The following is a 144,179-nucleotide window of genomic DNA, read 5'->3' as shown; positions in this document are numbered from 1 at the left end:
AGTGTGAAAGGAAAAGAACCTTTGTCAGACAAATCAAACCCCAGATTTCAATGAGATACCAACACTGGTGTACATCATTCTGACAAAATCAAGAGAAGTAGTGATACGAACACCTGTTGAAGAAAATGTGCCTGTAGCCCTCCAAGCCCATAGGCATTTACAGACCTGTCAGGCAGGGAAAGACACAGATCTGTTTTCAAATATGTTGTAGAACTGAATTGCAAATTCAGCCAGGTACTAAGCAGCAGATTTGGTGCCTGCCACCTATTTTAAGGTGGATGCAAGAAGTTTAGCAGAATTGACTCTGGCAGTGACAGAGGGAAGGGAAGGGAAGGGAAGGGAAGGGAAGGGAAGGGAAGGGAAGGGAAGGGAAGGGAAGGGAAGGGAAGGGAAGGGAAGGGAAGGGAAGGGAAGGGAAGGGAAGGGAAGGGAAGGGAAGGGAAGGGAAGGGAAGGGAAGGGAAGGGAAGGGAAGGGAAGGGAAGGGAAGGGAAGGGAAGGGAAGGGAAGGGAAGGGAAGGGAAGGGAAGGGAAGGGAAGGGAAGGGAAGGGAAGGGAAGGGAAGGGAAGGGAAGGGAAATAGATTGAAATTGCAAATTAACATTTACTCCAGGAATTTGTTCGTCAATAGGAAGTGAACTGTGTGAAAGTTTTACAAATTGTCAAATTTTTATCAGCTTCATAAATCCTCTCCATTTGACTAAAAATCTTGGCTAGTGAACAAAAATTTTATTGGTGTGTGCACAGCTGGGAAATGAACTTTTCCCTGCACAAGCAGTCAAAGCCCTGGGGGGGAATGGCCCTGCATGGGACTTGGACAGGGAAACAGGGGGACACATGAGACCTTATGGTGCTCCCTACAGGTGGGAATCTGAAAAACCCAAGCCAAAGCAGATCTGCAGCTGCCAACTGAATTTGAAAGAGATTTGCTGCAGATAAGATTTGAAGTGCTCTCACTTTTCCAGGGGAAAGACATCTGACCTGACTGCAGCAGACCCAGAGGGAACTGACAACATTTGTGAAGCTGAGTTCATAGCTAGGTTCAGACGTTTTTGTAATGCAGCAGTCATGGGGACTTTCTACATATCCCAGAGGAGAATTTACCTAGATTTTGAGACTTATAATTTTAAAAATGCCTAATGCTATTTTGCCTTTATAGCCAACTGTGAAAGGATGTGATTTCTCCCAGCACTGATTTGTGAAATATGTATGATATATATCTATATATGAAATATATATAGCTATTGATTATGGGACAAAAAAGTAACCTTCAGTTTCCATTTAAAGTACAGATCTGCCACTGTGATCAATAAAGGCCTGTTAAATATTAGTGAAGAGGGAACAAATGGGGGAAATAGCACACCGGAAAAATCCTGCTTAGGTTTCAATTAGCTGCCAAAAAGAAATCTCTTTTTAACCCATGGTCTGCAGGAACTCAGCATGCTGTTTGGCATTGGCATTTTTCTCTATTATTTAAACACCGGCTTTTTGAATGCCTGCAGCAGGCTCATGGGATACATTAGTGACAAAAGAGTTTTCTGAAAAGACCTTGCCATGTTTGGAAGATCCCAATTCAATAGAGCTATGCAGAAAATGTGATTCAAGAGGGCCACATACATGCTTACATTTTCATTTGTAATCACAAGCGCAGTGGGAGAAGACAAAAAGGTTATTTTCCAAACGGAATTTTAGTGGCGAAGTGGTGAAAACTGACTGAAACCAGTAAAAAACAGTAATTCTGACCAGTATTGTCTTCTTGTTACCTCGGGTTCCCTCTTCGGTCTCTATTCTTCCAGCTGTTATTCCTAAATATAACACATGCCCAGACTGCAGAACACAGGGCCGCAGCAAGTACCTCCAGGCTGGCGTTAACAAGGCTTTCCCAAGCTGCAGGCTAAGCAGGTTTTGGAGAGGTCCATGCCCCCCCCCAGCCCCCATCAGCCTCTCCAGCAGAACACACTGCAAGTACTAGTTCAGTGACTGCACACAGGACTCCCTGGTGTGCGACTGAAGCAGACACAGCAATGCTACATGGCTGGCAGTCTGCAGGACACAGGTCCTGTCCCTGTGTCACTCTAGGAAAGGAGACACACTGCTACCGTCCCTTCAAAATTCAAAACCTGTTGAAAATTCGAACCATTGGTCCAATATGCCTCCTTTCTCACCCAGTTCCTCTAGTTTAGCCTTCTACAGCCTGTTTATAGAGGAGAGAGCAGTATTTTGATGGGGAATGTCCTCCATTCTCTGGGCTTCTGTGATATAACCATTTACATGACTGGGAGATCAAACCCCAGAGGATGGTGCAGCCACATACCATTGCTCATTAACTACCAACAGCAACACAGGAAGCAAACCAAAGCCCTACTGGTAGGTTTTTTAATCTCGATAATTTGACATTTAATGGCTAGGAAATGCGCTTTCAGGAAAAGGAATTTTGCTAGTCATCAGTGTGCTTGCTGGAGAGCAGGATATTAAAAAGGGAAAACAAACTCACATTTCATAAATTCCTGCAGCGCCACTGAATTTAGCAGAAAGCTCTACCAGTCCACATAAGCTAAGGGTCTGTCTGCCAGGGCCAGACTTGTCAAGGTCCCACGTCTAACCAGTGAGCCACACTGCCCACTCTCTAATTCCTCATGCTGTCCCACAGGTTTCCCAGTCTAGCCATCCGTGGGCAGCCCTCTGCAGTGTAAATGTTGAAATGAAATAGCACTCACTGCTGATAAGGGAGCACATCGTCATTTTTACTCAGAACTGGTGATACAGTACTTCTGGGTCTAAGTGGGGAAGTGAGGTGTGCTTCAAAGAAGAGAAAATATGGGCAGCGAATTGCAGATATTTAGAAGTCTCCTTAAAGAATCATCTGAACTGACTGTGTGAGCCGCTGTGCGTATCTGATGCTGGGTACACTCTGAAAAGCTGGGCTAATTAGGAAAGAAGGCTGGATCTGACAAATCCACGTGACTAACAAACACATGTCTTGACGAGGCTGTCCCTGCTCCAGCACAAGAAAGCTCATTGTGAAACCCCAGGGGGTGGGTGGCAGAACAAAATTCCTGAATTGCTCAGGGAATACAGCCACGCATTGATTGCTCCCCAACAGGACCGCATAAGCTCTGCTTGTGCAGGTTGTTCAAAGGAGACATCAAGCAGAGAAGGAAGCTCTTTTATGACAGGTGAACAGTTCTTCTAAACGGTCAGTTTCATCTCCTGCATGAAATTGTCCATTGTGGTTAGAGTAGCTTAGTTCCTTCAAAAATTATCTGTATTCCTGAGCTTCAAAATTATGGGAACAGTGAAAAGGACTTTCCAAATCAACTGTTAAACTGTAATATATTTACTTTAGTTCATTACATACAAGCATGAACCCTGCTTTTATAATAACGTGGACTCTTGTTTTTCTAAAGCACTATGCAAGCTTTTAGCTATGTAACACCAAACTTGGGAATATTTGACCTTGTTCTACATAACAAAAACATACAGTAGGGAGCCATCCCTGCGATCCGAGGCCTATAGTTAAACTTTTGCATCAGATTCAGCTGTAACAACAGTCATCACGCTCCTCTGGAGAGTTAGGGAGCAGGTTTGCTAGTAGCTTTTCTCAAGAGGGATTGCCTTCATGGCCCACAGTGCCCACAGATGTGTATTGGCTCATGTTGGGGAGAAACCCACAACGTACTCCATTAAAAGGCCATCACACACCAGGTAGGCAGAGATGGGAGCAGAGATGGGAGCAGGTTCAAGTGCAAATATTCTGCTCCTTGTGGCTCTGAGATTTCTGCTCACATTGCAGGCTTTGCTTGGTACAAATCTCTCAGACTCAGGCACTCACCATTCACAACCTGAGTTCAAACACCCAAGATATGGCAGAATCCCCTGCCTCCAATAAGGCAATTTTTATCTGGAGATGTTTGTTGTGCCCTCTGGGAGACTTGTGGTGAGACCAGGTCCTGCCTGTGTTTGATTCACCCAGCCTGCCTAAAAGAGCAGGCTCAGTCTGTTAAACAGTCTGAAGGAAACCTTCAATATTTTTGGTGTTCTGGACCTCCTGATCCTCAAATAAGTGTGGAGTTGTGCACATATAGTGCCTGGATCTAGTCCCTGGGCACACACCCAGGCATTAGCATAAAGATCTTCGTCTTGCCATGTCTTGTCTTACTTGCTTGCTTGGTGGCCTTCAGAGTCCCCTGAAGTAAAGTAACAGCATTTCCTATCACTCCTTACACACATTTGCAGATAGTGACAGCAAAATGTTCTTGTTAATCCATATAAGAAATAGGTTTCACTGGAGTCACTCTTCTCACTGAAATGTGTGACAAAAGTTGGCTGGGAACTACAGGGGTGGTGCTGCTAAAAGCCAGAACTTGGACTGCTCAGTGCTGCAGCAAAGCAGAACTACTGGTGAAGGATCATCCCCAGCTCAAAGGAAATGCACCGATCTTGTCAGTGCCAACCAAAATGCAGCCTCTCACCCAAGCTCAATGACAAGCAGGCAGAAATACTATTCTTCTGCTTCTATATGGATCAAGCAAAAAAACATGAAACAAAGCCATTTCACTTTGGAAAAGATAATTTGGAAAACCAACTATTCTACAGCAGTAGAGATGATTTTTCATATCAATATATCAGTACGTACAGGTACCCTGACAAATTTAGTAAGGATGACAAGTTAAGCTTTGTGATAGTCCATAGGTATTAGGCAATAGGTACAGCTGACATCATTATCAGCTGCTTTTTAACATGGGCACCTCAGAATCTGGGTGCGAAAATTAGGGCATATTCATTTAGATTTTCAGATTTCAAGTACCAGGCTGTGGCAATGTGGTGTCAAACCTGGGGGTAACACAAGCTCTCCACACCTCAGAAAGCCCACCAATCTCTTTATGCTCACTCCACTACAAACAATCACAAAAATACAAGTAAGGCTGTAAGGAGAGGCAGTATGCATTTTACACCAGATGATACAGATAGGGACAAAAGATCAGACGATCATTCAGGCTCACAAAGTTTTTGAATGGAAAGGAAGTCCATTCTGTGTGCCTGCTGCTGAGCACCTGCAACCTGAGCCACATCACAGTGCTGAGCATTGTTTTACAGAACGGCTCAAGGAACTTGAAAAAGCTGTTTGCCAGTTTTACGTGGCAGCTACTGATGCGCTATTAAGAAAGAGAACCACAGTCTATTAACCTCCTTTCTTTGCTTTAATCACTGAATCATGCTTGGAACCACTCAATGAAGAGTGTTCACACCAAATGTTAGGATACTAGCTCCAATAGTTCCTTACCAGTGTACAAAGTGGTGGTGATTTGACCCAGAGAAAAAAATACACAGAAACACAAGTGTCCTAAATTGCTAGAGCAGTGAGGAACTAAAAGGAGGCAATCAAGTGTTATGTCTGCTCAGAATGCAATCACAGCCAGGCACAGACGCACTCATAGGGCAGGGCAAACTTTTGCTACTGTCATGAGCATAGGATCTCATAGCTTTAGCACATACTGTGATCACCTCAAGTACTTCTGATGATGAGTACTGAAAATTTCTATGGTCCAAATTTAATTATTAGGCACTAGATATATTTTTGTTTGTTTGTTTTTATTTAATAGTAGAAAAAAATCCTCTCAAATTTGGGTCTAGAGTCTCCTAAATTGTTCCAGTACTAATTTAACACATTCCTGTCTAGACGGCACAGTTCAGAATAGCTCACTGAAATACAGATGATCATATTATCCCTTGCAACTTCATTACACACACAGTGTTTATTACATCAAAAGCTTTTCATTCAGGCACTAAAAACAGTTATAGGTGTCACAACATGTCCCAGAGCATTATGGGCTCAGTGGGGATAGAAAACTACTAGGTAATTGCTTCCCACACAGTGCAGCAGTACCCTGGCTGCTCTGGGAAGCAAGAAGTATTGTTCACAGATTGAAATACACAGAGGAGAAAGCAGCTCTGTGCTGTCAAAGAACTTCTTATGTATGGCTTTCACTGGAGATCTGCGAGCTGTGAAATGTGCAGTCTGGCTATTCTTCCTTCATATATAATAAACATAAGTGCTTTCTTGCAGAAATCAATGAGTCAAGAAAAGGTTTATTTGCTCTCCAAGCAATTTGGGAAGCCGGAGAAGAATGCTGTTGGGGAGTTCTTGGCATGAGCTTGCAGCATGAAGACAACAGCCTGCAATGGAAGTCGGGAAATATTTAGAAAATCTGAAAACAGATTGTCTTATATTGTTCCTGTCTCAAATGATCCGTGGATGGTTTTCACCTCTCATCAGGAGGGAGCGCGGTGCGTGGCTGAGGAAGAAGGCACTGGAATTCGCACACTCCAGCCCTGCTGGTCTTTGCTTCATTGTGGTACAGGGGGAGGACAGAGGGCAAGGAAAGGACACCCAAAAAACAGAGAGTTGTTTTAACTAACAGGAATATATTGTCTTCTATTATATTGTCTTGTATTAGTAGCTCGTGGGAGGTGGGGGTGGTACTTTTTGCCCTGGTGCTAGGCAGCACAGGAAAGCACAGATTTAGAGACAATTTTTTTTTACCACATTAAATTTTGCTAAAATCAAAAGTTGCCCATTTTGCGAAACAGAAGCGGTCACTGTTTTGACAGGAAGGAGGGAAGAGGGTGGGGTAGGGAAAAATGTAAAGGAGAGAGGAAGAGAAAGCACATGAGAACAGACACATGCAACACTTCCCAAACAGTTCAGATTTTGATGAAAAGAGACATGTTGATACAACTCAGTTTGGTGAACATGTTTGAAAGAGCTTGGTTGTGTTTCAGCACAGAAGCACAGGATGTTTCAAAACCTCAGTAGGTGCCACAAAAAAAAAAAAAAAAAAAAAAAAAAGGGGACACTCACTCTCCAAGAGTGAGATAATAATTTACAGACTGGTTTATACTGCACAAAACCCTAAGTCATTATGCTACTCATGGACAACCTATTGGCCTATACCTTCGTGTACAACTATCTGGATGCAAAGGAATCATTACAAACCAATTTTCTTAATTGGGTCTTGAAACAACTACTTAGAGACACTGTAGTAACCCACCATTTTGGGTTTCTGAAAGGCACTGAGCAGCACAAGCAACCAAAAAACCCACTAGACTTAGAGGAGAGAGAAGCAAAAAGCCCACCAAGTTCCCAGGTGCATAGAAACAGTTGGAAAGGAGCTTTTCACCAGTAAATGTTGTCTTAATCTTCTGACTGCCCAGTGCATTGGCTATAGTAATCTCTGGGTGCAATGGATCATTTTCCCCATTACTGATAGAGCTCCATGCCTTTACAGAACAGTTTTGCTCATCCACCTCTTTTCCTTTGTGACTGACACTGGTGCAGCAAGAACAGGGGCCTGAGACCATAATCTTGAAGTGTGATCTTCACAAGTCCTTGTGGAGCAGAAGAGCATGCAATTTATTCCCACAGATTCATTTCCAGATTACAAATGATGCAAGAAGTCAGTGCAAATGAAATCTTATTGAGATCAATTTCTACTTTAATTAAAAAAAAAAAAAAAAGCAATGCTAACTTTGCAGCATCATATATTTAGTTTGACTCAAAACTCTTATTATGCAGAATATTTTTATCTCTGTTGCTTAAGACACAGTGGAAATCATAGGAGAATGAGAACTTTGGTTCAAAGGGCTATTTTTTTTCCTGAATATACTGGAAATATTCTTTAAAATATATTGAAATCAGCTAATCTTTTTTTTTTTTTTGTAAATTTTATTCAAAATGCTATGAATTTTTCAATTCCACTTACAGACATTTAGAAGAAAAAATATGCATAGACATAAGAAGAAAGTTTTGGTTACAGTTAGGATCACCAGTCAGTTTAGCCAGAGCAGCAAGTTCACAGTGACCCCTCATAAACCACCACAGGCTGATGCAATATGACAAGAGGCCATTTTCAACGTGGCTGTTTGCCTTCCGTAACTGCTATACCCAATGTTACCTTGGTTCTAGCAAGTTACCCTGTTGTAACTTTTAGTTGTAAAGCAGATCAAGGTCTTCAAAAATCAAAGGTCAGTTGGCTTTTATTTAAAAGCAGAAATCCTGCATTTTGGGATCATTTCAGTTCAGCCATCCACGGCAGCTCAGCTCAGAGCACATGGGGACAACAGTGGCTGTGGAAAGGAGTCACATTTTTACCCTCCTTGCTCGCTGCCAGCCGAACAGTCACAGGCAGGAGCTAGAAGGAGAACTCGAAGTGCCACACAGGGGAGTTCAGAGCAGATTGTCTTTGCATGCTTCTTGGCATCTCAGTATACTACTGCAAAAAGGGAAAGACTCTGGTAAATTCTAGATGTCTAAAAGTCAGAGGGAGTCAGATTCACTACCTTATCACTGACCTGTGCCACACAGCACTGCTGTGTGAGCCTACCTCCTACAGGCTGAGTGGAAGCAGAGGTGTATGTAACCAATGCACGTGCAAGTGCTCATCGTGTCCTGCACATCAGAGGGGCCCTGTGCCAGACACTGGTTACTGCTACTTCCAGCAGCCTATTTCACTCCAATTGCATGATGTGTGGGAGTCATGAGGGGTATGTTTGCACAAGGTAATCTGAAAAAGGCGGCCAACCAATGCTTATCTACTGAGAGACTGGAAGCCCTATGAGCTCATCAGCACTGGGACACATTTATTCTCAAAATCAACACTGCTAGCAGCAAGCTGGATCAGGTCAGTAACCTTCAGTCCAGTGCCAGTCTGCATCACGGTCAGACCAGAATGGGCAGTCTTGCTAAATTTGATAAAGTCCTTTGTCATGTCTACTCTGGCATCTAATTTCCATGTTAACCCATTGCTTAACACAGTTAAATGATGCCTGAAATACTCACTCATTTGACTGAATTCTGTATCCTCCATCCCTTGTCTGTCGTAATGACTTGTTATTAAATATGCGAAGTCAGACCTAATGTAGTTATGGAGACAGGGATGTTTCCAAGGAGTACAGCTATCTGTTAACTGCACATTTTTTGGTCACTAATATACTAGCAATCAGTCTCTAATGTATATAATGAACTGGTTGATATTTTCCAATGCATAATAAACCTACAGTCACATTAGGTAGATCTGCTACTATGCTCAAAAAGAGCTGTGCAAATGCTGGGGTGAAAGGTCTGAGTGTCCTTAAAAAAATTACAAGAGATATTCTCTTTAGCTATGTTCATACCTTTTCATGCACTTTTCCTTGAAACTTTCAACCTCTTGTTTGATCAGGTCAAAAGACCTGCAGAAGATGGAGTTTATGCTTACACATGCACAGATTTTATGTTCTCAGTTTTCACGTTTGTGTTATCACCATGTATTTACAGCAGAGATTTGGTTGAAATTATACTTGTATACTTAAATACAAAGGAGCAGTACCTCTTACCTGATCCAAACTTTCAGCCCTGAGCTACAGAGCTGCATTCTCAGCTCTGAAAATGTAGGGTTAATGAAAGTCAGGAACAAGTCTGTGAAATCTTTTTGATTGATGATTGTGAGGTTTTTTTTTGTAGTCCATTGCCTCACTGAGCACATGAAGTACCAGTGGAAGGTGTTTCTACAGGCATGAGTCAGTGCCCATAACTGGAACTGGATGCCTAACAGTGGGTTAATACAAAATCTATCACAAAGGGATCACCAAAGACTGAAAATCACACTAATACTTTCAACAATAAAAAGTAGCCACTGACAAACGGCACAGATATCATTAACAATGTTCTTGCCACATAATCCACAGAAACATTTATCCAGGCTAGCATTATGTAGTCACTGGCAAATGAATTTCTAAAGAACCTGTCGGCAAACAGGAATCCCAGTTGTTTGATAGCACTGGATGTACAGAACTTTCTGAGGAACCTGTTGGCAATCAGAAATCCCAGATATTTATTTGTGACTTAGGATTATAGGGTTCAGCCCTAGGGTTCATTCTCTGAAGTGAACAGGAACACACAGAGAGCACCAGTCACCTTGAACTCTTCCCATGCAAACGGACATATTGACACTAGATGCATCTGAAAGCAAACCTGCATCATCGTGAGAAATTAGATGACTAGATGTCCATCAGATTCTGTTTCAAGTGTGTTAGTAAGCTTTAAGCAACAAATATTAAGTTTCTGCTCAGATGTTGTACTTCTTGGAAAAATAAATAAATAAATAAATCAGTAAAGCAAAATGATCTACTGCAATGCCTGTGCTTTCTTCCAGCGATTTTTTTTTTTTTTTTGTAATGACCTGCATTTTTGGCACAGTTCTCTTGGCAAAATTCAGTGTTTTCAAATACTTAAACAGACGCACAGTCACAACATTTTCCATCATGTTCACATTTGGATATAGATCCTTTTGATCCCTTTCATTTTCTCTTAAGGATAGACTGTAGGAGTTATTTTAATTTACGGTTTAAAACTTGAAAGACAGTCACCTGCAACATTTGTCCAGAGGGAATCCTCAGCTAAATAAATACACAACTTTGAATGAAGCACTGGGAATTATCACACAATTTACTTGTATGTGCCTGCTCAGGACTTCTGTCTTCAGCATGGAATATCCTGTGGTTCACTTACCTTCAGTCCAGTTTAGAAAATAATTCTACACATAGAAACCTGCCCCCTTCACAGTGAAGACTGAGTGATTGACATTGGTTGGATGGTTCCTGAAGTATCCAGCTTGAGAATATTCTCATCTTTCCAAGTTTTGCACTGAGATTGTCAGATTAAACAAAGTAGATACTGTAATAGCTCTACATCAGAGCAGTGCTTTGTGTTGAAATATGATGACAAAAAGACTAATCTGAAAAAAATATATATAAAATAAAATAAAAAATAATAATAAAAAAACAGTCCATCTGGAATGGTGTATCATCTAGTTCTAGTCTGCTAGTGCCCACCCATATGAAATGTATGCGTCCTTCGCACAATCCTTCGGATTTACTGAAAGTGGATTTAACACAGCTGTTTATAATGAATACACTAAATGAAAAGCCCATTCATTAAAGTATAGACATAACTCATTTCAGGCTCTTTCATGCCCTGTCATGTTACGGATATTCCTATTTCACAATCCGAGCAAGCAAAACAGAATAATCCATCCTTTGGTCCGCCAGAACATTCACATGAGCTGATGACAAATATCCATCATGGAAGAAATAAGAGCTTTCACATGGTGCCTAAAAAAGAAATATTTGAATGGAGTCATGTTAATAAACAATTTAAGTTATTTTGGACAAATATTTGCGCTCATCAGGAATAAAACACCCATTTTGTTTTTCAGCTACTCATTAGAAGCAACAAAATAGAAGAGCTTATGGGAATTCAAAAACACCAACTCCCTTCTTTCCCCTGATGTTTGTAAATTGTCTGCGGCAAGTGTCCCACATACACTGAACAAGAATGCTGATTGCTGCCAAAACTAAGACAAACTACACAACAGAGAAAGACTTATACTGAAGAGGAGGAGATTGACCCTTCCTTCATGCATCATCTGAAAGAGGACTGCTAACAATTCCTGAAGAGGCAGGACAGGACAAAAGAATGGCTTTCTTTGATTCTTGGGGCAAAGGGCTTCCAGTGTTGCTTGTATCACTGCATCTCACTCAGAATGAATGGCAAGAGGGTGCCAAGCTTGTCACTCCTTGCTGCTCCCAGAGCCACACATTAGATTCATATCTCCCCATGTCAAGTGACTCAGAAATGCAAGATTATGAATTGTTAACAGAATACTGATGAAAACCAAAGGTGTTTTTAGTGTCTTTTTAAGAGATGCTTCCTCTGATCATGCATGTTCTTTTCCCTTTCTAATTTCCAGATTGAATGTTCCTTGCTAACAGCTTTTGGGCTTGGCTTTTTAAACCCCACACAGGATGTTTTAAGCTCTCCTACATAAACACACTAGATCTCTTAAGGGGCTCAGCCATGAGGACATCTCCCTATTCATGCAGAGTAAAAATCCACCTGTTGAGAGGTAATCTCTGTATTGCAAAGCTGTACACAAAAAACTTTGGTTTCATATATATTCTACTGCTGAGCTCCCACCATTTTCTAGAAAAATATTTTTTCTTTCCTTTAATTTAGTCTATGTTTTGCTCATTTTTATTTAAAAGCTGTTGGCAGAAAAGGAAACCAGAGCAGAAGTACAATAAACAAATACAAGAACAGCACAAGTGTCAGTACATTTTTTGGTTCTTATCTTGAAGAAGTTTTGAGGTCAGCAGAAGGGTATTTATTAAACAGATTGGACAGTGCTACTTAAGCAAAACAACTGATCTTATACTCATTTTTACTTTGATTCATGATAATTAGTATGGAACCTTTAAAATAAATTCCATTTGGCCAGATTCACTCTTTAAGTTGACTTAAAAACAGAGCAAAGGACTGCTCTACTGCAAGGCAATGCAAAAGTCAGATTAGAACCATTTTAGAATCCAGTAAGAACCATTTTAGAGCCAGTAAAATTACCCACTGTAATTTTTCCTCTTTGAGGGCATGCCCAAAATGCTCCCCACTGCAATCATTTCTGTTGTTCTCACTGCAGAAGATGTTGCAGAAGATGCCTGTCTGTTGTCCTCTCGTCATGTATCCATCCTGCAACTTGACACTCTTCACTCACCGATCACCTAAAAGTTACAGAGTGGGAAAATGACCTCACAGTGCAGGAAAAGGGACTGTGCAGTAAAAGTGGGAGGGAGCAAGGTGCCTAGCAGACTTGAGCCCAGTGAGGGAGGTGGTCTCAGTTTCTTGGTCCAGCTCACCAGGGAAAAGAAGCAAATTACTTCAACCACTTTGTTGGGTCAGGACTGCATTAATAGCCTGAGGTGGGAAGCATCAGGCCCCAGGGAGCCTAGATCTGTTAAGAGATGCAAGAGGAAGACAGGAAGAAAAGTACACGGGAGTGAATGAAGGCTTTACAGCAACAGCACCACTCTTTCTCTCTCAATTCCCCTGCTCTCCCTCTGCTTTTTTCTCCTTGATATTAGATCTCTTAGAGGTGGAGGCAAAGCAAGGCTTATGACACTCCAGAAGCCTGTACTGCTGCTGCCAGCAATGAGGTAGGAAGAAAAATGCAGTTATGTAACTTTATGAACACTTTGCTTACACAGGAAATTTAATCAGTAAAGACATCATGTACTTTAGGACTTCCTAAATAGCAGTATTCTCTATAAAAGGAATGAATGCTATTACATTAATTCCTCTTCTGAAGGTAGAAGTACATTTCATCTCTTTCACACACACCCCCCCCCCCCCCCCAGCATGCCTATAAACACTGCAGTACTTATCAGTAATGAGCTCCAGGGCTACTGGACAGTGAATATTTTATTTGGGTAGCTCTTAAACTTTTAAGCTCTTCTGAGCACCATATGTTGAATAACTCAAGAGGTGAGTTTTAAAACCTCCTTAACAGGTTCTTTTGCACCAGCAGCTCTTCGAAGTCACCAGTTGTGCTGTAGTTGTGCCTAACACCTCTGCTGACTTGATTTCTACCTCTTGGAAAGTTCATTTGACACCTGCAATACCCTGAAATCTCTCCTCTTTCGGAGCTATACAACTGAAAATCGCATTACAGGTCTGAAATAACAGATTCTTCTGCTTTAAATTGCAGCATCTCTGAAAATTGCCCAGTCCCAAACTCCATTTGGTGCAGAGGAGGGAGGAGGAAAAGCTGTGGCCATCTTCTCCTTGGAAAGATACAAGTCTAGTCAGAGTTTAAGCTCATGCTTCTTTCTAAGTCCTCTATGTACCCAGGGCAGTCACCAGGAAAAATTATTATTATTATTATTATTATTAACCCACTCAAAAAACAAACAAACAAACAAACAAAAATACTAAAGCAAAAGCTGTAAAAAGCCAATATCTCCCATATTAGATTCTTTTCTGATATTTTTACACAGCCAATCTAATTGAGAGTTCCTTAGGTAGCTCCAGGTTTCTGCCATGCAGGAAATAAGGAGCTGCTTGGCATGTCTTAATAAGACTCTATAAGTCCCAGGTGCCTTATTATGAGAATTAAGATGATATGGCAAAGATAGGTTATGTCACCTGATCTTTACACATCCTTTTAACATCCCTTAAACTAGCACTTCTTACTTTCTGCCTGGTCAGGGGAGGAAGAACCTAGAAATAAATGATCTGATGATTAAATTCTTTGAATCTCTTTCTTTTTAACAATCAGTCTCTACTAACAGTACCTATAATGTTTGAACTTCTGATAAATACATACTTATATACCATACATATATATGAGGACACATGTCAAATGTCACTTCAGTTAAAAAGCAGATTCTGTAGTGGAACTGCAGCACTCTTCCACCCTGTCTGATCCAGAGAAGACAAATGAAAGACATTCTGATCCCAGTGGGTGACAGCTGAAATGAGGAACACAATGATGTCTCAGGGGACTAGCAGTTCAGCCAGTGACCAAAAAGAGAAGCAGATGAGCTCATGGGCAAAACCCATTCTATCTTCATGAAAATTAAATGTGTAATTAATGTGTAATTAAAAACAAAGGGAAAGCAACAGGAAAGATAATGAAGACATTTGGGCAGGATCATTCAACAGAGCTACATTCAATTCAAGTCAGCAAGTCTTTAATAATAACATTGATATTCTTCAGGCCATACATCAAATGAACAATGGAGTTCAGTGGAGCCTTTTCTGGATGTTCTCTGTCCTTTCATCCTTTTCAGCACATGTTATTACTGGCTCATATATTATCCTCTATACAATTAAATATGGATTTTATTACACTCACTGGGGAATTTCCAAATAAAACAGAATTTCATTGGAAGCTATTAACTGGCCAAAACCAAGATTTTTTGACCAAGTTGTAGTTAAAGACAGGAAATTGTCAGGAACTCGACTGCTGTCCTGTCACTTCTCCTGCTGGGCATCTAAAGATGTTAAAGATTCCAGCATCTGTTTCTAGGGCATTCTACCATAATAAACACCAACTCATCCATCAGATCTCAAGATCTCAGTCTCCTTGCCATTGATTTGGAAGCCTAAGCTCCCAGTTCCCTCTCAATTTTTCCTTCTCTATCCATTTCCCCATACACTACTCTACAGAGGTAGCCCCAATGACCAGCTCAACTTATTTTATACTACACGTCACTTTTTCAGGTCTGCTTTTCATTTTTAAGAACAAACTATGTTGATAAACTATCAGAGACACCACAATATGCATCAAGCAGGAACCTTTCTACTTGGGAGCAAGTTGCCTCCCAAGACAGCACAGCACAAACATTGAGCACACTTTTCATTTTGCCTTATGCCAGTGTAATCGCTACAAAGATCTGCAGAGACAAGTTCTGCTTCTCTAGATAGAAATTAAAATGTGATGTGCAATATGCTGGGTGAAATAAAACCACACAGCCATGTCATGTACTCTTAAGACAAACAAGCTCTATTTGTTAGACATGCTGTTAAAAACAAACAAACAAACAAACAAAAAAAACAGAATGAGAATTAGTTAGAAGCATTTGAAGATATCACCTCAGGGTTAAAAAGAACAAATTAAATTGAATTTGACTTGTACCATGAAAAGTAAACTACCGAGTGCCCTACCAGCAGAGAGCCAGTAAATGCAAGTGGTACCATGCTTGGGCACCACAGATGAAACAGAGCAAACACAGAGCATATAAATGACGTCTGTGTAATTGATCATTAATCTGAAAAGAAAAGAGTAATGTTCATCATCCATCTCCTTCAACGTATGCCATTAAAATAAAACAAAACTTTCACGAGCTTGACATCTCTGGAGAAGAAAACATTGTGTTTTTAAACACAGAAATCCCACAGATTCCAATCCCACACATGCTAATGAGTGACAGAGAACAAACAAAAGTCTTTGAGGTCCTGAGAATTAGAATAAATAAATGTCACAAGGGAGAGCACTAGGAAAAACAGAGAGGGCTTCAGCATTCTTAATTGTTTTTAGATTACACCAGAGAAAAAGAAGTCCAGATTTTGATCTTAATCAAAAATTGACAACTGTACTCAACTATGCACTTTGTATTACTAATATTATTTCTTAATTCCTCTTCTAGAGTGTTGATACATATATATATTAAAAAAAAAAAAAAGAGAGAGAGAGAGAGAGAGGGAGAAAGAGAATCAATATAATCATCCTGGAACCAAGAAAGGATTTTAACTTAGTACACTTGACCATAGATATAGCTATGACACAATAAGAACTATACACTTCATAACAGCAATGCTCTATAAAACAGAGAGATCACAAGCGTATCAGTAAGCTTTCTATGGATTGCAGTAGCTCTCCTTAGGTCAGTTGCTAAGATGTGAAACTGAAAGATACAAACCAAAGCTGTTAAGCCAACTCCTGCTGATTTATCAGGTGGCATCAAGTAAAAATTGAACACTTCCCATACTAGAAAGGAATATAAGTGTGAAAAAATATACATATACATTGGAATTTTATTTCAGAAGCTGACCAATACAGACTTGGTTTTGTCCCCTAAAAAAGAGAGAAATTAGAATTTTATAATCCCAGCATTTGAATACAGGATTGCCATTAAAAAGAGAAGAAAAAGAGGGGAGGAAAGGGGAGAGGAGGCATTTTATCTAAATGGAAATATTTCTTTTACAAAAACTGCAAAACAAAAATAATATTTTTTTTTCAGTTAGAAAGAAATAGATCCTCTTTTCAGGACAGCAAGAATATTGCAGTGCTTAAACCTTAGGAGACCATTTATTGTACTGCTGAGCCTTTATTGATCTCAACTTCTTCCAAAGCCACCATCACAGACCTCCAAGCACCACACAATCTTTTAATCTATTTATCCTTACAGCACCCCAAGTGCCAGCTGAGCACTGTTATCCCCATCTGCCAGGTGAGCTGAGGCAGAGGAGCTGGTCCCTCACCCCTTCTGCCTTCTGCCAAGTGGTGTGCCTGAGCCGCCTGGCAGGCTGCAAGGAAAGGTCCAAAACTGCTGCTCAGCAGCTGCATAACCCCATGCCTGCCTTGGGTGTCGCTTGTCCTCATTCAAGCTCTCACCGAACTACCTGGGCCACAGGGCTCTGAGGGTACTCCCAAGGCACTGTTTGAGCCCTGGCAGTCCCTGGCAATTACACAGGAGCTAAGCCCTAAGCAACCAGAAATCCAAGTGATATCTGCCCCAGCAAAGGGGATGGGAAGCACCATCTGTGACCATAGTACCTCCCCGTGATGAGGAAGGCCATTGATCCCAATTAAGCAGAGGAAAGCAATGAATCCCTCTCTCTGGCATCCTGGATGTTCTCCATGCAGCTACTGGTGAATCTGGTTCAAAAACACACCATTTGAGAAATTAAACCCTTTCAGAGGAAAGTGTTCACAAATAAGAATCCTGTGATATAAGTACTCACTTCTGACAAGGCCTGCTAAGCTGGCGCCTAAACCTTCCCTGTGCATTTCCCCACAGCTGCTTCTCTGGCAGTGGCTGCTTCTATGCATGGCATGGGAAGCCTGCACTTTTCTTGGAGTGACCATGTAGGAGTCAGGTCTTCCAGTGCTGAGGAAAATACTTAGGTGTTCTGGGTGTTTGGTCCTGAGTAGTTTGACAACTGTAGTGGAAAAAGGGTGGAAGTAGGTGAAGACGGGACTGAAATTCAAGCTTTCCTGCATTTATTCATAAATTCCAATGTTCTAGCTGCTGGACTACCCTCACTGCTGGGCCACATAGATCTCTGGAAGGAGATAAGTATTCCTGTCCTGACCAACCAAAATTGTTTTTATCCAGGAATATATTAAAAATCACTTTTTTTTCAGCCATCTGGCAACAAGATGAACACACATAGGGTGGGAATGTTAATCTGTGACATTAGCTTCCTTCACCTCGTCCAACTGATATAACCACAGTATACAGTATGAGAGATTGATTTACTCAGAAAGATTAAAATCATTAAATGTGTTTAGCTTGGCCAAACAGCCTCTAAAATGGGAGGTGACTATAAGTGTTAAATTATTTGAAAGGCATAAAAATTAAGTAAGGAAATTAACTGGTTAGGTTAATCCAAAGGAGCGGAAGTTGTCCGAGATAGTGGTTTGGTTCCATAGATTTTTATCCTAGACTAACAAACAGATTAAAAATTGTAAAAAGCACTGCTATCACTTACAGCTACCCTAAGGCATGTATCATTAGAGTAAGACAATGTTTCAGTGTTGGGCTCACAAAGTGCATAAAAAAGGGCAAGTATGGCATAAAGCGAGGGAGAGATTCCACTTCGGAACCAATATACTCAAACAGTAAAGGCTCAAGCTGTTGCCTACATTTTTTCCACCCAAAGCAAAATGAGCTGAGTTCATTCCCATTGCCACTTCGCCACAGAGGTATATCTCTTTGATATACCTCTGTTTGATATACTAGGGGTATATCTGTTTGATATACCTCTGCAAATCTGTTTGCTCAATCTGACCAAACGCCTAAAGTATTCCTTTTGCATTCACCTCAAAGCAAATGTCTTCATGAACAAGCAGCAACTGCCCCTAGTTATCCCATCACTCTATCAATAGGTTTTCTTTTTCTTTTCCTCTTCTACATGGTCTTCTTTAATTTTCAGTAGTATTTCACAGAATCACATAATGGTTAAGTTTGGAAAGGACCTCTAGAGTTGATTTTGTCCAATCCCCCTGCTCAAGCAGGGATATGTAGATCTGTCTTCCAAGGACTATGTGCAGATGGCTTTTGAATAAGTGTATTTATATAATCTAAAACCTTTAATCAACAGTAAGGTCTAAAATACAGTAAACCCAGCATATATCCTAGAGGTAAGACAGTGACACTTCCGGGCATAATGATCATTTGTGTTACAAATGTTCTTAGAGAGTTCAGCTGTGGCTGTACTCCATACATAGCAACTGACTATCCAGCTCAAGCAAACTTGAATATTGACTTTGTCATCTAAGTTAGATTTACTTTATATCCACTCTAGAAAGATATAGTGGATGAAAAGAAGACCTACCCCTCTGAGAGTCACCTGAGATCTTGATGGATTGGGCTTGAACTTCTCTGTCCCAAAGATGCAACAGTCTGAATAGACAATACTGACAAAGAAGGAAAACCAAGAGCAGGAATAGATGTTCTTCCCATCTTTCAGGATGACAATGGCAGAGACAAGAGATGAGCTTAATGCAACTTGTTCCTAGGTCAATGCCTACATGACCCCAGCTGCCTGGGTTACTCAGCTGGATATCCTAGAGAGCCTCTGACTCTTTTTTTCAAACCTGATAAAAATGATGCTCCCAGTGGGAGAATAAAACTACTTACCTTTAAAATATGGCTACAAATAAGGATTCCAGGCACAGACACATCCTCATTATTAATAGCTCTGTGAATACATACTGACAAAGCTTCTATGAGAGCTCTGAAAAATCCTGTTTCCCTGCTATTTGGGCATGCTTCAATAGTGCATCTGAAAGCCATCCCACTGGATCTTATGCTATAACAGGCAACAGGTTTCAATCAATTTTCTGCATGATACACACTGCTTTGTTTATATAGGATTGACTTATCAGGGAACATGCCTCCTGAGCATTAGAAACGCATTAGCAGTAAGTTTTATACGTGGGCATAGGCAATGGCTATAAAGAACATGCTAACATAACAGAATCAACAGCGATCTCACCATCGATTTACTGTTTATTTAAATGTCCCCTGATTGTTTAATTGACCCATTCATTTTATGTATAGTCTAAATACAAAGCATGATGAGTTTCTCAAATGTGCATGAGCCTATATTTAACATTTAGACACTTAATTCTTTCTTTTTTTCCCTCAACTGGATTGACTTTCTTAAACCAGTCTCAGTAAGCTATATGAGCAATTGCCAGCTACTTGGGATCTGTCAGAAATACCATTCTTATTCAAATATTGTAGAAGGAAAAAAAGCAACACACCTATGTTGTGAAAACTGGAAAGCAGATATCATAAAGCTATCATAAAGGTTGATACTGACAAAAAGCAATCACTTCAAGCCACAGACTCACAAAGCTGTGAATGATTGAATTGGCTTTAGTGACAACTTATTTTGTGTACTAATTTAATTTTAAGCAGAAGTTAATGCTTCATATAATGTTAGAGATTATGGGACAAAACATAAGAGGCACTAAAATACTATGGATGCCCAGTTCACATTCCTGCAGATTATGTACAGATTCTCCTTCCCTCCTCTCTCCCAATTGTATACTCACAACATTTACCTGTCACACCTAAAAACCCAGTCCTTCAGTTTTCTTGGCAGCACCACAAGTCCCATGTCAAGATCTGATATTCCTGATCTATGGTCTGCATGCCACAAGGTGTATGGAAAACTCATCCATGTGAATTTATGGGGTGGGTGGCAGCAGCTGTTCTTGACAATGGCTGCATGGAGGTTTCCACAAAAGGTGCTGGGTAAATCTCCTGTGGTTTCCAGAGTGCAGTCAGGAACACCCAACACAACCATACACATAACTCCAACAAAAACAGCAGGAACTTTGTAGAATGAGTTAGAGATCACTGGCACTGGTCTTGAATAGAAAAAAAAAAAAAAGTCCTGGGATCATGTTTACACCAGGGGTTAAAGGAGAAGAGCAATTAAGAAGGAAAAGGGATAGGACTGGAGTCCTCATTTTGACATGTAGGAAAGGAGGAGGAGGAAATAGGAGCCAGGGAGTGAACTGTGGCTTAAAAAGGGTGTGTAGAAGTAAAGAGCTTAAGGTTGGGAAGGAAAGGTGGGTGGGAGTGGAGTACTGGTTTAGGAAGCAAGGACGTGCAGGCTGCCCTGAAAGCTGGCTGCCCTGATGCCTTGAGTAGTGGTTCCCTTACAGCCAAGCCTGGAAACCCCATTTCCAACAAGTTCAGCCTGGGTCAAATAAAAGAAAGTGAATTTCAGTATTATGGCAGACAACTCCCTATCCACTCTCCCCTCCCTTTTCTTTTATAGGAAGAGGAACCAAGAGAAGTGCTCAGCTTTGGAAATGTGGCTCCACTCCCAACCTATTTAGTGTCAGAAAGAACACCCTAAAGTACACCCATGGGACCAGTGGGAGCCAGAGCATCTGAGAGAAGAGTGTATCCCATGCTGCCTCCTGGGTATGTTACCTACTGACTTGAGGTTTTTACATCAAGACTGGACTGCCAAGAGAGTACTGTGGGGTATCTTCCAGCTCTGTATATGCAGAGCTATAATTTGCAGTAAAAAGGAAATTAAAATAAAATAAAATAAAATAAAATAAAATAAAATAAAATAAAATAATAAAATAAAATAAAATAAAATAAAATAAAATAAAATAAAATAAAATAAAATAAAATAAAATAAAATAAAATAAAATAAAATAAAATAAAATAAAAATGTGTATATTGGAAATGATGCCAGCTATCAAAAATATAAGTAATTTTTTCCATTGACCACTAATGGACAGTATAAAGATTTAGTGTCAATGAAGAAAAGCTACCCCCTCATCCCACAAATACTTGGATGTATTTTGACCTTATTAAGTAGGCAGTTCTTAGCTCTGACTTTAGTAGAAACCAATGTTTAAAGTTAAATTCATCCATAAGCATATGTAGTGTCATAGACTGTCACCTTAGTTTTTCTCAACACAGTTCATGAAATAGTCAGAGAATTGTATTTAAGACTGTACTACACTATGGCCAATCTATCTTGCTGGTAACTCCTGCATCTCAGGATACATAATTGCCACAAACTCTTCTTTAAGATTTGCTTGTCTGACCCCTCCATTACTCTAGTCATCTGCTTTGTTTTTTGGTCAGGATTTAACTCATTTAATGGAAAGGACTTTGTTTTTCTTTATGTTCACATCCATCATGCTCGCTTTACTGAATTCCATACGGGTGTTATTTATGATATGCACAATTTTTGGAAACACACAAGTAATACTCTCACTAAGGATAGCAATTACCAACTCCAAAGGCAAGAAAATTATGTTCATTCCGTTATCTAGCTTCACCACCAGAAATCTCATTCATGAAATCTGTTCTAATACACAGCCAAATAAGCAATCTTATTACCTCATAATGAGAGCTGATTTTCCCTCATCTAAATCTCCATTATTTCTGTCATCTCATTTTATGTCATTTCCTTCTTACAGATGCTTTTATGTTAAATTTCCCCAAGCAGACAAGAGGATATTATGCTTGTTTGTTATCCATTGCAAAACCTCTTATGTGAACCCAGAACAAATTGAAATAAGTGTAGAAAGTCTAGAAGAAAGTTCTGGATATTCATGCACCCAAACTATATATATTTTACATTGTAGGTGCTTCCTAAATGAAACTATAGTCCTTCTTCTCAGAAACAACCTCAATTGCAAAGGTGAGGATTAGCAAGCTAAGTTGAAGGCTCAGAAAGACATTTTATTTGAAATGTTATTATTGATCACAATATTGGTGGAAAAAATAAATCCAGAAAGGCACTACAGGATCTTATCAGCTGAACCACATTCCAAAGCTCAGATGAAACAGCAGCCTCCTAGAATTCCCTCCTACTCACAAGTAGATATTTCTTTCCCTAACAAATGCACACACAACAAGGAGTTGCATCACATTTGCCTAACCAAGGTAAAGGTCCTAAAATATGTTTCCAGTCAGAAACCTGTTAAAGATGGAAAGATTAAACTAAACCTGGATGAAGTGCAACTTGCATTTGTCAAGTGCACGTCAGGCTAGACTAACCCAAACATTTTTATCTGATTGTCTGGATGACCCTGCACTGAACAGGGCTTTGGACTAGACGGTCTTCAGAGGTTCTTTCCTACCCCAGCAACTCCGTGATTACGTATAAAAGTATCAGATTTAATTTAGAAAAGTATGTGATACAGTACTACCCAAGAGATTAGTGTTTCAGCTGGAGAAGAGAAGAAAAACTACATTGATAAGGAGCTGGTATGTGCCAAAAGCCAGCACAGACCAGACATGTTGAGTCAGAGGAGAGTTTCTAATTCAGTCTCTGATCTTTGATAAATCTTTCCTTATTATTTTTTTTCACTGACCTTGATACCAAATAGAAATTTACTGCTGACAAAGCTGGGAGACAGTGTTAATGAAGTAGAGGCCAAGAATATCATCACAGAGAGGTTCTGTGATGACCAGAGAAGTAAGTTGGGTAAGTAATAGAACAAATATAAACAAATTATTTAAATACTTGCAGATTTGCTGTCACAGAGGGGAAACAATATCTGAGAACAACTGACAAAATTGAAGTCCTAGATGTTTCAGCTAATCACAGGATGACCATAAAAAGCTTATGAGTTAGCAAAGAATAAAGGGCCTTGAATAAATTCAATCTGGAAAACAAAAGGTATCTAACCAGCAAATCAGTGAAGTCTTAGAAAGTTCAAATAACTCTGGATAAACTGGGGAGAAGAAATCCAGCTAGGTTTAAGATGAAGGTTGAACAAACTGAAAAAGATGACATGGTGGTAGCAAGGGGCAGAAAGCAGCAGCTTGAACTGAAAATACTGATATTGATCTCTTCACCTGCTGTTCATTTTTAGTTATTTTCCACCACCAGTAGTGATACAATTTAATTTAATTAAACTCAGACATCCACAGACTGTGTGATGGTGAGGCTTGCTGAAGAACATCTAGAGCCATTTCTTCATTTGCACATCTAAATTTTTTTAAAAAACAGAGCTGCTTCCTTTGCAATAGTCAATAATATTCAGAAGGACTATAGCAGTACAATTTCAGTGATTTGAATCAACTTGGTACTGCCCCGCACCCCTCCAAATCAGCTCCTGTGTATCTCATTTTCAGCACCCAAAGGGAATGTATGCACTTAAAAGCATGGTCATTATCTGTCCTTAAATTAAAGAATAACTATAATCACCACATGATGCTGAAGCACAAGCAAGCATGCATGACTCAGACAAGTTCACCTGTGTGTTTAAAGACTCAAAAGAGAAGGGGGTTTGTGCTAACAGGTTAGAAGAACAGTATGAAGAACATCCTGAGGGCAAATGATCTAACAATTGTGTCATGACATGTATTTTAGAAAGAAAAAAAAAAAAAAAAGATTTACTGCCATGGCGAGCTAAGCGATCATTTAGACAATATTGCAGACAAAGGAACTTGTTCCTTGCTGAGTTCTTAATGACTTGAAAACAAAACAGTCTCCACCAAGACACCAGAAGTGTTTGACCCCAAAACCCAGGGTTCACTGTGTTCTGCTCGCGCTGCTCTTCTGGTTCACAGCAGTAGCACAGTGAAGAAGTGAAGCCCCTGCCAATCCCATTTTACCATCCGGCAGTTTGGTTCACAAAGTGGCCTTAGGATATTCAAACTAGATTCTCTGAGGAGGAAACTCATCCAAAAGCTTTCCTCCATCCACCTGTGTACCAAGCTCATCCCAGTCGATAATGGAGACAGTAATTGACTGGATTGATGACTGCTCAGACAGCCCCAAACCATGTATGAGATGGGGATATCAGGGGGCCAGATTAAATCTAGTCCACAGTAAAATATCCAAACCATCAATAACTTTGATATATCAGCTGGTGATCCATCTACCTCAGTGCACTGATCTGCTGATGCTGCAAGAGTTTTTGCTTATGTCAACATGCAAGAGACAAAAACATTATTTCTCCCAGTGAAGGCTGTGTATTAATAGCTCCACCAGGTCTGTGATTGCCATTGTTTTTGTTGTTGTTGTTATTTTGTTTTATTTTCAAAGATGCATAGAAACTCATTTGTACTTTAATGAAATCATAATCAATGTCCCTCTTTCATAGCAAATGTATACCTGACAAAGATTCAATTAATGTGGTCTACTAGCAGTGTGTCAGTTTCCCTGGCAGAGACCACTACTAACAAAGAATATACTGACAAGACTACACCTTCCTCTGACAATGGAGATGGTTGTTCAGAAGGTTGTTTTTTTTTTTGGTCATTTTATGATCATATTGCATGATAGAAACTATTCAGAAAATGTAACACCTCTTGTCACAGATCAGCAGAGAAGGACAATGACTCCATTCCCACTGCTCAATGATCAAGACTGCTGTGGGAACGAAAAGATCCTATAATAAGACTTACAGGCACCAGAGATTAGGTTTACAGTTCCCCACCCAAGTTTCCACAGGCAGATGTTCAGAAATGTAAATTGCATTTTCGCCTTGAGAATTGCCCTCAATGTCCCTGAGTTACAAAACCCTAATGTGTGTCTCCATTTCATCTGTTTAGCACTACTCTAATTTATGGCTAAACATCTCTGGGTTTTCTCCCTCAACAATCAATCTAGAATTACTCTCATGATATTGCAGAGTTGGGTCATTTCCGATTCTTGTTTCATCTTGTCCATTCTAGCTGCAGAACTGAATCACGTTAACTTCAAACCACATAATTGCTTATCCACACGGAAGGTAAGTAGCCTCACAAGCCATATAACATGGGATCCGAATGGGGTTGCCTAACATGACTGATACCCTTCCTTCACATGCTGCTTCCCTGAGTGCCTCTACCCTCAATGTGTTCTCCGCAACACAACAGTGTCACCACCATCTGCTCTTTCCTCCCAGTGCTTCCCTCAGGCTGCCTAGGCCCAGGCTCTCATGGTTGTGTGTCTAGAACATGGCTTTAAACAAGCTCCACACTGGTATGGGAAAGTACCCACAATAATTACATGGACCTGGAACATGGGTCTGTGCAACACCAGATACGGCCTAAAATCATGATGTCTAAACAAGTTGCCTCTAATAAAATCCATAGCATAGCCAGAGGATTCTCAAGGTTTAGTGACCAACAAGCAACATTGTCCTCAATACCTCTTGGTTGCAGCACTTCACTGTCCCAAGAGGCAACATATGTGGGAGCTCCAGGAGAGGGTAACACAGGGCTTTGCACGGGGCGACTCCTGTAGCTGCCTTCCCACAGCTGTTGTGTGCTCAGCTGCACCAGTACTTGACCCATTTACAGTTGCTATGGAGAGACTGGAGAATGCAGAAGTACCACATCCTCCAGTTGCAGCAAGACCTCACAGAATTAAATATCTATTTGTGAATTTAAAGGGGAAATACAATAAAATAACTTTTAAAACCTGTGTCTAGTGATTGCTGGCAAACATGAATTATCTGACAAATCTCATGTATCATCCTTCATTACCTGTAGGATGATAATTATCGTAAGACCCCCTTCATAACGAACTCCCTTAATAAAAGAGAGGAAACTGGGCACCTCTTCTTTTAAGCCTTTCAGTTTAAAAACTCAAACACTTTTTGTTTTAATGGTGTTGCAACCAAAAAATAATAATTAAAGCAGCATTAAGCCATGAATCACATTTTTGTGAGCAGTGCTGTTTCTCACAAATTTTGTAAATAAGTTGGTCTCTCCACCAACAATGGAATTTCTGTCCCTGGTAATTGTGCTGCAGCCACATCAGCTACTAATCAAAACAGCACAGTAGTGAGAATGATTCCCTGACATTGCAAAGAGCTCCAACACCCACTCTTTCCAAGTGCTTCTACTTGGCAATGTTTCTTGCAGAAAGAAACAGTAGTATATTAAGGTTCATTGAGCCAATAGGAAATGACCATAAGCTTTTCATTCAGGCTTCAGACCAAAGTAAACATTTTATGCATTTTTAATGCTTTTTTCACCAACGTATCCCCCTTTTCTGCCAAGCAATGAATTTATGGATCCCAACAAGGTATAGAAATACTGCACTACTCCAAGCAACTCCGTAGTTGTGAGCCTTTCAGCCCAATGTTGTAGGCTTGGTGGCTAAAGTTAATTTTGGTCAAGCCCCTAATTAAAGGTATTCTACCAAAACATTTTCAGCACATAAAAGCAATACTTATTGAAACTACAGCTTGGTGAACAAGGTTATCTGTGCTCATGCGTCAGTGGATGGCTGTCTGTTAGCCATTTATGTGCATGTAGCCAAGCACATACCTTTATTATTTTTGTTTGTTTGTTCATTTTCCCAAATTTATAAGCCTAGCTGGGGACCAGCATTCCCAAACACCCACATTTGGGGCAGTTCAGTTTAAAACTAAATTTCCAGTCCCATTTTTTCACCGTGTCTTCCAAGCCTGTTGCACTGGCATTAACAGAGGGAGGGAAACAGGTTGAAAGAATAAAGTAGAAAATCAGGTCATATAGAGTCTATTATTCTAACAAGAAAGTCCTACAGGCAAATGATCTGGGGCTACTGAAGCTAGAACGGGAAACTGTGCTAAAGCACAGGTTTATTAACAGAGACTTAGGCACCCCACAACACACACACACACACACACCGTTCGTAAAGACTGAAAGCAGAGAGCTGAAAATAAAGACGTAGGCAATGATGTCTTTCATCCATCCGAGACAGGAGGTGGCATGTCCCGCAGTGACACAGTGCCATCTAGCGAGTTCTTCCCTCAAGGAAAAAAAAAGTAGAAAAAAAAATTTAAAACCCCACTAAATTACACCTTCAGCTAAGAAAACCCTAAATTACATCTCAGGGTAGGGGAAAGAGGCTGGCAAGCAGCCTGTTCCCACAGCAGGGTGTGGGGTGAGCGGGCAACAGCTGCTGGGGAGGTTTGGGATGAAAGCCATCGCCCTCTCCACCACCCTCTGCAGGGACAGGGACCAGGGAGCAACCTCAGGCCTCAGTGCCCAGCCTGGGACACTGAGGCCTGGTGGGCAACTGATCTCACCATTGGTTTGCCAGCTTCAGGCAAGCCAGCACGTAAGGACACTTTTTTTTTTTTTTTTTTTTAAATAAATTTAAGGGTCCCCAAGGCCCATGTAAAAGGCAGTGCAGCTTCGGCAGATGTAGCTGAGGTTCACTTAACCAGCACTTTGCTTCCCAGGGTTTAATTAGCTGCTGCTGTACTAAATAACAGCTCCCAAGAGGCCGCGATACGTCAGCACTGTTAAGAGCTGGTGCCTGTGTGAGCGTGGAGAAATGCTGCAGCTCAGCGCCAGCAGCAGCGCTGCCACCATGAAGCAGGGTCCTTTTAAGGGACCCTCTTCCCTCCCCACTGCCCACCCGCTGCCTCTCGGGCTGTCAGCTGGGCTTGAAGACATGAGCTTTTTCTGTGAGTAGCGTCTGAGCTTACTCGTTGCCTTCTAGACCTCCGGTGCCTTGGTGTTCAATTTGTTCATGATGTCAGTGTTTTTCTGACCAGTCATGAGAACAGGTTTGCTTGGTTTGTTTGCTTTAAAAAGCAAACAAACAAACAAAAAAGAAACAAGGAAACCAAGGAAATCTTTTTAAAACAACAACAACAAACAGTGATTCAAATGTTACTGTACGATTCCAAAGTCCTGGAGAATAATATCTAATACTGCCAACTATCCTGATTTTTAACATCAGCTTTACAATACTGGAGCTTGCCTATCTCAAATAAATATATCAAAGAGGTATTTTATTCTGAAAGACTTATTTTACAGGTGTGGAAAACAACAAAAATGAGAAGGAACTTTCTTATTTTAAGAGAAAAGTAAAACCAAAACTGCTCAGCACAGGCAACTCCAGGAGCATACAGTGATCTCTTGATGCTGACAGTTACTTAAAAGCTGATTTTTCACTGTCCTTGTGAGCTGTGATTCAGGTGTTAGTGCTGTCCGGAAGCCACATGTTCTCATGAACAAAGTACCAGGCTGGGTACTGGTGAAGACCACATATTTCTGTTTCTGCTTCCATTTGGCCTGAAGAAACCTACCCCTTTTCACTGCTGCATTGCTGCCCCAGACCAGGAGACCACTGCAAGCTGCTCATACAGGTGGGGGCTGGGGGACAGCCACATGGCCTCAACATCAATATGTGATAACCACTGTGTCAGCAGATGTGGATGAGGACTACTACCTCTCCCTCACCAGTAAATCCATGCTTCATCTTCTTCATTGCTAACCAAAAGCAAAATGACTAAGAGGAATGCTAGCCCACCAGCCTGGGACTTGGGAGTGCCAAACACAGCTCCTACCCCACCTTAGAGCACAGTGACCCTGTGTTTCCCTGGGCACAGGAGGTGCAGGAGTGCTGCGAAACTTCCACTCTGAATGGACTCTTTGGCAACATCCAGTCCTTGCTCTGAGGTACAACCCAAAAGTAAATCATACCCTTCCTCTTCCCCTGTTCCCCATTCTCCCACAAAGAAAACCCATGGCATCTAGGAGAGACCAGAGCAAGAGACTAGAAGGCTCAAGGAGGCGAGGATCACTACAGCACAGCAGTCCAGGTCTGGTTGGCTTTTGTGTGTGTGTGTGCACTGTTTTAGGTTGTTTTTGTTTTGTCTGGGCCAAAGTGCTTAATGTTGAAATTGAAGTAACCTTTTAAAAAAATGGTGAGGACTATCAGCAAAGAAAATAGACAAATTCCAAGTCTACAAATTCCTAATGTGGACTTCAGCTTTGCATGGATGGTTTGATGCCTGCTATCTCATGGCAGCTCTGCCTGTGAGATGAGAGAAGTTAATAATATTGTCTTCTTTTACAGATAGGGAAAACAAGGACCAGAATGAAAAGTCAGCCAGTCATGGGAATAAGGAAACAAACAACAATCAGGACATTGAGATCCTAAACTGGTTTGAAGCCTGGCAGGCAGCTGTGTCTCCCATGCCAAATGAGTGGCTCCACCAGCAAATCAGGAGTAGTTAGCTGATATGTATAATGTATAGATAACTGATATACTAGATAGATATAATATGTATTAAAAAATAGCTTGAGTAAAGTACATACCTTTAACCAGGGTGTTCCTACCTACTTGGAATTCAAGAAATATCAAACTAGACCTTCCTTGTGGATTTCCAGTTGTAAATAACAGAAGACGTTGAGGAGAACTGGTCCTGTCAGCCACTGCATCCCACGACGAATATGTGATCAGCATGCAGCAAGCACATGAAGAACTGCCATTCCTCAGGAGTCAGAGGGTTGGATGCAATCAAGATCTGCACAGGATTGTTTTATTTTTGCTCAGTTGCTGTGCTGAATGTACCATTCCAAATAGCACTGTCTTTATCATAGCTTGTCTAATAGTACTACGAAACCAAAAATGAGTAACAGAATTTTCCTGACAACTGCACACAAACTGAAAATTACTGTTTAAAAGAGCATATAATATCCTTGCCAACAATTTCATGATTCACATCAGAAAGGATTAGTTTTATGTTCAGAGATAAAAATTAACGTGAGAGCACTAAAATACTGAACATTCAGCAATATATTAACTTTCAAGACCATTGAGGATATTTCAGAACACCAGTAGTACCTTTCTTTATCACCTTAATAGCCATGTTTCATGTTGAAAGTCAAAGTATAGAACATAACCATTACTAGAACTTATTAATACAGCACCAGTGTAAATGAAGGAGGAAAGACTTCTTTCAAACTCAAAACATGGATCCTCAGGCTTTCCTCAAAGCCTTAGGAAAACATTCCAGGAATGTTAATGCATTTTTACTGTCTGTGTTAGGACTTCATTAACCTCATACTGGGGAGGGAGGTCTCCGAAAGGGACATGCTTTTCTCTCTCATTGTAGTAAAGAGAGTGCTGGTAAGGAAGAAACACATTTGTGCAAGGATTAGCAGTAACTGTTCTCCCATGTTCTTTTAGTGAAAAATGAAAACATATCCCAGCACAAGTCAAACTGTTGATACAGAACCAGATAGGAACTAGTGTACATTTGTGTTTGAGCTAGGTTTTTTTTTGTTTATTTGTTTTTTCCTTCAACTGGAAATACTTTCTGGAAAATTGTAGTTTTTGTATTGGGCCATAATAACTGCATGGTCATACGGAATGTGAAAGGTCTGTTGAAAACGGTGGGGAAATGGCTTCTTTAACAATAGAGGAACTGATCCTGGGGGCTGAAATAGTTCAGATCCAATCTTTGTTCAGCGCTGTCATGTAATTGTCAAAAAGACAAATATCATACTATAAATACCTACAGACTACAGATTACATGAGACACACAAAGTTATTCTTTGCTCTATTCCATCCTGGAAAGCTCCCACTTGGATTGTAGCAGACAATATTCAGTGTCACCTTCATGAAGGGTATGAAGAAATCCAGCTGAAAGCAGTGAACAAGAGTGATCTAGAAAATACGACATACAAGGAAGGCTTGCATGCCATAAAATCGTCTAACACTATATAAAAAGCTACTGAAAAGAATAAAGAAGTAATAAGGTCTTCCTGTCCGTCATGGATGGGAGGAAGTTGTAAGACCTTCATTTGTAGTTAGGAGAATTCAGATTGGATGCTAGCAAACAGCATTTTTGCTGTATGGGTAACAACACTGCAATAGGGTACCTGAGAAGCTATGGACTCACTATCATCAGAGTTCTTTAAGGACAAATTTAATAAACATATAGATATAATTGCTCTGGCCTTAAGCAGAAACAAAGCCTAGACAAGTTCACGAGGTTCTTCATTGCTATATGAGCCTCTGATACTAAAATTCTAGCCTAGAAAAAAATGAGCTTCCTTCCAACTGCAAGCACAGAATCAAATTACAAGTACAGCCCAATTTCACACACACTAGTCTAAATCAAATTCCACTAAGCTAAAGGCTGTGGAATTGTGCTGCTGTAATGCCCATAAAGATGGTGTGTAGGATCCTTAATCTAATAGATTTTAGTGTAACACACAGCAATTTCAAGATATTTTTTATACCCATATTAGTTTCTTTGTTCTGTTCTATTCTGGGTTTTATAACTACAACAGTATCATCACCTAATTATCTTGGCACCTGAGGAGTGTAACAGGATGGAAAATAACATTAGCCAGGAGAAAAATAAGCTGATTTGATGCCCCTAAACCATGTTTTATACTCACTGATGGAAGGTTTGGAGATCAGTATATTTTTTATATAACTCTGCTTAATAAACCAGTTTCTCTGACTTCTGTAGCTAGCAGTTTCACATAACTTTCTTTTTTTAACTGGCTAATTTTATACATGGTACGTGTATTAATTATGAAGAGAACCAAAGGGCCTATCTAAATCTTTGATCTTCTCTGTGCCCCGGTTTCCCGTTTGTAACACAGAGATCATATTTTTCTCACCTCAGAAGTCTGCTGGGCGATTAGTTCATTTACATTTGTAGGGTGCTTTGCATATCCCCACGTTATTAAATGAGATCATAGCAGATATATCAAACCTCATTTTAGAAATGAATTCCCACTTATTGGACCTCCATTGGAATTCAGAAAATTACTGGGAGAACTGGTTTTCATTTCTAGATAAGCACTGTTATCCAGTGTGACTTCCCTTGCTGAAATTAATTAATGACTCTCCCAGCAGCCTCAGCAGGAATGGGATCAGATCACATTTTCCCACTTTGTCGCCGGGTTGCCTGACTCTTACCAACACAACTGACACCCTCCTATAGGTACCTTTACTTCTGTGTTTGCATCCTGTCCCAAGGGAAATCACTTACCCAACACTTTCCAAAAAACTCTGCTGCCCTTTTGTACATCCATAGGCAATTTTCATTACATACAGGAGCATTTAAACATTCCTTATATTTAGCATGATGGACAAGGTAGTCAATACACCATCAGCTTTAAGGCAACTTACTCATTGACAAGGACAAGCCTTGTATCAGCTACTGCTCAACAGAAATCAGCTCTGCTCAGGGGTAAAGGGGATGGTAAAGACCTAGCTGCCACAGGGTATTGCATGTAGTAATGATTATATTTAACACTCTTATCCTAGAAGTAACAATGACATTTTCCTGTTTAACACACTTTTGAAGACGATGTTGAATTTGAGCTAACTAAGCAGGAAGAAGGCACTCGTATGCCACGAGCTAATAAAGCAAAGTTTATCCAGTTCAACTTGAAGACAAGGCCAAGATGAAATGAGAAGTCCATCTGAAACTATGGACATCAAAAGCCCAGGCTCAAGCCACTTTTAACCACCAATGACTTAGGACAGTTTGACTTACGATGGTGAAGCTATTCATATGTTCATGATAGGGACAAGCAAAGACAACTTTCCACTGAAAATAACAGTAATGCTCTTGCTTAAATAGTGCAATAAGTTTGCTATTTCTCATATTATTTGGTAATTATGTCATTATATTTCTATCCTAGCGCAGCTCCTGATTTTCCATTGTCTCTAAATATAATATAATACTGAAATAAGCAATCATTAACTTCAGGTTATTAACTTTGAATGCCAGATTTTTTTTCCATTGTTTATTGCCACCCTGACTATTAAGAGGCACCTCCACTTGACTAAATTTAAGATTTTGTCTTAAGGCATAATAGTATCTTTGAGACTTCTTTGACTTCGGTAAGATATTTAAGCATATACTTAAATTTAAGCATGGAAGTTTTCCTCTGAGGTCAGCCAGAATTGCATATGTTTAAAAATAAATCTGTGGTTAACTCTGTATAATGACTTTTATTTTTCCAATACAATATAGCTGCTATGACAACGATTGGTAGAACAGTGCTTGTGGTAAAAGGCAGTGTGCTTTGGTCGTTAAATGAAGATTCAAAGCTTCAGAATTAAATTGTTTCATGAATAGCTAATGTCCCTCCTGTTTGCTCAACAAACCACAGCAAGTCTTTATTAGCTCTGATAAGCTGCACCAAGTCAACGATTCTACAGCATGCTCTAACAGACAGCTTAGTACTGCAGAATAAACAAGAAATTGACTCCCTCTATACCAGCCCAAAGATGACACTGTAGAACAGATACTTAATCTACAAGGGAACCATCTTTACCTTGCTAAAGAAACCTCTTCCTCCTCAAAATTTAACACCTAATAGACTCCATTATGCAAATGCTAATCATGACTGAAGGAGGTATAAACAATGCATCATCATAAGCCAATAGTTTACTGTGTGCAAAATATGAGCTCAGTTTCAATCAGAGCCCTGTAGAGCAAAGAACAAATATAGCATCATCTTGTTCAGTGTAAGCAGAGAAATACCCTCAACTAGCCAGAATCAAAAATAGATATGTGGGAAAGAATAAATAAAAAAAGTATTGATGAGGACAGAATAGAGAAATTATTGTCTGGCTTGAAGGTCACGTGTAAGTTTATACAAAATTTTGAAATTATTTTGCTGTGTTGAGAAACCTCAGACCTCCTAAATTGCTTGCTTTAGGAGACACTATGAAGGCTGGTTCTGGACTACATTTTTGGAATTCTGGAAGGAAAACTCGGTTCCCCAGTAGAGTGTCCCCATTACTGAGCTGAAATGTAGTCAAGCTTTTGCAACTTACAGTTAACCCATCTGCCTTTTCAGTGACCATGCCCAGTAGAAAAATATCAGATCTCTTTCCTTGACATCAGTTTAGGATCATTCCTACCCAGGGTGTTGATATCACCACAAAAGCATACAGGATTTGTATCTGAATGCAGACTGCTACAAAAGACATGAACAGAAGCAGTGAGGTCCTGAGGATGTCTCTGATGACCTTTTAAAAGTACAGTACCAACAACATCCCTGAAATCCAATTCAAACACCTCTGACAACCATAGGCCTACACTAAGTCTCCAAGAGTACAGCTGGAAAACAAAATAAAACAAACAAACAAACAAACAAACAAAAAACCCTACAACAAAAAAACAGGGCAGGTACTTTCTACAGTACATTTCAAAATGAATCAGTATTTATTTGGGCAATTTTCATGTAAAAGAAAAGTAACTTGCTAATGAAAGAAAGTAATTAAGTAAAAAGACTGAACCATGTTAATAAGTGCTACTTTGCAGTGAAATGGGAACACATAAGGTGGAAAATTCTTTTCGTTCTGCTACCCATTTTTAGTCTTGTCAGGAACATCTCATTAAATCAGTTGTATACCCTAGTCTTTCCCTGTTTTCAGCAGATAAAATGTTTACTAATTTTCTCCACATACTTCTTTAATACTGCTGTGTTTCTTCATTCACTGTAACTGAGCTTGGCTTACTCCAGCCAACATGTAAGCCTGATGGCCATAGTCTAATTTGCAATATTAGTCAGGTCTTATATAACTCTGAATATCAGATACCCTTCCACTTAAAAGACACTAGCTTAAGTCTCATCCTAGCCAAGGGAGGTTGAAAAAAACAAAAACAAAAACAAAAAAAACAGCCCATAATAAAATTATAATTTGTCACTAGAAGTGAAATTTAGACTAGAGGAACAACATATCTGAAACAAAATCTGTTTCAAGAAATTGGTGAGCTTCAGGCAACTACTTATTCTAAATTCTTATTTATGAATTTAAAACATTGTATTTCACTGTCTTTAACAATGGACATGTACTCCAGTGGTCTGATAAAGATCAATGGGCTAGGAGATGAAAACCAGTATCTCTTCCTTGTCCAGAGGTAAGTTCGAGAATTCCCTGGTGGGAAAACATCTTTGATAGTGGCACAGGAAAGCCTCAGGAAATCATTCTTCACAGACACTAGATCTCCTGCTCAAAATTAATGGGGCCCTCCAGCCATACACCTTGCATGCAATACATGGGTATATGTTACCACTATGAGAACTTAATATTCCCTTTTGTTTTGACATTATTCAAAATGTTTTGCAGAAGTAGCAGAACTGCTCCATCCATTCTCTTTATATACATACACAAACATTATATATAATATATGTGTATATATATAAGCATTACATTTATCAACAACTTTTGTTCAAGAAGGTTTCACTTTGCAGTTCAACACTACTAAAATACCCCATAATCTTAGCTTTCCCAGCCACTTACTAACAAAGAGGCTTATAAATATCAGAACATATGCTTGCACAAGCAAAAATCAGGAACACATGCAACACTGCAAATGATTTTATGGGTAAAATTCTCTGTGGCATTTGAGAGACGAGATATCAAATGGTCTTAATTCTGCAGACTAAGGGAAACTGATCCTCGAATAAACAACAGCTAGGCAGAAAGGAAAACTCATGGCTAGGCTCAGAAGTCTGTGAAAGTTGGGATGGAGAGGAAACCTCTGTGGGCTGGGGGAGTTCCCCAGCCTCCTCCCATCCCATAGAAATCAGTCAGCTCTGCATGCCCTTCAGGGTTGATTTATATTTAGAACTTAATAAAGAATAAAAAATAGCAAATCATACACCCACTCTGCTTTAGGGAAGCGAATGTGCTAGTCAACGGAAGATATAAACAATCACACAGTGACACAACGAAACGCCTAATCCGGTGGCTGCAGTGCAAACTGCTGTCCACTGGCCAGGAGAGCGGCTGAATGTCCTTCATTAATCTCTTTTCCAAAGCGGTGGATTCTTTTTCTGGGAGCTAGCCCAGTTCACCGAGGAGTCATTTTTTCCCCCATCAGCTGAGATCAGTCACCAGTAAGTTGTCGCTTTCAGTCTGGCCTGTGTTCCTCAGTTGTGGCTGAGGCTTTCCAGCAGCGATGCTGCAGCTGGCCTGCAGGAAACACCTCCGAACTCCCTATTCATAGCCTGGGCTGGGCAGAGGAAGGAGAGAGCAGGCAATCAGATACACAGTGATAGGAAAAGTGTGATCTTCCTTTCCCTCGATAATGACACCATTTTCTCCTTTCATCTTTAACCTTTCAAAAACATTCAAGAAGTCACGCAAAGACCGACAGCCCTGTGCAATTTAGACATAGTAACACCAAACTTTTAGGTGCCTGTTCCCTAAGTAAAATCTGTGGTCCTGGGCATGCATAAATAGCCTAGAGAAAGTGAACACAAGCACTTAGCACAGGGGAAAAGGTAGTCTGTGTTCCCACTCTGACAACCACAGACATTTCTATTAAAAACTGCATTTAAGTTTCATTAGATAAATTGGACAGGAGACAAGAAAATGAAAGTTTTGTGTACCCAGCTCTCCTGCTCTGTCGCAAGTTACCTCTAAGGAAGGTTTGTAAATTAAATTTTGATGTTAAATGCAGAGAGGACAATGGACCCTTGGAGACTGCAGTTTTACATGGTCTCTAAGCAGGGGCTTGAGAAATGGTGACACGAAAAGTCACTGTCTAAATAGCACTGAGGTCTTGCCTTGTCCACCTAAAGCCTTTGGTGAATCTGGCCCTATAAGCCCATGCAGCTTCACAAGTTCTGGCAGGCACAAAAGACACTCCAGAGTATTTGTGTCCTTTTAGTGTTCCTTCTGAGCTACCCCAAGGAACAAGGACAAAGTGCCAACCAGTATAAACCAAGGAAACTCTGCCAAAAGATCCTGCATGGATACCAGCTACGGATCGAACTCAACCACCCCAAACATGACTGAAGGTAGACAGGGACAGAATAAGGGAAAATATGATGGGTTAATAGCAACACAACCATATTTTCTGTTTTCAAGATTGATTACAGGAAAAATATGCTTACATGGCAGCTTTGTGCTCCCAAGGAGCTCCTCAATAGGGTAGAAAAAAATCAGGGATTTTATTTTCATGCTCAGCTGCTCTCTCTGAACTCTGATAGGAGCTAAAGCAGCATGAAACAAGGTCTAGGCTACTCTGGAAAATTGTCAGGTAATGGGATTTGAGGAAGAGTACATGCGTTTATATACACACCTCAGTGGCTAACCACTGTATCAGGCCCTGGCAAAAGATATGCTGCCATTTCAGGTGCTAAACCAGATTCCTTGTCAGAAGGGAGACGACAAAGATTCTGGTGCAATTTCACTGTATAGAACAATTGTTTCTATGTGTACATGTGTGTGCACACCTTCCTGTCACAGAGACAAAAACAAGTTTGTTGCCTCTTCCCAGATACCTCGGAGCCAGCCACAGGCTGCAGGGCCTTCTGTAGGCCAGGCTCGTGGTTCAGCCGTAGATCACAGCAGGGTCATAGCCCAAAAGCTGTTGCTGCCTGATGCCTTTTTGCCGAGCAGCACAAAGTGTATGAGTTAGGTATGATTCTTGGCAACAACACTGACTGCTGGCACTTTTCCTGGCAGTTTCTGTCCATGCTGAGAATGAGTTTCTTCTCTTAAGCCTTAGCAGGGCAGAGAGGAGGCCCTACTGCTGAAGTTATTGCCTGATCTTCCTCAATTTGCAGAGGAGCACATTTAGGTCTCCTGGGATGTTAAATCTGCTTGCTTTTATTCTTAACTTCACCATATTTTTCTCAGAATTATGGGTGGAGGAAGCAAGCCTGCACGCAAACATTTTACAGTAGAAAAAAGTACCACCCTAAAAAGAGCGTGGAGCCATAATTTTTAAATTACACAGAGCAAGAGTAGTGCCCCTTTGGAAATTGTAATTTCAAGGTAATAAGGGTGTTGTTGAGGAAGGAGTGTATGACCCTGCCTGTATTTCTTCTCGAGAACAGATGGGAACGTATCACGAATAGGTTGCTACCAAGCAGAGCCACTCCTCATTCCCGGACTGCAAGCTCTGCATTACAACAATAGGACAAAGTGCAGCCTTGGCCACAACCACCCAGCCTAAGGACCTGACAGCCCTTTTATCACTGCAAACCTGTGGCAGGGGGACAGCAGTGCCAAGAGGCAGAAATAGAAACACTCCTTTTATCATACGAGGCGGAGGGGACTTCACGCTGCACAATGTGGTGCCAAAAGGTCCGTGGATGGGGTGGGGAGATTCCCCTCACCTCTCACAGAGCTCATCACTTAGTTTTGACGTTTACAAGAAGTGCGGGGAAAAATTTCTCATTTCCATGTGTGGCAACATGACCCTCACCTCCCAGTTCAGGACACAGTCTTTATAAAGATTACCCTGCACTGGATACATCCTGAGGAAAGGGTGCAGTGCCGCGCTTTCTGCATGCTGTCTGAAGACATGAACTGTATTAACCTTCTGGGGGATTGTGGAGGCAAAGGGGGAAAATGAGACAGACGCTGATCCAGGATATACAGTCACTTTTAAACGATACTTTGGGCACACCATCTCATGGCTGTCTCCTGTGGAGAATTGTGCCTCTGAGTGGAAAGCTAAGAGACAGGCCTGCAGATTTAACTAATGCTCAGCCAAATCCCTATTGTGATGAGCCGAGGCTAAGTAATGGGGATGGGCTGAGCATCCCCAGCTCTGCGGGGCTCCAGAACTGTGTTCCCCCACGCAGAGCAGAGCTGCCCTTGGCGGTAGAGATACATCCATTTATGTTGGAAGAAGAAAACATTGCATTCAAAGTCACCTCTAGGACTGGAGAGCACTTTCCTCATTCACACTTTGCCATTAACAACACGTAGATACGGACCGGTCTCCCCTACAGAGAAATAAGAGTTACTCCCATTCTTGCTGTTTCAAACAGAGGCCTGCAGGCTCAGAAATGAGGCCTGTAGATGTTCAAAGCATGGCAAACTGTTCAGGGCCGCATACAAAAAGATTTTAGACAAGGTTTGTGAAAACCTGAACAACTTCCAGGTTAGATAAGACAGCACAACTCTGATTTGGCCTGCCTAATGCTCCTGCTGCTCTGGCCAGGCAAGGCTTAGTCTATGCACAGTCACTGCTTTGAAGACAAATTTAATTTCTTAAATTTAGCCAGGAGAGTAGCTAAGTAGTATAATGCTGTGAATTAATCTCCAAAATGATCTGACTTAGCTTCAGGGAACAGAGCTTCTTCAAAAACTGTCAAAATCTGACAGTTCCAATGACACCTGCAAAGTACAAGTCCGGCCCTTAGTGGCTGCTTGCTTAATCCGAAATAAGCTGAGCTCTTACACAACTAATGGCAGTGAAATCCAAATGAAAATTCAATACAGCTCAGAATACTGCTGTAGAATTTGAGAGATTTTCCTGTCTTGTGCATGCATGTGAGCCAGCTGTCACTTTTTGTCTGTGTTCAGGTAATACTGTATTGCATGATTTGAGTACTTTCAAAGGCAAGAATTACCAACACCTGTAAAACTTTTTTTTTTTTTTTTTTCTTCTCCTGACCTTCACTGGAGTCTCTCTCACTTAAATTCTGGCATCTTTTCATCTATGAACTCTCTTGTGGTGTAAATACCATCTACTAGTACTTTATGGTTTCTTTATGGTTTAGAGGTATATAAATGGATCTACAAGAGCCACCCACAGTGAAATAAATACTACCCAAACATAGCCTGAATTAAAGCAGTCGGTCCTCTGAGTAATATATACTGAATGCTTTCCCTCTTTTCCCATCTCATCTATGCTCCAGCTCATCCCCACCAGATGCACAGCAGCCAGGATACACAACAGACAATGTCTTTTTCCCTAAGTTTCAGCAGTGAGCATTTTCCAGGGTGCTTGGAGAACTCGTAAACCACATTATAACCAAAGGAAGGAATAAACAAGACAATTCCAGCCAGGAACATTCTGCCTTCCCTTTCCAAAGAGACTTTCTTCTTTGGCAAGGCTATCCAAGCCTTTCAGGTCATGACTGCAAAAGATTAAAAAACAAACAAACAAAAAAAAACCACCCTTGACAGCTTTTGAAGAAAATATCTTGCAGGTATTAGATTATATTCTGCTCACAAATTGAGATCTGCAAGGAGGCTTAGTTAGCTAAATTTTATATAGTGCTTTGAAGTTGAGAAGACCTCCGAATGAAGTTCTAAAAACGGATAACCAGTATCCATCTTTTCTGGTACAAAAATATAAAAAGCTGATAGATGTTGCAGAGAAAATATATGCCAGAAAAATTGTCCAGTCATAGGATTATTCATCAAATTTTTGCTTGAAGCCTCAGGGATTCTTTAGAAACTCGTATTTCCAAGCTGTATCTCAGTTGGAAATGTGAGTTCACTACATATCTTTGACAGGCAATTCAAATGGGACATTAGAGTAAATATTGCTAGAACACTGTGACATTTTCTTCAACATTCAGAGCTTACAATTTTGATGTTTAAATACAGGATATTTTAGACAGCTTCTCCCAGAAGTGATCTTTTTTGTGCCTGTCCAAGTACATAGCAGCCCAGCTAAAAAGCTCTTTCTGAAGCACAGTGTGCCCATTAAATAATTTATATCGCTGAATAACACTAGTGAGAAATGGTATCTAGGAGCAAAACAAGTGAATCTGAGTGCATGAAAGTTCATTTCCAAATATTAATTAAGAGGGAAAGAATGATTAAGCATAGGTAAAAATCAGAGATACAACCTCTTGTTGAATTTTTTTCTTGGACAGAACATTCTCACCTTCCTGTCCAAAACGCTGCAGTAACGTAGCCAAACCTCAGAAAGAGTGATTGGAGATGTACTTTTCTGCCTAGAGGTGAAAAGCCACGTCTCTCAGGCAAAGTGCAGGGCACATTGGTTAGCAAAGCCTGTGCCTACCTTCACTACTTCACATTCCTACTGAGTTGGTTCTAATCTCACAAGGGATGGTGATATTGATTAGACCTTGGGAGGAAAAGAAAAGAGAGTCTTAGGCAGGAAGACAGCAAAAAGAGGACCATCAGCTGTTCAGAAGTGGACATCAATGTATCTCAGCTGAGAGGAATGTGACCTCCTCTGAACCCTTGTTCTTAAAATAAAGGAATTTTATTATTTAGATGAGTCTACAGGACTAAGCATTACAAATAAACATCAGGTTGTGCTCTAAAGAGCTCAGGAATTAAAACTATTTTTCTTTTGGGCTGCTCATGGAAAGAAACTGAACAGGAAGACAAGGTCTCAGACCAGAGACACATTCTTTTTGGTAGCACGTGGCTCAGTACCTCCACTTACCCTCCTTACCGGAGCACCACTCTATGAACAGTACATACTTGAATGCTTATGCACATACATGTATTTATTGTTTAAAAGCAAAGCATAAGTTTCAAGATATTACACCAAGAAAATAAGCAGCCTGAAGCTTCTCACAGGAATCTATTGATTTAGAAGAATCTCAGAGTTCTCTAAGGGCAAATTCCTGTTTGAACAGTTGACAGACTTTTGTGCACATGGCTGTTGAAGAATATTGTTTTTTCACCTGTGCCATATGATTCAAAGCCACAAAAAAAAAGTCCAAAGATTTACCTGATGCAGAAAGAAATCCACAGTCTGCATTTGAAGAGCCAGAGCTGACAGCTCTGAAAAAAATGATTAATGACAGAAATGTAATTATGAGCTCCAAAACTATTCTTTCCATTCTTAGACAGTTTATTGCAGTTCTGGGAGCAAAACAGCACAGGAAGGAGATAAATTCCTAATCAAATTTCCATGACTATCTTATCATAGCTACTCAATGTCCTCTACATAGCAAACTGGCCCCAGTACCTCCTTGGAAAAGGGTGACTGAACTACAACCATTAAGCAGGACTGAAATTGTCTATTGACACGTAAAAAGTACTCATGTGAAAACATGGATATTTTAGCACAAGAATCCCAAACAGAATATCAGGTTTACATCCAGACATTTCCACCAACAAATATTTTGGCATTCCTCCTGAAGACAAAAGCTTGAGTTTTCAGCAGGTAAACACAGTAATTCACTCAAGTCAAGCCAGTGTAAACAAGGCCATTTTAAAAATTGAAGACAAGATTAGGAAATGTTTCTTTTATTTCCTTTTTTTTTTTTTTTTAAATAAACCCTTGAAATGCTAAATTGCAGCTGCAGAAAATGCGACTTTTGCCTGACTTTTGTGTTGAGGGAGCCAAAATTTAAGAAAAACAAGAAATCTCTCTGTAACAGAGAGTAAACTGTCACTTTAATATGTACTGTTCCCAAAGGAGGAGAAAATTCAATTACTAAAATGGCAGCATAATTTTTATGTTATTATTTCAGGAACCCAGAGTTAATTGGACAAGTTTAGCACTCCATGAATGAATGTGTCCTTACTTTTCCATAATAAATGGTCTATAATTACTTTCATTTTTCTGAAACTAGGAGATAGTTCTTATTAGCCTTATCCTGAAAGAAGCCTTTTGCTCTTGTGGGGACTTTTATATGCCCCATCATTATAGTAAATGAGCACTTCACAACACCTCTCATACACAGGGGAAACGTCCTTATTTCACCTTACACCTAACTGTGCAGAGCTCCACATGCCTACACGTCTGTGGTGAAGTTGCACAAATACTTGTGTGTCAGTCTCGACTGCAGTTTAGCATCTGTCCCACACCTACCCACATCCCAGCAGGCTCCTCAGACCAGGCAACCCTGCCCTCACCTGAGTGGGGCTGCAAATTCCATCACATCTTCCCAAGGTCCAACACATCTTCCCAAGGCCAGCACAGAGCGGCTGTAGCCAGGTGAGAAACCTTGGCCAGACCTACCTGATAGGTCGCAGCTCCACATCTCTCGCTTTCCCTAAGCAGCACACTTTTAACAACAGGCCATAGAACATTTGAAGCTGAGACACCCTCGTGCTCCTTTCCATGGGAGCATTATGTTTTCTAGGAGACAATTAAGGACACCTTGTGCCAGAGAGAGGCACCATTAGGCCAGGATCTGCTCTGGTTAACTCACTTGCTCAAGAGAGAGGAAGTCTGCCAGATATGCTCCACCACCTCCCCTGTTCTAGAAGACAAAATTTGCTCTTCCAAGTACAAGCCCAGCAGTGTACATCCTACCCTCTGGAGTCATCACTGATCCCTGTAATTGCTTCCCTTCATCTGATCCCCCCAGACTTAGTAAAGCAAATGCTTTTAAAGCCAAAGGATGTCACAACATGTGGTCCAAGCTCTAAATCCCACAGTAGAAGGATTTTTTTTCAAAACTGGAAATCATTTGCCTTCCTTCCCATGCTTTAAAAGATATCAGAAATAGATGTATGACGTGACGGTAATACTACATGCAAAAGTGAAGATTATTTGCTGTTTCAGCACACTCCGTTTATCTTCTCCAGGACCATGCTGTCTCCCCCATTAGCTGCACTGCTGTACCAGAGCTCACGTTGGGTTCTCCTTTTTTGATTCGCTTGGGCTGGTGTTCTCATACTGATTGTGCTTTCCCTCATGACCTCCAAATCCTTTTTAACTACTCCTTTTCAGGAGGCAGTGCTGTACACACAGTTTCTGGATGCATAAGTTCAAATTCAGCTGCAATAAAATACACCCTTTTTAACCAGTTATCCCCCAGGACTTCCCTCTTTTCTCATTATTCAACACTCTCCACTTAGTCTACAGGTGTTACCAGTGGGAATTTTATATATTCTAGATCAACAAAGCTAGTGCATCAAGGCATCTAAGCACAAGCTGCACCCCCCGGTTGCAAAAGCTTGAAAAGAGAGGAAAAATAATTCAACCAGGAGTATCCCCTGGCCACCTTTCCTGGGACTGTTCTGAGCCTGCCTTGGTCATCACATTCAGCTTTTTGTAGCATACTTAACTACTAACTGAGGTGGAAAGCGGGACCCAGGTCTTCCCCCTGCCCAGGAAAATTGCATTCAATTTTGATTTTTCACTCTTTCACCACACAGAAAGTCCACAGGCTTAATGATAAACTTGAAATCAAGTACTCAGACACTTCAGATTACAGCCCTCTATAGCTGAGGCAGGTGTTGAGCAAACATCCTGTCAGTCTGGGCAAAAAAATATACCTCAGCTAAGAGGATAGCCTGACAGAAAGGTCTTCATAGCTCCCTCAGGATCACACCGTCCCTTTCTTTTTTCTTTTTTTTTTTCCTTTCTTTTTTTTTTTCTTCTAGTTGGAAGAGATAAGAGATCTGTCTCTACCCATGAATCTGAATCTTAAGATATAATTTTTTAAAGCATTGAAATTCAAAGCTAAAGTTTTAAAACTAGTCTAGCTTATATTTGAGTTCTGTATGTTTGAGTTAAGTTAGGCATGCAACTGTGTTTGACCCAATAAGGCAAGAGTCTGAATTCCATTTTCATCACTAGGAGTTAGGCAAAACAAGAAGTATTTGTAAAAGTTACAAACACTGTGGGAACAGGGACATAATTTGATTTGAACATAAACATTAGAACTGATCTGTCTCCTCTCCAGAGCACGCCAATAGTCTCCCTAAGCAAAGCTGTTTTCAAGCATTATACAATAGCTGGATACAGATACAAACATGCTAAGAAAAAGACAGCAACAACAACAACAAAAATCACTATGCTAATTGAGAGATGTACATTTCAGGAAATATATTACTAGCTACCCATGTAAAGCAATCATCTCACACCAATGAGATAATGTTCTGGTGCTAAAAAGAACTGTACTCTCTCAGTCTGTAACAATTAACAGATGGAGCAACTCTTCAGGCTTTACGTAACAGTAATTAAACAAATCCTCACAACGGCCACATGATTTCACACACAAGCCAGGGCAGTCTACAAAAAAAAAAAAAAAAAAAAAAAAAGCTTTGCTGCTGGGTTGGAAAATTCCAGGTCGTGCAGCCCAGACAGCTCCACGAGCCTTGGATCAGCCTGCCTTGTCCTTCAGGATATCCTCCTAACTGCACACTGGGACTGAGGGCAGACAACCCAGAAGCACAGCAGCTGCAGTAGTTGCCTTAATCGGGGAAAAGTTATTTGACTACTTCATCTGTAGGATGGAAAAGAGTTATCCACACACCTTCACACCTTGCTATGCTAGAAGTCTGTCTGAATAAAGAAAATATGGGAAAGTTCATAAAATTTCACATGTAGGGAGAAATCAGCATCCCCACAAAGAGCTGCCTGGTACAAGCAAGTAACATTTCTGGTGTCACTCATGTTCCCAGCCACAAGCACCAGCAGCGCTCTTGTGGGCAAGGGCCCTGAAGCTGGAGGTGGCTATTTGAAATGCAAGAATCACACATTACTACAATCTCCCCACCAGGTAATACATGTGTGTATATACCTGTGCGAACCTACTCACCTAAAGAGGCAAGTAGGAGAATTAGCAAAGCACTTAAACTGCACCTTAACTGGAGGAGGAAGGAGTCCATTGCAGGCGGAAAATATACATATAGAGAGAGAGAACCTTATATCCTCACACGGGTTCACCTCGGGGAAACTCACAGAGCCATGCTGGACACGGAGCCACCACCTCCATACCCCTCACCCGGAGGTCCTGTAGAGCTCTGTTGCCTCCCCACCTACTGCTCCACCTCACTGTAAAATACCTCAAGTCATCTTGGGCCAGAAACACACAGATGATACACAAGCCTTTGTCTCCTATAGACAAAAAATATGTATGGATATCTCCTATTTCATCTAACACTAAGCCAAAATTATCACCTGAAAGAAAAATCAGCTCATTAAAAATGAACCCAGACCAGACCCAGGTGGGTGAAGGAATTCATTTAATTCTACATGTTGTGTAATATCCTTTTGCTCTTGCTGAAAACTCCTGTCCCCCCAAACTAATGAAGTGCTTCACAGTTTCTTTTGTTCTTTCAAACAGAATTTGTAAATAGAACTAAAAATTTTAAAAATAAATAAATCAGAGTGAAACATGCGCTTATATAGTTGTTCATTCACCTCCTAGCAATATGAGTGACTGAGGGACTAAAACAATAAAGCAGGGGTTTTGCTGCCACCGTATGGTCATGGATACATGTAGACAGAGTTTTAAAATAGAAATGTTTATGCTTCTTCAGAATACATTGATTCATTAAGCTTATCATTTTTATGTGCTTCCTCCAGTTGAGGGTACTTGTACGAAGCCCATGATATGATTAAGTTCCCAGCCTGCCTGGTAGGTCTGCACTGGAGCTGAGCTGAATCCAGAGATTTCATGGTTCACCATGCACATGGGTGTCAGCACTAAGGTACACATTATTTTCAAAAACCCTCTTGAAAACTAAAACTAGCTTTTCAGCCACCTCAGGGCCCACATATCCAGTCAGTGACTCACTCTGGAGTGAAACCTGAAAGAGGAGGCAAGACCCACTGCCACACTAAGACCTTCAGAACAGTCCCTGGCATGGCTTGCACAAAGACAGGACAATGGCATGGCTGTTATGCCAGCGACTCTTCTCACCATCAGGCACTTACAGAGAGCAAGAAGTAAGCACATACCACAGAGGTAATTTTAAAAACCTTATTGGCATTTTGATTGTTACTAAGAAAAGTGCAAATCTTTGCTTTAGCTTGGCCAAACTCTGGAAAGAAAAAATACATCCTCTCTGGAAAACATGCTTTTGAAAGGTACACTATAAAGAAAAAGTTCTATGAAGAAACATCAAAATAAAAGAATGGATTAGCATCAAAGGTCTAGATCGTACTCTAGACTGACTGAAACCACCTTTACAAGCCATTACTGCCCTGCATATCATAACTCCATAACCCTAAAAATATTATAGACAGTATAACAAAATTGCATATCCTATGAACCCCAAAACTCTTCCTGTATTTTCTCTTTGAGGTGTAGATGAACAGCAGAGTAATTTGCTACTCCATTCTCCCATGTCTCATTAGTAGTAATTTTCATCATTTCTTTTGTATGTTACAGGAGCATTTCTTTCCCAACAGCTCTGGAAAAATATTGCAATGCATATTTCTCTCTTCTCAGAATACAGGAGTTTATGAAACCCTATGCAGTATTGTGTGCTGTGAAACTCAGCTCAAAACTTGGAAAACAAATCACAAAAGGCTGCTGTAGAAAACTCAATAGCAATATAGTCATCTCAGCAGGGAAAAACATACATCGTAATTTCTTTCTTTTTTATGGAATGTGAACAAGTTTATGTGATACTTAATTTTAAAAAGCTCTGTAAATGAATGGGGAAATTTTCCAGTGGTTTTATGTATTTGTGACAAATATTTCCAACAGCTGGTTCACAGAAGTCATTTCCAGCCCCTACTAATGAAGAATTACGCTGTCCGTTCTAGACAAATCAGTGTTCAGGGATGTGAAAAACATCACCACTGAGACCGAGAACTGACAAAAAGCTGTAATTTCAGAACAGTTAGAGAACAAGTATTAGGATGCTTCAACAATGTAATGTAAAACAGGTTATAATTAAAAAGTTTATTGCCTCTGTACATCATGAGAATATCATGACCCCATGATTTCATACCACTTAATAGATTAAAGGTACTGCCTCAGGCATTCAGTGTGCTATAGCATTAATCCTTGTCTGACATCAGTGAAGTGTAAAATGGATTGGTACGTGGAATGTACTATTTTTAGTGGAAATGGGCTCATTCTCATTACAATATCAACCTCACAATGTACTTGTCTCTTTGTCCCTCAGTGTAATTCACCAGACACAGGTACAGTTACACATCATTTTTCTTCAGTCTGCCTTAGAGGGAAAGATTTCTGAGACATGGTTACTCTAAAAAAAAATCTTACTTTAAGTTCAATAAGATAACCAAGCAATCTGTTTTAGGATGGGTTGATTGTGGAGTCCACACCAATCATCTCACCTAACATGAAAGACCATGTTCAACATTACCATTTGGGGTGGTTATTTTCAGCTGTCATTGACGTTTCTTGAACAAATTTCAAGAAAAAGATGGCCACAACAGCAGTCTGGATTCCAGAAAACCATTTAAAGTAACACTAATTACTGTCATGTATTTTACCTTAAAATTCTTCCATTGACATACATCAGTGCTTTATTGTGATGGTTTTGACCTCAGTGAAGAACTCATAGGAATCTTTTGCTCCCTCCCTTCCTATACCTGAGGCTTTCATCCCACCAAACGGCAAGTTCAGATCTCTAACAAGCCAGCAGTTGGTCCACACCAATCCGGATTGTAGCCTTCGTGCCACCCGATGAACGCGGCCTACATTGCTGGACCACACAGTAGCTGCAAGGCCATATTTCACACCATTGGCTCTTTTAACCACTTCCTCTTCTGTATCAAATGCTACCACACATGTCACAGGACCAAAGATCTCTTCTTGCATGCAACAAGATTCATCCTTGACTTCTGTAATAATGGTGGGCAACATGAAATAGCCTTTCTGGTTGCCAGCTGGGAGATCCAAGGAATCCACTCCCTCTCCGCAGAGGATTCTAGCCCCTTCGGCCTGAGCTTTCTTCACATAGCTCCTTACCTGAGGAAGCAGCAGGAAAACATCATTCCTAAAGAATACAACATTCTCAGAGTCCACCTCTCCAGTCTGGACAAATCAACAGGAGTCCAGGAATATATCCAATGGCATCACACTGCCATTACTTCCTTTCTAATGACAGAGGGTTATTCCCCAGTTTTTGTTGTTATGTTCCTATATAAACCTAGCAGGCACCACTGTCAGCCCTTCTCAGTAAGTATTCTCAAAAAGGTAGGACCCATGGTGAAAATACAAGTGGTCCTAGAACATCCCTCCCTTTTTCCAGGAGCTTGGGCAATTGTGCCGTGGTTCACTCATTTACTTTGAGTGATCTGTAATATTTTTTGACTTCACTATCCGGCTTATTAAATGTTTACACGCCAATAGAATGATGAAACCATGATGAAGTCTACAGAAAATTTCATCAATAAAGTTATTTCCATGACTGTTGTTATCATATGGTATACATTGGTTATGCTATTGATCATCTTCTGGTCCAAAATCATTTTCTCATTTATCTCCCTATAGAAAACCACAGAGATACCGCTGCACTTCTTTCTCTTTTTCTTCTCTTAAGCACCTTTGTAGGTTAGACTCGGAAGTCCTCTGTGGTACCACAGACGGAGGACCTCAAGCAGTGGGCGTTCCTACCACTCTACTTCACAATAGGCTGGTGAACATCCTGAGGCCTCAGGAAGAGGTTTGGCTTTCTCTCTCAGTCTGCGGTTTTCTGGAAGCTTCTTGTTTATACTGATCGTGTCAGATAGTTTGGGGACATGAGCATCTGCTGTCCTGAACTCTGTCTGAGACCACAAAAAATCATTTCATGTAAGCCACTGAAGCAGACAGCATTTAACTGTGCACTCTCAGCTCTCTAAACCCATGCAATTCCAAATTCCTGCTGGCATTCCTAGGCAACTGCGCTTGTAGCCACCAGAATGTGCAGAGTGATATAAAAATAAGACTTTTACCTCAGCCATTAACTGATGAGGCAAATAAGTGATCTCAGCAAATGCACTATTAAAATACATGAAAATGTTGCTGAGCTGTAACATTGGTCAGTATAAATTCATGACTTAGACATACTCATTTTGACTTATTTCACTTCAAATGGGAAAATTTGTTATTTTAAATTATTTTCCCCATGCAGTTGATTTTTCCAGAGTAACCACGTTATCCCAGGCCACAGGCAACAGAAACTTTACCAAACAAATACCTTATATTGGCTTTGAATCCTAATCCCTTGCATCTAATCTTGGAGAGGACATGGCATACACCTCTAAAAGCACCTTCTCTAATCCACTAAAAAATTAAACAAGATCGGGTGAACTCCATGTAACATCACCTTTTCTAGATGCTCTTTACTTATTAGTGCTCCCATGTCGACTGTAGGATCTGAGGGGCTCCCAACCTTCCACTTCTTGGCCTCTGCTACAAACCTCTTCACAAACTCATTGTATATACCCCTCTGAACAAAGATCCTGGAGGTGCAGAGACAGATCTCACCCTATCAAAACAAGCAAACAAAATCAGTTCATATTACATTGTATAACTCACAGGTTTTAGAAGTTACTTCCCAGAATAAGACTTGGGTCCCTGCAGCCTCAGGAGTGCAAACTACAATCACCAACACTGCAAAGCAGGATTTTTCCAAGATCAAAAAGGAAGAGAAAAAAAAAAAAAAAAAAAAAAAGACAGTACAGTAATAACAGGATTGTTCAGTCACTTACTAACCCAAGCAGATCTGATTTTTTCATTGATTACATGCCATCTTCCCTAACATTTTTCATAGAAAATGTGATTTCCATTTCTGAATGATCTTTTTCTTCCTTCCCTGAAAATGCCTTCCTGATGCCAGGCTATTTTTTTCTGAATGCTAGCCCTGATGTGATTTCATGGCTTTGGTGATCTCTCCTGAGGATGGTGAAGAAGAAACAGGAACACTGGTAGAATCTGAGGGGAGTCTCCTAATTAAATTCCAACAAAAGTTTTCCACTTAACTTGCAGGAAGGAATTTAAAGCAACTGCTTCCTGGGAGGATAAACAATATATCTATTTTGAGAGGTGTAAGGCCACTTTGTTACCTCTTATGCAGAGCCCTAGGAAGAGCACTTTTTGTTTCCCTGTTTCTGGAATAATGAAAATATTTTCATATTTTTCCACTTGGGGTTTGCTCATAACACAGAATCTGGAAAAAGCCCTTGACAATTTAGGATTTGGATTCAAAGGTATGCACATGTGTGCACACTCTCAGACACATGTAGACCTCCTGCTGCAAATGCAGAGTACAGAGGTGAGAGGCACCTGGTTGGCAAAGCTGGACCGCAGGGTTGTGGGGATGCATTGGCTCAAGTTGGCATCATCGAAGACGATTGCGGGGTTTTTGCCTCCCAGCTCCAGAGAAAGCTTTTTGCAGTGTGGGGCGCTCTTCTCCGTGATCCGCTGGGCTGTGAGCGTGCTTCCCGTGAAGGAGATGAGGGGGACGTCGGGATGGCAGACGAGGGCTTCTCCCGCCTTGGCGCCCGTTCCAAACACCACGTTCACTACCCCGTGGGGCATCCCTCGTGAGAAGAGAGGCACAAAGTGATCACACCCTTTCCCTTGCTCTGTAGGTTTCTGTTGTCTATGTTTTGTTCTTGGAGTTCAAAAATTACTAAAGAAAAAAGATGACCCTCAACTTAGGCAGCAGCTGACATGCGTGGTCATGGGTTAAACAATAAAAGCCATTCCACTCGTCAGCTTGCCTGACATCCATCATCAGTGACCCAATTTTCAGTTATTCTGTAATAGGGAAGAAGCAGTTTTCCTCCCAGTTTTTTTCTTAAAAGCACACCAAATGCAACCATGAGAATCACCAAGTGCTGATTCTCATCATCTTCCACTCTTGTGGTTCCTCTGCTGGCATCATGGACATAGGAAATTCTCAAGGGGAGAGCAGGAGTGGAGAGGGAGACATGGGAAGACTTCTTCATGAGAAGATAGTGGAAAAAAATAGGGAAATAGCTGGGGTGGAGAGATGGAGTAGTATGATCACAGGGAGAGCTTTTCACTCTCCAGTGCAATAATCAGTTACAGTAAAACATCTTTCCCAAATTTTTTAAGCACTCTGATTTCTGCAACAGAAATGGTGCAGCGAGTCCACACAATTCATCCAGCCTAACACATTAAGGGATTTACCTGCTTTCTCCAAGAGTTTGCACATCATCCAAGCTGTAACAGATGTCATCTCGCTTGGTTTGGCAACTACAGTATTTCCACACGCAATGGCAGGAGCTATTTTCCAGGTCAACAAATACAGTGGCAAATTCCAAGGGCTGATTAAACCAGCTACAAGAAAAAAAAAAAAAAAAAGGCAGGAGTTCAGTCTAATGGGATACAAAACTTGATCCTGTAACCTCAAGCAGTTATAAAACAGTTCAGACTTATGAAGGGAATCTAGCTATGGCTTGCATTTCCAGACAATTGCACAATAAAGCCTCACAGGCAGATAATTTTAAAAGATCTGTGCAAATGATCCTAAAGGTGATCAACCAGACTCTGAGTTTTGCTGCTTATTTGGGACAGAATCATATTCACAACTGCTTTTCAGGGTTTTCTAGGAACATTAAGGCAAAGCCATAAAAGCTATTTACATCAACTGGTCCGTGGTAACATTTTGTGTTAGCCTAGATCACTCTTGCTTTATGCTACTCTTTGGAGACTTTTTCTTTTTCTTTTTCTTTTTTTTTTTTTTCTTTTTAAACACAGCACATATTTTCCTAATAAATTTTGGCCTAGCTTATGAATGCCAAAGTTTATCAATGTGCTAACCGCTGTTTCAACAAATTGCTGAATTACCAGATTTTTTTTTCAGTAACTGCCTTTGGGAATACTTCTACTTTACATATTAATAGAAAATGAAAGGAAAAAAAAATCTGTAATTGTTAGGTGTGACTGCTCATAAAAGCCACAGGATTCCTCACTGTTTGACTGAGTAGATGTAGGAATGGGGCTTAAGAAGGAGTGAATTTTATGAGCAATTTCACCAGAAGGACTTTTGTTCTCCATTGCTCATGTAAACTTTATAAAGGGTCCCCTAGCTTAGCCGCTTTTTTTTTTTTTTGAGCAATTTAAACGTGAATTTGGAACATTTATACCTAATTATTTAAAATTAATAATGGAGTCCTCGCCACTCCATCGCTCGTAAAGTGGGCCCAGGCACTTTGTGAAGCAAGAGCATCATCTAGTGGCCCAGCAGAGCAGCTCCCCGGCTCGAAGCCCACCCGTGCCCCGACTGAGATGTGACGTTGTGAGCTGCTGCTGCTTTATTTCAATGGCAAAGTATCATAACTGAATTTACACGGAGCGGCTCAGGATTTAGCAGCCTAGTCACGTTTAGCATGCAGCCAGGAAACAATAAATGCTATCTTTGGGAAAAAAGTCCCGGTTGTCTGACGCAGGCACTGCCCAGTTTTGGGGGTTTCAGGAGCACCGCACCAACTCCCACGGGCTCCCGTGAGGTGTAATGCACGCAGCCCAGGCTTGCCATCTCGGTGCACTCTGTGGTGTGATGGAGGATAGACGAGGCAAAGAACCGGAGGTTGTACACGGCCCGGGGGATGTCCACCGTTCTAGCAAACGTAATAGTTTTTCCTGAAACAAAACCAAGAACATTGCTGTGTTATCACGAGCAGAAAATAGCTACTCTAAACACCACTGAGCTTTAAACTGTGCTCTGAAAACTGTGGTTTGCATGTTCTGGGGGGAAATGCCTTTTGTCCTGCACCCAAGTAATCCCCGACACAGCATAATCATCATCAATAAGAGCTCCCCTGGAATGCGTAACAGCTCAAGTCAACGCTTTGCAAGTCAGAGAAGCAAACCTTCAAATGCCACAGGAACCCAAAATCAGGAACTTCTACAAAATTCATGCACATCTACACCAGTTTGCACCAACAGCTCACATATACTAAAAATCTGGACCATGTCCTCTATTTCAGTACTCATCAACACACTGTATTTGAGATCAACAGATCACATTTTTACCCTGATCCTTTGACTCTGCTTGGGCAAATTCTTCCAGGTCATGTTCAATCAGGTCTGCCAATTTGTTCATGAGCCGAGATCTTTCCAATGGACTTTTTGAGGACCAAACTGGGAAGGCATCTTTGGCAGCTCTGACTGCAGCTTCCACCTAAAAAAAAGCAAAAGAGCAGTGGTGAATATTAATCAAAGGCCTTAGAGATCATATCAATCAATCAGACCTGCTCATATTTGAGAGGTTAATAATACAAACCACATTGCTGGGAACACTGCATCTCTTCAGAGTTGTGACAATTGATAGCTTCTCCATTTCCATTTTCTCAAGACATTATCCCATAACTCAAAAAATGCTATTGACAGTTTCTTTTCTTGATACAGCATTTCACTCTAACTCTGGCTTTTCTCTAAACTTGTGGGCAACCCTCCAGGACTGGAGGAAGTGTCAGGCCAGTCACCTGGCACCAGCAAGCGCCACTGGTCCAACGCATGCAGAATCTGGTTTCTCATGGGGGAAGGTACAAGAGTTTTCTGGAGCAAATGCAGCCTCAGTTTGAATATCCACAGTCTGGCCTTGCAACACAGGACATGAGCAATGAAAGTAAGGGGTTGTGGAAGGAAAAGACTGAGTGCCCTGCTAAACTCTGATTTCCTCTCCCTTTTCCCCAGTTGGTTCAAGCAAGGACTGAGAACATGCCTATGGAAGAGCCACTCAGAGAAAAAAATTATTCTTACCTGATCACAGCTGGAAACTCAATAGTGTCCCCACATTAGAAAGGAGCACTATTTATTATTATATTTTTAAACTCTTCTGTTTTAGTTATTTCTCTCATTAAATACCTAGTGAAGTCTACAGATGTGAAGAAAAAAAATAATAATCACTATATGCATGTATGTTGATGCTAGACATAAGCTAGCTAAGACTACCAAAAAGGACCAGTGACTTACTGTGTGAGGTCAAAACTGTGATTTGCAGTACTGGAAACGTGAAATGTCTTCTTCCTTTCTTTCTTCCCATTACCCATTCTAAATTTGCTCCCCCAGCTGACTTAACACATTTATAACTGACATGTATTTCTGTCTGCTGATCCTCTGAAATTTGGGAAGAGTCCAGAAGGTTCACTGACTCAGCCTTAAGCACGGGGAGCAAGAGCTTTGTGCACAAAGTTAGTTTGCTGTTAGTTTGCTGTCGCCTAGGAGCAGTTCGCTGCTGCTGAGGTGTTTTGGCTGGCAGCAGGCCTGAGCTTCACATCCCACTGCCCTTCTGTGATGCTGCTCTGCAGCACGGCTGGAGGAGGCACAGCACAAACACATTCACAATAGGGCTCCCTCCAACCCTGATGGAGCAGCAGTACTAAACACCAGCCAGCCAGGCTGGCAGCAAACTCCTGTGGCTTTTTTGCTGTTGTTGTTTAAATCAGTTGAAAGCAGAAATGCTGAGGCACTAAGGAGCCTACTCCTGTTCTTACCCCTGCCATCAAAGTGGTTCCAAACAGCGTTCATCAATATGGTGATAGGCACTTTATAAATATAAATATATTATTTTATTATAAACACATAATATTTTATAATTATAATGAAACAAAAGTTATATATATTATCATTTTTATTATATAAACACTATATTTATATTTAAATATAAAACAATAGTGGCTGTTTTGCTGGTGTTTTCCCTGAGACGTACATAGTTTCTGCATGGTCCTTCAGCCTGACTTTTCTGAATACTGGCAGGATACCAGCATTTTTCTAAAGTAGAACAGGCTTCAAACCATTAAAATTCAACAGAAAGCTCTCTCCCCCATCAATCTTTTTCTCTGGGCACTTAAGGTAGTTACCTGGGTCTATTGATTTATAAGTGGGTCCATCCGGATGCTGTTTACCAGTCTCCCAGATTGCTAAAATGGCTACCAACAGCCTTCCATATTTTAATTAAATGCACTATTTCATATTTTTTGATTATATATCACTTAATTGCTTCTACTGCCTAACATATGCATCAAGGTGGGCTTTTAGCCAAAGCTTAGTTGATTTCCCATAATTTTTGCTCAAAAATTTCTTCAGCTTTGTGTAACCTAACCAAGTACTTAACCAGGAGGATGTCGATGTAATATAAATTAGATGATTCTGGCCTCTGCTGATGTTGTCACAGCATTGGACATGAACAGGAGAAATTATAGACTTCCTCAAAATAAGAGACAGTGTTTGAGGGACAGGATGTTAGTGGTCTGGAGGCCAGACTGGGAGATAAACCAGCTCAGACAAGGTCATTCAGATCATTGGCTAAGCCCACAAACCCAGACTCTACCCTTTCGATTGTAGTTCAACCACCAAGCTTCTGGAGTACGGCCAAAGCAGGCCTGGGAAAGGGGAACTGCAGCTTCTGGAGTGAGTCAGGTGTGGAAGGCAGGCTACCCTGAAAAGGTTCATCCTCTGTGAAACGATACCACCTTCACTAATTAACTTGTTCTTCCACCCTCCTGTCATTAGGTGCCATTGTGGTGCTGCTTCTCATCTGTCCTCTCCTCTGCTGTCTTTTCCACCTGGTGCTGCAATGCTCCAAGAGAGGGCTGATGTGAAAGGAAGACTATCTGCATTTTTAACCCTCCAGCAAGTTTAAAAGGAAGAAGTCACATTTTCATGGACAGCAGAAGATAAAATTAGCTAAGGAAGGAATGAAGTGACAATAGACTAGTCTAAAAAAGCAACAGAGAAAAAAAAAAGAAAAAAAGGCTCATACAGAAGTAGTAAGAGGGAGCACAGATTAAGCAGTTACCTAGTTTGACTAGCAAAAAGAAGTGAAGAAAGTCAAGCCATAACGAAGACACGCATAAGAATTCAGCTATGAACTTGTGTCTGAAACACTTCCTTCTGCTTTCCTCTCCTGCACAAGAAAGGGGCAGAAAGAACACACTTTAAAGCTATCATAAAAGGTTCACATCAAAATACCCAAAACCGCCCTGGGGAGGACATTATGCATACTTTCCCTATGGGAAGATGCATAGGAGCAAGATTCTTTAAAGAGAGATTTTTTTTTTTTTTTAGACATTTTTCCTAGGCCTAATTAGCAATCATCACCCTGTCTTTTGGAGATAAAGGGCATCTGTTCAGCCTGCATCGTGGTTTTGGCAGAAACCAGCTAACCTGGCCCCTGCAGCTGACCTGGTGTTGAATACCATGGCCAGCAATGGGTTTCCCCTCTGTCTCCATTCTCTGTCCTAACTTTCCACTAAAACCAACCAGAAAATCTCCAACAAGATATTGAGCCTTGCGAGAGAAACACAAATTCTTCATTGAACCTGGACTTAGATGCTTATTTTGAAATCTCTAGGTATCCTCTAAGCAGTCTGTGATTGCACTTTCTCCTCCAGCACATTCCACTAGTCACCAGCGGAAGCCAGCTCTGCAAAGCCCGATCTTTTTATATAGCTGTCTAACAGCAGGAGCAAAGCACTTGCTGACTTTACAGGACCCAAACACTATGCACAATCCCCAAGCTGAAAGAGAAACACCATTGTTCTTCACATATATTTGAACTACAGCTCCAGCATGGCCAGTAGCCTAGTTTTGTTAAGTTGCTCTGGCATTCTCACATCTCTCTTGTTTTTATGATTCTGCAAACAGGAAGATTTGCACCTGCACATCAAAGAGAAGTCTTTTCAGGCATAAAGGTTAGAGTGAACTTACACAGATGTATTCTAGCAAACCCAACCTGTTACACTTTAACCCTTGGTCATCAGCATCTAGCAAATATTTACTCAATTGAAATTACAGTGCAAAGGTTTCTGCTGAAAGAAGCAAGATGTCAACAGGGCTGAAATGCAAGTGGAAGGAACAGTACACACAGTAGCAGTTTGTTTTTTTAAAAAATAAATGTTTTGAAAATGAAAATGCAGTACGCTACTAGTGACTGTTTTCCAAGCCTTCGAGCCTTTTGTATTATGTTATCTTTTCCGGTTGTTTCTCTCCATCTCAAACCTGAAGCAATATGGTAGACACTTCTAGGTCCCTTATAAAGCAGCAGCAATGACACTGCAGCTCGCCCGATGAACGTTATGTTACCCTTCTACACTAGAATACATTCAAGGTACCCAGAGACATTCATCCCACCAGAGAGCACAGGTCTAGGACGCATTATGTTGATGCAGAGGACAGACTGCTTCATCAGGAAATGTACACTCGCTGCAGCTTTTTTTTTTTTTTTTTATGACACCTCAGGGGAAGAGCCAGAATGTCAAAATCCTTTTAAATGACAACTGCAAACGATCAAGACACAAATGTAGAACCCTGTATACAGTGCCTCTAAGTTTGTTTACATTGGCTTAGGTTCTAGCCTGTAATTTTTTAATAGCAAAATGAAAAAAAAAAAAAAAGTATTTGCTGCCACAGCAATAAATTAGTGTTACAACACAATCAAGAACTTACTCATTTAAACCTTAAAGTCTTCAGCATTTATTTTTTTGATCTCTCACCTTCCAACTTCTCCCACTCACGATACGCATTTAACATTTCTACCTCTCTGTGCCCTTGGATAGTACTCACCTCTTCCTTGCCACTGTCTGGCACCCTGCAATAGACATCTCCCGTGGATGGATTATAGGAGTCTATGTAGGAGGAACAAGGAACAAATTTGCCAGCTATAAAGTTTTCCAGCACTAAGAGAGCCTTTGAGTGAGCCATTGTTAGCTGCTTGCTTCATCAGCGATTTTTTCCTAAGAGGTGTCAATTTAGATTTGTAGTTCTGTAAGTATTTGCACAGCAAGTTTGAACTCCTCCCCTCTCTCTCCGTCTTCCCTGCATTGCTCGTTCATAAGTCAGATGAAACTCCGGCAACAACAGAAACAAAGAGTGAACGGGGGAAAATTACTATTTCTGTGACTTCCCCCACCCCAGGAGCTGAAGCAGGGAGGCAGGATCAGATTAAGATCTGTGAAGAGAGTTCCTTTCTCTTACGGGAAAAAAGCACTGAAGAAGGGGAGAAAAAAAATTGCTCACAGGAAAATTTCTCCGTTTTTCAAGCTAGTCTGCAGAAAGTCCTTCTGCAACAGCTATACAAAATAATTCAAGATTCAAATACTTAGCCAGGGACCTACTCCTTCCCATCAGTAAACACAGAGAAAAGACAGTTGTACTAGCTTGTCTGCAGCTCACGTTTACTGCTTTATCATCAGTGCTTGTGCTTGTAACCTCCAAAACAATTGCTCTGCTAAGATAACATTTTAAACATAAGAAACTCAATATTTTCCTCAAACTAAGCAATACAAGCGAGTGCCACTTCAATTAAAAACTGTTGAGATGCACAATCCTGCCTGGTACACTTTGTGGCACGTTGTCAGAAACCCACTCTAAAAAAGAACAAGACACCTGCTTTCATATTTTGTCTTTCCTAGCTATTCCAGTGGAAAGTATCTTACTATAGAGAAGCCTATTATATAAAATTAAATTTTGCTTCAACTTCCCAAGAACCTCAACTTCCCAGTAGCAGCTGTCTAAAACATATTTTTCTCCAAGAAAGAACACTTAGACTATCAAATGGCTCTAATATTGCATGCCATCTCTTTGCACTCCACACTTACTCAAACTGCTACACCCATATTGAAGAGCAGAATGCCTATTTCTTCAACGAAGAAAGGCTCAGAGAGCTGGAGATGTTCAGCCTGGAGAAGGGAAGGCTCTTGGATGACCTTACTGCAGCTTTTCAATACTTAATGGGGGCTTATAAAAAAGATGGAGAGCAACTTTTTGCTTGGGCAGACAATGACAGGACAAGGGAGATTGGTTTTCAACTACAAGAGGGGAGCTTTAGATTAGAGGTTAGGAGGAAGGTTCACTCAGAGGGAGGAGAGGCACTGGAACAGGTTGCCCAGAGAAGTTGTGGATGCCCCCCATGGCAGGGGGGATGGAACTAAGCGATCTTTAAGGTCTCTTGGTCTCTTCCAACTCAAGCCATTCTGTGATCACCAGGAGATTGTGGACATCTCAATCAGCAGCCTAGAAAGTTTTTGAAACCTAGACCACAGCCAAGCCATAAAATTTCTCTTGGATCAACACAAATCTTGATTGAATAAAGGTGATATGGCTCTGTTGCCCAACAACAGATCTTTTATTCATCAACCAATTGGAGCCTCTGGGGAAGGGTTCAATCCAGTGTCGAAAGGTAGCGCCGTCATGTTGAAACTGGATTAGGTAATATCTCTGGCTCTCCCAAGCTACACAGGGGGAAAGCATGTCCTAGCTTTTCTGCAGTCACAGAATACAGAGTACCAAAATTTATGGCAACTATGTGTGAGAAGGGTTATCAGAGGTTCATTCCATATCACACTTCCTTGTCTACAAGCAGCAAGGAACTTACCAAAGTCTTAAAACTGAAGACATATTCTTCTGCTTGCAGCACCTCAGAAGGCCCCCAACATAAAATCAACCTTAACATTTTCTAGGACTGAACACAAGTTCAAATGGAACAAGTTCAAAACAGGAGCTTGTCAGTATGCACTTCTGGAATCTTACAAGTGCACTGAAACATTCATGATTGGCATGTTGAAACTGCTACATATTTAAATGCAATTTCTGGACTATGAGAAGATGTACTAAATAGTGATATATCATAAACTTCAGTTTTGGCAATAACAGCTTTCACGTATTCATAGGATGTGGCATTATTCATTTCCACATAATGTATCTCTAATACTTCTACAAACATGCATGCAGCAAGGAGTAAAATTTATATATGTGGTCAAGTATAACAAATACCTGCTGAACTGGGGCTAAAGCGTGCAATTACAAAACAGGCTACCTTTCACTTGTGTGGAAAGAGTAGGTATGAACCAGCACAAATGCATGACTTTGAACAAAATAACAATCATAGGTTTCTTGTGTTTACTATGCAGAACACAGCTTTACAAGCTTCAGTTAAACCAAGTGACTGATGCATTCAGCTGAGTACTCTAGTTCTTTCCCCCACGCTGTGATCAAACCAGAGTTCTCTCCGTGCTGCACCTGTGTACATTTCCTGGAGTTCCTGAGGACCTCTCACAAAAAAAACAACCACATGCCTTCCAAACTGTGGTAAAGGGGAGTTGTCCTGAGTTTATTCTGGAGATGGCAGAACCCTATAGAACTCTCGTCAGTTGGGTGGCTTCACCTGCCCCCTGCCTGAAAAGCGGGAAGGAGTTACAGGCTTCAGTAACCAAAACAATCTGGCTTCAGCATATATCTCAAGATTGAACTCCCAGCTTTTGTTCAAAAGAGTACTACATCTGGGTGAAAAGGATGTATACGCACAGTAGCTGCACTAAGAAGCAGCAGGAGAAAAGCTGAAATTATTTCCAGAGAAAGACAAGCCACTTGCCAGTTTTGCATTTTAGTCTGCAAGTTTATACTGAAATTTATGAATTATGGAAAGCAAAGAAAGATTTAAAAGGATTTAGAAGTGCCTAAGTAAGAAAAAAATCAGAGAGTCAAAATTATGCTCTAAGTTATTTTATTAATTTTACATTTTAAAAAATAAAATTAGCCAATGTTGGCACAGCTTCCACTACACAGCAAAAGAAACTTTTTTTTTTTTTAAATAAGTTTTGGGACAGGAAAAACAATCCTGTGACAACACTACATGCCAGTCTCTTGGAACCAGAGTAGATAGTTCTTTTTTCCCTGAATACGCATTCAATTCAAACCTCAAAATATATTAGACCAATAAAGTTACTTTACTGAATTAATGTGCAGCAAAAAAAGCAAATCAAAGAAAATATGTAAACAATTTATGTCTGGAAGTAAGAAGTTTGTTTCGTGATGATTCACTTCTTTTTTTCTCTAATTCAACTTTCTAAGATTTTTCCATCAAGCTCTTTAAGGGGTAAATTCCACATGGAGTAATACATGGACTCTTGTGATCACTAAGTGCAACATTAGCAACTTCTTGTCAGTTGGCATCTTGTTCTGTAGTGGGAGAGACTGATGAAGGGCTCCCCAGAAGTCTAATACAAAGTAACTTTCGTCACCATCTTCTATCCCCAAATTAATTGCACTTGTTCCTTCAGCTGAAGTAACTGGATTCTTAAACAGATGTTTGGTTATCTGATTGCATTTTGGTTGGATTATGGAAGTTCTGGCACCACTGTCATTCTTTAATCTAAAAATAAAAGCAAATGGAAGAAAAACTGGTGAAAAATGAAGTACTAATTGTAAAATGATCACCTCTTTTTAAAGTGGTACTGTTAAACATGGGAAAAATAATTCCTTTTGCTCTGAAATTCTCTGGAACAAGTTTACAAGGACTAAAATAGTAACACCTAAACAACAGTTTAGTCCCCAGTTCCACAAATATTTAGATCTATGATGTCTGATATCACCCCACTCACTTCAAATTACATTTAGTTAAAAAAAAAAAAGAGAGAGGGAAGGAGGGAGAGAGAGAAAGGGAGGGAAGGGGAGAGAGAGAAGTGCAAGATCAAAGCCCTCATTCTGGATCCTACTTAAAACCAGATACCATTAAAGCACCGAGCCTCTGGTAGACCAGAGAGAAGCCTGAAATTTTCAAGCTCTAATTGCACATTTTAACATTAAGAGACTTAGCTTTAAGTCACAGTACCAGAACTTGGTTAATGTAACTGAATTTCTCTCCCTCTGGTCTAGAATTAGAATTTAAATTCTAATTAAAAGATCATAGCGATATTTTTTTCCACACGACAGATAAAGGGACATTTTTATTTTTTGCTCCTAATACAAGGTAAAGCATTTTTATTTAGCCCCACAGCTTCCTTCCACTTACACATGATTGGATAAAGACTAATGTATACTAAAACTGTGAAGAGCTATTTTTAACTAGTGAGAGAGGAAAAAACATACAAGATTCAAAAGTTAGAAACAGATAAATTTTTGCTTCTTAATAAATTGAACAGAACTGTGGCAAGTTTTCATTATACCTTTCTGAAGCATGGCCTCTTTTTCAGCAAAATAAATTCACTTTTTAAAAGCTAAAGGGTACAAAAATAAACTTTGTCGTAATCATAAAAAATAAATGCTAAATGAAGTCAACACTATTCCTTTAGAGTATAGAAATTCCATTATAACAACGACATACCTCTGTGATAACTCCCGCAGCAATAGTAGAACCACTGTAGCGTAACATAAACCTCCCAAGCTCTTTAAAATCTTTATACAACTCTAGAGCAACGGGCCTTTGAGTCTGTAGTTCTATTAAAGCATTCTGGCCTTTAGTCAGGAACCTGAAAGTAAATAAGCACAAAACTGTTAGAAATATATGTATGTATAAATGAAAACAAGAACAGTGAGTAAATGGAAAAAAATAAACTCGTAAAGCCAAAAGTATAATGATCAAGCTTAATTTCAAGTGTAACCCAAGGCACCAGACTGAAAACTCATTCACCTGGAGCACACCTTTTAAAAAAGCATCTGATTTTAATTTAAAAGCTTCCAGAGAAGGGCATCCACCACAACATTTAGAAAATTATTTAGGATGTAATTATCCCATTAGCACCTGGTTTTTACATGCAGGAGAAATCAGTCTTGTTTTAAACCCCAATCCTAACACTGAAGATCCAACTCATTATTCTGTGGAAGTCATGACTTTTCTTCTCATCACCCTTCAGTAACAGTCTGAGCCATGCAATTTCTGGAAAATTATTATTCTGATAATGCTGCATATATCAAATAACACCTCTGTCCAAATACAGCTTTAAATAACAAGAGCGACGTTCCCATAGTTTAACTTGTATGGGAAGATTCTTTGTTTTTCTCTGACTGACTGTGTATTAGAAGTTACTTTAGACAGTAACCCATCTCCAGAATTGCACCAAGGTTCCCACACTGTTTCAGGAAGAAAAGAGATAATGCACGTCATTCTACTTCTCAGGTGCTCAGCACTCATTAAGTGGGAATAGAGTTTTTCACTTTGAAAAGCACTCTGAAATCTAAACATGAACCAACTATAACAATGAAAGCATATTTTTATGTCCTTATAAACATATTATTGCTTCTTAATAGAACCTTCTTGCTACCAATATTTTAACTAAAAATCAGCCCATTTCTTGTGTAATCATTAACTATTTAAAACACTTACTTAGGCTTTTTCTTTGTCACTTCCCCAGTGCTTTTGTGCAGGACACTCAATAATCTTCTAATAGTAGCAGGTTCACTTACGGTCTGATAGTGTAAAAGCACCTAAAAATATTTTTTCAATTATTAAATATTATAAAATAATCAGAAATCCTAGGTGTTAATACTTGAAAATATCAAGTTTCTTTAAGAGTGATCTTTAAAACAAAATCTTATAAAAATCCTCTCACAGGAGGAGTTACTGTATTCAGGAACTGATTCAATTTATTAAACCTTGTGTTCTCTGCCAATATGACAAAAAGGTCATATACTAGTTCATCATAACTACATTTTTCATTCTTCAGTGTTTTTTTTGTGTCTTGTCATTGCAGTTCTGTAGCATGAACTGATTCCCCACCCCCTTACCCCCAAGGTATCTTATAATCAAGTGCATCATTATAGTCCTATAGGGTACGTGCTTTCAAAAGAAGAGTCTAGCCTGATTCTATGGTGGAACAACGTGTTCCCCGAAATGTTTAGCTAGGTATCAGAAGTCAGTAAGAATGTGCATGAGCAACCCCAAAACACCTTACATCCTCTTCAAATTGCAGAAAAATCAGTTTCTGCTGGAGGGAGGGAAGCACATATGGACAATAAATGACTCTTTGTATTAGGGGGTGTGGGAAAGAATGTGGAGAGGAAAAGCCCTGAGCAACCTGTAATGAAAGTAAGAATTTTCAAAAAGACTTACAGGGAATCCTTTAGTGATTGGAACCTCAATATTAAAAATGAGAATCCGAGCTCTGAATCGAGTGCAAACTTTAATGGGCTCCTTGGGATCACAAAATACACAGCCAACACTACAAGAAATGAGAACAAAACTTGACATATATATCTTGATTTTAAAATATTAATTGCTTCACTGGAAGGAAAGCAAACAAAGCAAAGACACAAACACTTTAACAGTAGCTTGAAAAAAAATAATCAGGAACACCTTATTAAAAACTGTAACCTAATTAATTTCTATACAATGGCTATGCTGTTTTGTGGGCATGCATGAAGAGGTCTGTCTAGTTCAATGAACAATTACATCCATTGCTAATCAGTTTCTAAAAATGTCACCATTTCCTGTGTGTAGGTACTTTGAAGAATTAGACTTTCATTCAGAGACTAATTGTTCCAGATCATCAGCATGAAATACTGCCGGGTGCCCAAAACTGCAGTGCTGCTGCCTGTAATTTAACTATTTTGTGGATAAATGAACATCATGATCAGGACTCTCAAAACTTAAGCTCTCCCAGCAGCACTCACTTCCAAAGAGCTTTACTTCTAATAAAGTGAGTCACAAGAAGGCTGATGCCTTCGAGCACAAGAAGGCTCGTTAAGGTAGACTAGACAGCTTTTTAAGAGCAGTAAATTTTAACCATCTAAAATGAAAGAAAAATTAATCCCACGCAGATAGTGAGCTGCATGATTAAACCTACATATCAGATGTAATCTATTTTCATCAAAATCAAGAGGACTTAAAACTTGTAGCTCTTCTTGACAAATCTATTACATCTCCAGAAGAAAAATGACATCAAAGAAGTCAATCAAGCCTTCATTCAATAAGTAGATTTTTTTTCCTCCATTTACCAACGAGAATCACACACCATTGTGAAATAGAAAAAAAAAAAAAAAAAAGAGCACAAATTTGCAAACTATCAAGACAAGGTGTTTTCCAAACAGTAGCTTGGAAGTTTCATGTTTGAAGTCCAACAGGAACGTAAAAAACCTGTACAAATTATGGTTCCAATTATCTAGCCTGAATAACAATTGTCACTTACCTAAAAGTTCAAGGCTTAGCACAAAACCTACAGACTGGAATAGACACAAAATGATTTGCTATGTCTCATTAAATATGTCAGAGGGAAAAAAAAGTTCAACCAAAAGAAAAAGCAGCCGAATGTGTTGAACAAAGTTTAGCACCACCTTTGCTTCTGCAGTTTTGCCTATTGGTATGCAATGACAATTGTTTGGATGTATTTTTTAGAATGATTTATGATTTTATAAGCTCTTCAAAAATCTTTTCTTTCATTTAGTAATACGGATTTATTTAATTCAGCACTTCAGATATCCAAGGAGACATCTTAAGGAAAAAGGCTCTGAAGGTTGCCAGTGTCAGCACGACATACGACAGCTAACAGTATTCTTCTGAGGTTGCCGTTGTACATATAGCAGATGTTTCCAACGTTTGTACATGCAAGCCAGGTGATATGTATCACTTCGGTTTTAAATATCCTGGTAGCCACATCATTCTTCAAGTAAACCGCTGATTGTTAAGTGTAATAGTTATAAAGCTTTTCATTAAAAACAAACCGTTACTTAGACTGAAACTCCGTTTTGCTCACTTGATTTTGATGATATCCATGCCGGTCAAAGTGAGACTAACGTGATCTCCTGCTGCAGCCCAATCAACTGGTTCATCATGCAGTGTGATTCCTGGAAATGAGTAAGAACAGAACCTCACAGTGAAGTACCTAGGTTCTTGGCTACAAACAAACAGCTCTGTTTGGGCCATTTGTGCTTCATCAACCATTACTCATCAATTTTCAGTATGAATGGGTTGAGAGTAAAAGCTTTTTAACTGAGAACACTGAGGAAGCATTTTTTCTTCCTTGGTGAGGACTCGCTATTCTCTCACCCCACCCTGCACAATAACATGGCTTTATTTAAGCCAGAAGAGGGGACCTGGCACTTGTCACACAGCGCAGATGACGCAGTCCTGAAAATGCCGTAGTACTAATATCTCCGTGTCTGCCCCACCCTTCCTTTGAGGCACATGCACACCCTAGACCGCATCTTTCATATACTTTAATGGTACTATGTCAACTTTCATTTACCTTAAGTGGGTTTGCTGACTCTTTCATAAAAAAGCGTAACAGATGCCTTTCGTTCACAACATCGCATCTATTAGAAAGCATCATTAAAAGTCATTTTATTCTGACTTCTATGTATTTTAAACACTTTAAAAGATACCCTGGCTGGTAGGTGAAGATAAAACTAATTGTTCCCGATTAAAAATTCTGAGGTTTTTGGTAGACACCAAGATTGATATTTCTCAGCAAAAAACACTTCATAATTACTGCATACATTTTATAGGAACTAGTTCTATTTCACTACAGACTGTATTTATTTATTTGCAAATGTTTCCAAAACCACTTGTCAAAGCCATGCCAGAAAGCATCATTCAACTACAAGCATGTTAAGTACTGCTTTTTAAACAGCGTTGATAATTATTTCACATATATGCGTCATTCTCACAGAATGATAAATGAAGTTCAGTTTCTTGAAAATGAAAAACTGAGATTCTAATGTGCACACTACATTAATATATTACAATAAATTAAATTCTCTCTTCTTTACAATAAATATAGATAATACATGCTTAATGAACTAACACTCCTTATCTTCACCCATGTTTCAGCCATATGAGAGAGCGGAACGCAAGAAAACCATAGACTTGTACCATTGGAGATTCTCAGACCAACTACGATCCCGCCCCCCCCAAATTTTTCCATGCCACTTCCCCCATTCCCAAAACTGATGGGTGAATATAGCAGTGCAACACCTATTCTCGTACACACCACTGTAACGTTCCTGTGCATTGCAAACAACACGCGTACAACAGTATAAACAGGCACACTGAAGAGCTGCTCAGATTAACACTGAGCAAGCTCGTTCTGGAACAGAGCAGAAGAGTGACAACAGCACACTGCTGAATTCAGGCAAATAGTTACCTATTCATTTATTTTAAGGGCTTCATTTTATATTCATTGATCCATGTAGGAAAATCGTAATTTTTTATCCTTCTGTTTGCATATGGAACAAAAACAGCTTTGCAGCACGAAGACAGAAAGCTAAAACAGGTGAATACTCAGTATCTTGACTTAGCTATTTCTCTTTTCAGAAATCAAATGTATTAAAATTTAAATCCAATTTCGTTCTCTTTTGTTGTTGCTCAGGACAATTATATCCTGTAAGTTTGTATATTAATGAAAGGATTAGTGACAAACTTCATAGAACAAACAGCATAAAATTAATTCTCATGCTTTTCCAGATCTAATTCATAAGATTCATTTCTAAAGGTTGTTCAGTATCTTCACACTTCCTAGCAGCAGTAACACTGCACAGCAAAGCTGAATATTAATGATTCCTGTACTGCATTTATTTATTTATTACAGATATTGCTGGAATTCAGAAGTTTTTAAAGTTTTCTCATAAAACAATGTCAAAATTATAAGGCCATAACATCTGGAATATCTGTTATGGCAAAATAAGGTAAAAAAACATGCAAGATTTTGCATACTCTTCATAGACATATTTATACAGACACAGTCACATCTAAAGAAATTCGTTTTATGCTTTCACATTTTATGTTTGACAGTTAGTATCAGTTTGACAGTCTGTTACCATTTCAGTAACTGCTTCTAGCCCAGTATTGACCTGAAAGTAAACACGCTTCTGAAGACTGTACCTTTTGCAGTGCAAGTTTCATTAGGAGGCATTGCCAGAAGTCGTTCTCCAACTTGAATATAGCCTGCTTCTATTTTTCCAGTCACACAAAATCCTGATCCTTGGTCTGCAATAAACACAGTAATAATTTGAAACAACTTCATAAGGTCAATTTCCCATCACAAGCTAGCCCTTGAGAAATGCATAGATAAGTTTTTAATATAACAAAGGTTTTTTTTCCACTGTAAAGAGTTCAGTACTTGCAAGTTAGCCAGCTGTGCATCATAGTGAAAATGAAACATTAAATTCAAAACCTCTAGATCTTATGTTTTTGAGAACTAAGGGAGAAATATCCTTCGTTAAACAGATGTAGGAACATGAAGAAATATTTTTTAGTTTTTCAATATTAGATTAAGCCCCTTAATTTCTAGGGATTTTGTTTAATTCAGGATTTCCTCACTATAAGTCCAGATTTAAAAAAAATACACCATAGTCATAAAAATTCTCATGCATACAGGTGCAACTTCCTATGTCATTTATTCTTTAACTGAGTCAGAATCCTACATGCTCTATCTGCATGTTTCTTTTACTCCTAGAAAATCAAAAAAAAAAAAAGATCCTGTCCTATCCTGTCCTATTTAATAGTAGTTGTATCTGTGGATGACTTATGCACTTCTAAGTAAAAGATCTGCGATTTGTTTTTCTTCTCGAATGTCCACATACCTTACCAATATGTTCATTGATCAGCAATTAATCAGTTATTTTTAAAAGGTGTGCTACACATCCACATTTATACATATACACCTTAAGAAATTCCCCATCCATGTAGCATGTTTGTGGGTGTGTTTAAAACGAATCCTCTGCAGTGATTCTGCAGACATTTTCAGTATCAATGCCAAAAGCAAATATATCTTTTGTCAAATATTAGAAGTCAGTGATAAGCAAGCGTCTTAGTTTTTTACTGTCCTATTAATCTTGAGTGTCATACCACCAGCTCTTTCTTTTCCATTTATCGCTATTATTGATTAACATTTCCATCTATCTAGCTGTAAAAATATTACCAGTATGCCTGTGAGCTAATCTTCCTCTATTCATTCCAGCAAACAAGATGAATGTAGTCAATTTACAAATGACATAGGATGTCAAAAGAACAGAAAACCGAAGAAGTAGATAAAGAAAGAATCCACAGATCATGGTACATGTGCCACCTCCATACAGTACACAGAAGAACCTGAAGCTGGCTCTACAAGCATATGCAGGCAACCAGAATCATGAACTGGTTCCTGGTTCCCAACCATCCCCAAGCACAATCAAGAACCAATTCCTCTGTCACACTACCACCAGCTCTGGCTTGGTAAATCAACGTGTTACTTGAAGCCTTGCCCTCGCACATGCTGATTGCTTCTTGCAGAGTGCCAACTTCCTTCACCTCCCCAAGAGATCAATGCAAGTAAAAAATACATAATGGCTGACAGAGTCAGGGCCTAAAAAAGGCCTGATTTCTACACACCATGGTATTTGGTTGCTGCCAGGACATATATATTGTCCGGGATACTTGGCAATGCTTTCTAAAGTCATGTCAAGTCACATCGTAGACAGCAGTATATAATGAGCTAAGTGGGGATTCAAGGCAAATGAATTTACAGATACTTCTTGGGTCAGGAGATAATTTGCCTGGAGAGAATATTAGGAGAGCTATGGAGGACGGCAGCCAAAACCAGGCCGAGGTAGATGAATTGTGCCCGTGATAACCTTAATTAAAAAAAAAATATATAAAATTTTCCAAACTACAAAGCAAACTCAGCACTCTCACTTTTTACACACTTCTATGGACCACTTCTCCTGACTATGAACACACACTGGAATAGAGCTGAGAACAACTGTTGCTTCATATAGTGGTACCTGTAGCTACTTCCTCTGGTAGCATCCAAGTTAATTAAGTTTTGAGATCACAACCTAAGAAAAAAAAAAAAGTACCTAAAAGGCCACAGTTAGTGATGAACCCTTTATCTGTAAATTGAGTTTCTTTCCCAAGCCAATATTTGTTTGCTTACTTTAGCAAAAAAAAAAAAAAAAAAAAGATTTTTCCAGAGAGCAGATTTAATCAAAATTGCTCATTTTGTGAAACTTAACTCAACACAAAAATGATTATTGCAACAAAAGAGTTGTGATATTATTTTGAAAGATCTCAATCAACAATCCCAACACAGTTTCCCACAGTTCACAAATACAGTGACAGCTTTAATGACAAAATTAGTGTAACACAATAAGGTAAATTCTCATGTAATGTTTCAGTATTTACCATTATGGGTTCAGTATGCTAAGGAAGCTATCCCAAGGCATGCATAACATGTAGTATTTTCTCAAAGACCCCAATCAGAACATCACAGAAATGATTTTTCCAATTACAATCAGTATTTTGATCTGGTTTGTTTGTACTTCCCCTATAAACACCCTATACATAAAGTCAAATTTCTTTAAAAATACTGATTTCAATAATATTATTTGATTAAATGTATTTACAACATTTCATATCATGCCTGTCTGTCATTTGGTTTGCAACATTTCTCAAGGTACCGGCAGAAAGTTTCTAACGAGATTGGTGCATTTAACTTGGAAAATATCAAGTCTACTATGAAAAACCCTAATTGGTCAAGGCATTCTATTTTCTCCAGACAACGGACATAAAAATAGGTTATAGTTAGTTACTGGTTGTCCATAATTATATCAGTGCTAGAGAATAGCTAACAGCCTTCCATTTTTTGCTTGGCTGGGTATAAAGTCTTATTAAACAGCTATAAAAATGAACCTAAAAGGAACTTTTTTTTTTTTTTTTAAATCTAGGACTGGAGGGTAAAATACCTCAAAGTTGCACCTGCAAAAATTCAGAGAAACATTAGTCTAGTTAAAAAGAAACAGTTTGGGAAAGAAGAACTTCAAAATCTTGTACACAGAATCACCAACTTATTACATAGCCAATTAGGAAGTTTTTTTGTTTGTTTGTTTGTTTTAAACACACGAATGTGTTTCTCCTTCAGTGTTACCACCTAAAATTCCAAAATCAACAGTGCTTAAAAAATTACTATTCCTGTTCAAGTCTACTGATAGCCATAAAGCTCCTATTTAAGCCATATTTTTATATCATTTTTCAACTTTTGTGTGTTAAATAATAACGACATGCTGAAAACATTAGAAAAACAACCAACCTTTAAAAACGTCAGCAACACACAATCTAAATGGTTTATCCACTGATCGTTGTGGTGGCTTGAAAGAATCTGCAAAGAAATTGATAAGACCTTTTAGAATTTCTGTATTTAAAGTACTATCTCATAAACATATCACTTCAGGATAAATCAATCATATTGCATTCCAAAAACACTTCCCCACATCTTCCCCAAAATATATGTATTTTGGTACACACAGGACTAAGATGTATTTGTTTTTAAATTGTACTCACCAATTTGCTCTAACAAACACTTTCCTGTATACCACTTTGTAAGGTCACTTGACTGACTTCTTGTGACTAGATTTTCACCACCAAGACCACTTGTTGGAATATAAGCCACATCAGATTCCTAATTATGAAAATAAACAGAAGTTATTTACACATTGTTAACAGCATCTTCTAGCAAAAGCAAGGGGTGCATTTTTCAGTATTACATTTCTAAGATACTAATAGATCAGTTGGCATATTTTCCACTTCCCCTGGAGAAGGCAGATTACTTGGTGGATACATTTCCTCTCTGTTCATCTCGTTCCTGATCACAATGCTCCAGCAAGGAGCTAAGAGATATTTTAAACATGATGACAGCAACATTAACAACTAGAAACTGAGGTTTGGGTAACAAGCTCCAACTCTGTATCTGACAAGCATGCTTCAGTTTGAATTGCTATTTTACACATAATGATTTCAGGGAGGCTGTCATCAGTCTAAATGGTTTGAACTGAAACATGAGAAGTAGAATCAAGAATGGCAAATGGACAAAGCTCTTGTTAGTTCATAATCCACACCAAGACCTGCTCCAATATAAAACCATCTACTGCCATTCATGTAATCCTGAACATTGATTGAGATAAGCGATCCTTGGTCTGCCCTGCTTTGCAGAAAACAATCCCAAGAGACTATGAATGATGTGAATTACCCCAAAGATTCAACAGGCCTAACAAAAATGATGACAGAATGAGCAGTAAAGAACTGACTAACCTTATCCAAGGCTCAGCAAGCACCCTACCAGTAAGAAAAGGAATCTGTTATACTACGTGCACATAGTAACAGCAGGAAAGTGACCCAAAATAACCCAACCATAACAACAGCTCATTCTACTCAAAGGCCTGAACAAAGACCTCAAATTTACATTACCTTAAAGCCAGCTTGTTTAAGAAATTGGCCAAGCTTACTGGTAATTTCCTGAAATCTTTCTTGCTGCCAATTGACCTAGAATAGAAAATAGTTTATGACAATAAAACTAGACTTCTAATGACAACTTAAACAGCAGTTGCATGTCATCAAGTCTGTAGTACCAGTAGGTGTTTTCACACACAGGATCCATGATGCTGTAAATATGAGATTTCCAGGTGGGCTGACAGTTGAATAGGTAAGAGCATATGCATTAACAATTAATGACAGCAATCAACACACCAACTAACTTGCAAGCCCCTTTAGTTTGATTTGCCCTTAAAGAGCTTTTTTTGTTTGGTTTGTGTTAATATTTACACAAAACAGAACATTCAGATTTGACAATATCATATATGACAGAGTAACAATCTAAAATTCAACTAGTAATATTTAACACACATCACAGGTATATATAAAGTTCTTGGACTTGACCTGAACGACCTCCACAATGCCCTTGCAGATGTCAGTGGCTTAGTAGCTTATAACAAATTTTCACACCTATGAGAGGGAATCTCCCTACTCATTTTAGGGCCTAAACTATCCTTCTTGCGTGCTTTGAAAATATACTCATAAATATGAAGAAAAGCATTGAAAAATCTATACAAAAGAGACTAAGAGCTGAGAATCAAAGAAAGAAAAACAAAATATTATTAGTTTCACAATACTGATCCTTACACTTATGATACACAAGCCTACGTGAAAGTCCTTCAATTAAATGAAAAAATTAAGTAAGTACCTGGTCCATTTTATTGACTGCAACAGCTAGCTGTGTCACTCCAAGAGAACGCACTAATAATCCATGTTCTCGAGTTTGTCCACCTGTCTCAAACCCAGCTTCAAACTCTCCTCTGCTGGCATCCACAACCAAAATAGCTACATCAGCCTAGATTATATATATAAATATATAATAAAAAAAAAAAAACACACAATTAAAACTGTGTAACAGGTGGTAACAATTCAAGTAAACATGTCAATCAGCAATACTCCACACAGTGCACTTTACACAGAAGCAATACTGATGCGCTTCAAATGCAATTGAAATAGATAGAATTAAACAATCTCATGCCTACTTTGGTGAGGTGTTACGGCACTATGTCATCTCGTGTCAAACACCACTGCTTTACATTAAACACAAGCCAATACTTCGTGTGGGGAACCTGTCTTCTTCAGAGTACCTTCTGTGCTGCACAGACCTCTACTTAACAAAAGTGGACCATACTCCAGAGGTTTAAGAACATGTAGGAGCACAATGACCAGTTTTCACTGCTGGGTAAGCCCAAAACTCTGCCTGAGTCTGGACACACTCATACTGAGAAGCTGCAGAAGTAACAGATAAATCACCTCAGACAATTGGGACAAGCAGTCTGCTGCATGTTAGATGTCGATATTTCACAATCTATTCAACACGCCAAACTCAGAAGGTAGAAAAGACAAAGTAGCCTATTACATGTTTTATCATCTCTGTTGTGACATTAAAAGCAAATAGGTAACATACAGTCTACGGTGCTATAGAAAAGTCAGCATGTAAGCACAGGTGAAAAAAAAGAAGGGGATTTTGCTGTCAGTCTAAATGCTGCTATGTAATGTGTATATGTTTGCTAAAAAAAAAAAACACTTCATGCTTTGGTAAGTAACAGCCAGTTAGACCATCACCATGCACGAAGCAACAGCAACAGATGTGAATAATAAAGGTATTGCTGTCAAAACAGCTGTACGACAGTCAATTTCACAGGATAGTTGAATTAGACATAATGGAAAGAGAAGAGAAAAAGCCATGCTTTCTCTCTTTCCTTACACAGATAAGCTTGAGGGCACCAGAAGAAGGAACAAAGATAGCATGTTGTCCTAGTCCTGAGTCCTCCTCCTACTGACCTAGATATAAATTCCCCACACCTCATATTATACAGAGAGGCTGTGCATGTGTGAAAACAGTGAAACAGCAAGGGATTATTTTCCCACAGCTCTGAACCTCAGAATTGCATTGTGGTATACTCCTCCCACAAGAAAAAGGCATCCTGTATTTTCTAAATCATAAAAAAAAAAAAAGTCCCATACCTAGGGACTTATGTGAATTAACTGTATGCATCAAAAACCAGAGCCTGGCCCTGATAAGGCTGATTTGCATTTAGTTTAACAGAAGTTGGGGATCCACAGTGTAACAGAATTCCCCATGATACAAAGGCACAGGGACATTTCCATATTTGCTTCTTTCCATCCATTTCTTCAGTGCTGAGGCTACTCTAATTGGCACCAGAAACGTGCAGTTTCTGTGATTTCCTCGATAGGCTTCAGAATAGACTGGCCCTTCACAATCCTGAGAGCTGAGGGAACAGAGATAGATACATCAAGTCTTAGTTGGCCAGCCTCATCTTCTGCTGAATTGATGCAACTGCTGGTGGATCTGCAAGTTGCATCATAACACTTGCTGGCTGTATTACTTTTTTTCAAAAAAGACAGACCAACTTAAATAATTGTAAAGAAAATAATGAGGCTGAGTCGTCATTTTCCACTTCTGAAACTAAAAAGTCTACTTTAATTGTAAAAATCCTGACCTCCCTGCAATGTATACTCCACAATATAGGTTACTACACATACCCTACACCATAATTTGAGAACTTCTGACTACCCTGTGGCCTAACCCTGAGTCACAACATCTGAACTCTTACCCAGGCTTTGCTACAGAGCTAGCACATGGTTTGGGGCAAACCAGTCTTCCTATAGCATAGTCCCTCTCTCTGTTAAACTACAGTAACAGTATCTATTCTGACATTTTAAGATAACACTCTCGCTTTTTAGATTGTAATAACAGCATGCACAAAAGCCTCCACATGGTAACTTAGAAAAGAAAATCTGTCACAACACACCAACTTTTCAACTTCAGAGAATTCATTCTACCATTTTAAAAAAGGGTGCCTTTTTAAGTGGAAAAAAAAAATCACACATTATGTCATTTACCAATGTGCTATCCTCCCTCATTTCAGTTATTATTACCATAAATTAAATAATTGACCTATATGAGAATATAGGTGCCATACTAAATTCAATGTGTAGTGCCCAATGCTTTTGATTTTACCTACCATTCCCAAAGCAATGTTGGCATGCAGTCCTATTGAAGAATACAGATGCATTGTGTGTGAACTCTGTTATCTGTGTTATGTTTAGTTATTCCTTACAAAATATATTAAATAGAATAATGCTTTGTTTAACCTAATAAATCTTTTTTTTTTCTTTAAGCTCAAAACCACTAAAAATCTTTACCTACAAAACCAGGTTCAAAGAAATTCTTGAGTAGGCATATGACACATTTGATTTGAATAGTTTTAAAAGCTCAACTGATTTCATCAAACCGCAACTTAGTATTCAAACTACTTCCCTAATAACTCTCCTCCAAATAGGTAGCTTACCAAAAAGAAGTAACTACCTTTAAAGTTAAACAAATATATTAATTCTAAAGTTTAGTAAGCTCACAAAAACCTATAAAAGATATTTTAGCACCATCAACGATTCCATTTTATCTTAGAATTTAAAAGAAGAAGAAAGCCAATTTAAGAAAAAAAATGTAATTAACACCATTGGAAAGGGAATTTTAGACTCTCTCTACCTGGGCAGCTCCTGTGATCATATTTGGAATGAAGTCTTTGTGGCCTGGAGCATCCATCAATGTAATTACCTTAGTCTTTGTCTCAAATTTGGTCATGCCCACATCCATTGTTACTCCCCTTAAACAAAGCATACACATAACACCATTAGCACTGTTTTGAAAGCTTCAGAGATATAAATTAAGCTATGATAAACACAATCATGAAATTATACATGTAACAGCTTTTATTTGATTCAGCCTGCACTGAAAATACTGAAAGAAACTTGCTTGCTGGAAAAGACCTCTAGAGCTGTTTTGAGTAACTCTAGTCACAAAGAAACAAAAAAATCAAGCAAAAATACCAACTCAGAGACTTTTTCCCATAAAAATGACAATTTATCTTCTGAAGTGATGTCTGGATCTTAAATGCGTAATTAACGGATATTAAAAAAAAATCATAGATGACTGGATGCAAGTTTTAAGGCTCATCACAGTATTTCCACAAACACCACCACCAATAATTAATAAAATACCAATAGTTAATTACATGCCTTAACTGATATCAGGCTACTTCTAAAGACTGTTTAGTTGCCTCTGGATCTTCAAGTAAATAAAATAATTTATAATTTATTAGGATAAGTTTGATATTCAATATAATACAAGTCATGTGTGAACCAAAATTTCAGTGCTTAATTTACACTTCTGACACCTCTTTATACAAACAATTTAATATAGATCTTTCCCATACAGCAATAACCATGATGAGAAAAAGCTGGCAGAAATAAACTGGTAAGGCAGCTTTAAATGAACATGGCTACTACAAGCATTTGTACATTGTAGTCCTTCTCTGCACTTCCCAGCACAGAAATATGTGAAGAAATACTCAATTTCTTGTTCACATTTTTGTAATCAAACCAGAATATTATTTTTCTTTTGGTAACACATACTCAGACAAAGCAAAATATTTGCTAGTAAGTATTGTGTAAATATCTTCATGCATTTCGAATATTTCTACCAAAGCATTATTAGCAGATATGCTTTTCTTTCAGAAGAACAATGGTAATTCCCATTAAATATATTTCTACCTTTCTCTTTCTTCCCCAGTTTCATCCAAGACCCATGCATAAGCAAACGAAGCTTTGCCAGCCTTCTTAGATTCCTGTTCGTATTTGTGCATAGTTCTTTTGTTCACATTTCCCAAAAGGTAGAGTAGATGACCCATTAAAGTACTTTTACCTGCATCAACATGTCCTATGGAGGAAAATAAACATTATATCAATTTTTACTAAATTTACAAATTTTAAATGCACAACATGAAAAAAATATGCAAATCACATGCACCAATAATGCTCATGCAATCCATAAGATTTTGACTCACTGACAGCTTACTGAAACAGGTAATTAGCGTGACAGCCATGTACCACATCCAAATCCATACTAAAAAGAATTGTAGGAATGAAATCAAACCAAAGTACATTTTTGTAGTCTGTCAAAACCAAGCTAAGTCAACCTCACAGTCTAGTCAAGGAAGTCTGAATGTGCACCCTCCACATAACAATGGTCAAACAGATGGAATTGAAAACAGTATAAGATTTCTCTTTCCTAAAGAGAGGCTAATTTTGTTTCTTTATCACTTCCAGATTCAATCAACGGAGTTTTTAAATCTCTATGCTTAAAATGTAATTAACTGTATTACCTATTACCACCAAATTTAGTAGTTGCTTTCCTCCTTGTCTCTTCTCCAACTCTGCTTTCACATCTATTTGTGGTTTTGTCTTGCTCGTCTTTTTTACTGGAGTAGGCACGGCATTCTGCTCTTCTGAAACCTGCGCTACTTGGGGTGAAAGAGCAGATTTTGAGACTGCCTCAATTACCCCAGAAGTTATGCTAGCATCTTCATTTAGCAGTCCTTTTTGAGGTGTGTTAGCATGGCCATTTTCTTCAGCAATCATGCTGGGAAAATAAAACAAAGGAACAGTGAATGCAAATGTCAAAGAAGCTGCAGAAATACAGGAGAGAAATGGAGTTCTCCCTACGCTATCACAAAAGCCCCAGACAAATATTATCTGATAAGCAGAAACAAGCCCATTAAGGTGGAAGTGATAAGCAACTGGATGCAAACTACACAGATACCAGCTCTGAACATCTTGCAAGAGACGTACTGTATACAGAAGCAAGATAAGAAATAATCTTGTAATATTCATGAAACTCATATAAACAAAAGCTTCTCACAGCCACTTCTTTTGGCACGGAGGGAAATGAGAAACTGCCATAGACATGGTCTTCTCTGAAGTAAGAGCCCAAGTCAGCTTTGAAGCATCCTAAAACAGCTTTCACTTAAATTAAAGTACTGCAGCTGAATGCAGTGATATTCTACTGAGAGAACACCAGCAATACAAAGAGTAGATACTAAGTGTATCCGAGCTGAAACTTAACAAGCAATGTTTGCATACAGCCATAACAGATATGCCACATATCAACACTGAGAAAACCTGTTTTATGTACAAAACAAGGCATCTAGAACTACAGATATTTGGATTTCTCAACTCACCTTCTCTTCCACCCTGTTCTACCACAAATTACTATACTAATGCTAATACTAAATATCTTGAATGTATTATTCTCCTATTAACTAAGTATCTTGAATACATTATTCTCCTATTATTCTCACACTCTTTCTCTCCCATTTATAAATAAGGTTATTTTCATAATTCACATACGTGTTCTGAGGATATATATGATTTTTTTTTAAGCTGTTATGGCAAAGATGACCACTAAAAGCAAAACCTAAATAACATCCTCAAGACAGCAAAAGCTTTATTCCTGGCTGACAGAGCTCCATGGTGAGTCATTAATGTATACAGCAAGACAGAAACCGAATCAGCTACTACAGGCATCAGAACATGTTATGGCAAGCTTCAACACACAAACCACTGGCCATTCCAGTATTTTGAAAGTTTCTCTAAAAATTCTTCTACAAGAAGCCTTCTACAAAAAAAAAAAAACTTCCTCCTCTGGAAAACTGGAACCCTTTTCAATGCAGTACCACTGTGGTGCAGGCTACTTTCTATGGAACTGATTCAAGCAGTCTTTCAGACAGCTACCAAAAGGAAACAGAACTGTCTTCATGTCCAGAGTGAATTTTTCACTCTCCGCTTTCCATTTACATACCACAGTTAACTTCACAGTTTTCCTCTTTTCAATTTTTATAACCAAAACTACTTATTTTGGTACCTCAGAATCCCATCTCATATAATCTTCATTTGATAATACAGACAGAAAGCGAGTAGTAATGTTGCATTGTATCAGCTTTCACAGGAATATTTGCATTGTATTAGTCCCTTTCCATTTCCTGAATCTCAGGAAACAAAAGAGTCCAACCATGTTAGCCTACTGAACAAAGCAGTTCATGAGTTATAATCTAAAACATTAAACCCAGGAAATATTCAGACTGAATGCAAATTTAGCCTCTCTACTACCAGTAACCAATGCTGGTCATTTTATACGGCCTCCCTTTTTTAACTCAGTTTCAGAACCTACCTAAGTATCTGGTACTGTGGCAGAATGATTAGTTTTGACATCTTTTTTGTTATGCCCAAACCCAAGTTTTTGCTCTAGATTGTGAGACCCCAAAGCAGAAATGTGAACACTTGTTTCTTGGCTACAGTTCCACAATCCAAGGTTGGGATCTTGCATCAAGGGTGGACATACAACCACAATTTTCTTAAATTAGCTACACATCAAACTTAATTAGTGCCAGCCATGATTGTTGCAGGGGATGGATAGTACCTGTGCTGCTGCATAGTGGATGCACAATTCTGTTTAAAGTTTATTTGCATAAAGTTACCCCATCAACATTTTCTAAGCCTTTTAAGGGAAAAAAAGTCAATATCAATCTACACCTTTGGTCACACAGTCATGACACTTTTGATTTGACACTCAGAAACTAGTTGTACTGTGCCATCAAGCATAGCCTTTGACAAGCTCCCGTATATAACATCGTACATCGACAAGCTGAATGCACTTTATAAGAGGATACAATTAATTTCCTAAACTTCCCAAATCAGTGACTCATCATTGTCTTACATGCAGTTATGGGAAAAAGGCAATTACACATGAGCTATTCCAAGGAAAATAGTCACTAGTTGCTCATGCTTTCTTTTACTGGAAAAAGAAAAGTGCATTTCTATCAGTCTGAACAGAAGTCTCTTTTTTAAATTCCATTAAGTTCACGCTAAAAATCTACTGTGGAATGGCACGACAACTATTTTATCCAATGTTTCTTCACAGACATTTTACTTCACAAAAACTGACTGAAAACAATCAAGTTGATAGAAAGCAATATGCATAGAATTGCAGTGACAGAGCTTTCTACATATTCTAGCAACATATTTAAAAGCACCTACATTATATAGAGCACACTAGACCAGTTTGGCCTGAACCATGTATTAAGAGAACCTAATATATTTAAAATTCAGTTGTGTTAGAAGTCTTCCCAGTTGTGATCGAAGTTTTCCATCAACATTGACTTTTTTTTTTTTTTCAGACAAACTTCACTGTCAGCATAACATCTATCACTTTCACACTGAAACACTACTGGTTATAGGCAAAAGTCATACTGTAATACAAATATGATATTTTATATCGATATCAATTATTTTTCCTTGAAATTCCAACATTTTAAGTTCTAGAGAGAAATATCTGTATAAGAAGCAATATCAAAACAGCCTTTGCATTTGCCAGTCCCTTCTCTCCTTTTCAACGTCTGCATTAATTCTAAAACCAAATTTTTAAAAATGAAAAAAATTAAAAGGAAGACATGTAGATGAAACTGCAAATAATGTAACCCAAAACCATGTTTTCCCTATAGCATTCCAAAATACATTAAAGACTGTCACATCAAGACTATTAAAAGATGAAAATGTATTTTGAAAGACAGGTTATCAGCAAGCTTCTAAATTATATTTGTTTAACTAATATTTTTTTTCTAGTCTCAGATGTTCAGATCTTCCTGTAAGTCAAAGCTTAGGTCAGGAAGGATTCCAAAAAAACACAATAGACATTGAATGGCAACACTCAAACTAATTACAGGACCTCAAAGAAACAAGGCCTGATGAAACAACTGTTCTCTCACTAACAAGTACCTTCTGGTGTGACTACCACTGCTAAATACTGTCAAATAGTTTGCATTTGGGTGGTTCAAAGAAAGTGCTAGACATACGAGTAAAATAATGAGTGAAACATGACTCTAGCTGTCATGACATTAGGCCTTGCTACTATTTCAATGGTATAATATTTGAAACTGTTTGTAAACCGCTCCATTTAGACTTCTACAGGTTTCAGATATCACCATGTTCTAGAAACCTGAAAACAACCTGTTCCATGCTAATGCAAGACTCACTGTTTCAGAAGAGAAACATCAGAATGGAGAGAGTGTATGATGTACTTATACACCATCTCATCTTTCTGCTGAGCTGTGTCAGGGAAAAGGAGAGGGAGTTTGTTACCAGGTACCTGAACAGGAAGATACACAGGTGAAACGTACAATTCACATCTAACAGAAGCACATGCAGTTAGATGCAGGAAAAAAGACTTTGATATGGCAACTAGATAAGTAATTTATTGAAAGCTTGATAACAACTAACAGAAGATCAGAAAAATGCTAAGGAGCTTCATCTTTAACAGTCTAAGGAATGAATGACACTGAAAATTCTTTTCAGTCTTTCCCATTGAGATTTTTCATAATTAGTTAATTGAAGATTTGTCAAAAGACAGAGCATATAAGAGAGCGCCCTAGTGATACGTTGCTACTGTAGGCAGTTGAGGGTATAAAATAATGGTCAAATGTATTAGCAAACATCTTTGGTAGCCAAGTTCCAGTGTGGTCTGAATTATGTTGAACCACCACATCGGGAATAATTTCTACTTGGAGGAGGAGCAATTCCTAGCCAACTGCTTGCGTCTTTGTATAAGAACTTGTTCAAACTGCCAAGAGCAGATTTGGTTCGCCAACATCCGTGCCCTTCTGCTACACCACTACTAGCTCACTAATGTGGAGCCATTGAACTGATTAACTCTGGACTTCTTTGAAAGGACAGAACAATTAAGCACCTCTACTTACACTGAGCTCATGTACTACAGCAGGCTTGACCACCAGCAATTTAGTCACAGGTGTCAAAAGCACTTACCGAAGCTTTTTGTTAGCAAATCAGAAGACATACAGAAGCCTGGCAAGGACTACTATTTAGTTGAAATTAGAACTGCCAGGCTAGAAACATCCTATGTTGTCTTGCCAAGACAGACAGTAAGGGTAAACTGAGTAAAATATTATGGTTACATTGTTTTCTGGAAACAGTAAGAAATACTGAAATACAACATATGCTGTTAAAAGACATGTTAAAAGACTCTAATCCTCATACAACTGTGTTTACTGAGGTTCACACTACCAGGCATTCAAAGAAGAACCTGAAAGTTTATCTTCTGAAGATTAACTCTGCATAATTTAGGTTTTAAACATTATTTTCAATCTTCTAGTCTGGATGCTTAGTGAATTATTTTTATACAACCGACTCTTTCGGAGTACTTATAGTCATTACAGGAATGTCTACATTTATTTCCCCTTTCAAAATTATTAATTACACAATATTGGTCAGGCTGGTTAAAATAATCACTCCTTTTTGCTCACAACCTTTTCTTGTTTCCTTCTTGATTTAACAAGAAGAAAAAGCCTGGTAATTAGTTTTGCTAGAGCACCAGAAAGGCAGCTTGTCAGAAACGAGCAAACTCCATTTTCCAGAGACAATTCTATTAAGAACACATGGCAAAAGCAATCAATGCTCAAAGCAATTCATGACTTCTAATAATTCGTTTACATAAGAATAAGGGAACCTTCATTAAAATGAGATCATGCCTCATAACAAGATTTAACTATAAAGACTGAGTAGATAGTCAAAGAATGGTTATTTTTGTTAATGCTAGGCCAGTGGTTTTAAAAACATGGTCCAAGAATCATGTTTAAGATCCTGTAACAGGTGACAACAAAAACTAATTCATACATGCTATACAATCACCTTCAATGGTGTCTGCACCAACACCACACAAACATTCAGGAGTGCGAGCAGGGGGCATAAACTGCAAAGGCTGATAAATTACAGGTGTTTTAGAATTTAGATTTTATCAAAACTGCTATGAACACTGTGCTTTTGGTCAGTGAAACAAAACTATGTACTTAGAAATCTGTATTATTACAAACCCTCTGCAGTATACTTATCAATGCATAAGTAACATAAAGAGTTTGAAAAGAATTAAAAGAAAGAGCGTCTCAGGCATTAATAAACAAATTCACTGTGTTCCCTGACAACTCATCCTCATGTAAACTGTCAATAATCCAGAAGAAAAAAAACACAACACTGATACTCATGGAATTCGGGCAGGGAGAAATATCATCCCCCCCGTCCCCCTTATTTGTTTCCTCCAACTTTAGAAGTGGATGAATAAAAGCTATAAAGCCATTACAAGCTTGCAACACAACGCTAGTGCTTCATGTAACTTCAATATATTTAGGACAGACTTTATGCATAAACTGGACAGGAGCTAGTCAAATTTCATCTGTTAGGAAAGGAATGAGACAGAGCAAATTACACTGTCCTGGAGCAGAGAAGGAAAAATAAGACATAAGTATGGTCAAGGCCTCCTCCCCCAGTTCTTCATGTCAAAGTCCTAGTGACTTGACAGTGCCTCTGGCAGCCTGTAATCAATAGACGAAAGGAGGCTGTAACAGTTTCCTTGAAGCATGGGTCTTTAGACATGCAGATAACTTCACAATTTCAACTGGGCTTTCTTTCCTAGTCACTGATTGGTTGTACTCCAAATCTCATTCTCTTCTTTTCCAAACCACTCCATTCCTATTTGTTCTAGCTTAAAACTAAATGCCTAATGTCCCTACAACTTCTACAAGAAAAGGTTTCTTCTTACTTAGCAGTACTGCTGAAACAAGTGAAGAGAATTAAACACTTTCATAGTGTCAAGGATTTAAACCAAGAGATTATCAGCAAGTCCTGGAGCGGTTTTGTTTTTTGTTTTGTCACAAAAAAACACTGTCACTACAATGGAAGCGAGCATGATACAAACTATTTCTAGGTCCATAAAGAGAAGTAGAGTGGCTGAGAGCCATGTTAGAAGCAACTATTTTCTGTCAAAGACTGAGTCAACATTAGTATATCCAGGAATTATTCCAGTCTGCAAATGAAAAAGCATTCTTCTCATTTCATCCTTCCCTATGGAGCTTACACAAGGTGTGGCAGTCACTAAATAATAAGAGAGATACAAAATTTTGGACTTTTATATAAATATCTTAAATAGTCATTATTACAGCTAAAAAAAATGTAATCAATATCATCCCCAGTGATCTTCTGAAGGACTAACTGGCAGATCCTTTTCACTCCCTTTATGACTCCTTTCTTTTTATAAAATTTTACCTAAATCATTGTAATCCACACAAGTCACCATAAAAAACTCCAATTTGTAAGAGGTGTAATAGGAACACAAAAGATGAAGATTCCATTAAGTTAACAGAAATTTAGTGATCAAGTCCAGTTGTCACACCTAGAGTCACTAATTAACAGAGATGAGGAGGGAAAACAAACAAAAAAAAACCAAAAAAAACACATTGTGCTCCCTATGTGCATTTCAGATCTCAAATAGCACAGAAAGAACTTTGAAAGTCCCAGGAATTCTTCACTTAGTTTATTGCATCTAAGTAGCTAAGAGACGTCATTGTCATTCAGCAATTGCATTTAGAAGTTTTAAGGAAATAATGACGTCAGTCTTATATCCTTGTATTAAATGCACTGAAGAGACTATGTAGATGCATCATAATGCTTTCCACATAGTTTCACCAAACATGTACAAGATACTGTAAAGTAAAGACCATGCTATCCCTCTTGCTCCCAAAAATGCTTTCCAGATCAGAACTGCAAGCAGTGCAGGCTGAGGTAGGGATGGTGGCAATGCTCATGCTTGCAATTTTTTTTTCCTGAGCATAACTATGGAATTTCTTGCCATAGAGTAGCAAGATTGTGCTCAAAACCAGAATAAGTACAACCAAACAAGAAAAATCCATTAGCCATTGTTAGTTGAAACCATAAGAAGCAGTGGGGCACAAAATGCTACATGCAGTGACGTTTCATAGAATGTATTCCCAATATGCTTAACCTGTCCTTATACATTTATTTAAGCATTGCTGGCTACTGATGTAGATGGACTCTGATCCAGCATGTCTGTTTTCATGCTCTTACAAGAGCATCCCCCCCAGCAGTTCCAAGTTAGGGTAAAATTAGAACTACTACTCAACTACGCTATTTTAGCTAAAGCGTAAGAGGGACTGACTTCTTCTCTATAACAGTTGTACCCCGAACACCTGTTAAAGTTAATAAAAGCTGCAGAGGAAGGCAAAGTTTAGCTATAAGTGATTATTTTCCCTATAAATTATTCTTAAATGTATTACTTCCTTTGAAGAACAAGCATTTGCAGTTAAGATTTATTGATTTCATAATTCCACTTAGAGAACTAAATTTAAAATAAACGAACCCCAAGAAAGTTCAGTATTCTATGAAGCGGATGTTTAAATAATCTGACTAGCTGATATCTCTCTGCACTATTCATAGTGAAAGGATTTGTTAAACTCAAAACGTGAGGTACCATCTTCTGAAAGTAATTGTGAGTCAAACAAGAAGCTGAGATGGTTAGTTCTGGAGAGTGACACTAAAACTGCTGTAAAAATAGAAAAAAAGAAGAAGAAAGCTTGCTACAGGTGCATCAGTCTGAAAGAAGAGCTGCTGATGTACCTTGATGTATGAGGGCTTTGGCTTACCATGGAACTTCAAATCCCATAGACTGTTTCTTTCCAGACACTGTCATTTTGGTAACTTTTGGCACAATTTCAGATTCCATTCTGGCTGACTGGGAATCCCTTGATTTTCCTAGTAATAGACAAAAATAAGTTTGAACTTAATGTTGTGACTAACAGGTGTTAAATATAAAGCTTAATAAGTTACATTCCTTTTCATCAACCCAAAGATACCAGTCTGCGATAATGATGAAGTCTCACACTTCAGTCTTTTACTTTTATCTGTTACATATTTATTCAAATTAATCTACAAACATTTGTATTTATTGTGAAAATCTTATCTGTATCTCCAAGTATCTGCTTGACACCCACACCATTTAAGAGCTTTGCTATTTTGATAGCAGATTCTGCAGAATGCCAGAAGCATTTTATACAATACAAGGATGAAGAAACGCTTTGCAGCTGCTCACTAGCTGATTAAGCTAATTCTTGTTTACAGTTTTTCTTTTGCCTTAACATTGGCAAGCCTCAAGGCTACAAGTTTAAACCAAAAAAAGGCAACACAACACTCGTCTACCTGAGGTACTGCTAACAGCAGCACAAGCTACCAGGCCTTCCCTGAGACCTGTGAACAGAGTTGTCTCCTACCTAGTTACATCAAAGAAGCCAAGAAATACCCAAACTAGCTATATATTTACTATGGGGAAGAGTAGTATACATAAAAATAGCAAACTAGCTCTTTTCTTTCCACGACCCCCTCTTTAATATGTTAAGTAACTCCCTTCTCCCTTTCTTTATGGGAAAATACTTCCAACTTTATACAGTATGAGTGACAATGACTGTATCTTGTGTTCTGAAGGACATTATATACACAGAAAAGCAAAAACAATAACCTGAATTCAGAAATATACTGAAAGTTTGAAAAAATCTTTACCTATGGATGCATCTGAAAACTGGAAAAATGCTGATACTCTTCAAGTAATACCCTGATTCTGAATACTCACAAACAAGTGAAGACTTATTTTGAAGAACAAGTTAATTTTTATTTATTTATTTATTTAAAGTGTTTTAGATTACTACTGTAAGATGAACTGTTGGAGTCATTTGGTCTTACTCATACAGATGAACTCTTTATTGCACTCTAAAGTATGACAGCTACACCTCTAAAACCTCATGATCATAGTGCTTTGCAGGTTATACATAGTTATGGTCAAGCCTGTTGAAGGTATGTTTCAGGTACAGAAACAGAATACCAGAGACATGTCTACAATATACAGCACACCAAAAAGATCTTGTGCAACTTTTTTTAGTTTATTTAATTTGGTCATCACCTCCTTCATTTATCTTATCTGTTGATACTTATTTTAGTTATATGCTGCCTGGAGATCTCTGGAAGAAGTACTTTGTATGCATGTTATTAATAGTTACGTACCAATTATACTAAATAAAGAAAAACAGTAACAAGGAAATAAAGGCAATACCAGAAATGATGGTTAACAACAATTATATATTATAAAACTGCCAAACAAATAATAAAGATTCAGGATAAAAAATTCTCACATTAAAGGACAAGGACTACCAGTTAAACAAAGATTTTGTTTCATATTCAAGCTTCTACACAGGTCACCTTTACCTATTTTTGAATGAGAAGTTACTCACATGAGTTACAGAAAAAAGGGCATTACTTTTGTTGCCAACTTGGTATGTTTTTTTCTTACTTCAATTCTAACAATTTTCAAGCAGACATCACCTTCAACTACCAGTTAAACATGAATGTTTTACAAGTCATTTGAAAGCTGAATTACAGTTAATTCTCAGAAAATACCATGTTTGAAGTCTGGCTGCTAGGAATTAAAAATTGCAAAAAACATAATGAACATGAAATTAGATTAGTTGAAAGAAAACAAGATAATTGTTATCATGTACCTTGCATTTAACTTGCAATCTATTTGCAAAATTTGCTACATTTGATCCAAAATCAAAAGTCATTGGATATAAAAAATACATCTTCTCTTATAAATTCAGAAATTAAGCTTTGATCTGTACAACTGTTGGGGTGTTTGAGACTGATCCAAAGCTAAATGTACAAGGAGATGAAATAGATTTAATGAATCTAGAATTTGACTTCTATTTCAGCAGTACTACACTACTCACCCTCTAGATAAAATCTAGAAGACCAGACAACTCATTAAAACTGCATCACTGAGACAGCATAATTCTGTCATAAGACAACGTAATTCTTCAGTTTGCAGTGAGCATTTTAAATTATGAACCCTCAAGAAATATTTTGTGAATTGATAATTTTGTGAATGTCAATGAAGTGATGCTGTTAGGAGAGAAGGTTCCATATGTGAAACACTTAACATCGCTACGAAAACAGGGTTGAGCAGAAACAACTGAAGACTAGAACACACAATGCGACAAATGAAATCACAAAAATCTAAAACTAGAGAAAAAGGAATAAAACCAGAGGAAAAAAATAGGCAACACTAAAAGGTATTACAAAGAGCAAGAAGAAGTAAAATAATTGTCCACTGGCAGCACAAACAGTTTGTTGCTGTCTAAAGAAGAAAAAAACACTTATATCAGTATAGGTGGACTGAAGAAGCAAACCAGGATCGCGTAACAAGGGCAAACCAAACCATAGAAGATAACTGTGGAAAGGTTGCACTCAAACAGATGCAACAACCATGTTGCAAACAGAAATCATTAGTAATACTACTGACAGAAGCATCAAATATCATTTTTTGACTCCAGTGTTTTTATAACCAAGTACAATAAAATCAAACAGTTCATTTGAGATAAGGACCAACCCTGTTTTTTGTACTGCAGGTGCCATTAAAGATTAATAATTATGGGCTTCAGTACGAAGGACAGAAGCCCAGGAAAGGAGTATACTTTACTATCTAATCTATAGGGCACTGGAGAAAACTGCATGATAAATGCTTATCTGCTTTAGCAGACAAAGCAAAAACTATTCAACACTTAACAGATCAAAAGCAAATCCTTAAATTGCACCTTGGAACTAAAAGGAAGTCAATGCACAATGCTGATACAATTCTTAAGAGAAACACTTCTGAATAAGCAAGCAGAGTATCCAATAGCAACTAAAGTCTGCTACAACCCTGGAAAAAGTATAGGGGTGGTAATCCCAACCTGATTAGGAAAAGAGCAGCTGCAAGAAAATCGGCCTCTGAGGGGAAAGGATATAAACTTGTCTAGAAAGTCTTGATAAACATTCTTCATGCCCTGTGCAATTTGCACCTTCCTAAGTGCAAACGTAAGCAACTAAATGTCAATGTTTCCTACACCAAGATTGCATAAGAAATGGAGAGATACTGACTTTTGCATCTTTAATAAACTCCTAAAGAATCCCCAATACCTCCTTGCTATGCTTCACTTCAGTTTTACAAAAAGCAAAAATTAGAGTGAATCATTCATAAATTACAAATATATAAAGGCTTGTCGGTATGATAGTTACCACAATTCAAAATGATTAAAAAACAAAACTTCCAGTCTATTTTAATATTTTAAGCAAAGTAGTTTTCAGACAGATACTTGCTGTTGAAGACTACATTGACATCACTGCACCTGTATACTGTAGCTACGAGTCAAAACAGTAACACAAAGCAGAATATGCATTGATGTACTTTGCCTCACTGTCAAATGAGGATGAGCTTAATACAAAAGGTAACAGAAAGACCTCCGCTGAAGTTACTCCAGTATAACTATGGCAGAGTGTGACAACTTAACAATGACCATCTTTCTTCTCTTTGCTTCTCCCTTTCCTGTGGCTGCTCTGTGGTCTTCCAACTGAAGATCCTTCTGATTTGGTCAAAAAATTTTACTAGTGGCACCTTCTGCAACTTCAAACTAAAAGTGACAACTATTGCGACTGCAATTAAAAGTACAACCCTGAAATCTGATGGCAAAATACAGTATTTGCAGTCTGAAAAACAGGAGGCAGATACATATATATATAGGAACCAAGTGAAACATCAGAACAGCCCTTAAAAACAAAAATAGTGTCTCTGGGTGTTCATGGTAGAAAAGCAAAAGTGCATGGATAAAGTCAACCATCTTCCTTTACCATAAGCAACTCCCCAAATTTTGGGCTTCCTTTGTAAAAAAAAATAGTTGTAAGGATTACCTGTAAAAGATTTAAACAAACAAACCAACAGATTATTTCAGCTTCTTTATCACATATAATGGGCTTGAGAAGTTTTTTTCAGTTGTTTGTTTACTTACATTGAAAGTAACAGGAAGGTAAAAACTGGTCTTTAACTCTGTTGGGGGTATGGAGGAGTTATTTTTCAGTACATAGAACAGTCGATTATTGGTCTACTCTGTTCCCAGGTAAATTAGAGATGCAGAAAAACACCACAAGTCTGCTAAACGGCTGCCATCTCATGTAAGAAATGTTGATGCTGAGTGAAGTGGGGAGCAAAAAGTGTTTACACTGGTAAATTTGGAGAAATGAACACTAGTATGGGGTGTCTAAATCCACGCTGTCTTAGTCCAGATGACAATGAAACAATGTCATCATTTTCAACTCCTAAGCACAAGGGACTGGTCCTCACAACTTGGTTTCCCCTCATTAAATTATATAACGGCACTGAAACTCTAAACTCAACTTTATCACTACACAGAGAAGCCTTCTTACGATAAAATAAACTAGAATTTTCATTATGTCTGAATAAAACAAAACAAACACACACACACACACACAAAAGGAATAAAATACCACGGTGTTAGGCATGCCTGAAGCCCATGCCTTCTCAGATGCCAACTCCTTTAAACAAATACAGGTCTACTCACCCATCCGCAGTTAATACTTTGCACTTTTAATTTTGCTTCGGTTTGTTGTTTACGGGTTTTTAAAACTTTATTTCAGCAATTCTGTTTCAGTACCTTTCTTAACAGCTGCATTACTACAACTAGAAGAGTACTAAAGCACCAAGGGACAGGAACCTCTGAACCTAGCTTTACCAGGGAAAAGGGACAGTCCACCAAAAGAAAGTACATATACCAAGCAACTAAAGGCAGCACTGGCAAAGGAGAGCACCACCAAAGGAGTTACGTATTAACTAATTGTGGCCAGATCACAGTTTTTCTTTAAAGCTTTAAGCCATTTACATACTTTACATACTGGTATTTTTTACTTGGTGCATATTAATTCTTCCGCTTTCAAAGGTGTTGTGAGCATTTAAAGAAAGAAGTTGCATACAATTTCTATTTTGAATGTGGCTCGGGAGCCTAGATGCTACTGACACTTAATAGACAGAATTCATTACCTTAAGTAGGCCCTCCCTTGGTCATCTATTTTTAAATGGTGCTCAAAAATGTTACATTTATATGTAGGTCATTCTGAAAATGAAATTTGTTTATTCACGTAATAAATGCAGCATCCATGCAATCTTTACCTTTTACTCACAGCCTGCATTTTTTAATCTCAAGTAACAAGGTTTCAAACAAGAATGTCCACTCAGGTTTTTGTATGCTTTTTTTTTTTTTGCCTAATGAAATTACTGGAACTATTATTTCTGATAGACACCTCTGTGTTGAAAACTAAGTGCCCCCCCCCGAGCTGAACACTGTATGTTCCTAACAATCTCAATAAATTTATATTCATTTTTGCGACACAGAAATATGTATTCCAATACTACAGATAATCCAATCTTCATCCTTCTGTGCAGCACCAACCCACTGCTGGAATCGGAAAATGATTTTTCTGTATGAAGTTAGTTTTAAACATTTTTTCTAGCATTACATATAGTAAAATATGTATTCAACTCCAGTATTCATCCTCAAACTAGAAATTCTGCTTTGCAAAACTTCCCAATAAATTGCATTAAGCTGTGTTTCCACTCTAAATAAACCACACACAGTAATACAAGCAAAAAAAAAAAAAAAAAGCAATAATAAAGGTGTGGGAAGGGGTTAGGTACTGTGTAAACCAGCAGTACCATGGAAAAATATACATGTAACCATGCCTTCTGATCTACAAGACACGGTTTGCATCCCTTGCTCTGCTACAGACTTTCTATATAACCACAACCAAGTCACTTAAACCTTTGTCAACTGATTATACAGCAACATCCACCAACAGCATAAAAAAGGCAAGGCACTAGTTTTGCGCTCTATACTACCATGTCATGAGCTTGTTCCAAGTGTTTCATGACTCACTGATTAAAAAAAATATATATTTTTTTTGCACGTCTTACTGGCAGTACAACTGTTGAGTATTCATTAGCAATAAAAGTACAGACAAGACACAGTCCTGTCTGAAAAACAGATTTAATAACAGAGGCCTATATCACAATAATTCCCTTCCTATATGCTATGTTACTATTTAAAACTAACTTTAAGGTCCTACAATTGCAAAAAATATTCCAAATATGGATTATGAGACAATAGATGAAGAGATGCCAGCCTCATCACATATAATCTCATGCTCAGAAGCATCTATCATCTATTTGCCCACATGTATGTGAGTTTATATTAATATTTAATACACACGTCCATTACCGTAGTCATCTTTTTTCAAAATACTGACCATAACATAACCCAGTTAACATGCTTCATATTGTTTCTATCCATATACACCATAAAACTCAACAGCTCCTAGCCTTTAATTTTACTTAAAAACAGTGTATTTTTCTCCCTTCAAATTTCACAGCACACAGGGAAAAGAGTAATATGAGGAAATCTAAAAAATTGTCAAGTTAGAGACATGCACAGTACTGAAAGTGTTTTTTTTTTTGTATAATCCAACTGAATTATTTAAAAACATCAAAAGTTCTATTAAATGTTCTAGAACACAGGGGAATCTATCAGCACAGTTTAGTTAAGTTTGCCCCAGAGCACAATGGATCTTCAGTGGTGGTGGTGCACAGTTTCAATATTATCAGTATGTCACAGCACTGGGAATAGCACCAGAAGTCCAGGACTCTCAGCCACGTCCCAACACCACTACATAACACAACCACCAAACGTAAAACACCCCAGATTTACAGTTTGCTAATATACTGCCTCCATAGAATTTGCCATGCACTCATCCCTATAGCCCAATATTTAAGTTCCTTAAATCCCTATAGCCCAATATTTAAGTTTCTTCTCATGCAACATTTTGGTGGGTAAAGTTCAACATGCAGAAATCCTTTCTTATGCAAATATATAAGCAATAAAGGATAAAACAGAAAGAAAAAAAATGATTTAGGAAAGTCTCTCCTACTCTTCTGTAATCCCAGAAACTTTAGCACTCACAGAAACACCCTGCATAACAAAGAAACACCAATTAGCTCTAATAAAAATGTCACTTGTGAAAAATTCAAAATAAAATGTTACTCTCCTATATTTAAACTATACCAGCTCAAAGTACTGATTTTATGAAAAGGTATGAGATTATACTATTATAAACTGCAATGTACAACAGATGGTACTGTTGATGTAGTAAGTGATGCATCCATCACTTACAAAAGTAATAAAAGTCTATAAAAATAAAAGGCAATATGCTAAATTGTCCCCCCAATACTGATTCACAGCCATTCTAAAGATCTTACTTGAAAACAATTCCCCAAACAAGAACACTTAATTTTTTCTTTTTAAAAGAAAGGTTATTTCCTAATAGAAACCACAGTCAGGGGTTTTCCAGGTAACTTTGTCTTGTTGTTGTAACTATTACCTTCTCTGCAAAGTTTCAGATGGTGAATATAACTTTTTTCATGAAACTGGGAGCAGGTATTTTCACTGAAAAATTGTGAAAATAAAAATGCTTACTTACACCTGACTACAAGAATTTTTTGTTTTGGTTTTAAGGTTTGATACAGCACGGGGTTAGAGGAGATGCTCAGAAGTATCATAAAATAGCCTGCTGTGTCTCCAACACTGGCTAATTCTCTGCAGGCCCCACAACACACAACCGCCACAATTTACTACCCCATGACTCAAGATGCAGGAACATCTTGCTTCACTACAACCTACTACAACAACTGGATGTGCAGCGGGCACAGTCAGAAAGGCTGGCAGCTTCACCTGTTAAGAGTTAGCTGGCACTTGTCATTGTTCAGGCTTTGCTTTCAATGCTCACAACTTTTGGCTAGTTGAACTCTTTTGTCCAAAAAAACCTCATTTGCTCAAGTGAAGCGCCTGCCTGAGGCTGATTTTTTTTTGTTTGTTTTTTTTTGTTTTGTTTTGTTTTTGGCCTTAGAAAACAGTTTGCCCATGCACATATTGCCTAAATTTAACAACTAAATCAGCCAAATACTTCAACATTAAATATATAACTGCTCTGGCTATTTTTGGCCAGGCTGGACTAAGTCCTGCCACCTGAGAGCAAATCCAACCTCTCCTGTGTTCCCTGGGGTTTCCTACCACATCAGTAAACCAAAGGCATGAACCTGCCTAGGGTAATCATAAAAAAGTAAACCCAACTAGAGGGCACGAGAAGAAGCCAATGGAAGTGAGCACTGGCAAGCAGAATGACAAGCATATTATCAAGGATTACAAGAATGAAAATCAATAACGCAAAGCAGATGAGAGCTGAAAAAAAAATGACAATATTAATGACTTAACCTGTGGAAAAAACGTGTTTAAGGAAAAAGCAAGAGGACACATACTGAGGGACAGATCACATACAGAAGCTAAGCATGAACAAAGGAAGAAGAAGAGGATCAACACTGAAAAGCAATACAAGCTATGGGCAGAAAAAAGTGAATGTGGGGAAAAAAAATCAAGGTCAATGACTGGAAAATAGATAGGGAGAGTGGGGATGGCTAGCTACAGAGACTGGAAAGATGAAGTGTAAAAAATGGAAATGCAATGAAAAACTCAAAGTGACATGAGTATTTAAGGCAGAAATAAGAATCAAATGAAAAACTTTGACCATGACTAAATAAATTTGAGAATGAGAAAGTGAGAAAGATGCATGCACTGAAATTAGATCAAGTTGAAGTGGATGGGGCAGACAGTGTTATAACTAGGCAACAATACATTTTCTTCCATCTGGAACATAGGCAAAATTGCTGGAGTCCCACCATTCCCTTGCCACTGACACTTACTCTCCAACTGAATACAAATGATGCAGAAATAGCAGTCAGTTACTGATACATTCCCTAGTTCTTCTTACCAGAAATAAATACCTTCCAATGCAACTTTTTAGCAATCGGGACTTCTAATTGTATGTTTCTGAATACTCAAATATTACAAAATGATTATTACCAATTAAAGCTATTTTTTTCTCTGATCCTTTATTACAATGAGTCCTTTGACTTCATTTAATGAGTTGGGAATATTTTCTTTTCCCTCACTTAATACTCCAATCCCATCTTTCTACTGCTTCCCAGTAGCCGATCCCTCCTCTAAAACACCAAATTGTTCATTTTTTCATGTTTCTTTTGTACCCATTGCTGCTGTACCTGCAAGTTCCACAAGAAACTTATTTTCACCACTTTAGTGCATTTTTTTTAAATCACACTGTCTTTACCCAACATGAGAAAGCAATTTGGAATACCTGATGTCCCAGAAAAAACTGATGTCTCTGAGAATGGTGTAGTATATTTTACATAGAAAATTTCTCACAACTGTAAACATTCAGTACCTTAACAAATTAAACTCTTCTCTCCCAATTTCTGGATGCTTAATATGGCATTCTAACCAGCATCCACCTCAAATAAGTGATGTTTAAAGTTATATACTTCAGCAACGGAACCCATAGTTGAGCTCTATATACAGGTCATTGGTATAGTCTTTCCACAGACACGGATAATTAGTCTGGTTTACATTCACAGTTTATATACTAGAGGAAAGAAAGGCACTATCACTGGAGTAAAACTCTCATTTCAAGATTTCCAGTTTCATTAAGCCATCACACCTCCGGAGTAAAAGGAACAGAGGTCTATGGTACAGAAAGGCAGACCTGGGGGGCAGGGGGGGAGCGTCAGTCATCTTCTAGAGATTACACGAGTATCAGCTACCTCCTTTTGATGTTTCTGACACATAAACATTTAAAGGTCCAATACAAATTCACAACTGTCAAAACAGTGACTTTCTCGTCTGTCAAGTTCTTGATGATAATGTCCCCGAGGTATTTCTCATGCCTATTGCTTCTAGTTAAATGGACTAAAATCCAATCTTCATGTAATCGTAACACAGTACAACTCATCCTGTAACTACCGAAACCTTATTTGTGGGAGGTGTATTTCTTTGCACTACTCTCTAGCAATGCCAATAATGTTCCTCCTCAATCTGCAATCAAAGTTACAATTTGCTGTAAAAATATTTTGTGTTAGACATTGACAGTTGTTCTGTACCACGCATCTTTACTCTCCCCCACAGACACAACATTAAGTCGTTGGTGGTGTTCTCTAATTCAACGATTTTGTCTTAAATGACTGTGATTTGTCTTTCACAGATTTAGAAGAAGCTCAGTCCAGTATTTCTGAAGTGCAACTTCCTACCATAAATGGTCATGTAAAGAGCAGAGTCAGCACATTGTGCAGGATAACCCTAAAAAGATATATCCATTGCTGCTCACTTAATTGAACAGAATACACACAGCCCATGCAAATTAACAGAATTTCTGTTAAAAGCTTGACCCAAAATGAGTAAGTAAAACTGAAAGTACAATATGTACATTCTATTACAATTAGAATTCAATTTCCAAAACTAACAGACTGTAATTTCAGGTTTAATTCTTAACAAATATTATAATGCCAGAGGATGGTGCTATTTGCCTGCACATCCTCGAGGTAATTCAGAAACATCACACCTTTTACACACACACTGACTACATCTACACAAGTACGTTCCCACTGATTGTATTACAGGAATGCAAGTCATCTTACAAGAGAAAGCTTTCCCAACCCACAACTTTCATTTATGCACCAAAATATCCTCAGCAAGAAATTAAAATCCTCAGCAAGAAGTTAAAAATATGGAAAATAATATAAAAGAAAACTATACTGGCAAACTGATAGCACACAAAAAGTGGCATCATGTTATAAATGTTCAGCTCTTCCACAACTATTCCATACTTTTTCCAGAAACTTAATGATGTATCTTTTTAAAGTTGCAGAAGAAAAAAATGTATTTAGTAGTCCTGCACAATTCAGCATGTTGAAGCTGCAAGTATTTTCAGCTTGAGTTCCAGACTGTCAACTTTTAGTGCAGTGAGAACTTCCAAGGTAAGATTAGCTAAAACCTTATTTAATTTCAGCTCTCTGAATCCGCAACTCTCCCACTCTGCTGGTGACATTACAACCACACTAGACCCTGTCTGGGTCAGAGACATGACCTATATGTGAAAATTAATCAATGCTTTCTTAAAAGTCAGGCAAATTTACTTGTGTGTATATATATATATATACACACACATATATATATATTAAAATAAATAAACTTTACACATTCACTTTTCTATTCTTCTGCAAAGTCAGCTCTGTATAAGAAAAATACATTTACTGGTGCCACTCTGTGGTTTAAGGGATCACAGTAGAGATTGCAATGTCATAGCACAGGGCACATTAACATTATTTCAGAGTGAAAGATGTGTGGCTTCAAAGGACCAAAAGAATAACTTAATCATATAGTCAAGAATTCATCAGCTACTAAAAAAAAAAAAGCAGTTTAGCAACATAAGACATTATTTAAAAAATGTTCAACAGATTAAGTACAGTTAAAAAAATAAAGATATGGTCAAGCAGTACATCAATTATTGAAAACTATATATACATACAAATATACACAGAGCCTACAGCAAACTGAAACATGCATTTAATCACACTAGTAGGAATTGCATGATTACAAGGGAGACACTCACTGAAATTCTGCATTTCTGCTTGCAAGGTTATGCTAATTCAATAGTATATCCTCAGAAACGCCCCCTTCTGGTTTGTTTTTTCTTTTAAATGGCAAAAGATGGACGTTCTCTACTTACCCATTTTACAAAAAGTCAGCAACAGACTACAATTTTGAAAGTTTTACCTATAACAAAGATGAAAGGAAATGACAGTATTCATTACAATTTCATTAAAGGTAAAGCTAGAGATGGTAGGAATGGTGTTTGCCAACAGAAATGGGAATAAAAAGGTCATCCCCTAATCATACAGCTGATGGAATGATGCAAAAGATTCCTCACGGCTGATGATCTCAAACCACAAAAGAACTTCCCGTCCGTAATTGATAAGCCCCCAATTATGAAAGAACAAGGATAGAGTAGAAGTACTTCAGATATATTTTACAGGGTTTTACAAAACACCATAGCTCAAAGGTGGAACCGTAACTTGAAAATCCTGCCTCTTTTGCAATTCTAACTACTCTCTTAATAACCAAAACCTAAGAAGATACTGGAAATGTATAACCTTGTAAAAAGTTAAATGATATATTGAATGATCTCAAAAAGTTGTGTGTCTGTTTAATACACACATTTAAAAGTCACTTATAAATAAAGCAATTATTTTGAAGAGTAAAATGTTAAGCAGGTTCAATTTTTTTTTTAATCATTCTTAATGTAACGAAGAATAACTGTTAAGAAAGGACAAGTGGGAAACAAAAGACATTAAAAATGCATTGTTCTCCTTTGCACATGCAAATTAGGTGAAGTTAAACATTTCACACAAAATCTGTTCAAATGAAATTTGCTGAGTGAACATACACCTTTTATAGTACTTGTTTTACTAGGACTAAATGTAATGAAGCAAAACACACGCTTATCAAAACCAAGCGAAGTAATTACAAGGTGTTGCTTTTTCTTTTTCAATCCCAGAGACTGATATTGATCAAGTATCTACTCTTCCACTCCTTTACTATCTGATGATTTTAGATTACAGGGGGAGGGAGGGTTATGCCATTACTCCTCAACTAAAAGATATTCATTTAAGTAGCTTTAAAAAAAAAATTACTGCAGCATCACATTTCTTCTATAGAAATTTCAGAAACAATACTTAATTTTTAACAGATTTTCTTATATACAATTTGACATAGAATAATTAAAAAGAAATTAGAATTTAAAATGTTTTCTATTTAGATGGGACAGTTTAAGTACTCTTAGAAGACATTCAACATCAATTAAACCTTTAAGGGTCCTTTCAAACCAAACTATCTACCAGTTTGCAGTAGGACATCCAAATCAATGGGGGATAAGAAGATGTTATTTCGTATGTTGACAGCTCTCCACTGGACAAGCCTTTAACTGGTCATAATTATACTAGCAAATCAGCATTTTTATTCTATCTTACTACTACAATTCAAAGCTCAAGACTTATGATATAACTAGTTACATCACCTCTAGGAGCTCTCTGGTGGTACATTTTCCAGATACTCCTGTGCTGTATAGGACTTTTTTTTTTTTTTTTAAACTTACCTCCTAAACCCTAGCAACTTTTTTTTTTTCCAAATGACAGAAAAGTAAAATCTCAGTTTTGTCCTCAGTGCTACACAGATTAAAGTTCAATAGATCAACATCAACTGTCTAACAAAGAAATATAATCTGTCTAACAAAGAAATACAGACATTACTAAACACATTCCTAAAGAAGGACAACCACATTCTCCACGCATGGATTGAGAAGCAAGCGATTAGATAAAGCAGTCTGAAACTACTGAGGCATACTTTACTGCCAAGTTATTTTCTTCCAGTTACTGTTATTTTTTCTGTTGTCTCATCTGTCAGATCAACGGGCTTCAGCATCTGCTTTTGCCATTTCCTTTAATTCTAATTTAAGACACCCTGCTCATTTCCAAAATAAACATAATTGGTTTGCCACTCTGCTATCTTGCCCTGTTCATGAGTACGTTTAAATCATAGAATCATTCAGGTTGGAAAAGACCTCTAAGATCATCTGGTCTAACCTTAGGAAGGGAAAAAGGAAAATGGCAGAGGTAGCAATGGCTATTAAAAATACAAAGCGTATTGAAAAAGAAAAGCTTTACTGTTCTTTGTTATTTAAATGTATTAGTGGCAACACATTTACAGACAAAGGATCTTTGAAACCTAGGTGTGAAACTGCTAAAGATCTCTGAATCTAATTTGCAAAACAAACACAAGCTCCATCAGTGCAGTAGGCTAACCAACATACTGAATTCATCTGCAGTCAATTATTATATAAACATCTATTAGTACAACTTTAGAGACAAATCTTAAGCTATCCAAAAAGTTACAAAGGCAGTTTTCCTGGACCACCACTACGCACCATGTTGTTTGTCCAAACATGTTGCAAAAACAGATCATACACAAGACATTATTCCATAGGGAACACATTATGTATGCTGCCAGTAACAGCGGATATTATTAGGAATTTAGTGAACCTAACATAAATCAGATGATTAAATTGACAGTAGGGCTTTCACTAACTGATATAATATCCTAGTATTTGGCAATAATTGTATTTATCAGGGAAACTGTTACAAGAAGCAGAGACCCTGGTCATGCTAAGGTAAGAAGGTACAAGTAAGCAAGGCAAAAGGTAAGCTACTTATATATATATATATATATACACACACACACAGTAACATACACGTTTAAGAAGCAAAAGATATGTTAAAAAAACACTGTTTTGCGTTAAAATTTAGGAAAAGTTTATAAAAATTGCCCTACTCCTTGGCATAATTAATTCATTTGTTTACTTTAACTTTTCCCCTTATAAGTGTTTTACGTTATCTACATTACCTATCTATATTACATTTGCATTACTTATGTACATTATTCCTCTGATAACTCCTCCTAACTGTTCCACAGTTTCCTATGAACTCTTCTGCCCCAAGTCAAAGATCAGGATTCCAGAGTTATCAAAGATGAATTGATTAATTAAGTCGAGAAAAAATAGAGACTGAATGTTACCATACTCTGAACAAGGGAGACCCATTATGTGGAAAAAACACCCTGCATATAAGAGTGACACGAAACAGAGCATTGGAGGCTCCATTCTTCATTGCTATAACTATTCAGAAACCCAAGCCGACTTATAAAAAGCTGTGTATCTGAGTCTAGAAGAAAACCTGAATATAGTACAACACAATATATAGTTTCAAATAAATTCTGTAAGCTTTATCAGATGCAGATGAATACCGGGAAGAGGAAAGTTCACTTGCCAGTCTGAAGAAGTGCATTTCACTCTACCTGGACTTCAGAGAGGAACCTGTGTGGACTGAAGTTCATTTTTTCAATGTTTTCTTCTTCTTCCATGTTGCAGTGAAAGCGGAGTTAAAACACTTCACACTTACAGTAGTAACTGCGTGCATACAGATAGCAACCACAGCCTCACAATATTTCTTAGCATATGTATATTGCCAGAAAAATAGCGTTAAAATCATACAATTCAAATCACATTTTTGCCTTGAAAAATGTTTCCAAGAAATCTTCAATTTCTCTTTTTTTTTTTTTTTAAACTTACACATTCAGTAGCACCGCGTATACTCAGTTTCACCATCTTGCCTAGTTGACAAGCAAAGTTAGTCATTTTCCTGTTTACGTAGGTCAGCAACAGGGAAAAGGAAAACTTTAAAAATAGGAAAATGTGATTCTAAAACCACAAAAAGGGGTTAACAAGGACTCAAACAAGGAGTACCCAAAACAACTTCAACTCATATTCTGGAATTAATTAGATATAAAATTTCCATTTAATATGAGTTTTTAAATGCAGTAAAAATATGGAAGAACTGAAGCAACAAGTTACAGTCTCTGTCAACTGGGCATCACATGTTCTGCACACACAGGTATCTTTTATATTAAAGTTACCAACAACCCTACTTTTCCAAGCTTATGGCTTTTTCAGCATAAATTTCTACCAGAGATTCTGACTGCAAATTTTAAATGTCACGGGTACGGAGGGAAGAACCTGGGACTGAAAGCATTTGTAACTGTCTATTCTGAACACTGAAATGTGTCAGGCATCATGAAAGAATCATGGTATCATGAAAGTATACACAAGGAAGGTGATTAAAAAGGGGTAATATTTTAACACCCAAGGACAAAACAGTTTGGGTGAAACCAGAGGCACACAAGTAGTGAGTGGGCAGAATTTCTGTTGATGCCATAATACGGCAGAGTTTGACTAACAAGTTTTGTAACAATACTGAACCACATATAATAAGCAAATCTATGATACTGCAGAAACACATCCAGAAGACAGTACAGAGATACAGCAGGTATTGATAAAGTAAATTTTACAGGGAAGAAACAATAGCTTTTGCAGGGAAAGATATCTAGAGTAAAACATACATTGTAAAGCAATGTTGTATTTTATGCTTGTATTTTAACATCTTTGCAGGATTTTTTTTTGCCCTTTAATTTCATTTCTGAATTTTTACATGTGCTTCCTATTAGAATTCAAGCTCCTTTTTGTTGGTAACTGATTATATTTTAAACTGCTTCTTTTATTCCGACAATTTTGGATTTGATACACTAATACTTCTAATGTTTAGGTTAACTACTTTATAGAGCTGAAATGTATTGTTGTACAACTGTGAAATACCACTGTCTAAGTCTTGTCAACACCCTTGTTTTGAGCACTCAAATGCAAACTTCAGGCAAGTTACAACTTCTAAATTGATAATACAACAGCAGTACAGCAGCAATCATTTATCCCTAGAATTGCTAAATGATACATGCTGCAAAGAGTGGGTTGTCTCTAAAGAACAGTATTCTACCTCAGAAAACAGAGGGATAAAATATAAATAATCTAATTAAGCTGCTTTTAAATGAATAGATCCTTAAAGCAAGTGTCCCTGAATTTTGTTTCCTGCTGTGGGGTAAGTGTTGGTTAGGAATGGTAAAGCTGAACACTCACTATTATTGAAGAACACTAACTGTCAATTCAATTAATTAGAAAAAAAAATAATTCTCACAGACAATACAAAAATCTGATCAATGACCTGATAAAAATGTATAAAATAATAAATTAGTCCTTGTATGAGATGTCTCTGTAGTCTTAATTTCAGAAAGACTATTTCCTTAAGTTATGTTTTCAAAGACGAGTATGTATTTACCATACAGTTTTCATATGAGTTGTACATAATTCTACAACCATTTTTCAGAACTTCGGAATCCTACAATGAAAACAACTTTTTATTTCTTTTCTAACTTTTTACATCTTTTAACCATTATAGTATTAATTCCATTAATTCCTCACACCAGCCTGCCTCATATTCTAATGATTCTGATTATTCAGAATGCTCATGCTGAACCAGCATTAGACTGACTGGTGTTCTCAGCACCGTATTTATCCAAATATGACAGTCCAATGCTATATAAACCAAGTATTTAGAACCTTGACATATTAATAATGGACATTCAATACTGTCTGTAAGTGTCTAAAGTTGTTTAATAAACACTTGGTCCACCCAGAATAAAAAGAAATACAAGAAGGAACTTTAACTTACTGCGCCCATTGCTATATTGACTTTCCAAAGATCTTCTTAAGAAGAAAACTGCCCTTCAACACTAACAAGGAATTTACAGATACATAGTTCTCACATGTTAACAGAGAAAATTCACGTATATGACAAATTGTTATGTATATGACAAAAAAATGTTTTACTAAAATAGGAAGTGAAGAGTGCATTACCTTGCAGACTTTCAATTAACAAGATTTTTAAAAACTGTGACTCCAACCATACCTTTCTTGCAACCCAGCAATCACATCTGAGATTTTTGTACATTTTTCACTTTACCTTCTAGAGACACCGAAAAAAGAAAATGGTGGTTGATCTTTACCATAATCTGAAAGGACTGATAATAGAAGGCCACTGTAAGAACAAGTAGAGCTACTGTTTCCCCAGGATCTCTGGTCCTTCTGAAATCCCAAATTTCTAAAAAGGATACAACCATTTTTAGTCTAAGCTCTCTTAGTTTCCAACCAAAATACCCAACTTTTATACATGATGTAGTCAATTGTGAAAATGATCAACTCTGCATTGGTGTATACTTTGTCTGAAAAAGGTAAACCATGCTAGTGTTAAAGGACCATAAAAGAAAACTCAGAAAACGCCTGGAGTGTCACTTTTTCCAGTGTAGGTGTACAATATATACAAGGAGAAGCTCAAAGAGGTATCTCAAAGGATTTTAAAAAGCTTTTCATTGCTGATGACACATTTTTCCCTGAAATAAGCCACTTCCTTTCTAAAACCCACACAGTACCTTATGTCAAGATTCAGTAACTTCTCTTAAAGTCTGTGTATACATTTTTCTTACCTAAAACACGGAAGTCTTAAATTCTCATTACTTTCCATGATTTAAGATCTATCATCAGTCATGTCAGATTTCAAACATTTCCACTCGGTAAAGAACATATTCTCCTTGTGACAGACTGAATACATGCAGTACCTGAGTATTACTAAGTACAACAGACTTAGCAAGCATTTGAGAACTGCTATTAGTGAATAATTAGCAAAGCCAATAGAAGTTGGGGGAAAAAAATTCTTCTGAGCCACATGGGCATAGCCAACTGATTTTCATGCATGACAAGTGGAAGTAAAACCTCAGGGTTTCTTCTTGGCTAGTGAAAATATATTGGACATTAAACTTCAGAATGTTTTTTTTCTCCAAGATTTATTTGGAATTGTCCCTAAAAATAAAATTGAAAAATATCAGTTCATGAGTTTTTTCAGTAAGATCTCCAACTTCACCTGCCCATAACAACACAGCAGAAGTGACCAAAGTTACCAGTTAATATCAATGTCCAACTGATATTCTGGCTATAAAGCCAGAAGACAAGTATTTGTCCTTGGACTGAGAAACCCTCATCATTATGGATCAAAACCAAACTTTGCTGCGTTCAACTGACTGAAAAGAAAAAGCTAATTACATTAAGTCACACTGTGGTAGCATTCGTGTTTTTTTTTCTAATCATTTTTTTTTTGGTGTAAAGCAAAAGTGAAGGAAGATATTTATACAGGAGAGGCGAAGAAAGAATTCTAGAAAATTGAAAGATAAACAATGTTAACAAAATGCAAGCTAAGCATCTAGTTGTTTTGCTTGTGGGCTGTATTCTTGAAACTGCCTAGACCATCTTCATAACTACGTCAATAATCTGAATACCTGCACTATTAATAAAAATCATAAATCAGCAATAAATGCCAGTGAAGAAATACACACTTCTTTGTTAACAGCCACAAAGCAGTACAGCCCAGTATTTAGAAAACTAGACTTGAGCTTGAGACCTGCATTCTATTCCTAGATTATCTGGCACATCATGAGTAAGGCTTTTCAACTTCCGGTGCCTTACTTTCAATTTTGCCTCTTTACTGCAAAACTTGTTTCTTGTCAAGCATTTATACATATAGCCCTGTAAAGGCCCCTGCTAGTCTTGAGAAACAACCATAATACAAAATAGCTGGTGCCCCCAAAGAGTTCAACTATGACAATGCCTTCCTTAAAAAAAAAAAAAGAAAAAAAGACTATATTCCTTGCTACCTACCACCTATCAAACTAACCATACTCAGTTCACAGTATTTTTTATTTCCTGCAAGGATGGCACATTTATAGAGATCTGACCTCCTTCTTGCTCATGCATCACTAAAACCAAAAATCTTAGTGTCATAAAGTGGTTAACAATTCCGTTAACAGTGCCTGAAATGGAATAGAATCTAGCTCACTCACCAGTATCTGTATTTGTTCTGAAATACTAACATGGGTAAAAAGAAATGAAAACGTAGTTTAGCCAGAAAAAGCAAACAGAAATTAAACAAATAAGCACAGAATGCAGATCCTTTTGACTAAGAAGGTACCATTTTTACATAAACATTTTTGAGAAATTTGAACTTTGCAGCTTCTCTGACTATAGTGAGAGCAAACATACTGCAACAGCGCACTTCAAGTTGGAATCTCTGAACATCACTAAGCAGTCACTGCTCGGAAAAAAGCAGACACCTGAGCAATGCTATGTATGTGAAGAACATCACTACCTAAAACAAACAAACAAACAAACAATACTAAGATTTCACTCTGATTTTATAGATGCAAAGAGACTCAAGATAGCCAATTGAAATATGAAGATAAGGTCCATCTTCATCTGCTATTGACGTGATAAATGAATACCTCACTAGTAAAAAAAAAAAAACAACCTTCTCTGGAGCACCCGTATTCTCATTATACACAATTCGCACTGTGTCTTCATAAATCTGTAATTTTTAGCAAGTTGTTCATGAAGCATGAACTCTCTTTTAAAATCTATTATTTTAATCTCTGAAGCCCACAACCACTTTACAAGTTCTGGTCATCTCCCATTCATTTTATTAACAGAACGTTGTATTTTATTAACAGAACGTTGTAGAGGGCAATGAGTTGCTTCCTAAAGGAATCTTACCAACACTAAATATCCAAATCTATTAATTGATCAAACCACAGACATGCCTCTAAAGTCAGAGACTATTGTTTCTAGCAGGCCATTTTTAAGTATGCAATATAATGTTTCCACAAACCAGATAACACACTTCTGTAACCACACAGACACCAGAAACTTAAGGACCATTTCATAAGAATCATTCATTTCCCAAAATCACCTTAATTCACAAATTGTAATTAGCTTTAACTGTTGGTTATTTAAAAAAAAAAAAAAAAAAGTACTTCAAAAGACAAGTCTACACAAAGGAGCAATTACTCAATTGCTGTAGAGTACAGCAGTACTAAAATTCAGACCCATTCTCATTAAATCATCCCATTATATCCAGTGATTGAGGAAGCACAAGAGAGCTGCTGAAAAGTAAATAAATCGCCAGTGGCTTTGATTGTTGTTTCATCCATGTTTTCTACTAGAGAATAAACACACACATTCCAGAAAAACAAACAAAAAAACCTTTTCTCTTACATCCCCACGGAAAAATCCTGTAATGTCAAAAACATTAGCACACAGAAGTATAGATAATTTGGAATAATGACATTTCCTCATCATCTAAACAGAAGATCGAACATTGTGAATTGAACATAAAATCCACTTAAGAGTTTATCAGCTGCCTGTATTTCAGAAAAAAAAAGGACGTTATCAATTAAAAATTACCTCAACTCTCAAAGAAACAAAACCAGATAAGCAACCACTTTCAATAGTTAGTGAATTATGAGATGAAATTTTGCTTTTTTTTCCCTTCCCAACCCCAACTCATAATCAACATTTAATATAAAAAATGTTTAAACAATAACTTTGCAAAACTGAACACTGAAGATTTCAGAGACACAGAAGACTGTATTTGACTAGTGCCCTTGTAAAAGGTACTGTAATTAACTACCTATACTCCATAAAAACAATTCATACCCTATCTTCATACAATTTCGCATAGCTATTCATTTTTGCAGCAGTAGTAGTTGCTCTGAAACTTTTTGCTTACGTTTTGAGTTTCAGAAATTGTTGATTTCTGAAAAATGTATTTGAATTACATGATCAGAGTAAAAAAGTCAGAACACAAAATTACACAGACTAACTCTCTGTACCAGCTAGTCTCTTCGAAATATTATTGTACAACAGTTCCAGAAATTCAAGTACCTGGCTGCTTCTGAAGTTTAAGATCCTGAGAATTGTCTGAACAATTCAAGGAGAAATTACTCATATAGCTATTTCTGAATAACAAATAAAAGCTAGATATGTGAAGTTTTAACGTCATGGTTTTAAAATCTGAATTTTATGCTTCTAACATCCTATCCTTTGAAAAAAACATCATTTTCTGTTGTGATTAAAAATAATCTATAACTATATTAAAATCACCGTCCAAAGCGTACAATGCAGCAATCATTTCTGATATCCCAGCAGGCACTGTTATTTTCCTACTCTTCTCGTATTTTATTTTGACTTTCAATTTGCCCAGATTTTCCAAAACAAGTTCAGATAGAAATCTAAATCAATTTACCCTAACTTTCCAAAACAAGTTCAGCTAGAAAAAGAAACTTAAAAGAGAAAAATGGAAGATGTATTCAGAAAGGTTGTTTTTTTTATTCAGCTGTAGTAGCTTGACTTTCTACTATAACAAAGAGCTAGTATTAGATAGCTTTTTAGAGCTTTTTTTCTTTCTTTCACTGATATCCTTTCCTTTCTAAGACCCTGATAAGGTTTGAAAATGCTATTAAGATGATCTAAGTAACTTCAAAAACCCATTTGTAACCAAAAGCCAACTGGAGCCCCAATACAGTATCTGAAGATGCACTACCATATACCAGTTTTTGCCTTACTTTCTCCAGAAGAATCCTCCATGAAAAGAATAATGCTGTGCAAACCTAGATAAGAATTACAGTCTGTTTCCACAACAGAAAAACTCATTATAGAACATTAAATTACAACTCCATTTCTAGTAGGTAGAAGAACAAGAAATTGTAATTAAGTCAGTACTTCAGAACATAGATTTTATTTAAGCACATAAAGCAATATCCAAAAGGCAAATTTATATAAAAAAATATTCAGCAGCCACTTAATTAAAAAATATGTACAAAATAAATTTAATGTACACAATACCTTAAGAGTATACAGTCCAACACCAGCAGGATTAGGTCTATGTAGCTTAAATATTATCTTTTGCATGTCTGTATTTGTCAACATAGACACAAGTATTTTACAATGTAAATACATGAATTCCAAAACAAATACTACAGCTAACTCATATTAGACAAAAACACATACTAGCTGTAAAACAGGGGGAAAATATATATATACACAAATCAATAAAATAAGCTTATTATTTTAAAGCATAAAACAGATAGACTGACAACTAAATCTAATGTTCATTAGGCAGACACTTCAGTGCAAAGACGGAGCAGAGCTCTTATGCAAAAATACCATATACGATAATATCATGCAGTATTGTAATCCTAGGACAATTTAAACTGTCACTGATAAAACAAACCTGGTTCTCATTATGGAAAATTTCAGGGAAATTAATGAATAACTAAGGAAATTATTAAAATACCTTTTTCATTTGAACAACATATTACCTTTGGTTTGAAAAAAAAATAAAATTTTGCAAACACTGAAATAAATCTCTGCTGAAAATTCACTGGAATTCAGGTTTATCCATCACATAGCTTTGCAGTGCTCAGCCTGCAGGTTTGTACTAATTTGAGGCTCATTTCAGGATTCAGTATTACAAACTGAAGAAAAAAATCCCTCCCCCCTCCTTATACACTGAACAGCATGTACTGCTTCTTCAACATCACTGACAACACAGATACATGCAAATGAAAAAATATTTATATATGAAAAGCTAGCTACCAAACAAGATCCAAAGTTGTTTACTAAGGTATCAATCCCATAGTAAGACCTCCTATAAACATATAACGCTGATGCCCTTTAGCTTCACTCACTTGTTCAAAGTCTAATCTACATGAAACCCATGCCAGAACTGATTTCCAAGTACTACACATTGCTACCTACTACTTGTACATACAACCCAAATGAACCCATGTAACATACATCTTGGTACATATCCAGTATTTTGCTCTGAAGTTATTACAAATGCTAAGAAGTCTGAGGCAAAGAACAGCAGTCAAGGGAATGAGAAAACAGACCAACAACAATGAAAAGTTCAAAAAGAACAAGAGAAAAGATTTAGAAGGAAAAAATAAAATTAAAAATGCATGTTATTAGAAAACTCTACCTACAAAAATGTTAATTAGAGCCCAAATAGTATTTGGAACATAAGAAAGCAAAAACATCTCATTGTATAGCCAGACATGCCTACATCAAGCTTTGGACTAATATTTTACTTTTAAAAAATATAATTTTCCTACTAGAAAAACATGAACCATTTTGGAAAATTTGAACTTTAATTATTAAACTTCTCCAAGTAAGCCATTTTGCCCCAGCAGGAAAAATACATTTCAACTTTATAGCAGTATGAAGTTAATAGCTGGACTAACTCCAGATAAACAGATTGCTAAAAAGTATTTAAGGCTGTTCAAAAATCAGAATTTGCTGTTAAGACTAACAAATGAAGCAAATAGTGTATATGTACAATCTGTAGCAGCCAGACCTCTACAACAGATCTTGAACAGGCACGTGACACTAACCAAGAAGGCTCCAGAAACTCTTTGGATGTTAGTTTATGGAGAAAAGGAGATCCTCAACAAAAAGGTGAAGAAAGCATATCAAGTCTGTTCCTGCTGATGAACTTATGAGAACATAGTATGTATGCTGGATTGTATTACTTACACTTCAATGCTTTAAGGCACTTGAACTAAGTACAGATACAGACAGCTCCATTTAACATGTAACCTAGAACATAAACACTGCAGCACTGCTATTAGATAAAACTTTTATTAGTAAGGATAAGAAATATCAATTTTATTCAAGAGGTCAGAGGTCAAACTGTCCTAAAAGTCAACATAACATAGTCAACATAGTCCTAAAAGACAACAGCTAGCATTACCAGATGAACGATCAAAATATACAGAACGTGAAATCTGTACCTGAGAGCACTGGAACGTATTTGTTTTGATTTAGAAAGAAAATTATAGTGCAACCTGAAGTCAAGAATAAGCCTCAGTTTTTGCATTCTTTTTGATACAACATGCTGAATGAAAACTAGACTTAAAATAGATTAAAATTTTATCTCCTGTTCCATACTAGCTGCCGAGTTTAGTAGGGATAAATGTATGGCAATAGAGTATACAAATGTATTTTATTTCTTTTTTTAGTTGCAGCAGTACCCTTATTGCACATATTGCTGATCAGGATCTAAAACACTGACATTGACATTGGAAGTATATTAAAAGAATTAATGTATACTAATAGAAAAATTGATACATACATGCAGTTACTAATTTGACTAACAAGGGCATCGGAATATGGTAACCAGCTAAAAAATTAAGTCCAAAATGTCCTGATTCTAATCTTCAGTGTAAAGCTTTAAAATAACAGTGATGGGTGCCAACAGTAGAAAAGAACACATGTTCACTAATATGGGAGTTTTCTTCAAAACATGCAAGAGGCAGATACAAACAGCACCTATGTTTTGCCCAAAATGTTTTTTTTTCCATTAAGCAAAGACTCCATGCTAAATTTGAAAGGAGAATTGTTATTCCAATACTTTTTCTGAAATACTTGAGAATAAACTGTAGAATCTACTAAAACTTCTTATGAAACACATGCCAGGTATTTATCTACAAAAAAACTCACATTTTGACAGCTGGTTGGAGAGTGGAAAGAGTGGGGAACGCAATTCTAACTTTGTTAACTTGCTCCCCAACAAATTTGGTCCTATCAAAAACTATACATGTCCTATTACAACCATTAATCAAAACCTGAGGTTAGTGACGTTTTTAAAAACTGAAGGTATTTCTGTTGTAATATTTTAAGTACAATAAAGACAGAAGAGAATAGCGACATTGAGTGGAAATAAATCAGTAACGAGTGGTAGTTCAGTAACATACCTTAGGAGAATATTTAGCTTTAAGAATATTCAATAGAACAGTTGTAATATAAACTGAGGTTCCCACTTCCCAAACTATACACCACATAGCAAAACTAAATTGTTTACAAAAATACTTCAGTGTTCTTCCCAACTATATACACACACACCCCTAGAGGGGTGTTTCAAGAAGTCTAAGAGTGTTTACAGAATTTTGTACATGAATTATCTATATACTAAAGTTCAAGACTTCATAAAAGTTAAAAATGTTAAATTGTCAGTGAAAATTAGGCAAAAATAAAAATATTCAGTGCAACACCTTAAAAGTTCACATACAGATTTGTTACCAATCTAGTAGTGAGAATTACCGTGTCAATTAAAAAGTTTAAAAATTCAATTCTGGATTATAAATAGGTCCTATTTTTTTTTCCAATATACCAAGATATAAACATCAATTATTTCACTTTTCTTTGCACTACTGTCTTGTAAATGCTTTTTGTTGTTTAGCTTTCACAATATCATCAGGAGATGCTGATTTGAAGTCAAACGGTGTTATGGCTGTTATAGGAGCAATTTCCTTGGGTTTTACATCTTGTACTTGTCTACTGTATAGGAAAGCTTTGTGGATACCAGTTGTGTGTCGCTTATATCCTTTTGGAGGATAACGAAGACATAAGGTTAAAGCAAAAGCTGAAGGTCTTGCACACAGAGCCTTCACCCATGAAAGAGACAAGTCCTGCCTCTTAGAAGTAAGCCCTCTTTTGATCTTTTTATTCGTTTTAGCAAAACCAGAACTTTTTCCCTGCTTTACTTTTAAATGTTTTGTTTCAGGAATTAAGATATTTGACTGTCCTATTACATTTTGTTCTGCAGATGCATCTGCATTTTTTAAAAGGACACTTAAATCAATGTTTGTTCTTTTAGAGGGCCTCAAATCAGTTACACTGAGCATGGAGACGTCCTTTTTTTCTTGAGTATTATCTACTTCAATAGCCTCTGCTATTAAATCAGAGAGTGATAAGTTCTCGACTTCCTTTAGTGGAGAAACTGTAGAGAGGGCTAGCGAAGACAAAGATCCTGTTAACTCTGGCATCCCACCTGAAGTCTGTGCTTGACTTACTAGTTGTGATAATGATGATGCTCCCAAACTCTTATCTGTGAGACTGGCTGTTGACTGGGTATAAAGATCAGCCAAAGAGTAACAGTGGCTTGCACCACTTTCCTGGTGCTCCTGAAGTAAGTCAGCCAATGATGTACTTCCAGACCTTAACACCGGCAAAGCAGCCATCTGTGAAGAGGGGCTTTCTTGTTTTCTACTTTGCGCAAGTGAAGAAAAATTTTCAAGTTCATTCTTTCTATCTGCAGTATTACTGACTTCATTATCAAGAGCCAATTTTCCTAAAGCACTTGATATACAAGGAGGACTATAAAAATTTGCATTACTATTACTATCAGAAACATTTAAGGAAACAAGAGGAATGCTGTCTTGAAGACTCAGAGAATCAGAAGCCACATTCTGCGTCAGCAAGGATTTTAAGTCCTGTGTCTCCTTGCTTTTGAACTTCTTAAAGGAAGAATTTCCAGATGGGTTACTTCCTATGCTAAAGCAAACATCTTCACTGTCAGGAATCAAACTTATTACATTAGCACTTTCTGGTAGTTGATTCTCTGCCTGATTATTCACAGGCTCACAAAGTGATCCTTTATACAAATCATCACTGAAAGGAGACAGAACAAGTGATGAGGATTTCGATCCTTCCTTTTCAGATGAAGGTACGCTGGATTTTTTAACATTAAGTAGCATTTTGTCATTTGCAACTAAGGAGTAACAAGCTGAACCAGCTTTGGCTGTCAAGTTTCCAAGCCCAGGTTTGCTGGTGTTGTCAGCAACATTTTCTACTGCACAAGAGAAACTGTCTTTATTAATAAATATTTCTGGACAACAAAGTAAGTCTCCTTACCTTACAATAGCCAATAATTTTCAGATGGAAGTGCAGTCACAACGAAACATCCATTTATTTTTTTTTTAAGTAGACAGCAGCAACAAAAATCAAGAAGAAACATGAAAAGGCATTTAATTACTAAGTGTTACTCACATATATCCACTGTTCTACAATTAAATTATGGTTATCTACTGAAATACTTAAGAAACTTTACAAATCAGCAAAGAAATGCCAGCAAAGGTTATGAAGATTTAAAGTATAAACAAAACCACAAGAGTTACTATTAAAACATTACCAAAAAAAAAAAAAAAAGGAGGCATTTGGGATGGGAGATATCAGCTCACCAAACAAATACTAAGTACAACTTAGGAAATGTATTCACACAATTAAGTCTTATATTAGAATACAGAAATTTACTGTGAAATGCAGATGGTTGCTTACAGTCAGAATTTAAGCCGAGACTAAGGTTTTGACTTCCAACTCAAGAAAAGCTACTGCTTCCTTTAAATGCTTTTTAGAACACAGAAATAGAAGTTGGTGTTTTTAAAACTTCCAATAAATTACTAATGCAACAATAATCACCTTCACAGCTTGTGAAGCCAAAATTAAATTGTACATAGAAATGAATCATCTTGAATCCAAACAATTAAATAGTAGTATACCTTTTGTCGTCTTTCCTACAATCATAGCATCCTCATTGTGGGTCTTCACATTTTGCTTACTGCCTTGGGAAAGCACAAGATCCAAGGCCTTCTGTACATCAAATTTACTATCCAGTACTGCTTGCACCATTGTTTGCTCTGGTACAGACTCTGCCAAAACTTCTCTCATTTGATCAAGGCATGAATTAAGACGGGCTATAAAAGACAAATAACTGTTATAAACTGGCACAAAATAAAGTCTTAATAGAGCAGCCTACAAACACCATGCATCTGATTTCTTACCATGATAAATTTTACCCAAAAACCCTGGAGAATATTTGACTCATTTCAACTATTGCTACAAGGAACATATTACTGACTACTATATATTCATTAAAGTCTCATCATTGAAAAATCTTAATGTACAATTGACTGCAGAGATGAAATACAAATAATCACCTTAAATGGGATTCTGCATTGACTTACTAAATGACTTTGAATAACTTTAACAGCACACTTTAAGTGTTTACAGGTGCTATAATTTAGATCTAAAATAAAACAGCATTTTTGGGACCCTCAGGCCCTAACAAAAAATAAATAAATACTAGCATCCCTGGATCAACATGTCAGCTCTTTGAAATTACCTGCAACCTTTACCTTTCTTAAAACTGTAAAACATCTTTTGGATCATAAAATCCCATTTTATCTGCACCATATTTCTATGTAGGAATACAGAAATATGGTACAGATAAAATGAAATTTTATGAAAAAATGTCATAGAATGTAAAGGGAAATTAAAACAGAACTTAAATAATCAAATCTTAAAGTGAAAAAATATATAGAAGCTATTTTCAATTTTCAGAATTTGAGCATAGCTCACAGTGAAAGAAAGTATACAACTTGGTAAGCAAACTTTCTTAAGTTAAAGTAGACAGTAAAATTGCCAACTAAAATAAACCTTATTATGTCTTGACTTTCCACACAACTGGAGACTGAATATTCATGAGGCTGCCATTCACTGGAAGTAGTGTTCTTATCAGATACAAACACAACAGAAGAAAATCTTGAAAATCATGAATGTCTTCTGCCAGTTCGGATTTCAGGAAGACGACTAAACAACAGGAAGAAAACTGCCCGTTCTTTATTTGAACACCTCCTCAAAGATGGGGAGGATTAAAGAACTCTACTGAACAAATCCAGCACCACAGAACTCCAGCTTCCACGAGGTTACTTAAATCAGCTGCCTTGATCCATAACGCAAACAGCAAGTCTATGCTTCCCTGCATTTGCTCTTCAAAACAAGTACGGGCAGAGCCCTGGACAATGTGTTTGCTGGCCATTTTGCAGGTCCTGAGGGAACTTGCGGATTATAGTTCCTAAGCTGCTATCCGTCATATTTGAGAAGTTGTGGCAGTCCGGTGAAGTTCCCTCTGACTGGAAGAGGGAAAACAGAACCCCCATTTTAAAAAAGGGAAAACAGGAAGACCCAGAGAACTGCAGACCAGTCAGTTTCACCTTTGTGCCTGGTAAGATCATGGAGCAGATCCTCCTGGAAACTATCATAAGGCACGTGGAAAATAACGAGGTGACTGGTGACAGCCAGCATGGCTTCACTAAGGGCAGACCATGCCTGACAGGTTTGGTGACCTTCTACGACATGGTTACAGCACTGGTGAATAGGGAAAGAGCAACTAACATCATCTACCTGGGCTTGTGAAAAGCATTTGACGCTGTCCCCTATGACATCCTTGTCCCTAAATTGGAGAGACATGGACTTGACAGATGAACCATTCGGTGGGTAAAGAATCAGCTGGATGGTTGCACTCAAAGAGTTGCGGTCAACAGCTCAATGTCCAGGCGGAGACTGGTAACAAGTGGTGTTCCTCAGGGGTCACTGCTGGAACCAGTGCTGTTTAACATCGGTAACATGTACAGTGGGATTGAGTGTACCCTCAGCAAGTTTGCTGATGACACCAAGTTGCACGCTGGAAGCATGGGATGCCATCCAGAGGGACCGGAACAGGCTTGAGAGATGGGCCTTTGTAAACCTCATGAAGTTCAACAATGCTCAACATGAGCTAGCAAAGTGCACTTGCAGCCCAGAAAGCCAACCAAACCCTGGGCTACATCAAAAGAAGCGTGGCCAGCAGGGTGAGGAAAGTGATTCTCCCCCCCTCCTCTGGTCTCAAAAACCCAGTCTACTGTGTTGTCTAGACTACCTTTATCCACAGACTGACTGACTGTTTTTTAAGTTACCCTATGCAGCATTAATTCCTGCTGCAAAAACGTGTTTATTACACCCCAATTTAACAGATTTACCCATATGTCTGCATATTATCATAGGTTTTACCAATTTACTTGATACTGAATCTAGATTTGTCTATTGTTACAGAATTTTCTGCAAGTTCTGTTTTAAATAACAAATTTCATTCATACGTTTTATTGTCTGTTCATTCACCGATACACTTTACCTTGTGCTTATTAACATCATAAAAATAATCCTGAATATTCCCAAAAAATTAAGAACTAAATTAGCTATTAATACTTAGGAAAGAGACTTGTGAATCTTTTTTTCACAAAACATTTAATTAAGCTAACAGCTAGCAGGTTTAAAAAACAAAAGCAAGTATTTTTTCCCACATCAATCAGCGTGGAACTTTGCTTGGAACCTGGAGCTCACAGCTGCAGGACTGAATGGAAACCAAGGTCCAGTGGGTTCAAAACAATATTAGATAAGACTGGAGAGGATACAGGAATCTAGAGACACTGTTTCAAGGAAATGCATGATTTAGAAAATCTCTCAAATACTCCTAACTGCAATAATTTGGAATGTAATAGAAGCAAGAGACTATTCTATAAATACTCTGTTTTTTATACTCTCCCCTAGTCATCCATTTTTAAAGTCAAAATATTGAGCTAGATGTCTGAAACAGTACAGCTGTTCTTATGTTTGAATTTCATATCAAATCTCATCATTTCCAATTATAAACTAAGACCATATTTCAGTGTATGCAAGCAAGTTACAAGCAGCACACAAAAGGTAGTTACAAATTTGAAGAACCACCACCAATGCTACTGTTCATGAAGTGTGCTGCTCTAACACCAGCTTACAAAATAATGCTATTCTAGTACCGGATTACAAAATAGTGAACGCGAGTCTTTCATGTAATAAACACTGACCTAGGATTATTTTAGTTAGTCTTTAAGTCATAAAAGAGATTCATCTGAGAACTATTATTTTTCTATAATTACCTCTATCAACTTCATCCAACTGATGATTGGATGCAAAATAACCAGCAGTATCTTCTGTACCTTCGTAGCCATATTCTTCTTCTAATGGCTCAGCACATGTTGCTGGTTTGTCTCGTCTTGAGTAGATAAACTGAGCGGCTATATTAGGTTAAAAAAAAAAAAGTAAAAAAACACAAGTATTAAAACAATTCAACTATTTCTTCCTTCAAAAACAAAACCTATCTACAAGAAAAAAAGTTAGGATGCTGACCAGTTTTCACCCAAGTGAAAAGACAGGCTGGACAATACCCTTGTATCTGTCTATGTAACGCAATTATTCTACAAAGTTCAGTACACAAATAGAAAAATATATTCCAGGTATGAAAAACTATTTTTCATACTGAAAAGGCCATACCTATGGCCTAATGTCTTCATAACCTTACTCCACTTTTTTTTTTTTTTCCTTTTTAACTCAGTGCCAGCAAAAAAAAATAGCATGAAAATAAATGCTGCTTTTACAGTATTGCACTGCCAAACTATTGATAACAGTTTAACTCAGTTGAGCACATTCTTCTTTTTGTGGAATTTCATTGGAAACACAGGTCATGAGTTAAAATGTACATTCACACCAAACTTTTAACAGGTGCATAATTCCATTCTGATTTAACAGCACATTAACATATATACAGACATATATACACAGCTCGTGCTGAACAGGAGCTCGTGACATACTCTCAGAAATGTACAAAGCATAACATCAACTGATGTCCTTATGTTTCTGATGTCCTTGTAAATTTAATATTCTACCAAGCTCAGAAATACTTACTGAAACCACATGCAATATCCAGAAGTAGTATTACCTTAGCAACTGTTTCCCAAACACATACTATTGCATATTCAATCACCATAACTGAAGCAACTATTAACATTAAAAGACTACTATATTAAAAGACTACTATATTCTGTATACAAAGAATTACATAGAAAGAATCCTTCAGAAAATTATAGTGCACAAACACCAGAATTAATTTTGCGATTTAGCAGTTTATACATTACAAGAGTTCATCAACAAATATAAAACTTATTAATATAAAATCTTATTTCTTAGCAAATGTCTGCAAAATCCTAGCAGTTAAACTTAGAAATTGAATATGAGACCATCGTAATTTAAATCAGGAAGCGTGACTACAAATAACAAGAATACACACCTTGATTAGCTTATCTAAAAAGAACAGGATGACAGAGGAACAGACTTTTAAAGACCTAATTAAATCAAGTACCTGTGGCCAGAGGCCACAGACTACATCACAGATGCAGTGGGTTTAGATCCAGTCAAGTTACCTGCAGTAGCACAGCTTCACATAAACATCAGCTATACTATTTTTTGGAGCTTACTCAGCTCTAGAAACACTGCCAAAGCTGGGGAAACCCTGAATAATCTTTCAGAGAATTGTGTGATGAACACAACCTCATGGTTTTACAGTCAAATTGAATTCAGCTAGGCTCCGCCACTCCAATCACATCCTACTCAAGCACGCAGCATCACTATATTTGCTCCTATTTTGCGATGTTCCCAAAGCTCAGAGACTTTTTAACACCGTGCAATCTTGCATGAGAACAGAAGCAACTGAGGACTGGCGGTGCATCCAACAGTAAGACTCCTTGCCAAACTTTTATTCAAAGTTGTGTATGAGATGTCAAATACCAGGAGCAGAATCACAGCTGCCAAGCCCAGCCAAGTCCTACTGACACTTTTTAAAGACACTATACGTTTTAAGACCATCAACACATCCCCATAAACCAGGTTTTTACATCTTCAGGTACATTCTGACCATCCATTATCCAAGATAATAAAATGGCATGATTGAACACGTAGACAGTACTTGTATGTAATTACTGGAACTAACCTGTTGAAGGAGAAATGCAATAGTCATCTTCTACTGATTGGCCATACACATCATCATCTTCAAAATCTATGAAGCAAAACCATTAAGATTAGTCTGCACAATTTCTAAGTATTTCATGCATTGGTTCAAATGACAGTTTTCATATAAGGTATTAAGTATTTCAGAAGTAAGTACTGTTAATTTGCCTGGGTAAGAAATTCAATGCTGCAACAACAGAATTGGTTTTCTCTTTAGAGAACAGAATTAAGAATTTAATACTCTATTCCTTAGCTGAAAACTTTTTAAAGTTGCAATGCTTCACAGCTCCTCCTTCATCATCTCCTTTGGAAGACAGCCATCATAAGCCAAACTCAACTTTCTACAGTTCTACAGGCTTTTAACCATAGCGCTTCTCTTGATATTTTTGTTTGACATCTCAGTAGTCTAACCACAGAGAGATCCCTATTTCAGTAACTCACATTGGTATTTCTACTCCATACTTATCAACTTCTCACCTTTCTTCTCCGGTCTATCCTTATGGTCACCCACCTGTTAACTCACGTTCAGCAAGGCAAAAATGCAATTCACAATTCCCTTTGACTACGCAAAATTGTCTCAACCAAAGAGGAAGAATCCTATTCACCTACCTACACATAGACATACACTCTCTCTATTAAGAAAATAAAAATCATATCTAGAATTATTAATCAGGAATCACAATGAGAAAGTAAACTATTTCCAAATAAAAAATAAATTATTCTAATATTATGTAAGTCTTGAAAATAAATTTGCACTTGTCACTAAATAGGAATGAAATACATGAAGAACATGTTTAAGGATGTTATTGCACATGCTTGACAGGTTAACTGATAACGTGTATTTTTGTTTATTGAGTTGTGTTTTTTTTTTTTTTCAAAGAGTGAAAGGTAAAAGCTAGCAGCTAAAAAGAAATTCTGTACTCTGATATCAACTTAACAACCACTGAGCTGGGACATTACAAACATCATATCCATCCAAAAGAGTCAGGGAATTATTTGGTAATTTATTAGGTATACTTGCACTAGTATAACCCGCAAGGCAGGCCGTGCAATGGTAATGGTTCACACGGATTTAAATGACTTGCCCCAAAGTTGCAAAAACATGGCACAAAACCCAACTATGCACTTTGCAAGAAATGTTCAGTGGACAGGTGCAATGTTTTGTATCTGACAGAGTGGCAACAAAATAGCTGCTCCCATACCAAGGTGCTATCTGAAACAGTACCAAGTGGAAGTAGGTCTATTTTTCCACACCCAGAGCCAACACAAACAAAACCTTTGAGTGAAGGGCGCAATTGACAGTTTGCCTAAATTAATGGGACGGGAAACAAAGAAAGCCTGCAGGTAAGCACCAAACTCTGACATAAGCTTGCAGGGAACGAATGAGCTGTCGAGTGAAACGTGACAGAGAAGGTGGCTCTTCCTCAGACGCTCAGCTCCATCTTTAGGACAACACCTCCATGTTCTGGCCGAATATCAGCACTCCATTGCCAGGGCCGGCCCAAGACCACAAACTTTCCCAAGCCCGCAGCGGGGCCGGCTCGGTTACACCTGGGCCGGCTTTCAAACCACTCCCACGCCTCCGGGAGGCGGTCGCTGCCGGGGGGCAGGCGAATCACCCCGCCGCGCCTCGGCCCAGCGCGCCGGGGCCGTGCTGTCCCCGGCCGGGGTGCGAGGCCTCGCCCAGAGCCTCGCCCAACCCCCGCGGGAGGGGAGGGGGCCGCCTCTGCCCTCCCACGGCCCCGGCAGCCCCCCGGCCCCCCTCCGGCACCGGGCCCGGCCCCGCCGCGGAGGCTGCCACGGCCCCACGGGGACGGAGCGGGGGCGGCGTCCGAGGAGGGGGGGAGGCCCCCGCAGCTCCGCCGGCGGCCGCTGCCCGCCACTACCTTCGTCGTAGTTGTAGCCTCGGACGTTCCTGTGCCGGGACATGATGGCGGCGGGCGCCTCGCTTGCCCGCGCTGGCGCTGGCACGGCGGGACTAGGGCGCCATGTTGGTCTCCGCCGGGCCGGGACGAATCATCCTGCGCATGCGCGCCCAGGCCCCTTCCGCCCCCGTCGAGCCCTCGCGCATGCGCGGTGCTTCCACCCCCCCCGCCTGTCACGGCCGCTGCACGGCTGGCAACGGGGGGGGGGGGGGAGGGGAGAGGGAAGGGAAGGGAAGGGAAGGGAAGGGAAGGGAAGGGAAGGGAAGGGAAGGGAAGGGAAGGGAAGGGAAGGGAAGGGAAGGGAAGGGAAGGGAAGGGAAGGGAAGGGAAGGGAAGGGAAGGGAAGGGAAGGGAAGGGAAGGGAAGGGAAGGGAAGGGAAGGGGGCTGCTCCCCTCACACGCTGCCCATCAGCACTCAGCCATCCGACCCCGCTGTTTTGACATTTGAAGTGTGACCCTCTGTGTCTATGACATTACTCATTAAGCACAAAGGTGATAAACTGCTGGAACTGTGCGTGTATAAGCATTTATATTTATAAGCATCTATATTTAAGGTCACCGAAATCTGAAACAGTTGCATCTGTGAAGACAGCTCAGTATTCTGGGTTGGCATGAATTCGCTGGAGGGAACGCTCATTTGAACGCACTCAAAACACTGTCTCCATCATTGTGTACTGCGGGGCTGGAGAGGCTTAGACACGTGCTGCAAGTGGGGTTACTTGGTCACCAGCAACCAATGCAGCCCAGCAGCTGACCAGCTTAAACTGGTGGCTGTAGGTAAATGCAGGCTGCATTGTGTAGCGTTGCTATTGGCAGCATTAAATGCCAATACTTTGAGGAGTTGGGTTCTGTGGTGTTCTTGGTCTGACTTCATTGCCATGTGATGACAGGCACCACCTAAAAGCCAGTTAGGCCAGGTAGTGCAAGCACACGCCTATAGCAGCAGCAGCACAGGGAGGTCGCAGGCCCACTGGTGCTCCCAGGCCTCGGTAGCACAGGTGTGCCTCTGCTGAGCTCCAGCTCGACCGCCTCTGCTCCTTCTCCTCTCCGTGGCTCAGCTGTTCCCACATGCTCACGTGCTGCTGGGTAGGCGATCTCACCAATATTTCTCAAGTCAGATGTCTCTACCTTCCTGTTGAGACCTCTAATATTTCATTTACCATTTTCTTGTCCTCCTCAGACACTGCCACAAATCCGGCCTCCTCCAGCCACTTGCATGGCCCAGATGTCCCCAGATATCCCACCTTCCAGACACACATCCCCACAAGCACGCCCCTGGTTTTCCAGCCAGCACCCAGCTATCGTCTTGTCCCCTCCCACAAGCCAAAACTGTCACTATCTGCTCCACATCCTTCCTTGTCACCGCCGGAGGCAGGGTGTGTTAAACATAAGCCAAAGTTTGTGTTCATATACAAATTGTATGCAAATGTGCAGATTGTTTCCTTGTGTTATTTGCATATTTCTAATTAATCTGTACAGAACAGCACATGCAGCTGCACAAACTTATGATCTGTACAACGTCTTTCACATGGTGCTAAGATTAAAGGGGAGGTGGAAATAAAAATTTCTAATTACTGTTGTTGTACTGATGACCTTCAGTGACACAAATATTCTCTACAGCAGAGGTTTGACAGGAGTTGTGTTAATCGCTATCAGTCCCAATCTCTTGATATGGGTCAAAGATACAGAAGTGAAGAATTGCCACCATGCATTATGATTTAACATTACACTCTTGCTGTATGTTAAGTTCTACATGGTACAAAACATCCTTTGGGAGGTCTTGAGTGTTTTCAAATCCTATTTTTAAAGGATTAAGGCTGTTTACAAAAATTTACTAAAACCATTTGTAACAGTAGTGATTCCCAGCAGAAATGTGTGAAATTTCTAAATAGCTCTTTCCCATTGCTGCTGATAGCAGCGGAAGTCAACAACTAGATGAGCAGACTGATATGTTCAAAATAAGTTTGCAATGGGAATGTTTGTAGAAAATTCTAAGATGTGAGGCCACATCCTTTAAAGGTTTGTGTAACAGTGTGTAGAGCTGTGGCAGTATCCCCTGTTGAGTGACACACTTCCAAATTCAAAAAATGATTCCAGCATGTACTATCTGAGCCTTTAGTAAGGTAACTTAAGATCTTGTAGCACTACTACCCTCACAACATCCTCCCAGTCTGCCTCCAACAGCTCTAACTTGGAAATAGCAGCTTCTTCAGCCTCCAAAATTACTTTGATCCCATTTTTCAAATGTTAAATGTCCAATAAATGGTACTCATGTAAATTTAGAATTTTTTTCTCTTTCAAGTAGTAACATTTCTCATTTAAAACCTGACCATCATATTCCAAAGATGTTTCTTTTATCCTTTCTAATCACACTTTTTACACAAATCACCAGCTGCTTATCAACTAATCATCTTTTCATGTTTGAATTTTATGTTCACATTCAGCATGTTATCGCTCTTGATTTTCAGGGACTGTGACCCCTGCAGATACAACCCACGTTTCATTTGCTTGATATTCAAATGTAACATTGTTTTCAAGATTTCAAAATTAATATTTAAAAGAAGAAAAAAAGATGATAGCATTAAAAAATACAAAGATTATCTAAGCCCAGTGTAGGAGACAACATACTATATGGTCTTTCCACAACATTAACTGTAAACTTGGAGGTGGCTATTTTTCTTCATTTAAAGTATGGTAATTTATAGCAAATAAAGATCTGCAAAGCAAAACAAGAAAAAGAATTTCATACAGAAGTGTAGTTATTTCATAGTACAGCAGTATCATCAGAGTCATAAATACATTGTGATCATCCCTTGCCTTTCCTTCACTCTAATTTTATGGAAGGTGACGAGGTGCTGAAGTGTTCAGGAAATAATGAGCTTTAGTTCTCAGTCCCTAGCTATAGCTCAGTTAGTGCTATTTGTAAGTGGATGCAAGGTTCATGAAAGGTATTCACCAGGTAGCAAAGCAGTCTGACTACACATTACTCCTTCAGCAGCAATTACAGTGCCAGCAGACAACCGTGTCAGTCTGCCTCCAGCAGTTCTGAGGAATGACTAACGAGGTCACTTCTGGTAAGCACTATGAACATTTATTTCCTTCCTGCCCACTGAGATTATATATTATTTTAAAGCGTGTTCATTAGGAAGTGTACCAAGACCACTAGACTCAATCCAGGTGGCGGCAGTACTGGTAATCTGTTTTTTTTCAGCAGTCTCTGAGCAATCCTATCCCCAACACCACTATTTTTTTTTCCTAACAGTGAGAAACAACTAATACAATATTTAATAATCCAGAATAAAGTAATTTTAATATTTAATCATTTGTTTAGCTAAGGAGAAAATCCTTACAATGGTGTTACTTTTTCTTGATGTGAAGTTATGAAGTTAGCCAGCTTTTTAGCAGTTATAACATTCTTTGTTAAAAAAAATATTCAGCGTATTTCAATATTGTTTCTTTTTAAACCAAAGTTAAGCAAGACATGGTTTGGAAAAGAGCAGCATAATTCCAGATGTCATACCATACTATGCATTATGTGTGTTAAGTTTTAAAATATAGATATTATCTATGTCACTAGGTACTCTTCCAGCTGATAAATGATCCTACTAGATCAAAAGAACTGCAGCCAATTAAATGTCTGTTTTTGTTTAAAATGAAACCATCTGTATCAAAAGTTGATTAAGAGTCAGAAGGCAAATAGTATTAATAAATGATCATTTTGTACATATGGTAACTTAGCAAGTGTTTCCAATTTTCTACAGCATGAATGAGCTTGTTGAATATATTTTTATTTCTTTGAGAATGGATCAATCTGCAGAACAGCAAGTTTTTTGTGTGAGTTAAAGTGTTTTCCATTAGTCTAGACCTTACACAATTTCAACAGGATCCAAATAAGTTAGATGAGTAGGTAATAAAATGGCAATCCGATGTGGAAAATTTGCCTACTTGGATGGTTTAATGTGGACCATTTTGTGTTCCTCACAAGTCATAAGCGTAGTGTTGTAGTAAGGATTTGAGAGACTTTCACTACGTCTGTATTTCCCTGACCACTTTGGACTCAAGCCCAAATTTTCCTGTCATCCTACTGTCTCCCAGGTGGCTCTCAGTCTAATTCTCATGTGGAATGAACCAAATGATGGTCCAGAAAGGGAAGCTCAGCTCCTCTGCAAGGAGGGAGGCTTTTGTTGAACCACACAGCTACAAAAGCAGGAGTTTGAATTCAAGGACAGTTGCTGAAAACATGGTAAACATAGCCACAGTAAAGCAGTCACTGAAAATCTTAGATCAATTGTTTTTACCATTGAATGCAAATGAAAAGTTGAGATACGACATGATTACAATGGAGAGTTGCATTCACTCTAATTGGTTTATGAAGTGTACAGTTGATATAGGGTGAGATAAGTGATGAGAATCATCATGGGCACGGGAAATTTCTTACATGCAGATTAAAACGATTAAGACTTTGTCTTACAGAGGAGATGTAGAAAACGGGACATGACCAAAACATATGCTAGGGAATGGCTCAGAAATAGCCATTGGTTGTTTATTTTTTGTTTCTTTTTTTGTTTGTTCCACTCATAGTAAAAGAGGGAATTACTCAAGACTGAAAGGAGGCCAAATTTAAACTGATAAAAGCAAACAATTTTCATTCAACACAGAATTGGGCTGTAAAATTCACTTCCAGAAGAAATATCAAGGTCAAAAGCTTAGCAGGGTTCAAAAAGTTTAGATACTTGTGTAGATGATGAGAATATTTAAACATGTTCACAGCAAATATTTAAAAATGTGTATAAAAGTTTTGGAAGGGTTTGAAATCTTCATGTAAACGATTCAGTCCACTTTTAATTGTTACAGGTAACTGACAGAATAAATTATTGAGAGCTACAGACATAAGGAAGAGACAAAACATGAGGCTGTCATTATGATTCAGGGTTAAACAAGATGCACGTGCCTGTGCTAAAGCATATTATAGTGACTCACGCACTTATATTGTAGCACCATTCTCTTGTACGTGATTGTGTACATTAACTTAACAGTCACAAGTTTGTCATGGATCCTTGCTACTATCATAAACTGTATGTCTTCACCAATATATCTGTGGTGCAATACATTTCTTAAACATAGGGATTCAGTCAAGTTTCCAGTAACGACACTGGGATCTTACTCTATTTACTCAGCAGAAAAACAGAACTTATATTCTGGAAAATATCTTTTAAGCAACATAGGTGCAAATCAATGCAGGACTAACACGGTTTGAAAAGTCCCTCACTTCCCTGGTTAGAGTCATTCATCATGCAAATCTTACCAGGACATTCCACTGTTGATCTCTTCATATAGACATATAGGCCTTAAATTAAAAAGAAATGCTGACACACATATGCTTGAGGGAAGCATAATTATAGCTAAATTGTTGGAAGGCAGCTCGTTAAACTCTAGAATATTATCTCATAATTACTCTGAATTTGTTTTCTATGTCCTATACTTTAGAGTTTTTGGGACATGCCTTTGGCAAACCCAACTATATAAACTATAAGCCGGGCAGACCGGACTGCATGTGTTGTCAAGGAAACTCCATATACTAGTCTCGCTGGGACTTAATTTTTGCCCTTTCTGGCTATTGCCCTAAACAAACAAACAAGCAAACAATACATGGCTAATACATGGAAAACATCACAACGACTCCCAGAGGAAGAATAAATTCAGACTGCCAGAAGACATCCAGAAGAATTGTCATTTGATAGTCATATATTAATTGTGGCTCTGGCAAACTCAGTGAATCTGTATCGGTTTTACTTGAAGTGCAGACTCACACTAGGGCTCTAGGCAAGTCATAGGGTAACCTGAAAGAGAAAAAATCTCAGCTATACAGTGGTTTTTAAGCTCATTTCAAGTACACCCTTACTGGCAACATGGAACAGTGAGCATGGCAGGGCTTGCATGGCCTGTTGCCCTCCACGCCATGGAGCATTGGCATGCGTCCACATTGCAAAATCTTTATAATTTGGATATGTCAGGATGAAAAGCATTACATGGTATTATGAAGTGTGACAGGGAGCATCACTAGATGAGTAAGTCATTCTGACTGACATTGTAGTCTGTCTTTGACTAAAGTCTTTGCTTTCTTTCCCCCAGAATCTTCATTTTAAAGGGGTATTTCTACATGAAATTATCAAGTCCCTTTTTTCCCCTTGATTAATTCTCATGTACTGCAGACTAAAGAATCCCATAGCAGGTATTGCTAATTCATCATGCAATTAAAGAAAATACTGCACTTCAGATGTTCTTTTATTTTTCTTTTCTTGTTTTGTCATTAAGTTATCAACCTAGGATATGTTGTTTGCCCCAGGGTCAAATGGAGTCCTGGAGCATAAAGCAGGGAATGGAAACTTGGCCTAATCTTGCACAGTAATATCCTTTTAGTTCAGCTTTGGTTAATGTATCTGATAACCAGGAACTACTTAACAAGATTCTAACTTACTATCTAGTTTGTTTCACATGTATGAAGTATAAAATTCTATCACTTGCTATTAGAACAAATGTCCTATCTTCCATGCGCTAATCTTGTATGGCAGATGCACTTTCTTAAATGTATAAATCTACTTGAAAACCAATCTGATAAAATTTTATGCCTGCAAAATGATGATTCACTTATATCAATGTACTTGTCACTCAGACCTTTAAAAAATACATATAATACCACAGAGTTGGGTGGGTGCAGAAAATATGCAAGACCTTGATAATAGGAAAACATTAGCCACAAAGTGTAAAGGAGAAACACCAATTAAAAACAACTGTACCAGCCCAAAGTTCTCTAGTCTGTACACCGTATATTACAAAAATGAACATTAAACTTTTGGTTTTATGGTGCTGCAGCAGCTACCTCGTGTGCAATGGCAGTTTAACTGCAGGTACCTAACTCATCTGCCCAGTCTTCATACTCACACTGTTCATAAAAACAAACATAGTTTAGGCTTTATGAATCAATGTTTTAACAATGGTGTCAAAAGCTTAACTGATATAGCTTGTTCTACCTCCAAAGTACCCTGTTCTGAAAGGTTATTTTCTTACTTTCTAAGCTATTTCTGAGTATAGGTTAATGACACATAAATTTTGCTTAATATACTTAAAATTATAATATGCTTTACATTATTGTTGATTGGAGGTGTCAATGTTCGCCTTTGCATTGAAGTCCACATCTTTTTAATATTTGTATTCATGCAGTAAATTTACTGAAACAGATAACAATGTTGTAGTGTAAGCTAGATTTCCATAAAAGCTAAAGTCATTCCCCCCCCCCCCCCCCCAAAAAAAAAAAAAGTGTACACAACGGAAAGAAATAGTTCTTTCTATCCCTCTTTTATTGCGCCAGGGGAGGTTTAGGTAGGATATTAGGAAGAACTTCTTTACTGAAAGGGTTGTTAGGCATTGGAATAGGCTGCCCAGAGAAGTGGTTGAGTCACCATCCCTGGGGTCCTTAAAAGACGTTTAGATGTAGAGCTTAGTGATAGGGTTTAGTGATGGACTTGTTAGTGTTAGGTCAGAGGTTGGACTAGGTGATCTTGGAGGTCTCTTCCAATCTAGATGATTCTGTGATTCTGTGATTCTGGATAAAATCATTTCCCACAAGACTTCATGCTGAATCAAGTGAACCTTGCACAAATCATTCCTGCAGACAACCCTTGAAGAGGCTAACACATCTGAGCTCCAGTAACAACAACATCATGTATGAACAGAGCTGGTCCCTGAAGATGATCCCTCTCTTTGCTCTTCACTCTCAGAAATCAATAATTAAGTTCTTTTTTCTTTCTACATCAGTAATCTGGGTGGTTGCGGGTTGTTTTTTTGTTTGGTTGATTGGTTGTTTTCTGTTGTTGTTGTTTGATTTTTTTTCACAAGCTTCTGTAGAAGACATTCCTATGGATAAATGGTCATAAATTGTCATATATTCTTTCACAAAATTCAGTGGTGAGATAGATACAAGAGAAGGAGGCAAATTAGTGCTCACTCAGACAGAAAAAACATCCAAAACTGAACAATTGCATGTCCTGCATGTACCAGGTTTTAAGTCAGCCATTTTATGGGCCCAGTGATAGTGTCACAGAGATGCAGAGACAGACATGGCTTCATTTGTGAAGGGTATCTGGGGTGCAACAGTTACTGTGCAGAAGGATCCGGGTTTCATCACTTTGCAGTTTGCTGAACAGCCTGTCTCTTTTGGCAGAAACTGTTCCTGGAGTCTGAAGTATTTAATATAAATAGTCACAGTCTATCCACATTACTTAAGTTGATGGTAGGATATTCAGGAGATAATGAAATTACTTCTATTCAGTGTTTAATAATTGATACTCAGCAGTATTAAAAGTAGATGAATTAAATCAGTGTAATTTATTTGGCAAGGCAGGTAAAAGTGACTTCAATGAAATTTAATCAGGAATGAATTTAACCCGTAGTAATAAATTTTAGTATCTACTTGCCATTCAGAAACCTTATTCTGGTGAAACATTAGACAGATGCATCAGTGCTTTGCTGGATTACAGGCCATAATTTTGACATCATAATTTACAGCTGTGATGCAATGTCAGCATCCTGTATTGGTCACTTAGCTTTGTTAAAAGAAAGTTTAGAATGATTTGAAATGTTACAAACAGGATCAGTACAAGCATTATTATCAAAAGAAACAAAAGATATTCCTACTTCATTTCAATTCAGCTGTGCTCATGTGGAAATCCACATTTCATTCTCAATAAATGCCACAGCAGAATTCTAATACTCTCCAGCTAGAAGGTTCTGGTCATCTTTTTATAGAAATGCATTTGGGGCCTTGTCCAAACCTCATGAAAGTCAATGGAGATAATTGCATTGGCTTTCATGAATCAATTTGACATTAACCAGACCAATAAAACATATAAAAGAGAGGATTTGGGTAGAACAAAACTGCAAAATTGTACATCGAGTTCCAGTGGAGTAAATTGTTTTAGAGAGGCACCCTATTACTGCTAGAGGAACCATGAGCTGAGCAACAAAAGATAATAATAGGTATAGAAAATTTCTTATCTGTGTTCTCAGGCAGTGAGAAAATGTCAATGGATGTTATCTGTGAAAACACAAGATTGAGTAAAAAAAAAAAAAAAAGAGTAGAACGTAGCAAAGAGGAGGCGAATAACTGTGGCTGCCCCTTTGAGTCAGAGAAGGGTGGGAGAGGAGCACTGGAACCAGCCCGTCCTGAGCAGTTATTTGACCCAAGGGAAGGCATCAAGTGAGGCCTCCTAAGGCCCGAGAAACTCGTTTGGATCCGTTGACTCCTGGTTGCAGGGGCCCTTGGGGGTAGTTTTAGTCAGGGGAAATAACCTTGTGTCGTGCTGCTTGGTAAAGTTTGCATTTCAGATAATAAACTGTGCCTGAGGGAAGGGCCGTAAAGAGGCTTGGGTGTGGTGCCGGATTTTTTCCCTGGCTCGTGAGGGAGCCTGCCAGTTTACAAAAATATAGGAGCTTAGCTTTTGTACTGTGTGCTTGTACAAGACTTCCTTCACCTTGGAATAAAGACATGACACTTTCCAGTATTTTAAAGCAGACTTGACACATCATCTTTGAGTGCATATCATGAAAAATGATCACTTCTCAAACAGAAGAGGAAAAAGAGATTGTTTGTGATCCATTGATTTGAAGTTTTTTTAAAATAACTTATGTTGAAAGGTAACTAACTATTCCTCAGCCAGAAAGAATGCTTGTCTTGGGTTATAAACACTTTGGAAAAAGGATCATTTTTATTTTTTTCTGTATTTGTACCCTGCTGAGTACAATGTGGTCCTTTTCCAAGTCTGGCCCACAAAAGTAATAGTGATATAACAGTGGTATTTCAAATGCAGATATCAACACATACAAATTTATGATCAAGTACCAATAGATTGTATTGAGAATCCTGTTCTGATCTTAGAGTAGTTTTTCATTTGTATGAGATACATGAATTATGTAAGTCCCTGAAATATATTAACGTTGTTCAAATGAGAATCGTTTAATGAATTTACAGACACCTTTAATGTGCTTGCACATTAAATTTGCAGGATTCCATTTGATAACCTGGATGCAAGAAACATGCTTTAAAAATAAATAAATAAATAAATCCTGTTTAAGTATAGGCCCAGATAAATTGATTTTCCTGTCTTCTACATCATGCATTCATTTTAAGAAGTATCCAAAGTTACATGTGAAATGGTAGAAAACCATATTGCTCACCAAAGGAAGTTAAAGAAGCCTTAATTAGTCACACTGATTGTGGTCTATTCCAAATTACAAAATCAGGTCTTGGAGTCTTTTGGGGATAACCAGGGACATAAACAAATGAAAATGGAAGGCAAAATAATTGCCACAAAAGAGGTGTATATATCAAGAAAGGAAAATAAAAATTGAGGAAAGTCAAAATGGTTGCATATATTTCCTTCAGAAAAGGCAAAATATGTAAAACTAGGCGTATGTAAGTTTTACCCAAACAAATTTCTAGTCTTTCTGCTATCCTGTCTCTCTGACTGTTAGCTAAAGCTGCCATTTGTAGCACTTTATAAAAGTAGCAAGAGGTAAAACACAGACAGAGTTTTAATACAGTTTAAAATTGATCTCTTAGCATCAGCAAGGTTGAGGAGAAAGTTACACTATTTTAGCTGGTGAATGGATGAAAGTGTTGCTTCGATGTAACAAGTTTTATTCCTATGAGAATGCTCAAACAAACAATCTGTTCAAGGTATAAGCAAATGTGATTATTTATAGTGCAAGCCTGATACAGACCTAACACACTTAACTGTGTGAATAGTACTCTGTGAGGTTATGTGAAAAAAATGCTGTTTGCAAGCACTGACACATGGCGTACAGCATTTGCTGAGAATGATAATGCAACATCGTCTCCAGATCCTCACAGGATGTGTATTCTTATTATTTCAGGGTGTCTTCCAAATCTATTTGATGTTATTGTAAGACTCACATAAAATTCAATGGTTTTTGGTCCTTAGCTTGTCATGTAAAATACTGGCTCAATACCGAGTTTATATTCGAAGTGAAATAAAACCTTCCTATTCCCACACCCTGAATAAGCACTTTCACCCTGTTGAAGATCCTTCCAAAAATAACAGGAAGCAGGCAGGTAATAGGTACTATCTGGACTAACATTATAATTGCAGCCCCAGGGAAGGATGGAATAATGGATTCTTCTATATTCATGTTCCCCACGACAAAATCTTCAAGGAAAAGGGACATTTGTAGTAACAGAGATTCCAAATCTTTGAATAATGACCTTTGGAAAGCCAGCCAATTAAACACTACTGAAAAATCAATAATTTCTACCAGTTCTCTGCAGTCCATATGTAACCTGTGTTTGTTTACTCTTTATGCTATTCCCCTTCTTGACTTTAGAAGAGGGATAAATGTCTAATAAAAAAGTGCAGAGGGATTTGTATAACCACAGCTCAGCAGATGTGCAGAGTACATATTTCAAACCGTAGAACACTATTGTCAGTGTGTGCAAGTATTAGCTTCAAATTACTCTTCATTAGGCTTTCTGCTGGTACGAGTTGGATGTCCTCAGCTGGAAGAAGGCTCATGCTGTGCCAGGGCAGTGCAGGTTAGCGGTGCGGCAGGCTGGAGTGCAGTGCTCCTGCTGGGGAATGCACTGTGTGGGCTGGAGAAGTGGGATCCGGCCTCTGTGAACACACACATCTACAGGTACATTCCTAGATGATGAACAAATAGCTCTTCTGTCAATGGTGTTTGCTCCTTCAGCTCATGATTTCCTGTTTCTTGGTGACCTTGGCTTCACCCTTAGCAACTGTGGTGAACCCCAGCTCCATGTTACCTGTGTACAGCAGTTCAGCAGCTTCTCGTGAACTAAACTTAGCACGGAAAACCAGGAAGTGAAGCCAGCACAGAGCTTTTCAAGTGGTGAGGTGGTTGGAGGTAGAACGAAAATGGTGGTGACTCACCAGCATGGGAGTCAAAGGAGATTGGGGGAAGAAGCTAGGGTCAGACACTGGTCTTAGTGGGTCTGGGAGTGATCTACAGGCAGCTGTGTAAGACCACAGGCTTAACCATGCAATCATGACTTATGGCGTTCCCTTCTGATAAGGAATTACAGCTAAGCCACCATCAATCAAAAAAATTAGCTATACGTAAGAAACATTTCTTTAGCTGCTTGATTCATGGACGTGAGAATTCACATAACAGTATTTCTCAAAGAGTTTCCCCATTCATTAATGTAAATTTGTTCTACTCAACACTGAATGGTTGGTTATGCAATTTGAGTGTGACGATTCTTGGGGGATTTGTACAGCATCAACAATAAGGTCTCTATGCTCATCAAATCCATGGCCTGCAGATGATCAGAGAATATATTTCAACCCTCACCTCACATTATCTTGCTAAACTTGTCCGGGCTGAGGAAACTTGTTTTTACTGTTCCCTGTGGGCCTCCCACTGAGAAACAAAAATGAGACGATTTCACTATTTCCATCTCTGCTCTCACAACCCACCTGATTCTGAAAAATCAAAAGCTCTCCCCTGAAAAAATCCTAAAAGGAAACAGTGATCTGCATAAAAGCGAGAGAACATTTACAAAACAATTAATTAAATCTCTGATCTGTGTACAAAAGACAGAAAGTAATCTATCAAGAATAATATATAAAACTAATATATAACTGGAAATAATTCATTTATTTGTGTTTCATCCACCAGCTGGTGAAGACCGTGAGATTTTCCTGGTAACATCAGTGAGAGCTAGAAGACAATATTTTATGTTCATGTTACGTTTTATGACACACGTGTAAGTTCCTGTTGATTTTCTACTCATCTCTTCCATTCTGTACTAATAGAACTATATTTAAACTTGAGGCAGCTATCATCCTCAAGTTAGTTAAACTCACCTGTACATGTTTTCTCTGCAAGTTTATTATTCTTTTCTGACAAACTTCTTTTCTGTCTTGTCCGGGAATACTGACCATTTTACAGATTATCAATCAGGAAGAGACTGCTGTTATCACATAATCTGACCTCCTACATTAACTATCTGAATGAGTTCTTCCATGAATTGGTGCATGACTTTTAGACTGTATTATTTTATCATAATCTCTTGAGTAAATGCTTCAAAATCAGAGAAAAAAGGTTAAGGCCTGCATCAAAAAATCCCTGGCCACTTTGTTCTACCTCCATTTTCGAGGCAGGTCTTACAGGCTACAACTAAGAAAATCAGATTGGAGGCTTCCCTGAAGACCACAAACATAATGTGGCTTCAATCCAGGTCGGAAAATCCCAGACAGATCCATTTTATCCAAACGTCCTAAAGGGAAACGTTCATATAACGTGCTGTCCAATTAGTAATACCCACACATTTTCCAGGGTAGTGCTAATTGTCTAGGGTCAAAACCATGCTAGGAAGTGTGATAAAACTGTAAAAGTATCAGCAGCTCCAGAAGGGTGCATGAGTATGAGCCTGAACCTTGTTTTATTTACAAGGATAAAAAAGCTCAGTGACCTTTATCTAAGCTTGCAGCATTCTTCTCTTAGGTTTCTCCATCTGCAGTGTACTTCTTTGTCATTTATGAAATTCTCTGTGTCATGATCCCTTCACTCCTCCCTTCTATTTGTCTTGACTTTTATGTGTCTAAAAACCTTATCTGCTACACCCTATCACAGTTTGGGGGCCTCAGGGTCTCCGAGATGAGTGCTCTTGCAGTTTCAACCTGCATCCCAGTTCTTGCATATTTTGTTTCCTGTTTGTTCCCCCAGATAAAAATGTGATGTAATACCTATCCTCTACAACAGGCTAAAGGCTAGCTGAAAGCAGTGGGATGGAGCAGTTGCCTTAGCTATGGAAATCTGACCGTAGTTGCTGAGAAAATGGGCAGGAGGTAGCCATCTTGATTGACGGTACATTGGTTTTATCCAAATGAAAACAATGTGTGAGGGAAAAGTTACAGCTTTGATGTATACAATGATAAGATCTTGTTGAATGTAATAAAAAAACAAGACGGCATAGAAATCTTTAAAAAACTGATAATTGAAAAATCTGAGGACTTACAGAAAGATGAATGTAAAGGAAACAAACTAATCATAACTCTATACAGTTGTCTTCTGAGACTGTCTTAAAATCAACCACAATTGTAGACTGTGAGAGGAGAAGTCAGGATTTATTACATAGACGATCTTTCAATATGAATTTGAGTACACTGTTAATCTTTACAGCGTTGAATTTTCTCCACAGGTTCAGGTTCCCATTCATTCTGGGGGCCAGTGAAGTAGTTGAAATTTCTGTTTAGTCATCATATACCCTATTGGTTTTTGTCAGTATTTCTCATGGTTTGTTATTCTTTTTGGCAGTACCTATCTTTCGGAAAGCATCATATACTCTAGTGAAAACAAATGACGTGAGAAAGCCCAACCCTCCAAGCTGAGGTGCTTGAACATTGAGAGGCAGCTACTGATACCATCCTAGTTTTATGTCTGTTTGTGGAGGAAGGCGGGAGTTCCTGACTGTTCTTGTCCAATCTTAATTCTGTCATGATAGTGGTGAGTTTTCTTTTCAGATAGTCAGGAGATGTTACTTCCTTCTTCACTCAATATGTCTGAAGGCAGGGAATGAGATCTTAGGAAAGTAGATGTTCACAGCCCTTGAATCAAGGGCAGTTCGAATAAAAAAAGACCTTCTATGGATACAGCTTCTATTGGGATCCCAAGGTAGGATGGGAATGTGGTACAGAGACTGGAGCCATAGTTTCTGGGAAAGAGCTAAGGAATAGGAGTTGTGGCAAGTGAGGACATAACTAGGGCCCCAAATTACCTTAATGGAGGTAGTTGACTTCAATGCTTAAAATTTTTTCATTTTTGCTAGCTAGTTACTAACTTCTCTAAAGCTAGTTAATTTTATTTTCAAGGTCCTACACTGGACCTCTGGAACTCATACAGTCACACATGATTCACATTACTTCTGAGACTACTTCAAACACAGATGCAGGTGGCATCACAACAGTGTTGGATATCACCCTCTGCAAGATGTGCCTTTCTCAAAACCACAGACTGCCTCTGTGGTTGTTGTTTTAGAAGAAGCCCTTCAGCTGGTGTTATCACATGATGACACAAAGTGTGGGAAATGAGACAGTCAACAGGTGCTAAGAGACCTTGAAGACTAGGAGAAAAAAAAAAAAAAAAAAAGAAAGAAACACTAAAGTTAGGCCAAGAGGATACAAAAGCACCAAAGGTTTTGACAATTGTTTCTGAGATAAAAAGAACCCAAACCAAGAGAATTATAGGTCATTCTAGCTAGACCAGAGGAAACACTGTGCGAGAACATTATATTTATAGCCCTTATCTTCACGTGATTGTACAATTTCCCTACTCTATTTACCTACTCTATTTCCCTACTCCAGACTTTATGGAACAAAGTAGGAAAAGCTTTATTTACTGCTGTTTATTTGGAAGACTGTGCTTACAACAGTAAGACCATGCAACACTTTGTTGTTGTTTTAGCTTTTTCACTTTTTCAGTGAAAACTTAGTTTCAGGACAACTATAAGGTTGTCTGTGGCAAACTCACTCCTAGAATTAATGAATAGTTGGGGAAAATACTCTGATTCAGATGCCCTAATTTTTTCAGTTTATTTTTAGCTTGGTTTCCTAATGTAATGAGGATTTGATTGTGCTATCTGTCCAGAGGTCTTTCTGTCCCTTTTTTTGTATGCCTCCTGCCCAATATCTTCTGATTTCACTGACCAGTTTCTACAAACTTCTAAGTGTGATAAGTATCTTAATGATAATTATGATTTTAAGTGTTTCATGGAATTCAGCTTCTAGGTGGAATAGCATCCCACATAAATACTGCAATAGAGCACAGGGGAGGAGAACTTGGCAGATACAAAAAATATTTGCCTCATTGGCCAATGTACCCACTCATAGTGGCTGGCCACTAAGCACAGCAATGCCTCCAAGTCAACCACAGTATCAACATCTCCTTCCCTCTTGAGGTACTGAGGGAATTATTGTAGAGGAGGGACTATTGTGGTGGAAAGGGTTAAGGAATAAAGGATTCAAATCTGTAAAAAGACAGTAATTCCTCTGCTGATAGAACCACCTATTAATTACGCATACAAAAACTCTTTGCAATCACCAGAAATATTCAGTATGCAGTAGGCTTTTCAATAAGCATATTCATGAAGAAGTACCCCAAATGCATCTTTAAATGCAATTAAATATGTGTACAAAATAGCTGAGGCATATTTTTATATGTTTATGCACCAATTCTAAACATTCAAATGCTTACTTGAATATACAAATACAATGTACAATTGCAGCTGTTGTAATATAGGCACCCAGAAAATTTGATTATTATTTCAGTTTGATTAACACTATCAATTTTATCCAAAGACTAGTGACAAAAATCTCAAGTCAAATTAAAACAGTAACTATCCCAAAGTATTTTAGTATGCTATATATACATTTATTTATTTGCCAAAGCAACACTTTTAAAACTGCTAGAAGACCAAAACTGAATAAAATTAATTGAAAGAATATATGTTTCAAACCAAAGGCTGATAATGAAAGGTATCTTCTGAAACAAAGGCTGAAAAAAACTTCCAGTCCAAGACACTGTTTTTTTATTGCTATCACCAGTGGGGCACATGGCCCACCGTGGCTTCTCTGCCAGCTCTTCTTTTTATGAGTCAGCAGGGGATCAAAAGTCTGTCAAACAACAGAAAGGAGATAACACATTTGTAGACCACACTACTTCACACATGCCTCCACAGCTTTATTCGAGTATGCCAGAAGAGGAGAATCAAAATGACTGCTTCGTCAAATCCAGCCACGTGCCACTCAGTGCAAGCCTTGGTGAGTTGGACAAAAAGGCAAAACTGTCTGCTAATGAGATTAGCATTAACAAGGGCAGTAGGCAGTCAGCTTGGACACTGCTGCAGATTAGCCTGTGATCCCAGCTGCTCTGCCCAGCAGAGATGTATTGGTGCCCCAGGAACTGTTCCCCAAGATGTTCTTATTCCACCTACAGCAAACCCTTGGATTTCACTCCAAGAACGCCAGGAGGGAGAAGTGTGGGGGCTACTACTGGCAAAACTGCATTACAGATTTAATCTTACTGATTTTAATTTGAACCTGCATAAAGAATCCATCCCTGTATATAAAAAAAAAAAAAATGTATTTTACTGGTGAAGAATATTTCTGCCTGGATCAACAAACTGCTCTAAAATGAAGTAATTACCTCTAAATTAATACACAATGGATGACTTTAAGATTATGTACACCAACTTTACACATGCATTTGTTTTTATTTTGATTTCTAAAGAAATAAATGTAGGGAAACATTAGTACTTTTATTACATATGTTCACAACTTTCTGATGTGACTGCAGGTATAAGCAATAACTTTTATAGATCATAATTATTAGCTACAGTTCTGCACTAATTGTTAAAATAATGAAAAATTCCTAAGATAAGTATGTCACATACAATAGAGAAAAGAAGATTAAATAACAAGCCTAATGGAAAATCACCTTTAAAATCAGCAGCACAAATCTTCCCCAGAGACTGAGTACAGTCAAAATAAAAAATTCTACTGAATAATTAACAGGTGTTATTGAAATTGGGGTGGAGTGGTTTTAGGCTAGTATCCTGAAGGAAGTAGTAGAGTACCACACTAAATCATGCATTACAGGAAAATGAAATCCTACCCACCTAGCTGCTGTTGAACCTCTAAGAACTGTTATTGCACAGGTGCTTAAGAAGACAGGAGTTAAGAAGGAAGTCTGGAGCTCAACTGCATCCCTCTGCTTTGAGAGTTTTAAGCACTGCTCCAGCAGACAGCTAAATCATCCTGGCAATATGACAGGCAGTAATGTCGATGAACAATATTGCTGCTAGCTCTAAGCAATTAGAATCCAGCTCCAAAACTCAGTGAAGTCAAACATGAATGGGTTTTCAGTGGGCTTTGGATTAGGTCCCAGTTGCACAAAAGCTGCACTAAGGGCCTTGGAAGAGAAGAAGCCCATGAAACCCATCTTGTGGCAGTCCACAATCTTGGGTACCTACAAATAGATTTCTCTCTCAAATAAATGGAACCCAAAGGTGAGTTCAGCTCTCTTTGTTTTGACTATTCAAAGCATGTAAGAGTTGAACTGAAAGGGGTACAGAAGGTAGTGTTGCATGATGAGCTAGTCTTGCAGTCTGAACCAAATGTCCTAATAGTATGAACTGCTGTAGATTAAATACTAAGTAATATCCTGAATAACTGAAAATAAAAAAGAAACAACAAAAGGTATTATTTAAGAAAAATACCTGCTTGACATATGAAAACTCTGACCACATTATGAGTCATTGCAAATGACTTCTGATGATTCATTGCCATTTTTTAAAAGCTCTGATAACAATCTCTAGTTGTTTCCAAAAACGTTTTTTCAAACAAATGGCTTGGACAGCTTTTCATGTCACAAGCCTGCATCTTCTTTGTAAGCCCCAAAACTAGCATATTAGGGTTGTATTAGGTTAAGATTGCTTACATTTCTTGTTCCTCATCTCTTGGAAGGCCATTTCTAGCGTGGTACATTTAGAACTTGACTGCTCCAACTCTGACTATAAATTACTTTTACTTCTGGTGGTTATAGTCATTTCCTAGGAACTGGGAATAAGGCTCATGGTTGGAGACCACTGGAATGCCATCTGATTCTATCTTTTGGTTGCTAACATGGCCTCTGTTCGAGCCAGTGACTCATACCTTATTTATGCAGGAATGTTTAATCACTTGCTTACACCAGTATCATTGCACAGATAAAAATAGAACCATGGACATTCTGTCAGGTATGAGAACGTTTCTTCCAGTCAAGCATGAATCCCTTTCCAAATGACATAACATAAACTGAAAAAAAAAAAAAGTTTTTCCATATCAGAAAAAGACAGTTGTGGGTTGTTTGAGTCTAACTAAATCAAAGTAAGTTGGCAAATTCAGCAAAGTCCATTTAGACAGGGTTTAGCAGTGAAAGACTCAGCTCTTATATTACTAGTCCTTCTGACAGTCCTCACAGCATTCTGTCCTAAACCTTTTCTTTCCTCTCTTGATTGGAATTTAGGCACGGTATAGAGTGTCCCAGCAGTCCCACAGGACCCAGACAAATTGTGCAGGCAACAGGTTTGAAAATTGCCATTATACAATTTTGGAATAGCTTTGAATAATTTTGGAAAGTCATTCAAGTTAAATCTGCTTTGCAGATAAATTATTTGAATAAAATAAATGACACACTTCCTAGTTGAGACCGCAGGAAGAATTTCTCCAGTCTATTCATTCCATTGCACCTTATTACACAGAAGAAATATGAAAATTTGGGATGGGAAACATCAATAGTCAGATAATTCTTCCAGTAATTCTGCTCCAAATTTTCGTTCTACTCCAAGGCATACATCAGTGATTGCAACCACATGAAATAAAAGCTGGTCTTGGGTTATTCATTGAGCACTGCATTGAGACATCGTTTCTCACCATATGAGAGATGGTCCATCCTAGTCCATCTCCTAGTCCATTTCAGAGAGGCTAACTGAACACTCTCAGCTTCATTTGAGCTAATCCACTCAACTTCTTAAAGGAGTGCTTACATATTGGTTACCAAGTCTCACCTGGGAATCTCAGCTGGGTGTCAATTTTTCCTAAATCATCTGTTGGAAAAATAGGGCAGAAATATGAACAGGTCATAGGAATGCAAGTCTAGACTGTAGACTGTAAGAATATTCATACTGGATCAGACCTAAGACTGATCTAGTTCAGTATTGGACCTGTGTGTCAGCCACCAACAAAAATGATAAGGGGAGAACATAAGGAACAAGGCCAAGTACTGAGTGATGCTGGTGTTTATCAGCAATCAGCAGTTTTGGTGAAAGCTGAAACCTCCTGAGGGACACGTTCTATATGGATTTATCTGATCTCTTTTAAGTCATCTATACTTTGGACATCTTGGTATCCTATGACACTTGGGCATCACCTGGAAAAAATATGCTCCTTCACTTAAACCCGTTGCCTGATAATTCTACAGATAATTTTACAGAGTGGCTCTAGTCCTTGTGTTGTAAGAAACAGAAATAAAAGTCAAGAAGAGCTTTTACGAAGTGTAAAACCAGTGTGTTGTGTCATATTTAATGTATTAGACATTAATATTTACTTGTAAATCAATATAATTGTGCAAGTCCTTTCTGAATTTGCCATTTGTTTTTAATGCGCGTGGACCTGGCAGTTTATTCCATTTCAGTTACAGTATGGAGATCAACGCTTTTCTGATTCCTATGGGGACATCTGTTCATTAGCACGCAGGGTGGCCAATATCGCTTTAGGTAAAGATCAGCTAGTTCCTCTGTTCTACACACTTGGGAAGAATAGCACTGCTTATAAAATGTAACAAATGTTTCCTGGACTCTAGCCAATATATTTTTGATCCCTTCTTGATCTTCATTTTCACTAATCCTTTTCTTTTTGTATTCTTGCCTTTTGTTGACATGCCAAAATTCTGTCAGTCTTGTTTCCTCTTTCAAAAAACGTATTTTTGTTAAGTTGAATTAAGCATTCTACCCTGTTGCCAAGAGCAAATTAAGTTCCCCCCACACTGAAATCAAATTTCGTAAAGTGTCCGGACAATTAGCTCTAATATGTGGTTGCTGTAACTCTTAATTTTCCCCTTTCAAGGGTTTTCTTTTCCTCTGTCTTTGTCTCTGAACAGAAGACGTGAGATTCCTTCTCTTCCCTCTGGTTGTGGCCTTTTAGTTCCCCAGCATCCAGCAAACATCCACTGATACTTAGCCAAACCTCACTTTTAATCTATAACCCAAAGGTATTTGAAGTAACAAATTGTTCATTCTTCAAGCAGAAAGCTGAGCTTGTGGACCAGCCTGCTGGAACTGGAACAAAACTTGAAGAACAGACTTCTGAAGAGCTTTCCCAAGCACCACGTTTAAGCACATCATATGCACACCGAGAGATTTCCCATGACAACTGAAAACTGGCACAGTTCACCCACATAACTCAACAACAGAAGTCTTTCACGTCTTTGCATTTGTTGTCAGGTTTGATTCCAACAGGCTCAAGGAGAAAAAAATATGAGTACATAATTATTCCAAGCTGATGGGGAAAGGCCCCATTTGAGAAAGACCATGACAAAGTCCTGCTTGGTGTTGTATGGTAGAACGGCTCAGTTCTGGCTTAGCCTTCTAGCAACCCTTTGGCATTCTCACATCTACTGCTGTAGGCTTTCCTCTCCAGGCTACCTTCAGCAAAGAGGTTCGCCTTATCCCCTTCCCCAACCTGTTGTACTGATGTACATACAAGATGCATAAGACAAGGAATAAGACTTCTCTCTGATAGCCATTCCAAGCACTCTGATGAGGAAGGATGTAATCAAAGCCAAGGAAGCAGTTGTTTCAGTTCCAATAAAATGTCATATCAAAAAAAAAAAAAATCCTGGACAGTTTCCCAATGTCAACTAGATTACGATCAACTAATTTGTTCATAAGGAATTTGACAGTTTGAACATTACTCAGTCAGCCACTGTCCCTCTCTTTCCTTTACATCCCCATTTATTTTGGCAGACTTAATAGTGCACATGATAAAGCTGTGTTAGAGTAACAGCCATAGAGCTATTTTAAACATAGCACTGGAAGACAGAGAAAAGGTTCTTGGACTCCAGAGGATGTCTATATATATCTACAAATTGACCAGCCACACTGCAAATGCTCTAATGAAGCAACAACTTATTTTAACATGAAACCTGCAATTACATGAAATACTCTTTTGTTAAAAAATAAATAAAAATAAAAATACTTCTCTCTGCAGATGCATGCAGATGTGTTTTCCTGCCTCACATACTACCCATTGCCAATTGCCAATCCTTGTCTAGATATTACTCCTTTAAACCCAAAATGTGGGTAAGTTTGGTTGTTCCTTTTCTCTCCCTTTTCATTTCCAGTCACCCCTGCAACACTCCTTAGGCTACCTCTTCCCTAATTTTATTTTCTTTCAGCCCTTATAAGTGATTCAGAAGGAAGAGAGTCAGGTGTCTAGCCATCATTGACTTTCACCACAGACTAGGCACCAACTGCCCTTCAGTGTTTTGCAAATTCTTTTATGAATAGTAACATGTTAATAACTCTGTCTCTATTTTAAATTAATGTGGCCACAACTGTGTTCACTAATTCATAACCAGTCTGCTCCCTGGCTTTCCTGATACCCATCCATTGCAGTCAATTTTCTTGCTCCTTCAGGTGACTTAAAATAATCTGCGTGTGGCCGAGAGCAAGAAAACTCAGTATGTATCTCCAGAGAACAGGCAGAGGGATACTGGGGGAGGATGTGGTGACAGGTGAGAGGTAAAGCAACTTTTCCTTCAAATGCCCCACCACTGCCTGTGGAATGGGTGGGAAAGGGTTTGGAGCTGGGTCATTGGGCAGCCTGCGTCTGAACCTCCTCTGCCTTTTACTCTAGGCGTCCTGGAGTACTTAGCGATTCACACCCCTGCACAGACTCATATCGCATGATCTCACCACAGCAGCCGCATGTGACCCACTCCCATCTTCATGCAGTACAATAATGAGGCTAGCCACCTTCCTCTGTTGCAATCAATGTCAGAACTGTACTGTCTATAATCGTAGTGCTCCTAAGAAAAGTCTGGGATATTTGAAGGCAAGTCTAATAACCATCAATTCCCACAAAGCCTGAAGTTTCACAGTAACACTCTACGCCCAATTTCCTCCTCCTCCTCCTCTATTTCATGAGCCTCCCCCTACTCCTCTCTCTTCATCTTTTCATTTCCCATCTGGCAAACCTGATTCACACACTATTCTATCCCACAAGCTTCAGCTTCTTAATCCTCCTTGATCCTCACCACTGATAAGAGTGACTTCTTTGTTATTAATGTTATCAAAAGGATGAATTAAAATTAATGCAAGACTTGTAGTTCAGCTGCATTGTTGAAGTGAGAAGTCAAGCCAGTCAAAACAGCAAATGAAACATGCTCAAAGGCATATCACAGCAGCTTTTAAAAGAAAACACATCCTCTTTAGAAAAACACAGGCTTCTAAAGACAAGAGAGAAAGGTGCATGATCATGCAAGGGACAATATGTATTC

At 38.3% G+C, this 144,179-nt stretch overlaps 2 protein-coding genes and 1 long non-coding RNA gene across 5 annotated transcripts; 1 reads left to right on the top strand and 2 right to left on the bottom strand.

Annotated features, from left to right (window-relative positions):
* Positions 1-47,598: 47,598 nt before the first annotated feature.
* ALDH8A1 (aldehyde dehydrogenase 8 family member A1) lies at positions 47,599-58,489 on the bottom strand. Its single transcript, XM_080583802.1, has 7 exons — positions 58,236-58,489; positions 53,703-53,850; positions 53,154-53,309; positions 51,855-52,004; positions 50,982-51,238; positions 50,023-50,184; positions 47,599-48,680 (listed from the first exon to the last, which is right to left on the bottom strand). The coding sequence occupies exons 1-7, from the start codon at positions 58,371-58,373 to the stop codon at positions 48,228-48,230; spliced, it is 1,464 nt and encodes a 487-aa protein (XP_080439928.1). The 5' UTR covers positions 58,374-58,489; the 3' UTR covers positions 47,599-48,227.
* Positions 58,490-61,156: 2,667 nt separating this feature from the next.
* On the bottom strand, positions 61,157-121,170 carry HBS1L (HBS1 like translational GTPase). 3 transcript variants are annotated; one of them, XM_080583799.1, is made up of 18 exons: positions 121,008-121,170; positions 119,105-119,170; positions 117,219-117,356; positions 113,988-114,182; positions 86,088-86,196; positions 77,913-78,169; positions 77,302-77,467; positions 76,238-76,355; positions 73,373-73,519; positions 72,601-72,675; positions 71,698-71,815; positions 71,447-71,515; positions 68,263-68,367; positions 66,137-66,227; positions 64,498-64,606; positions 63,772-63,872; positions 62,773-62,917; positions 61,157-61,821 (listed from the first exon to the last, which is right to left on the bottom strand). In XM_080583799.1, exons 1-18 carry the CDS (start codon positions 121,048-121,050, stop codon positions 61,810-61,812), a joined length of 2,064 nt encoding a protein of 687 aa, XP_080439925.1. In that variant the 5' UTR covers positions 121,051-121,170; the 3' UTR covers positions 61,157-61,809. The 3 variants fall into 3 exon arrangements, with proteins under 3 accessions (XP_080439925.1, XP_080439926.1, XP_080439927.1); XM_080583800.1 differs by having other exon boundaries at positions 117,279-117,356; positions 121,008-121,165; XM_080583801.1 differs by lacking the exons at positions 61,157-61,821; positions 62,773-62,917; positions 63,772-63,872; ... (9 more) ...; positions 77,913-78,169; positions 86,088-86,196 and adding an exon at positions 110,276-113,338 and having other exon boundaries at positions 121,008-121,168.
* Positions 121,171-132,877: 11,707 nt separating this feature from the next.
* On the top strand, positions 132,878-142,991 carry LOC308191710. Its single transcript, XR_013948223.1, has 3 exons — positions 132,878-132,971; positions 133,761-133,848; positions 141,927-142,991. It is a non-coding gene; the product is annotated as an uncharacterized lncRNA (long non-coding RNA).
* Positions 142,992-144,179: the final 1,188 nt, after the last annotated feature.

This window comes from Anser brachyrhynchus (assembly GCF_964034855.1).
Source record: "Anser brachyrhynchus genome assembly, chromosome: 3".
NCBI lineage: Eukaryota > Metazoa > Chordata > Aves > Anseriformes > Anatidae > Anser > Anser brachyrhynchus.
This window is presented reverse-complemented; position numbering and strand designations above follow the sequence as displayed.

Excerpts from the sequence above, each read along its gene's own strand:
- ALDH8A1 (XM_080583802.1), bottom strand. The coding sequence starts at position 58,373 with ATGGCTCACTCAAAGGCTCTCTTAGTGCTGGAAAACTTTATAGCTGGC. Across the intron at positions 53,851-58,235 it reads CAGACAGTGGCAAGGAAGAG|GTGGAAGCTGCAGTCAGAGC; the intron begins GTGAGTACTATC and ends GCTTTTTTTTAG. Across the intron at positions 50,185-50,981 it reads GGTCCAGCTTTGCCAACCAG|GGTGAGATCTGTCTCTGCAC; the intron begins GTGCCTCTCACC and ends TTGTTTTGATAG.
- HBS1L (XM_080583799.1), bottom strand. The coding sequence starts at position 121,050 with ATGTCCCGGCACAGGAACGTCCGAGGCTACAACTACGACGAAG. Across the intron at positions 86,197-113,987 it reads TGTAGGAAAGACGACAAAAG|GAAAATCAAGGGATTCCCAG; the intron begins GTATACTACTAT and ends GTCTATTACTAG. Across the intron at positions 63,873-64,497 it reads CAATCACTAAAGGATTCCCT|GTGCTTTTACACTATCAGAC; the intron begins GTAAGTCTTTTT and ends AAATATTTTTAG.